The sequence below is a fragment of the Vulpes vulpes genome, chromosome 8 (genome assembly GCF_048418805.1).
Source record: "Vulpes vulpes isolate BD-2025 chromosome 8, VulVul3, whole genome shotgun sequence".
NCBI lineage: Eukaryota > Metazoa > Chordata > Mammalia > Carnivora > Canidae > Vulpes > Vulpes vulpes.
In genome coordinates, this window is record NC_132787.1 from 31,111,378 (window position 1) to 31,255,556 (window position 144,179).

The following is a 144,179-nucleotide window of genomic DNA, read 5'->3' on the forward strand; positions in this document are numbered from 1 at the left end:
ACTTTTAAAAAAAGATAGTTTTAAGAGTAAAAAATGCATTGATCCAATTGAAATGTGTTAAAATTGATCACTGGAATTATGGTATTTATATTCTGTACATGCTTCCATGTATTTTATGTAGTTAAATACCCATCATAATAAAAATATTTTTAAATTAAAAGAAATCTTGAATTACTATTAAATTAAATTTTTAAAAGGTCGAAAAGTTTGTGGTTAAATTTTTAGAGCTTTAAAATATAGAATTTGTAGGGGCACCTGGGTGGCTCAGTTAAGTGGCTGACTCTTGACTTGGGCTCAGGTCATGGTCTCAGGATCCTGGGATCAGCTGCGTCAGGCTCCAGGCTCAGCACAGAGTCTGCTTGTCCCTCTCCTCTCACTCTACTCTCGTGCACACCCTCTTTCTCTTTCTCTCTCTCTCTCTGAAATAAATAATCTTTTTTAAATTAATAAAATACAGAATTTGCAGAAACACATATAGCTTTAGGATAGAAAACATGAGTATCATTGTCCACTGGAGTCCAGTTTAGGCAGCTAGAAAGCATACTAATTACTTAACAGATATAAATAGTATAAGTTAATTATAATCAATTAAGGAACTCCCTAAATAAGCATTAGAAGGCCAAAAATGCAGAAAGGGAACATTGAGGTAATGAATACAGAGAGAACTTCCAGAAGCAGGAACCACCATAAGGAAGGTGCAGTAGAGGGAAAAACTTGGAGGTGGAGAAGAGGCCCTCGGAGTTCACCAGACCTCTGTGGAGAAGGCACTGCCTGGCTGGTGCTGACAGCTCTGCAGAAGGAGAGGGAGCATAGAAGGAACTGGAGAACAGAAGGGATCAGTCACTGCTGCCAAGAGAGAGCAGCTGCTGCTGGGTATACTGTTGGCAAGAAAGGAACAGGAACTTCCCCTTCTCTCCCTCTACCCCCCTGCATGCCCCCAGGGCCTCCTCCTCCAGGCAGCCCAAATTACAATTCCTGGCCTCTCAGCCTGGTCTCACAAAGCTGAAGATAGAAAGCTGAGTTTGGAAGAGAGACTAGCTTCATAAATCAGTCCAGTATCTTCTTAGCAACCACTTCAAGTAAATTGAGGCAGTCACAAATCATAGCAGTGCTTCAACTGGCACCTGAAGTTTGTAAACAAAGAACATCATTTCTGTGTCTAAGAGTAGGGAAGCCCCTGTTCATGCCATGTTGATCTTTCCAGCTGTCCATAGACACAAATAATCATCCCATTCACTTATTCATATATTTACTCAACCATGAAGTATTTTTTGACGTTCATTTCTAGGCATTTTTCTGGGTGCTGGGGTGGTATAACAGTGAATAAGATGGACAAATTCCCTGTCCTCATGGAGCTTATATTATTCTAATGGGGTAGACAGACCACAAACAAACACATAACCAATGGCCAGTAGTGCTAGGTCCGTGGGGTGGGGGTAGGGAAGGGGTCATCAATCCACTTCCCTTTTGTAATGTGATGAACACAGAGTATTTTATAAAAATAACTGAATGCTCCAGCTCATCTGGATTGCAATTTTACATTAATTCCTGTTTTTCATAAGCCATCATTCCAACTGTCAGTAGCTCGTATTAAGCATTCTGGCTGACAACATGTCCCTGATAAAACAAGACCTAAGATTTGCTGCTCCCTGGAAAAATCCAAAGTCAGACACATCAGCTCAAGCCCGAACACTAAGGTGGGGGGCGGTAGGACACTCTCTTGGAGGATGTTTTTGCCCTGGACATATCCTATGATGTCTGAAATGATCCTCCCAAAGAGATTTAGTGGAGAGTTACAGGCACAGCTTATGCAGGAGAATTAAAACCCAGAGACATTTCAGGAACTTGTCCTTTCTTTAAAGCTTCAGTGGCAAATCACTTGTTTACATTAAGTGTATAGTTGTCTACATACAAATATTGTAAGATGAGTTATTCTAGCTCCATTATATTTTTACTCTGGGCAAAATAAATACCACCGATGTCTTGACTCCAACTTGCTTTGCTTCTTCTAGGCACCATAACTATTAAAATATGGAGAATATTAATCAAATTTGTGTCTTTGTGCACGGTAACTTGTGTTAGAAAAAGTAACTAAGATTCTGGCATACATTTACTGATCCTTGATTAATTTAAACTCTATAAAACATCTGTAGGTTATATAGATTATTTAGAATGCTATAAAGATAAACTTTATTTCCAGAGGGATTTAAAAAAAACTCTTCCTACTATATTTTTTCTCACAGCTAACATTAAAACCCATATTCTGAGAATCAGATAACACTAGCTCTCAATTTCCAGTGGACACCCTTGAAGATGTCCTCTAACATGAGCATGTTGTCCCTGGGGCACAATCTCTGGTCCTGCTCAAACTGCTTCACCCAGTTCCATCACCTACTGGCCTTTGGAGAAATTTGAGTTTTACAGACTCTGTACTACTCATTGAATAGCTCAGAAAGATATTAAACATATATAAGAACCAAGAACGTAGGTACCTGGGCGCCTCGGTGGGTTAAGCGTCTGCCTTCAGCTCCAATCATGACCTCAGGGTCCTGGGATCAAGCCTGTTGGGTTTCCCTGCTCAGTGGGAAGCCTGCTTCTCCCTCTGCCCCTCTCCCTGCTGATGATCTTTCTCTCTCACTTGCTATTTCTCTCTCTCAAATAAATAAATAAAACCTTTAAAAAAAATAACCAAAAAAGTATGGGTAATAGAGTGAGGTCCTACAGGTCTCATGCAGTGTTAAGTATTAACCCACTGCTTTCTGACTGTGTAGAGAAGAGGTTAAGGTGCAGAGGTGTGGGGGACATGTAGGAAGCTCAGGACAGTACTTACCTACTTATGTTATAGAAATATCAATATCCAGACAACACATATCGTCATATTAACTGAATATCATATCTAAGTGTGCAATCTTTAGTTGAAGGTTCATGAAACTCCTTCATGAGTTTAAGGTGACTATTAAGGGAAGGAAGATATAGAAGGGAATGAAGATGGGGAGTCAAGAAAGAAGAGGTCTTAGGTCATACAACTTGAAGGTAGAAGTGTGTGTGTGTGTGTGTGTGTTTACCAGAAAACCTACAGAAAGCCTGTAAAGCTTAGAAAGAATATTGTTTCTAAGGGCCTAAGCATGGGGTATACAAGATACTGACTCTACAAAATATCTGAAACTCCTGTTTTAAAATGGATAAGAAGAGGTGCCTGGGTAGCTCAGTCAGTTGAGTGTCCAACTCTTGATTTTGGTTCAGTTCATGATCTCAGGATCATGAGATCAAGACCCACAGGCCTAGCATGGAGCCTGCTTAAGATTCTCTCTCCCTCTGCCCCTTCCTAACCCTGTTCATTTTCTTTCTGTCTCTAACAAGTAAAAATAAATTAAATTAAATTAATAAATTAAATAAAATAATGGATAAGAAACGCAATGATTCCTTGGTCCCACAGGCCTGAATAATGGAAGATCTAAGATGACAGGAACCTCTATCTGATCCCTTATCCCACTTATCTCCTTCCACTGGACTCAGAATTTTTTCATCTTTGTACTTCCCAAACTTAAGACAGTGCCTGGCACATAACGCCTCCTCCCATTCCCTTCCAACTTCAAGTTGATTTAGATGTTCTAGTTTATCTGTCTCATCTGGAAGATCCCTGAGGCAAGCGATTATGTCTTATTTACTGAATATGATGCCTAGTGCCTGACTCAGAGTAATATATTTGTTGAATGGAGAAACAGATGAATATCAATCAATAAACTATCTTGGCAAATAGTTATGGGAATAATCTGTAATGTTAAGCATTTATTTGTTCAAAGTATGCTGCTGATTTATGAAATAATGGGGCAGACATTGGTGATTGGCTCACCAAAAGCCATTCCTAACCCTTTCATCCTGTGGTCTCTGTATATAGCAACTGGATATCTTTAAGGCCTCCTTTGCTTAGAGGTAACCATGTGATATATTTCTGATCTATAAGCAGAAGTCTGCTGGGGTGGGGACCAGAATAAGTGCTGTATTCTCTGGCTATTTTTGCCTCTTCTCCTATTTCCTTCATTCTATCTTGAACATCGATGTGATGGCTATAGTGGTCATCTTATAGTTATGAAAAAAAAAAGGACCTGAAAATCCAGAAGACCAGCTATGACATATTCTAGCAACCCTGACATCTTTGAGCAATTGAATGATCACTAGCATCTATACATTTTCTACCGCTTCATGATTTTTAAAAAAGTGGTTTAAAAAAAAAAGGTTTAACCAACAGATTTCCTGTTACCTGCAGCTAATCAGTAAATACCAGATGTTAAAGTTCCCAATGCCAAAGTGTAATTTCTCGGATAAGCACATTGTGGGGATGGAGACGGAATGATGTATTCAGAGACCCTGGATCAGAAAGAGTTGGGGTGTTAGAAACCAAGGTACATTTTCTCAGTGTCCTCTGTAGTCTTCAGACAATTTCCCTCCTGGACACACCCTAAGAATTAACCTACCCTGCTAGAAAATGAAAAACAAACAAAAAAAGTCTTAGAAATTTACTCCTTCATTTCTCAGGAATAGAATCTGAAGTCCCTAATTATGTTCCTTCTCACTGTAGAGAATGTTGCTTAACTGGATGTGATTTCTTTCCCTTTCCTGATTCCCCACTGGCCTTCGCATCTGTTTGATCTGCAAATAGTAGGTTTAGCCCTGTCCAAATCCACTGTCCCTCTGTATTTTCACAATAAGACTGTCTTAGTAATAAGTGTGTTAATACCTTGTTACAATGTTACAAAACCAATTACAGTGATAAAAAAATTAATCACTATATTGCTACCCCCTAATATTTATCTTTCAAAAACTAATGAATATTGATGATTAGCACGTTCTTGCCATGCATCTGCAGCAATTTGAAAGCTCCTAGATCTGAAACAGAATAAGCCAACAACTTTAAGTACTTCTAAATGTGATTCTTGAATAATAAGTTATAATCATTGAAAGGAAGCTTAGAGATTCTATCACCCTCTAATGTCTATTTTACATGAGGAGTCTGAAAGACCTAAGTGGGACCTGTCTTTTTTTTTTTTTTAGGTGGCGATTTTATTTTATTTTATTTTTCTTTAATTTTTTATTGGAGTTCAATTTGCCAACATTTAGCATAACACCCAGTGCTCATCCATCAAGTGCCCCCCTCAGTGCCCATCACCCAGTCACCCCAACCCCCTACCCACTTCCCCTTCTACTACCCCTTGTTCATTTCCCAGAGTTAGGGGTCTCTCATGTTTTTCACCCTCACTGATATTTTCACTCATTTTCTCTCCTTTCCCCTTTATTCCCTTTCACTATTTTTTATATTCCCCAAATGAATGAGACCATGTAATGTTTGCCCTTTTCTGATTGACTTATTTCACTCAGTATAATACCCTCCAGTTCTATCCACGTCGAAGCAAATGGTGGGTATTTGTCATTTCTAATGGCTGAGGAATTTTCCATTGTATACATAGACCACATCTTCTTTATCCATTCATCTGTCGATGGACACCGAGGCTCCTTCCACAGTTTGGCTATTGTGGACATTGCTCCTAGAAACATTGGGGTGCAGGTGTCCCGGCATTTCACTGTATCTGTATCTTTGGGGTAAATCCCCAGCAGTGCAACTGCTGGGTCGTAGGTCAGGTCTATTTTTAACTCTTTGAGGAAACTCCACACAGTTTTCCAGAGTGGCTGTACCAATAGGAGCTGTCTTTACCTATGTTTTCATTCTCACATCAACTAGGTCTATTTATATAAATAGAAAGGGACAGGGCTTGCTTTTCCTGTGCTACCTATCCAATGTCCGACACAATACCCTGCTTGCACATAGGAGCAACTTAACTCGTGTTTATTGACTAAAGAAGTGATTCCACACATTCCATTGGGTTTTGTCTCATTCATTAGACCATAATAGGATGGTTTTCACTGGGTCCTCTGACTGTGCCTTGATCACTCTCATCTGCCTACCTTATCTCTGACTATGGTCCCACTCATGACACCTCAGACTCTAGCTCCTCTAGGGAGCCATCCATGCTGCCTCCAATCCTCACGGCTCTCACTCTTGCTGAAAGAGCTTAAAAGACAATCAGCCGTTTTATACCATTTGGGATTTAATTATATGATCTCTCTTATTGATTCTTGTTTCCCTGAATTGCTTTGTCCATGCCACTACCATTTATATTCCCAGAAGGCAGCAAAAATATGCCATATTTTTATGTACCAAAGTGCATATCATGTTTCAAAAAACATGGAGGTCCTCAGCATGTTCCTGATTTGTTAATTGGAAAGAACAGAAACTATCTCCAAGTTCCTTTGTAAATCCCTACTCAACAAAATAGATGTGAAATAATTTCTGCATCATTAAACCAACACCATAAACATATGAAAGGAAGAGTATTTTATTAAGAATCAGGAAAGGACACACCAGCTCTAGTGAAATAGAGCATTTTAACAACAAAGGGTGAGTCACGTATTTAAGGATATCTGCCTTTATATCCCATTTCTCCCAGAACAAACTGAAATATTTCAGAAACAAACACACACAACATCAAGAAAACAGCAGGAATGGAGGGTAAGAATAACCAATAGATGAGAGATTTCAATAAATCCCTAGAAGACAGGACACGGATGGGAGTTTATTGTTATTGATGGCAAAAGAGGTCATACCCTGAAACCCATGGAACATTTGTTCCATGAGAGAAATGCATTGGAGGATGGGGGTGCCACCATCTGCCAACTAGAATCTCAAAGGGGCTCTGGGCTCAGGGTGAGGAATTGGTCAGCATTCTGGAAACAGACAGATTTACTGAAAATATAAATAGGGAAAAGGGATACCAGGTCAATTCTTTTCTCTCCACCTCCTTCATTGCCAACATTTGCAAGCCTTCTGGGGAGCTGAGAGCTAACTAAGACTTCTAGTGTGATGTTGGCCCCCACAGTAAAATCTCCTTGCTCTGACTTTTGGCAAAAGCACACCTGACAGCCACCTCCACATCTTCTCATTGTAAAACTAAGCTTGTCATTCCACAGGCTCTGCCTGTGTAAACAGAACTCCCTCTAGGAATTTCCACTCAGTTGGAGCAGCTGTCTGAAAGCCAATATTGGAAACCAATATAACAGGGTAGGTGCTTTTACCAGATCCCGTCCTTCATTCTTAAATATGAAGAAACAATCCAAAGGTGACCAGATAAGTGAGAAAAAAACAACAGCATAAAGGAAAAAAAGATCAACAACAACAACAAAATCACAACAGGGGATAAAAAAGAAACTCTGTGTACAAAAAGATTTGACATCCATGAACAGGATGTGAAGAGAAAGGAGAAAGCAAAGACCAGTAAAGAAGTTGGAAATAGGATAGAAAAACAACTACACACACACACACACACACACACACACACACACTAAAATGATATGAATAGTAAAGGACAGAAATATCAAAAAATGTAAGCAAGACAATAGGAGGAATATAATATGAGAGAAAACATAAGAGGAATAGAAAAACCATTTTTTGACTCAGAATCTCAGAGACAGAGAGAACGGGAGAAACAATGTTATCAAAGAAACAGCAGTGTGGGGGGAAAATCTCCCCAAATTGAGAAAGGTGTTTTCAGCAGAGAAGGAGCTCCTTTTCTTTTTTTCTTTTTTAAGATTTTATTAATTTATTCATGAGAGACGCCGAGAAAGGCAGAGACATAGGCAGAGGGAGAAGAAGGCTCCCCATGGGGAGCCTAATGTGGTACTTAATCCCAGGACCCCGGGATCATGCCCTGAGCCAAAAGCAGGCACTCAACCACTGAGCGACCCAGGGCTCCTGAGAAGGAGTTCCTGATTGCCGAGTAGACTCAATGAAAAATCTTTGTAAATTTTAGAACACCAATGATAAAAAAAAAATAATCACAAATGTTTATAGGAATGAAAACACAAATTTGGTCTGGAATTTGATCTGTTGTCTAGGACAACACAACTACGCTACAAGCTTGGAAAACAGCCAGTCCAGACAGGCCCGGTAGAACAGATGCTCTCATGGGGTCTCCCCTAAAAGAGTCAGAGAACTTGGTTCAATATACAAAATAATCATGAAGTTAGATAAACTATGAGAGTATGATAAAGACATAGAGGGTTTTTTTTGCCAAAAAACAAACAAAAAAAGATAATCGGAAAAAGAAATAGAAAAACAACGAATGTATAAGACTTAAGGTAATAAATGACGTGTAAAGGAAGAGATTCCTCATATTTTTTTAAGTAAGCTCCACAACCAGGGCTGAGCCCAACAGAGGGGTGGAATTCATAACCCCAAGATCAAGACCTGAGCTGAAATGAAGAGTCAGACACCTAACCAACCAAGCCACCCAGGTGCCCCAAGATTTCTTTTGACCTTGATGCTGGGAAGATGTTCCACAGAGCAGTCCAGAAATGTAGACACTGAACGAATAGAGAAGAAATGTTTACTAAGTATACTACTTGGCCCTACTTTGGGGGAAAAAAGATATATAATCATCATAATGTAACTGCTATTGATTAGTTTTGTTTTTAGAATCATTTTATAGGAGAAATGTAGAAGGTTCATGTAGGGCTAGTGAATAGAATGTTAATGCTAAAAATCCTGAGAATGTGAAAGAAAAGTTGTGCCTGACAGAATGGGGAAAAGAGAAGAGAAAGTCGGAGAAAGGGGTAAAAGCACTAATCTCATCCTAAATAAGCAAAGAATCAAGAAAATGACAAAAGCTGTTTGAAGAAGAAATGTCACTTGAACTGTATCAATGAAATTATAGTGATAATGAATAGAAGATCTAAAACTAAGAATTGAATTTAAGAAATGAGAATGGATAAGGAAAGTAGCCAATGATATAAGTCAATATATCATCTTTTCTAGCAAGGACTCTATACATATTGTTTAAACAAAGGCATAAGCCTCTAATTTAAAGTTATACTGGTAATGATGAGAAGATAAAAAGTAGAAGCAGACAAAGAGTCTCCCTTAGAAAGTAGAGAATGGAAAGAGTATAATGGGCATTTTGCTATTTTTTAAAATTTCTTTATTCATGAAAGACACAGAGAGACAGAGACAGAGACACAGGCAGAGACACAGGCAGAGGGAGAAGCAGGCTCCATGCAGGGAGCCCGACGTGGGACTTGATCCCGGGACTCCAGGATCAGGCCCTGGGTCGAAGGCAGGCGCTAAACTGCTGAGCCACCCATGGATTCCCCCATTTTGCTATTTATAATAAGCTCTTTTACTTTCTTAAATATGTATTTACACTGATTTTTATGAAATAATTTTGCAATAAAATACTGTGCTAAGAACCACGCTTTGGCTTCATCCATTTCTGAACCTCATCCTATCCTTATTCACACCTAAAATCTCATCTTTGTCCAACCTGTGCCTCGAACCCGGTCTTACTCTATCTGGAGGTCCAGAGGAGCACAAAACTACTGATATACCAAAATGGTTCATCAAATTGGCCAAATAAAAATATTGTATAAACGTAAAATCTGCTCCCGGTTTTAACGTTTCCTAAGAATACTTATGCACATATTTATGTATTGGTCTCTCAGCACTAGACTATGAAGCTAAATATCCACAAGATGGCAGTCTAAGTCTAGTTCTAGAAAGAGTCCCTTTCATTCTTTTTAAGCCTCCTAGTCTTATTGGGAGAAATTACAAAGCTAAGAACTAAGAGAAATAGGTTGAGGAAAAGCCCCATGAGGCCATAAATACCATTCAGAGACAGCAGACTCCGCACAACCTTCCACCACTGCTAAACCTCTCCAGTAGCCTGGAACTACATTGCCACAGGTCTTAACAGCCTGTGAACATAGTTCCCAAGTAACAATCACAAAATCATCTTTCTCTGGTTTGTACTTCCACTCCCACTGTGGGAAATTCAATCTGCTGCTCACGACCCTCACTCCTCCAGTTAATTCCGAGATCCCTGGCAGGGGTGCTTCATCAACCAAACCTCTTAGCACCTTCACTTCCATACCAGTCAGTGTTCCGCCAGAGAAACAGAATGAGTAGGCTATAAACATTAAGACGTTTTTATTAAGAAATTGATGTATGTGGTTTTGGGGACTGGCGAGGTAGGCCTGAAATCTTAATGCAGGCTGGAAACTCTCAAGCAGAAGCTGGTTGGTACAGGCCAAATTTTTCTTCAGAGAACCATCAGTTGTGCTCTCAAGGCTTTACAACTGATTGGATCAGGCTCACCCAGATTAGCAAGGATAATCTCCTTTACTTCAATCCGTGATCGTTAATGTTAATGATAATGTTAATGTAATGATGTTAATCACAATGACAAAATATCTTCCTAGCCTATTAGTGTTTTCGATTGAAAAGCTAGGCAGTACAGCCTTGCCCAGTTGATACATAAAACCAACTATCCCAATTTCTTTGTCATTTCCTCTTTCTCTTGCTCAGGCTCCTTGGGGCAATGCTGGCTCCCAAAGATGGAAACGTTCCTGGTGTTGCTCTGGCATAGTGTTTCTGGAACACTCCAAACCACTGAAGCGCTATCCTCCTAGGCTTTGAATATGCTCATGTTCCCTTGTCCTCTCAATGCTTCTCCCAGATTTCAGGGACACAGTCTCTGATTACAGCCTCTCTACCCTGGGTCTCTCTACCCTGGATATTCTGAGTAGGAAGAACCCAGGACATAGTCTTGTACAAACACACCATCAGCCACTAGCTTTTTTCTTTGGACTCAACTCGTATAATTTGGCTTTCTCTAACATTTTCATAGGATGGATGAAAAAAGGTCTAACTAATTCTTGCCAGGGCCAGCAAGACACATTGTCTGACACCCTCTGTTCCTCCAGTCTCATCCTGCACTGTGCTCCTCCTGCCTCCTCCCCACACTCCTGCTTTAACAAACTTTGCTCAATTCCTGGAACTTGCAAGGATCACTCCTCCTTGGGCTATTGAATGCTCTCTACCTTCTGCCTGACATATTTCAGCACATCTTCATTACACCATCATCTAGATAATCAGATTTTCCTTTGGATCTCACTTCAGTTGTTATTTCTTAAGAATGTCTTTCCTGACCTCCTTTCCTGATTATTTCCCCCATTACAGTTTTATATACCACAGATCATTATACATCTAACCACAGCTGAAATTTTACTTTTCTATATGTCATCTTTATTTATTATATTTCTCCCAACTAGAGTGTAAGTGCCACCAAGGCAAGGATCATGTCTGGTTTTGTTCTTTATTGTATCTGTAGCACAGTGCAAGAGTACCTGACACAAACTGGTGCTCAAGATATTTGGTAAATGATGAGGCACATGGGCAGCACAGTTGGTTGAACATCTGACTCTTGACTTCAGCCCAGGTCATGACCTCAGGGTCCTGATATGGAGCCCTGCATTGGGCTCTGCACTCAGTGTGGAGTCTGCTTGAGATTCTCTCTCTCCCACTCTCTCTGTCCCTCCCCCGACTCTCTCTCCCAAATAAATAAATCTTTAAAAAATTAGTAAATGAATAAATAATTAGCTTTTGTATATCTCTTTCAAGACCTAACAGAGTGTACTAATTTCCTAATGTAGGATCATAACTAAGACAATTAGGGCTGCCATAACAAAGTACCACAAACTGAGTGACGTAATGGAAATTTTTTCTCTCACAGTTCTAAAGCCTGGTATCTGAAGTGAAGATGCTGGTTAGGCCATTCTCCCTCCAAAGCCTCTAAGGAAGGATCTTTCCTTGTCTAATCCAGCTTCTGATAGTGTTTCCAGATGTTTCTTGGCTTATGGCAACCTACCTTCAATCCCCACCTTTGTCTTCACAGGAAGATCTTCCCTGTGTGTCAGTGTCTGTGTCCAAAATTCCCCTTTCTTGTAAAGACAATGGTCATATTGGGTTAAAGGTCCACCCTACTTCAATATTATCTCATATTTTTTTTATTATATCCACAAAGACCCTATTTCTAAATAAGGTCACATTCATGGTACTAGGAATTTAGACTTTTCGCATATCTTTTGGGGAGAATACAGTTCAACCCATAACACACATTTTTTAAAATAATTGATACTGAAAAATTTTATTAAATATATATAAATTTCTCCAAATTTCAAGCAGAAACATCATATCATTGAATATGTTCTTTTTTAAAGATTTATTTATTTATTTGAGAGAGAGAGTGCACGAGAGCACACGGTGTGGGCAGGAGTGGGGGCAAGGGGAAAGAATCTCACACATACTCCCTGCTGAACCCAGAGCTCAATGTGGGGCTCAATCCCATGACTCTGAGATCAAGACCTGAGCAAAAATCAGGAGCCAGTCGTGCAACTGACAGAGCCACCCACATACCCCATATATATTCTACATATGAGTATGTTCTAACTGAGACCATACATATCTTATTCCCAGAATACCTCCAAAACTACTTTTTTGCATTTCCATGGAATTGATCATTTATACTTGAATGTTCAATGTAGTTTAAGTCCCTTCTTATCCTATGCAAATAGCAGGTGTAATGAAAAGAACTTTTCAATTTGTGTTCCAAGACCAGCATTTTAATCACACTTCTGCTATTTTAACCTTGCTAAGACTTACTCTCCTATATAGTGTAAAATGCTATTAACAATGCACACATTGAATTTTTATTCTCAGACCTAAAGGAAGGTAATCTAAATCATCAGACACATAAAAAATGTTATAGAAATGCCCATTTCTTCTTTAACATGTATGACAATTTTTCTACTGCCTCATCTGAAAATAGAAACACACATATATACACATGGATACTACAGATACACTATATATAAATGTGCTTATATAGTATCTCTATAAGTGTGTGTATAACTATACATATATGCATATATGTGTGTATATATATATATATATATATATATATTTGCTCTGTCCATGTTTGCCATGAAGTACATGAAAAAATTCATAACAGTAGCTAAAACATTAAGCCAGGAATTAGTCATTTCCTAGGTCCTCATTCATAATCCATTCTTAGATTTTTCTGTGATTCTAGAGGATGTTACTCACTGTCTCTGGACATTATGTGTAAAATGAGATGTCCCACTTCAAAGGGCAGATCTGTAGGGCCGTGTGATTAAAAATGAGAATAATTCAGCATCAAGACAATTGGCCAAATCAGCCACAAGTAATGAGACAAAACTGGCCACACTCTTTCCAAAGAGTATTCAAGAATAAGAATATTAATAAAAATGTACATTGTATGTAAAGGACAAAACCAGAAACTTTGTGAATTAACCCCACAATTAATTATACCTAACACCCTTCTCTCTACCTCTAGACAGAATGTTACATGATAGAGTTAAAAACAAAAGCTAACATGCTCTAAAACTTTGTGGTCTCGAATAGAAAACAAAACATTATTTACTCTATGGGGATTCTTAAAAACATAGATTAATGGAATTCTGCTAAGCTAGTGAAGGATGTGCAAGCAAGGTGCTAATAGATGTGTCTTTAATTGAAATTTCTCAAGAAATTTCTTGATTTGGGAAATACAGATCAAAACCACAGCAAGATATCACTTCATACCAGTCAGAATGGCTAAAATGAACAAGACAGGAAATAACAAATGTTGGCAAGAATTCAGAGAAAGGGGAAGCCTCTTATACTGTTGGTGGGAATCCAAGCTGTTACAGCCACACTGAAAAATGGTATGGAGGTTCCTCAAGAAGTTAAAAATGGAGCTACCCTATGACTCAGCAATTGCACTACTAGGTACTTACCTCAAATACATAAATGTAGTGACCCTAAGGGGAACCTCCACCCCAGAGTTCATAGCAGCAATGTCCACAATAATCAAACTGTGGAAAGAGCCCAGATGTCCATCAATAGATGGGATAAAGAAGATGTGGTCTATATACAATGGAATACTATTCAGCAACCAGAAAGGATGAATACTTACCATTTACATCAACATGGATGGAACTAGAGGGTATTATGATGAGCGAAATAAGTCAATCAGAGAAAGACAATCACTCATATATGGAATATAAGAAAGAGCACACAGGATTACAGGGGAAAGGTGGGAAAACTAAATGAGAAGTCAGCAGAGAGGGAGAAAAACCATAAGAGACTCTTAACTATAGGAAACAAACCGAGGGTTCCTGGAAGGGGGGTTGGTGGGGAGATGGGGTAACTGAGTGATGGGCATTAAGGAGGGCACATGATGTGATGAGCACAGGACGTTATATGCAACTGATAAATTACTGAACACTACATCTGAAAGTAATGATGTACTATATGTTGGCTAATTGAATTTAAATTGAAAAAAACTTTCTTGACTTTTAGAAAGAGAATGTATGTTAATGTTTCAGCTGAGTTTACAGTGCTGAACCTACAGACATCTAGGTCAATATAATATTTTTCCAGTACTGCCAAGTGACCTCCCATGAATACAAAATCAACATGAAGGAGGATGCCTGTAGGCTAAGATAGAAATGTTAGGGCCAGAGTCCTTTAGTTCATTATTTATTCATTAATTCAACAAATATCTATTGAGTGCTTACTGTCTGACTCCATGCCAGACACTGAGAACACAGCCAAAAACAATACTTTAAGGTCACTGTTTTCCCAGAGTTTACATTCTAAACTCTGGGAAAACAGACACTATAGCTGCAATCTAAAGGATGAATTGGGGGCAAGGGTGAGAACAGAAAGATTATTTGAAGCTTGTTATAATAATTCATCCAGAATATGATGGAAAAGGAGAGCAATGGCATATTCACCTAAATTATTACTCTTCCTAACTTCAATATTCATCGCCCCCCCCCCACCGCCCCCACCACAGACACAACATCTACCAGTACTGTCATGTAGCTGATGACTCCCTTCAGTGTGATCTAATTTCAAACGTTGTCCTTGTGCTAGGCTGTAAGCACCTTGAAAGCAAGAGATTCATAATAATAATAACAATGACAATAGCAATCAGACTGTGATCACTAAGCACTTTACTATGAGCTTGGCATTACACTCTCATCTCATATAATCTTCAAAAAACACTCCCATGAAATAGATGCTATATTCTCCAAAAGACATTTGCAGAAGCAATATATTTATCTCTGTGTCTCCAGAGCTTGTCTTGGGTCTTACCCATAATAAGCCTCCAAAAATATCAACCAGAGAGTTTATTGAATTGATATAACCAAAGCATACTATTTGCTTCTTTTTCCTGCTCTGATTATTACCTTTCTTGCCTGCATCTCACAACCTTCCACTATGACATCAGTCAGGCCAAAAATACCATCTCAAATTAAGAGGATTGGAAAATAACAAGATATATATATTTTTTATTTTGGCAAATGTCAGCTTATTTTCAAAAAATAACATTCTATTCAAGGTCAGACACAAAATCACATGAAAACATGAAGCTTATTGGTAACGGTAAGTACACAGATAAAGAATTTTGTAATACTGTAATGTGGTATATTAATCATTTCTATTCTTGCATAGAGGTTAAAAGGCAAAAGTAGAAAGAAACTATAACTCTAAAAATATGCTCAAGGATACAGAATATCAAAAGATGTAATTTGTGACATCAATAACATAGAAAAGAGGAGTAAAAATGTAGAGTATTTGTGCACCTTTGAAGTTAGTTTGTTATCAGCTTAAAATAAATTGTTACAACTATAAGATGTTTTATGAAAATCCCATGGTAATCAGAAAAAAAAATACCTATAGAAGATATGCAGAATAAAATGAGAAAGAAATCAAAACATACTGCTACATAAAATCAATGAAATACAAACGAAGGCAGCAAGAGAGGAAAACAAGAGCAAAAGAGCTACAAGATAGCCAGAAAACATTTAACAAAAAAGCAATAATAACTCCTTCCTTATCAATAATGAAAATGGATAAAATTCTCCAGTCAAAAGACATAGAATGACTAAATGGGTAAAAAACAAATTTTAATTATCCAATGTTCATGGATTGGAAGACTTAATGTTGTTAAAAAGTCCATACTATGCAAAGTAATCTGTAAATTCAATGCAATCTTTATCAAAATCTCAATAGTGCTTTTGACAGAAATATTTTAAAAATCCCAAAATTCATATAAAATCACAAAGGTCCCTGAGTAGCCAAAATGATCTTGACAAAGGGCAAAGCTGGAGACCCCAGACTTCCTGATTTGAAAACATATTACAAGGCCACAGTATTCAAAAAAGCATGGTATTGGCATAATCACAAACATATAGGATCAATGGAACAGAATAGGATGCCCAAAAGTAAACTCATACATGTACAGTCAAATGATCAAAAAGGGTGCCATGCTACACAATGGGGAAAAGTTAGTCTCTTTGACAAATGGCGATGGGAAAACCACATGGAAAAGTATGAAAGCAGACCCTATATCACACCATACGTAAACATCAACATAAAATGGCTATCAAGACTTAAAGACCTAAAACCATTAAACTTCTAGAAGAAAACATAGGGGACACCTTTCATAGCATTGGTCTTGGCAGTGATTTCATGGGTATGATACCCAAAGAACAAGCAACAAAAATCAAAATACACACGTGGGAATGTATCAAACCAAAATGCTTCTGCTCAGCAAAGGAAATAATCCACCAGCGTGAAGAGGCAATATAGAGAATTGGAGAAAATATTTGCAAACCATATATCTGATAAGGGGTTACTACCCAAAAATAAATAATGAATTCTTAAAATTCAATAACAAAAAAATCCCAAACAACCTGATTTAAAAAATGGACAAAGGACTTGAGTACAAATTTCTCCAAAGAAGGCATACGAATGGCCAACTGGTGCATGAAAAGATATTCAACATCACTAACCACTAGAGAAACGCAAATCAAAACCGCAAACGAGATATTACTTCATACCTGTTAGAATAACCATTATAAAAAATAAGCAAACAGGGACACCGGGGTGGCTCAGTGGTTGAGCGTCTGCCTTTGGCGCAGGGCGTGATCCCGGAGTCCCTGGATCGAGTCCCACATCGAGCTCCCTGTGAGGAACCTGCTTCCCCCTCTGTATGTTTCTGCTTCTCTCTTTTGTCTCTCAGGAATACATAAATAAAATCTTAAAAAAAAATAAACAAACAAATAAACAAAACCCAGAAAATCAGTGTTGGCAAGGATGTGGAAAAAATGGAAGCTTTGTACACTATTCATGGGAATGTAAAATGGTGCAGCTCCTATGGAAAACAATATGGAAGTTCCTCAAAAAATGAAAAATGGACCTACCACATGATCCAGCGATTCCACTTCAAATATACCCAAAATATGTGAATTAGGATCTCAAAGAGACATTTACAGCCCCAAGTTTATTTGCAGCATTATTCACAATAGCAAGGAGATAGAAAGGAACTAAATGTCTATTGATAGATGAATGAATAAAGAAAATATTGCGTTTATACACAATGAAATATTATTATTCAGCCATTAAAAAGAGGGGGATATTCTCATATGCTACAATACGGATGAAATTTGAGGTTATTATGCTAAGTCATATAGATCAGTCATGGAAAGACAAATACTGCATGGTTCCATTTACATTAAATAGAATTGGTGATTGCCAGGGGCTAGGAGAAGGGGAGAATGGGAAGCTGTTATTTAATAGGTATAGAATTTCAGTCACACAAGGTGAAACATTTCTAGGGATCCACTTTACAACATTGTTCTTAGAGTTAACGATATTGTACACAAAAATTTACGAAGGTAAATTTTATATTTATTTTTTACCACAATAAAAATAAAGATAACTTTTTGGGGGGTTTGTTCATGTGCAAGATGGAAGTGGAAGGAGTTAGACAAGCTGATTCTAAATTACAAATGAAAAAAATAAACATGCAATAATATCCAGAAAACATGTGAAAAAGAATCATAATGAGACAATGAGTTTTCTCAGATCTTACATGGTCTAATGTTTGTAGCTATTTAATTTTTTAATTTTTATTTTTTTAAAGATTTTATTTATTTGTTCATGAAAGACATGGGGAGGGAGGCAGAGACATAGGCAGAGGGAGAAGCACGCTCCATGCAGGAAGCCCCACATGGGACTCAGCCCGAGGACTCCAGAATCACACCCTGGGCAGAAGGCAGGCGCCCAATTGCTGAACCACCCAGGGATTCCTGTAGCTATTTAAAAATAGAGCAGTATAACATAACACGGAAATAGAGAAATAGAGACACTGTGATAAACATAGCAATTCAATAAAGTAATGGGAATATGGATTGTAAAATAAATTCTATTAGGATATATGTCTCTTTACCTGGGAAAAATATTCTCTGCAATAACTTTCAGATGAATCCAAGATTTAAAGTAAAAAATGAAAGAAAAAATTGGGAGAAAATATGAAAGTTATTTTTTTCAAATTTGGAATGGGAAAAATCTAAGTGAAACAAAAATATACAAAAAAAGCAGTCACTAAAATGTATAAATATGACTATATAAAATATAAAAGAACTACATGGTAAAAAATAATATAAATTAAAATAAGAAACCAAATAGGAAAAAAAATTTACTACACATAAAAGACAAACATTTCCTTTCAGATAGATAGACTAGTAGTCAAATAGAAATTAATATCTTACAATTAAGTACAAAGATCAATCATCTTATCAGAAAACAGGTAGAGCACATAAGACAATTCATAAAGACATAAAAGTGATTTTTAAACATGAAAACTTGCTCAAACTCAGACAAAATAAAAATTTATTAATACTTTAGGCAAAAGTGTTAGGAAAAGTATATTTAATTGTGTATTTTGCGTTAATGATTAAAAATTATTTGGAGGCTAATTTGGCAATCTTTTTCCTTCAAAATCCATCCATTCTACTACCAAGAATTTACCCTAGATAGACCTGTGCAAAAGTGTCATACAGGTGCAGACAGTTAAAGAAAGATGTACTAGACTAAAAACCCAAAATGACCATCAATGTGAGACTGGAAAAGTGAATTAGACTTCAATCATATAAATAGAACCTATGAGGTACATGAAAATTTACAGGCAAAGGGACCCCTGCATGGCTCAGTCCGTTAAATGTCTGCCTTCAGCTCAGGTCATGATCTCAGGGACCTGGATCCTGGATCCAGCCCTAAATTGGACTCTCTGCTCAGCAGGGAGGGGAGGGGGGGGTCCTGCTTCTCCTTCTGCCTGTGTCTCTGCCTCTCTCTCTCTCTGTGTGTCTCTCATGAATAAATAAATAAAATCTTAAAAAAAAAAAGAAAGGAAAAGATGTATACACATAATACTGTCTCTGGAAGTATTTAGAACAAACTAGTAACAGGGATTGCCTGAGAATGGGTGGGAGACAGAAGGCATTGGATGAAAACAAAACATACCTTGTTCACCTGTATTACTCCTTTAATGTTTAGAAGTATTATAAATACACAGGCAGACACTGCTATCAGACACAGACGAAAACCATGCACACATTGCAGAAACCACAAATGTTGGAGAGGATGCGGAGAAAAGGGAACCCTCTTACACTGTTGGTGGGAATGTGAACTGGTGCAGCCACTCTGGAAAACTGTGTGGAGGTTCCTCAAAGAGTTAAAAATAGACCTGCCCTACGACCCAGCAATTGCACTGCTGGGGATTTACCCCAAAGATACAGATGCAGTGAAACAGCAGGACACCTGCACCCCGATGTTTCTAGCAGCAATGTCCACAATAGCCAAACTGTGGAAGGAGCCTCGGTGTCCATCGACAGATGAATGAATAAAGAAGATGTGGTCTATGTATACAATGGAATATTACTCGGCCATTAGAAACGACAAATACCCACCATTTGCTTCGACGTGGATGGAACTGGAGGGTATTATGCTGAGTGAAATAAGTCAATCGGAGAAGGACAAACATTATATGGTCTCATTCATTTGGGGAATATAAATAATAGTGAAAGGGAACAGAAGGGAAGGGAGAAGAAATGGGTGGGAAATATCAGAAAGGGAGACAGAACATAAAGACTCCTTTGGGAAATGAACTAGGGGTGGTGGAAGGGGAGGAGGGCAGGGGGTGGGGGTGAATGGGTGACGGGCACTGAGGGGGGCACTTGACGGGATGAGCACTGGGTGTTATTCTGTATGTTGGCAAATTGAACACCAATAAAAATAAATTTATTATTAAAAAAGTATTATAAATATTAAATATTTATAAATATTATAAATATGGAATAAACATGCACTTGATAAACATAAATAGCCACATAGCATAACAATTGAAATTGGTCAATGAGTGGGAACAAATTCAGAACTAGCTCCGCGGAATTGAAAGTTTTCCAATTGATAGGGTCTTCCAAATGTTCATGAAATGGTCATTCATTACAGCAGATGGCAGTATTACATATGAAAAGAGCTCGAAACTCTGTGCCTTAGGACTTCTGGCCAGAAAGGGCATGGCTGGTTCATGTTTGAAATATGCTTAGATTTATTACTTGGTTTTTAGAATTTTATACTGCAAGGGACCTTGGCAATTACTTAATCCAATATCCATGCTTCATTTTCAAACACTGAGCCCCAAAAGATGTCTAGCAAATCCTATGCAGACAGCCGGACAGAACCCACGCCTCCTGATAGGCCGTAAGGGTGTGACTAATGTGGATAATAGGTTTATGAATCTTGTTTTAAATTCTAGTTTTCATCAGTCCGACTGCCCTTAAAAAGTAAAAAACAAAGTCAAATAACTCATTTCAAGTTGCAGAAAGCACTAGGCTAGTTTCTATAAGCACACAATTTCTGTGGCCTGTATAAGCCTTTTTCCCTCTAGTCTTTCATCAAATAAAAGTCCTTTTCTGTTTCTCTCTTTAAAACAATTTATTGTCATATATGCTTGGTTGTCATAATATTTGTTGTGTTGGTCAGTCTTGAGGGATTGGTTTTCCTCTTCTGCAAAATATTAGTCTCACTAATTATTCTTGTCTATGTATGTTTTCTCCTCACTTCTTTAGTTGCTGAGACAATACTTTCCCTCCTTTTCTCAGTTTATGGTGATTCTTGTTTCTCTCATTATTCAAAAAAAAAAAAATAGAGGTCAGTTGCACAGTTCCAAATGTTTAATAACAACTGTGTTTATTTGCTCATGGGGGGGGCACTCCAGGGGAGCATTTTCTCCTAACACACTGTTTCTGCTCTGACATGATGCTACTGAGCTCTAGCATGGAGGCTGGTGCCTACATCACCAGCACCATCGACCCCAACTTCTACCCAATAATGTAAACAAATAGGAAAGGGGTGGAGGCTAAGTGAAGGTCACTGCCTCCACCTGCTGAGACAAAGCTTTCTCCCTCCGTGGTCACCACTACTCCAGTCAGAGGAGGAAGACGAGGGCAGCAAATGACATAGACTACAGAGTAAGGGAAGCCATGTGAGACAATGGCAAGCTGTCCACCCTGGGAGTATTGGTGACTGTTTGGTCCTACATTTCTTGGAACTGCTTCAGTCTAAGACTTTCTAAACTTTCTGACATTCTGTGCAATTTGAGAAGCATTAACTGAGTTAGTGTCATGAGACATGTCTGTTTGATCAATATAAGAGTCAAGACACCAGAATGTTAACCCCTGTTCTCACATGTATTATATATGTTATTAGGGGCAAGTGGACCCAGCTAATCAGTTGCCTGGGTGGTAACAAGAATCCTTGAATTCCTAATACTTACAGTGTAGGCTTGGACTACATCAGTGTTTTCAAACTGACACAAATACAAGGATCCCCTGGAGCCCCTCTTGAAAATAAAAGTTTCCGAGATCTTACTCCTGGAGACTTTTATTCAGAAAATCTGGAATGGGGCCCAAATTTTGTGTATCTAAAAAGAAAGCCACAATGGTTGTTATTATCAAGAAAGTGTCAGAACATTTCTAAAAATTCTCCAAACCCTTAAATGCTGTGATAACTTCCTCTTACTATTGTTCTCTTTTGCCGATTGTGTTATTCTATTTGACGTGGTCCTTCCTTCACCTTCACAGATTTTACACCTACCCAGGCTTATTTCCCAACTTCAACTAACAATTGCTGGTGGACAGTTGGTTTCTATTCTTTCATACTGTGACCCACTGGCTAATTCCCCTCCACATCTATTTGCCCCTCCACATCCACTCTCCACTCTTCTCCACCTGATCTCTGCTCTTGGAAGTGAACTTTACACAGTGAACCACATCAGTGAACTCTTTTGTCTTCTGACTTCCAATTGGGGTTATCCAATGGGAGGTATCAACAGAAGAGTAGAGAATGAGAAAGAATAACATTGAGTTACTTATTAGCTTAACCTTCTCTCCTCTTTTTTTTTTAATAAATTTATTTTTTATTGGTGTTCAATTTGCCAACATATAGAATAACACCCAGTGCTCATCCCGTCAAGTGCCCACCTCAATGCCCATAACCCAGTCACCCCCACCCCCTGCCCACCTCCCCTTCCACCACCCTTAGTTCGTTTCCCAGAGTTAGGAGTCTTTCATGTTCTGTCTCCTTTTCTGATATTTCCCACTCATTTTTTCTCCTTTCCCCTTTATTCCCTTTCACTATTTTTAATATTCCCCAAATGAATGAGACCATATAATGTTTGTCCTTCTCTGATTGACTTATTTCATTCAGCATAATACCCTCTAGTTCCATCCATGTCGAAGCAAGTGGCGGTTATTTTTCATTTCTAATGGCTGAGTAATATTCCATTGTAAGACAGTAACTTGGGGCTAGCAAAGTTTCCAGTCCTACACCTGAGGGAATCCCAGTAAGTCTTCTCTATACAAAAGGCCTCCAAGAGGGCTGTAGAAGGACGCAGCCACCTCACAGTAATCCATCAAGTAATCAAGAGGAGAGGAGGTTAAACTCATGTGGGGTGGCCAGGTCCTTCTACAGCCCTCTTGGAGGCCTTTTGTATAGAGAAGACTTACTGGGATTCCCTTAGGTGTAGGACTGGAAACTTTGCTAGCCCCAAGTTACTGTCTTACCTTTCATAGAGGCTCCTTAATCCTTTCCAGGCCTTTTTTACTGTATTTTTTTTTTTTCAAAATAAGCCCTACACCCAATATGGGGATTGAACTTAAGACCCTGAGGTCAAGAGTTACATGTTCTACTGACTGAGCCAGCTAGGCTCTTCCACCCCAAGCCTTTCTAAATAGTCCCTTTGATTAAACTTTCTCAGTTACTCTGAGTCTGGATTTCTGCTGCAAGGACTTTGATGAGGACAATGACTTACCTTTAACTATATGTGCTATTTATATAAGAAGGGCTTCCTTGTTTCTTATTAGAAATAGTAGAAATGGTAGAGGTAGAATTAGAAATGGAAATAACAGAATTCTAGGATTTGAATGGCTTTCAATTTATCTCTTCTAGCTTACCACTAAAAGCTAGAATACTTCATAAAATAGATCTGCTTCATCCTGTTCATTACAACTTTGCAAATACTTGCTGGCAATCATCATTTTCCCATCTAGGCTAAATGTTATGAATTCCTTCAACAATTCTTCATGTAGCATGGTTTCTGGATCCTTCTCCAGCCTGACCATTGAGTATGTTCTTCTGGGTGCATTCTTAAAATGTTTAGAGAAACATTTGCAAAGTAGGTCAAATGTGGACCAGAGTCTCACCCAGCTGGAGAAGAACCCAGACATCCAGAACTGAGAGGCATACAAGAATGAACAAGTGCAGCCCGAGGCTCTGGCTATCAAATGGAGCTGCTAGCTGGAAAACAGATGCATGAGTAGAGGCAAGAGTCCCTGCTGGAGGGGGAAGCACACTCCACCACTACATTTCTTCCATGTCACAGTTCCACCCTTGAATTTATTTATTTTTTCTTTTGTACTTTTTCTTTTTTACTAAGGGGGGAACTGAAATGGAATTCTAGTCAGGCCAAGAATTAAAATAAAAAAATAGGAGTGCTTTAAATTCCCCCGGTCTGGAAATCCACAGTCTCCTTACCCCCTTACCAGATGCTTTCCTTGGGCTTCTAGTCTTCTGGCCAATGGCAAGTAAGTCATTTGTGCAAAATAGTGCAGAGCCTGCAGCACAAGATATTTTCTTGAGTGCTGAGCAGCTTGAATTCTCATACTTAGACTCCGTGGGCCTCAAAGTCATGGAATTATCACTACTATGAGCCTTACATTACCTGATTCAGGCAAACTAGAGGATCCAAAGAGAGAAATCTTTGTCCCAAATTACAGAGTAATTTACTGGTCAGGCTAGGATTAGAACGCAGATCTCTTTCCTCTCTATAATTCTGCCTCTCTTTTCAGTTAATTTACTTCATTCTTTTACCACAGATTACAAAATTGAAATGAAGAAATTAATACTGCTGGTATCCAAAGCATCCAAGTCACACAGAAGCAGCCTTTGAATTACACAATTGCCTTGAAAGTATTGGGGAAAGATAGCTATGTGCACATTACATTTGACACAACCTCAAGGGTGAAGCAACCCATCATTTTATTCAGAGAGTTCAACTACCTCTCCTTTGCATTGGAGTCTAAACTTTATCACATCTAAATATTTTCAATCAACTGAGCCAAGGCACCGCAAAGAAGACCCAAATTATCAGATTCCTGAGTTTAAATCTTTAGTCTTCCATCAACATAAGCCTGTCTAACTTGTACAAGCTGCAGAGGCCCTCAGGGATATCCCAGTTCAATAAAATTTAGACGAGGAAAGTACTTGATATACAAAGTTACAAAATAGAAACAGGGTTTGACTCTTATTCCTATGATCTTTCACATTCACTGTGCTTATTTCCTGTAGGACTGTGACTTCTGTGTTTAATTGTCGTTCAGGTCAGGGCATCAGATATTTGCATATAGCATTTAATACAACCACATCATTAGATTGAAGGTAAGTATCTTCTTTATTAAATGAGAAGAGGAAGGGAATGACATAAATGTTCTCTTAAAAGCTACTACCAATTATTGGGATTGCCTAGTCCAAATAGATTTGAAAGATTTAACAAATAAACAAAATCTAGAAAACTATCAATGATTTCCAACCAGCTGATGGGGGAAGATGGTAAAGTTTGAAATGCCCTAATAAAAGACAGTTTGCATCCACTATTCTGAGCTAAACTGTATGGCAAGAGAGGATCTGACACTATGAGAATTCTTCATAGCAATGGAGGGGAAATGACTGTGTAAGCTGAAGAAACCACTTCCGAACAGCTGAATTTCAAGACTCCGGCAGATCAATAGGGCAAAAGTAATCAAAATTACAGCCGATGCTGTTGAGAGCGACAGAACCTGTGGTGCATCAGATGATCCCAAACTGAGCAAGCTCATGCAACTCCAGGTGGCTAAACGCTTCCCAGGGACAAATCACCGTGATATCTGCAAGAAAGGGAAGAACTTGTAAGCCGACCCCACCCCTCTAGAGCTTCTTCTATTCACAGAAAAGACATTCTTCAGGGGCGCCTGGATGGTTCAATCGGTTAAGCATCTGACTCTTGATTTCAGCTCAGGTCAAGATCTCAGGGTGCTGGGATTGAGCTCCATATCAGCTATGTGCTCAGTAGGGAGTCTGCTTGTGCCTCTCCCTCCCCCCACTTGTGCTTCCTCTGTCTGTCTGTCTGTCTGTCTGTCTCTCTCTCTCTCGCTAAAATAAATAATAAATAAAAATCTTAAAAAAAAAAAAGTCCCTTCAGGCAGAGACACCTCACTCCTCTCCCCTATTCGCTGTCTCAGTAACCAGGAAGTTATCTAGAGTGGCCCTACAGCCGCTGGAAGGATTAGACTGATTGCTTCATTAATCCCTTACAGGGTTCTGATGCCCCCAGAACAGGCGCCACTAGGTGGGCATCTTCACTGGTTTCATTCTGCAAGGCTTTGGCGAGGTGACACAAGGTATTGACTACAGCTAGCCTGAGAGGGTGCAAGTCACTGATCAAATGGGATCTCCTCAAAGCACAACCACTATGGAAGGAATATAGGGGAATTCTAGTCAGGCCAAGGGTTAAAATAAGAAATAGAAGCATTTTAAATTCCCATGATCTGGAAATCCACTGTCTTCTTACTCCTTATTCGTTCAGATGCATTCCTTGGGCTTCTCTGACTCACTCTTTAGTTCCTTTACATTTTGAAATGCCTGCTATATCTAGTCACCTACTGAGAGGTAATCTCAAGACATCTACTAATTCAATTTTTTGCTTAAAAAATATAAAATATTATAATCCCTGAATTACAGAGAAGCTGACTGAAACCCAAAGAGATTAAATGCCTACAAAAAAAATCTGAGTTATAGAGATGGGACTGGAACCAAGCCAAAGATGTCAGACCTCCCCACAGTATAAAGCTCTCTCCTGTATTCCAAATATGTTGGCAGAGTTAAGCTTATCCTCCAGAGCCCAAAGCAAATCTGCTGCTCTTATATACACCTGGCCAAAATACAGAAGCAGTTGATTTAGCAGAATAGCAAATGAGCTTTATAAAGTAGCCAGAAAATGTATTTGAGATCCCAGAAGTGGCATTTGACTGTAAAAAGCAAATACACTGAGAATTGCTTGGTGAGGACACTGATTACTGATTACAGCATTTATCAAAAGTGTATTGGATGAGCTGAAAACATGTCCACACAAAAACCTGCACAATGGTGTTTGTAGCAGTATTATTTGTAATTGTGAAAATTTGGAAGCAAGAAAATGTCTTTTAATAGGATAAGCAAATTGTGATACAGCCATATAATGAAATATTATTCTGTGGCAAAAAAGAAGTGAACTATCAAGCCATATGGGGCATAAAGGAATCTTAAATGAATAAATACTGCTAAGTGAAAGAAGCCAGTCTGGAAAAATCTATATATGGTATGATTCTAACTACATGACAATCTGGAAAAGGCAAAAGTTTTGAGAGTAAAAAAGTTCGTGATTGTCAAGAGTTTGTGGAGGGTGGGAGAAGGGATGAACAGGGGAAGCCCAGGGGATTTTTAGGGCATATATTCTGTATATGTCTGTAATGGTGGATATGCAACATTGTGTATTTGTCAGAACCTGGACAACACCAAGAATTAATTCTAATATAAGCTATGAATGCTAGTTAATACTAATGTTACCAACATTGGCTCAACAATTATAACAAATATACCACACTAATGTAAGATGCAAATAATAAGGGAAGCTTTGTACAAGGGTATTAAGAGCTCCATACTTTCTGCTTAAGTTTTCTGTAAATGTAAAACTGGTCTAAAGAATAAAGTTTAATATTTTTAAAAGAATGTCCGGTAATCTGCATTCATTATCCACCATTTCAAATTATTCTAGCCAACTAAAAAATATTGTATTGGAGACATTCAGTGTGTGGGCCCTGTTCTAGGTGCCAGAGAATATGTAAAAAGAGGAAGTTGGTTAGGGAGGGGTTTGCCTGGTAGTGTTGAAAAAAGTCTCCAAGCCCCTCCCTTGTTTCCAATACCTCACTCTGTGGCTTCAGATTGTCACTCAATTCCCCTCTGTCTCAGGTTTCTCTTCTGAAGAAGTGATGAAGTTGGGATAGACTAGCCCTGAGCATTTCTCTACCGTGAAAGTTGACAAATCACCGTATGTCCTCAAGCATTGGTTAATAGAACAAGATTTTGTATCTCCAGGGCTTAGCTTGATTTCTGTGAATGTTTGGCTCTGGGCACACATGTACTTACTTAAGAGGTTCAACTAAGCCCCACACTTCTATGTCTTCAAATATCTGCTGTCTTAGCTATTTCTTATAATTTTTCACAGCCATTTGAGGCCTAACGTATGTAGAGTGGTGAAAGTCCACACTCTTGTGTGGCTCACCTGTTCCTAGCCCCTCCATGCCTGGAATGTCATCTCCAAACCTATGGGGGAAAAAAAGAAAAATTAGCTGACATCAGAGTGAAAAGATCTCAAAATGACTCATTGAGAAAGCTTCCTGACTAAGGGGGAAGAAGAGGTTTAAGTTTTTGTCTTTGAGAAATATCTTTTATTTGCATTGACCTGGGGCAAAGACAATATCACTCAGGCTGGTTTCAGACAGTGTGTCCCAGTGGAGAGAGATTTTCCCCTCATAAAAATTTAGCCTAAAACAACTGAGAGCCAAAGAGAACTATCACTGGGGCAATTTAGTCAAGCTCCATTTTTAAAAAAATAGAAATTGGAATAAAGCACAGTACGAAAGATATTAAAATGATTAACTCATTCATTTGGTTAGTTACTCAAAAGCACTTATCAAGCATTTACAATGTGGCAGGCAGTGTCTTAAGCATAGGGAATTAAGGAAAAGCTAATTTTCTCTGAGGAACTTCAATCTCAGAGAACAGATGTAAATAAACAAATTTAGTGTAAAACAATTCAAGTTATGATAGTTGAATGTACAAGATGCAAACATGGAAGTAATGATCACAGTTGTCCAAGAGAGTCAGGAATGGCTTCCCAAGAGAAATTAACATATGGGTGTATGTTAAAGAATAAATAGGGTGTTGCCAAGAAGAGAAAGAAAAATAAAGAACTGAAGACATAACTTTTGCAGCCATAAAAATCAACTCTGTGTTCTGGAAATGGCCAGTGTTTTAGTAGTCCAAATTAAACCACAGGGTTTACTGGTAAAAAGGAGTGGACAAAAAAGTCTGGTAAGGTAAGTCAAAGGTTGCTGTGACAGGCCCCATTTACCATGTTAAATGTGAACACAGACCTGGGGGCTGAGAGAAAACCTTCCAGGGCTAACAACGTGATTCAGCAAAGATTGTGGAAATCTTTGTAAGTCTGTTTAATATTGGGAGCATTAATTTCTCAAAATCCAAAGCAAGCTTGTGATGGAAAAAATAATAGCAAATCTTCCTTTTCATTTTGGTCTTACCCTTTCACACCTTTCTTAGGAGGTTTGCTCTTGAATTGGCGTGTCTGTCTCTGCTTGAACTTGGGGGGCCCCTTGCGGGGGGTGGTGGGACCCTGGTTTGAAGCTGGAGGAGCCAAAGTAGTGTTGTCACTCATCCTGATGTCCCTGGGTGTCTGACGGTTCTCTTTCAGGTTCCTTAGATAGTGAGAGGAGGGAAAAAAAGACCCTTCAGGCTACAGGGACCATTGCTTTTTTTTTTTTTTTAATTTTTTTTTAAATTTATTTATGATAGTCACAGAGAGTGAGAGAGAGAGAGAGAGAGAGAGGCGCAGAGACATAGGCAGAGGGAGAAGCAGGCTCCATGCACCGGGAGCCCGACGTGGGATTCGATCCCGAGTCTCCAGGATTGCACCCTGGGCCAAAGGCAGGCGCTAAACCGCTGCGCCACCCAGGGATGGGACCATTGCTTCTTAGACCCTCACTGGAAGTTCCAGAAAAGCTCAGGACTTTTTGTTAAAACAAAAGGGAAGAACTTACCATCTTTTAAAGAGATTTTCAGGAAAGAGATTTTCACAACAGAGAGATTTACAAACCAAACATCTAGGTAGATATGTTGCTTCAATGAATTGTCATGAGCTTTCTATGTAAATTTATTATGATATGTACTTCCCCTCTGTGATCACCAGTTCCACTCTCTGTGAAGAGAGGGAAATGGACTAAATGCTACCTATAGTCTTCACAGAACTGGTATGTTCTTTAAGCTTTATATATTTTTCCACCCAACTACATAATAACCTGACTCTTAATGTTTATTGCCTCACATTTTATGGGCTTTCTACCTTCCAGTCCTTATTTTGTTTAAACCTCATGTGATCAAGATACTTCTCTCCTACTTCTGGGGGATAACAATGTAGTCATCTGGATAGGGGAGCTCTGAACCAGAGACACTAACCGGTGTGGTATTTGATACATCTCAGTATACACACACACACACACACACACACACACACACACACACTAGGGAACGCAATGGAATATGATTAAGTAGTAAGTTTATGCTTTAACTCCATATCCAGACGTGAGGTCCTTTAGCCACAGACCTCTCTGAAATGTTCAACATTTTCTCCCATTATCCAAATCATAGACTTACCCAATATGATTTTTTTAAAGGATTTTATTTATCCATTCATGAGAGACAGGGAGAGAGAAAGAGAGAGAGAGGCAGAGACACAGGCAGAGGGAGAAGCAGGCCCCATGCTGGGAGCCTGACAGGGGACTTGATCCCAGGTCTCCAGGACCACGCCCCAGGCCAAAGGCGGCACCAAACCACTGAGCCACCCAGGCTGCCCCCCAATATGATTTTCACAGCTTTTACTTTAACTACAGAAATAGACATTGTCAGGATGCCTGGTGGCTCAGTGGTTGAGCATCTGACTTTGGCTCAGGTTGTGATCCCAGGGTCCTGGGACTCAATAGTACCACATCAGGCTCCCTATAGGGAGCCTGCTTCTCCCTCTGTTTCTGTCTGCCTCTTTCTGTGTGTCTATCATGAATAAATAAGATCCCTTTTTAAAAAAAGAAGAATTGTACATTGTCTTCAAGTACAAAATTGCATTAATAAGATAAATTTTAAAAGTAAGTATGCTAAAAAAAAAAAGTAAGTATGCTAATCTAAAGTATGACTTTTTTTTCTCCTTTTCTATCACAAAAGTTGGTAACACTTATCCTGGGAAGGAAGATTCTAAAAGGCTCCAAAGAACTGCTAAGTAGCCTTAATCTCTTACCCTGAACCAATCCTTTCCATGCCCTGCTACCTAGAAGATTTATTTATATAATCTATAAATTATTGATTTATGCTAATATTCTTAGCTCCGACTCTTCCTGGCTATCTTTGGCCCATGCAAATCTTCTTTCTCTTTCTCTGCCACATGGACCATGCCTCAAATCTTATATTTTATGACTTCAAGTTCAACTTTTTCTTATTACTTTCAAAATCAGTTTAAATTATCATCCTTGCATAAAAGATATTTTTCCTTACCTTCTTTTCCCCAATTACTATTTTAATTTTCTCCTAGTTCTCAACTTCTTCAACAGAAATACATTGACTAACCTGTGAGCAGGTATCAAGGATGGTCAATCTGGCCAGGGCTCTGGATCATTTGTTCATGCCATGGATCTTATCTTAATTCCCCACTGGAATGTGCTCCATAAGGCTGTTTTTTCCATTTTTGTTCATTTCTGCGACCTCAAAACCTAGAAAAAGGCCTGGCACATAGCAGGGGTGCCATATATATTTATCCAATGGGTGAATAAATAAATGGAGAAGTTGAACTAATATCTTGAACACTGGGTCATGAGATCCTGACCCTGTGAATTCTCCACTAAACCATAAAGAAGGCAACAATTGGTCTTCTCCTCACAAACCTCTCAGTGGTTTTCAGAAATAGGCTGCCAGTTCATCTGTTCACTGAATCCAGTTCTTGTGCTGTGGACCCTCTTTTGCGCTGGTAAACAGGCACAGTTTGTGTCCAAGTATGGTTGGGACTGTGGAAACTGTTGGTGGGCAGCCAAGAGCAACATTATTCTCAGAGTTTACCACCAGTAACTGACACATCCCAGCTCTGACAAAGCTATAGAGGAAAACTAGCGAATTTCTCTCAGATCAAGGTTTTTGGACTTCTCAATTCTTTCAAAATAGTAAGAAAGCACAAACTTTCCTTTAGCTCATCTGGAGAGTTTACTAGCATTAGGATTACCAGATTTAACAAATAAAAATGGAGGACACCCAGTTAAATTTGAATTTCAGGTTAACAACAAATGGTTATTTTTTAGGATAAGGATATCCCAAATATATCATGATACATACTTATTCAAAAGATTATTTTTTGTTTATCTGAAATTCTAATTTCACTGGACATCTTTTATTTTTATCTAGAAGTTCTAACTAGGATCCCACTGGGTTAGATCCAGAGCCTATAATATGAAGCCCTAACATAAACTAATCAGTTACCCTTTGGGGGCAACGCAATGTAAAATTTCTGTGCTTTAGAATCAAATAGATATATTCTCAAATTCCTGCTCCACAAGAACTGCTTATGTGACCTTGGACAAATCGCATAACTTCTCTGGATCTCATTCCATCTATAAAATGATTCAAATATATTTTCTTTTTAGAGTTATGGGGAAAAGTAAAGGGCATAATGTAAACAAGTGTTCAGTGTAGAATGCTCAGAAAAACAGTAACTATGTAATAGACCTTAGGAATCAAGGAAGCCAGGCAAACAAATCTATGATTGTGACACAGGTTCACCTGCCCTACCTACACCCTTTCTCCTGGGCGAACTGTTGAAGAGCTCTTGTCATGTACCAGAGAGGTGACTGTCATCAGCACTTGCTGAGTAATCTTCTGCATCTCTCCAGCACCCTTTTAATTTATGCCTGGCCTTAAAATTCTGTCTTAAGCTCTCCTTGGATTCTTTGACATCCCCAAAAGCAGCCCCAAAGAACTTAAAAATCACACTTGACTTCCATCTTTCCCTGATTGTACTTCTCCTTTTTTCTTATGTTTCTTTTGCATATTTACCTATAAAATTTTGAAGTTACACCTCTAAGCTCAGACAGAGTTCCTTTGTAGGTGTGATGCATTATGTAAAGGAATTCTTCAGAAAGAGTTCTATAATAGCTTCCTGGCTAATCCATGGATCCTCATGACACTCAGTGTTTGCACAATGAGTAAGAATTTTATGTTTATTTTGTCTTTCATGTATAATATTTCATTTTTGAGTATATAGGACAATCAACTAACTCCTAGAGTGTTAGATGTGCCCCCAGTTCTCTCTGTAAAACCTTTGGAAGGAGCAGAACAAATATGACCCTTTCCAGCCTTGGAAGTTAGTCTTGTCCACCACAGATATCACCAAAGGCTAAACTTATCCTGGCCATGCTTTCTTGTGAATTAAAAGGGCATCCCTTAGGCTAAACAATCCTCAATCTAGTCTCAGACTTGATTTTAGCTCTAAGAAGATGTTTCACATTTTTGCCTCCCAGAAGTGTCAAGTAATTCATTCCTTTGTGAGGCAGAATGTTTTTCTCTTTTTAAAGCAATATTAGCCCTTCCCCTTTTGGAGACTATGAACTGTTGTCCTACAGAAAGAAGTGGATGCAGCAAAGTAATATGTCAAGGCGTGGTTTTATGAGGAACCAAGGTGAGTGTCACCTTGGACCCAAGGCAGCAGAGTTCAGTTGTAGAAAGCTACAGAGGATGATCATCCATAAATCCCAGCTAAGGAAGAGCAATTTCAGAAGGTTCTTGACTCAGGATCTCTGATGCTGCTATCATCATCCCAGACTTCCAGGTCTTTCTTTCTTTCTTGGAAAAGATATAAGCAAATAGACAATTCTATTGTTGAAGGACTAAGGGAAAGAGGGGGTCAGGAGGAGATAGATGCAGAAGTGCTCTCCTTGCACTGGTGGAGTTGTCCCTAAATGTTACCAGGGTCCTGCTGAAGCAGAGAAAATCAAATAATTTGGAGAGCCAAGGAAGACTCAAACCAAAGCCATGAAAAGACAAGAACAAAAGTCCAGTGAGTACTTTCCTTCAGATTGGAACAAACAAATACTTTGACCTTAGAGGAAGAAGGCTAAGCTATCTGTACTGCACTGAGGTTATTCCTGGCTGGCTCTTGACTCTGTTACTCCTTATCCTCACTCTTTCATGTCCTCCTCTTGTGTTTTGGTCTTTTTTAGCACATCTTGGGTGTAAAGAACTGTTTGTTCTGTGGTCGTTTAATGCCCCACATCCCCCCTTTCCCAGAAAACTGGGAGCCACAAAAAGGAATGAATCAGTTTGGAGTTCTTTCAAAATGAATTTAGTAATAAATTTTTTCAGCGACCTTGTAATAATCAAGTTTCACTTATTAGCCTGCTGCATGATATTATAAGGCCATTGTGGTGTACTTCCTTCATGTTTTCCCTAGTTTCATTCCTGGCCTCAGTCCAGGCTCAGATTCAGAGTTCTCTTCTTCCATCTCCTTATTTTAGAGCCACATCAACCCTTCACCACCCACAAAGCTTTCAATTACAAACTACTTAAACATCAGAAGTTGAGAAATACTCACAGAGTTGAATGTTGCTCCTATAAACTGTCTAGTTGCCCTCTTCACAGCAGATGAATAAAGGACCTTTGCGTCCTGATTTATCTCCCTGTAATACCCACATGCTTCTTAATCCCACTCTTATGAGATTAAAGCACCAGTCCAGGTCAAAGAAGTTGGAAGAATAAGGGGTGAGACTGGGACAGGCTTAGGAATTTTCTGATGATTGAATACTCTCACGAAACTGACTTGGGCCTTCTCCTGTCAATAAGTAGGTATTAAATCCACAAACACACACAAAGTGTTGATATCCAGGGACATATTCATAATTTGTGATTCAATATCTCTTGTCCTCCTCCATTCCCACTGTTAGTCCTTGCTACCCCTCATTTTTTCCCTTCCTCTGACACACACACACCCAATCCTAAATCAATCCCACCACACACACATCATGTCATAATTATTATAAGACTCTAGGTAACTGAGAAGAAGGTAGTGAATCATAATGTCCCTTGCTGCAGTGGGGACACTGGGATGCTAATCGTGTGAGCAATGACATTGAAAAGTATACGATATCTCTCCCTAACAGGTAATGTATACATTTCCTCAGTAAGATAGAACCACAAACCAAAAATGACACAAAATGCAGTGATACTTGACAGAGAAAAGGCCCACGTCGTAGCTGATAACTAATAACTGATGCCATTTATTTGAAAATTGATTGCTGGATCTTCAATATCAAAGGCTTCAGAGTATGAGGCTCAGGCTACAAACCAATTCATTGGCACACTTGGCTTCAGTTTTTCAGTTATATTGAGCCACTAGTATTAACTTGTACAACACTTTATATAGACCTTGGCTCATATGCTAGTATCAGTAAGTTCTTTTGACAAATTTATCATAGAGAAATGATGTGATTTATTCAACTGCATATAATAAGTTAGTAGTGAAGCCAGGACCAAGACCCAAATCTCGGAATGCTCTGCGTATTCTGCTTCCTTTCTATTATACTACAGCAAAGCAAAATAGACCAAGATGCATGTGTTGCTGGTCTCTCTCATGCCTTGTCAGTGAATTGTAATGTGCATTCCCTAAATTGTTACCTGTTGGAGAATTGTACTCCATAAGATTATAGAGAGAGAAGGTCAATTTATCCTTCCTAGGAGGGGAAAGATTCTTCACTGACAGCCCCAAGCAGATTACATGGGCTGCTCAACAGCTTATGGGGGTTTTTTTGATAAGCTTTCCTTTGGTCTTCACCAAAATTAGAGGAGTTTTGAAGCAGCAAATGCATTGCAGAGCCAGCAGAGTGTTTGGTGTTTGAATGAGTCTTTCTACTCCCACATCTGTGTTGCCATTACCATTCAGACCTTCCTCTATTCTTACACACCAGGCACATAGATATTGAGATTCTTATCTGTGAAACCCACCCATTCTGTATTTCTTTGTTAAACAACTGCAATTCATGCAGATAGTGAAAAGAAAAATAAGCTGAATGCTCTAGAGTGTTGCTACTCAAAGTGCAACAGCATCCACACCACTTGGGCATTTGTTAGAAATACAGGACATCAGGCACTGCTCCAGACTTAACTGAACCAGAAGCTGCATTTTAACAAGGTACCAACATAATTTGTTGGCATAGTACCACTGTAGATTCACGTGCAAGCTTAGTTTCACCACATCGCTGCTGTGTGACAAGATTGCCCCTTCTTCAAGTTTCAATTTCTTCATGTCATATGTCATAATGTGCCAAGGTTCTCAATTTTTTCCATCCCAAAACACTTGAGAAAGATAAACCACATTGATCAGTAGCAGGATTTGTAACCAGTGATTCTCAATGTTGGAGGAAGGGGGAGGGTTGTTGTACTGTGACTCTTTGCCCTCCCGGCAAAATGGAGACCCAGAAGAATGGGGAGTGAGGAGTGTGATATATGACCAATTATATAGTTTGAAAAATTCTTCTAAAGTGGTTCTAATTTAGCTCTCAGGGATTTATGATTAGAAAATTCTTAAATTGCTTTAAAGACTTAAAAATTTATTTTCCATCCAGCTCTGAGCCAAGATGGAACAGATATACTCCTCCCCCCATTTCTCCTGCAAAGTACAACTAAAATTCCTAGATATTATACATAGAACAAACACAAGAGTATTTTAAAAAGTCAAGAGAAAAAGAGAGACCAAATAGGGAATTTAGGGCCTTAGGAATAATGTGGCAGTAAATTCCTTGAGTTCTCTTTTTATTTGGTATATTCTGAACTAGAGGCAAGAGAGGCAGCAACCCAGAAACACAAACAGGAGCAGACCAAAAAAAAAAAAAAAAATCTTCTTAAAAAAACCTACTCTTTGTAGACAAATGACCAGAAAAGAAGTATTCTAGTTAGTCAAAAAAAAAACGATTAGACAAAAATTACCCTATGCCATGGAAAGAAATCCAACATCAACAAATACAATATTATGGAGGGGGAAAAAATGGCCACATCAACCTTATCAGCACAGGTTGAGTAAAGATACTTCCATCCTGGTCCAGCTATACTTATGTAACCCTGCTCCACACCCCCTGAGTAGTATCAGAGAAGGCCACCTGGAGATCTTAGACTTTCATCTACAACCAGTGATAATAAGGCACCATCTTCCTTCCTACTAGAATGGTGTTAAGGGGCCCATGTGGGGAATCCGAATTGTCACCACTATTCAACAGTAACAAGGTACCTAAAGAAGAACAAAATGAAAATTTTAGAGCTGAAAAATGCAATTACCAGCATAAAAATTCATTGGATGGGCTTGACAACAGAAAAGAGAAGACAAAAGAAAGAATCAGTGAACTTGAAGCTAGAACAATAGAAAGTATCCCATCTGATCAAAAGAGAGAAAATAAATAGAGAAGAAGAAGAAAAAATAAGAAGAGGAGGAGGAGGAGGGGGAAGCAGCTCAGAGACCTCGGAAACTAAAAGATCTAATATTCACATCATTAGAGTTGCAGGACAGAAGAGAAAGATGAGGCTAAAACAAGTACTTGAAAAAATAATGACTGAAAATTTCACAAATTTGATGAAAAACAAAGACTACGGAATCAAGAAGCTATCAAACCCCAATGGGATAAATCCAAAGACATCTATGCCAAAGCACATCATAATCAAACCACAAAACTAAAGACAAAACAAATTTTGAAAACAATAAAAAAATATATGTATACCACCTTACCTAGAGGTGAAAACATAGAATGACAGAGGATTTCTCATCAGAAACCATAGGGCCAGAAGAAAGTAGCACAATATTTTTCAAGTCCTGATCATAGAACTATTGCCTCTGTCTGTGAATTTATCCTTCAGGAATGAAAGGGAGAGAAAAAGCATCTTAATAAAGAAAGACTAAGACAATCTATCACCAGAAGACCTACACTAAAGGAATGATAAAGGAATCTCTTTAAACAGAAAAGACATATTAGGGAAAAAGGAAAATTTTGAACATCTAGGAAGAAAGAACAACAAAAAAAAGAGAAAGTGTGGGATACAAAGGGAAGTGTGGAAGACAGGAAATTCAATCACATCAGCAGGGCCTTGTGGAAACTGAAACACTGTTCAAGACACTGTGAAGTTCTAGAGATCTGGTCATTTTGTATCTTCAGGAACTGTATATATCCATTGTTCTCTGTTCCAAGGCTGTTCTTTCTACCTGTTCCTCTACTACTCCTGCTGCTGCTGCTGGTCTTAGAAGGTTTGAGTACCCTGGCCAATCAGCAGTAAATACATACTGCCTCCATGACACAGAACAATTCTCCTAGGTTACTTTATTGATCATTGGCTAGACTCATCATGGCTGGCTTTTGATCAGTTATCTATCTCTGATCTTATCAACCAGGTAATGAGGTCACATGGCTCTAAACAAGGTTATTGATGACCAAGAAATTTCTCTGGAAGAACCTTGGTTGTCTGGATACTCTAAATTTTCAAAGACAAGAAATCTTTGCTGGGAAAAGAAGAATTATTGGTATATGTAATGACATCAATGAATATGAAACACCTTTTACTAAGTGAAAGAATCCAGAGTTGAATGGCTCTATGCTGTCTGATTTCATTAATGACATTCAGAAAAGGCAAAACTATAAGGTTGCAGAACTAATAGGTGGCTGCCAGGGATTGAGAAAAGTTGATGGCATGAAAGGGACAATGCAGTAGATTTTAAAGGGTAATGGAATTACTCTGTATCTTGATTATAGTGGTGAATCTACAACTCCATGCATTTGTCAAAACACATAGAACAGCACACTACAGAGAATGAGAATGAGTTTGCAAATTTAAAAGCTAAATATCAGAAGCACCTGTGTGGCTCAGTGGTTGAGCATCTATCTGCCTTTGGCTGAGGTCTTGATCCCAGGGTCCTAGGATTGAGTCAGGCATCAGGTTCCCCCACAGGGAGCCTGTTTCTCCCTCTGCCTATGACTTTGCTTCTCTCTGAGTGTCTCGCATGAATAAACAAAATCTTTTTTTTAAAAAAACCCTAAATATCATAAAAATACTTTAAAAAATTATGTTCCATAGCTCAATAATCCTTGGTTCTTGATATTTTCTGACAGATGGGAAAGTATTATTGGTCATATACAGAAAGAGAGTTAAAGGGCACTTACTTAGTAATTAAAAGTAATTAAAATTTTAGCTGTCCTATAAGCTCCTTACACAAGCACTAATCTCTAATCCTTCTTTAGTGTTACTTAAAATATCTTTGAGTAGGAAGCCACACATCAAAGATACATTTCCTCTACATTTGGATCCTCCTCAACTGAGATTCCCACTCTGATTAATACACAGCAGATTCCAGAGAGGAATACCCTAAATGTGAAGAAGGAAGGTACAAGATTGTCCTTATCTTCTCTTAACACCCCATCATATTTAAGCATTTTCCAGGACAACATTGTTAATCTTGAAAGAAATAACTTATTAAATAGTAATACAATACTCTCTTTCAGAAAATAGGGAAGAGGGAACAGTTCTCAGCTAATTTCATGAGGCCAGTTTTACCTTCATAAGATTTTTTAACACTAAAGCCAAAGAGAATAAAAAGGAAAAATATTGACCAATCTTTCTCATGAATTTAGCTGTAAAAGTCCTTAACAAAATAATAGCAAGTCAAATACAGGACTATATAAAAATAATAATGCACCATGACCAAGTGAAATTTATTCCATGTATGCAAGACTATTTAAAACCTAATCAATTGACATAATGTGCTACAGCAACAGTTTAAAGAAGAAAAATCATACGATCATATCAATAGACACAAATGCACAAAAAATGCATTTGGCAAAACCTAGTACCCATTTACAATGACTCTCAGGAAACTATAAATAGAAGGGAACTCATAAAGACCATCTTAAAAACAAACAAACAAAAAAATCCTACAACTAACCTCATATTATTTGTGAAAGATTGAATGTTTTCTCTCTAAGATCAAGGACAAGTCAAGGATGTATGCTCTCATCACCTTTCTTCAACATGATACTGAAAGGTCTGGCCAATGCAATCAGGAATGAAAAAATAGAAAGAATATAGTTAGGAAATGAAGAAATGAGGCTGTTTCTATTTACAAATGACATGATTGTTTACATAGAAAATCCTAAGGAATGTGCATTTTAAAACTATCCTATAAACTAATAAGTGAGTTCAGTAATGTTGAAGCCTATAATTTTTTAAAGATTTTATTTATTTATTCATCAGAGACACAGAGAAAGGCAGAGACATAGGCAGAGGGAGAAGCAGGCTCCTCACAGGGATCCTGATGTGAGACTCAGTCCGTAAACTGGAATCACACCCTGAGCCAAAGGCGGATGCTCAACCGCTGAGCCACCCAGATATCCCAGAAGCATACTAAATTAATATAGAAAAATCTATTGCATTTATATGTAACAGTGAATAAATGGAAGCTGACATTTAAAAAGTAACATAATTCACAATTGCTCTAAAGAAAATGAAAGCTTAGGTATAAATCTAACAAAGCATGCACAAGATTCGCATGATTAATAACTACAAAATCTAATTTAAAAGAACTCAAAACAACCTAAATAGTTGAAAAAACATACCATGCTTATGGATTAGAAAACTCAACATAATAAAGACGTCAATTCTCACTAAATTGATCTCTTTTTATTGCAATTCCTTTCAAAATCTCAGCAAAGCTTTCTGTAGACACAGATAAATTTATTCCAAAATTTATAGCCAAGACCAATTTTGAAAAAGAAGAAAGTAGGGTGGGAAGGAATCACTCTTCCTATTGTTAAGGCTTACTATATAGCTACAGTAATCAAGACAATGTGGTATGGACAAGGTGATAGATACACGGATCAGTGGAACAGTAAAGAACACAAGTGTGTACCTACACAAACATGCCCAATTAATTTTTGATAAAGGTGCAAAAGCAACTAAATGGAAGGAGGAAAGTCTGTTCAACAAATGGTGCTGGGGAATGAACGTCTAAGTCCTGGACAAATGGTGCTGAGCATTGACATTTTATTCATGGACATCCACAAGGAAACAAACAAAAACAGTGAATTTTAACCTAAATTTCACACTTTAAGCACCTAAAATTCCACACCTAACTGCCACACCTTGTATATAAACTAGTTCAAGGTGTATCACAGACTTACATGTACAATGTAAATCTATAAAGATTTAGAAAAGAAATAGAAAATTTTCAGGGCCTTGTAATAAGCAATGAGGCCTTAGACTTGCCAGCAAATGTACTTAACAGGAAAATCTAATGTATTTGACCTCATCGAAATTAACTTTTCTGAGGGGGGCACATGATGGGATGAGCACTGGGTGATATGCTATATGTTGGCAAATTGAACAAAAGAAAGAAAGAAAAAGAAAGAAAGAAAGAAAGAAAGAAAGAAAGAAAGAAAGAAGAAAGAAAGAGAAAGAAAGAAAGAAATTACAACTTTTGTTCTGTGAAAAACTCTTTTAAGAGAATAAAAAGACAAACTTCATGTTGGGAGCAAATATTTGCAAATTACACATCCAACAAAGGATTTACATCTAGAATATACAAAGAACTGTCAAAACTCAATATTAAAAAGGCAAACATGCCAATTAGAAAATGGACAAAAAATACAAATAAACATTTCACTGATGATAATTATACAGATGGCAATAAGCACATAAATAGATGTTCACCATAATCATCCATTAGGGAAATGCAAATTAAAACCACAATGAGGAAATGAATCAGGTATGGCTATCTGGGAGAAGAGCATTCCTCAGAGAGAATAACTCCTGAAATGGGAACTCACTTCTCATGTAACGATTATCAAGGGAGCAGGGGACTAGAATGGAGAAAAGAGGAGTCTGGAGTGGTGCAAGGGGCCAGATCATGAGAGCATGAGTTATCTAATAACAAAAATATTACCTCAGAATTTGGCAGCTCATAACAATAAAAATTTATTATATTCCATGGTTTCTGAAGGTCTATTCAGGAGTAGTGTAACTGGGGGGTTCCTGCTCTGTCTTTCATGAGGGGGAGTCAGGCTGCTGGGACTGCAGTCATCAGGAGCTGGAAGATTCACTTCCTACATAGCTCACTCGCATGGCTGTCAGCAGAAATCCCCAGTTTCTCACCAGGTAGACCACTCTATATGTCACTCACATGTCACTTCAGTATCCTTATGACATGGCACCTAGCTTCCCCCAGAACAAATGATCTAAGAGATCAAGAAGGTACAATGTCTTTTATAACATAGCTTCAAAACTGATTGTAGCATCACTTTTGCCATGTTCTATTGGTCACACAGACCAAACCTTATACAACGTGATCAAGGATGATACCAGGATCATTGGTGCCATTTTGGAGACTGCTCACCACAATGAGCAAACCTGCAGACCATGGTAAGTGCTTCCATTTTATTGCAAATGGGTTAGAGGTCCCTAGAAGTTTCAGGTGGAAGGAATGATCTAGTCATGAGTGTGCTTCTTACTCTGGCTACTTTGAGAATAAAGCATTAGGCTGTTATGGAAGTGGAAAAAATACAAGGAAGCTATCTTAAAAGTCCACCGGAGGCATGATGATGTACAGCTAGGCTGTTAGCAGAGGAGATGAAAAGTAGCCAGCAGGTTATATACTGAAAGCAGAGTTTGCATAAAACAGGATATTCCTAGATGTGGCCAACTTTTCTTTTTATACTTTCTCAGCGTTGTCTTATCCATTTCTATGGTTTAAACCAGTGTTTCTCAAATGTCACAATTTACCTGAAGAGTTTTTTAAAACAGATTCCTGGCTCCAACCCTAGAGATTCTGTTATCATGGGTCTGGATTTGGCCTAATAATTTGCATTTCCAACAAATTCCTGGATGATGCCCATCTGCTGATCCACAGACCACACTTTGGGTAACTTGTTTGAAACCACTATCCATAGCCTGATGAAGTATGAATCATTAGTCTACAGTTGAAATCTAGGCTTATATATCTTTCTGTCTATAGAAAAAGTACAGTTGAAATGGTACAGTTGTTTTCTTTTTTCTCTTAAGATTTTATTTATTTATTCATGAGAAACACAGAAAGAGAGGCAGAGACATAGGCAGAGGGAGAAGTAGGCTCCCTGCGGGGAGCCCCATGTGGAACTTGATCCCAGGACCCAGGATCATGACCTGAACCAAAGGCAGACATTCAACCACTGAGCCACCCAGGCATCCATGGCACAGTTGTTTTCAAATTCAACATGTCCAAACTCAAGTCATAATCTCCCCCAACACACCTGATTTTTCTTTTTTATTTTCTATATCAATTGATGGTACAACCAAGAACCCTGTCATTCCTGAAATAAACCTGTAAGTCCTTGCCCCTCTTCATCATCATTCTTCACATCCCTCCAAAGACCAAGTCATGCCAATGTCACCTAAGTATTTCTTGCAGCTGACCACCTCTGTCTATCCCCGCTGTGAGTACTTTAGTTAAGGCTTAAATAGTCTCCAACCTGGTTTTGTTCCCATCAAACCCATCAACACAGCTACCAAAGAAAACTACAGGGTAAAACACAAAACTGTTCAGGGGACTCCTTTATTTTTTTGTGGTTCTCCATCACTGACAGGATCAAGACCAAGTTCCTTATTCGCATAGCATAAGAGGTCTATTAGGATGTGACCCTCCACCTGCCCCACTCCAGGCACATTTATCATCATTATATGATGTTCATTTTGAAGTCCAGCAACCTGGAGCTGCTTCTTTATAACTCCCGCACATACATTTTAGGATGCCACACCTTTCTCATGGTTTCCCTTTCCTCAAATGCCTTCTCCTCCACTTCCAACACTTCCCATGTCAAGTACCCAATGTCTACTCACTTGGTAGACTTGGCACTGTAGTCACTTCCTCCAAGATGTATTCCTTGATGTCCTTGCTAACTTCTTTCATAATACACTGTGTACATTTCTTTTCCCAAGCTCACCCAAAAAATTAATTTGTTTATTTCTGTCTTTCTCGTTACATTATTAGCAACATAAGGTCTAGGACTGTGACTTAGGAGTGGGTTTATCTCTGCTGCTATGCACAGTTGCTGGGATATAGCTGGGAATTCTTAAGGACTTGTTGAATTTGGAAATGAATCTTTATACCAAGGCCATGAGCCCCTGCAGAATACAGATTGGTCTCCGTGACTCCTATGGACACATGACTATACTCATATTCATGTTTGTTCTTCCCCAAGGCAACATTCTAACCAGAGGAAAGAAAGGGAGCAGGAGTGTAGAATGTAGGTATTTCTATCTAATTTAGAAAGATACATATCTACTAAGGAACTTTGCTCAGTTTTTTGCATAATTCAAGTAAATATTATGATAGCCATTCCACATAATACAAGACATGTAAGACACAGTCCCTTCCTTACACATTTTATATTTTGATGTAGAAATAACTCTACTATTCAGAAAATAATTACTTAACACAAAGCAGTGCCTACCAAAGTCCTAAATTAAATTGTATAAACAGTTCACACTCTAATTCAGAAAAAAATATAATCTAGGATCTAGGATAAGATCAATGCTGGAAATCTTCAAAGAAGAAGAAGGTAATATATAATATATATATAACAAATATATATATATATATATATATATATATATATATATATATATATATTTGAGATGTGTGTTGGCTGATGGTGAGCACTTAGATGAAAAAGACTCTCTCCCAGTCAATCTCATATGTAGTCTGCAATAATAAGCATCAAAATGTAATGTGGAAATAATGATGGTGATGATTTTTTTTTAGCCTCAATCATTTATTGAGTATTGAGCAGTTGCTCTATAGTACTCACTCTGCTGGATGCTTCCTCACACATTATTTCCAACACTTCCTGCAATGTTGGATTTTGATATCATTCCTCTTTTACAGGTGGGTAAACTGAGGCTTGAAGAAACGAAACCATAGCCGGAGATACATTGATGGGAAGACACAGAGCCAGGACATCCATGGAACTGCAATGCCCCACTTCCGCCCCCTAGCCAGCCTGCTAACAGTGCCTTGTGGACACATTTCTGAATGGACAGCATTCAGGGTTGAAAGTCATCTCTGAGAATTTATTGTCTCAACATGGAGCCACAAAGAAATAGGTCTGTGCAAAAAGAGAAAGCTTTAACAGTCTGCCGTAGCCTTTTGCCACTTTTTGAGGCCCATGACCTATGGAAGATTTGTCTAGATTTTACCTTTCAGTCATATGCTTGTAACAACAAAGAAAAGATGGAAAATACTTTAATGGTTTGGTCATTTTTTTTAAAGATTTTTTTATTTATTTATTCATGAGAGACACAGAAACAGAGAGAGAGAGACAGAAGCAGGCTCCATGCAGGGAGCCCAACCCCCATCCCATGCAGGGAGCCCGACGTGGGAGTCGATCCCAGGTCTCCAGGATCACGCCCTGGGCCGAAGGGCTGAGCCACCTGGGCTGCCCGGTTTGGTCATTTTTCTGGAAACTCTTATGCAGGTTTCCAAGTCCTGTTGATTTCATTTGGTAGCAGCTAAGATCCTTAAAGGAAGAGCATCCTTATTGCTCGAAGGAGAACGTCTCCCATGGTAGGCCTCTTCAAAGAGTCTCTTTGCCTCTTTTCCCAACTGATAAACACAGGTCAATAGTGAACTATGAAAAATGAGAAATGGGAATTTCAGAGAGATCCCTGCCCTGAAGTGACGTCAGGAGGTATTTTAGGAAAACATGACAGTTGTCCTCTAAGCTACTGAAAGCCCATTGCTATATCATCAAGAAAGGGCTTTAAATTAGCAATTCTTAATCCTTTTGAGATAATGGACTGTTTGAGAATTTGCTGAAAATTATGAATGCTCTCTCCCATCCCATTAAATACACACACACTGCACACATACGTACTGATTTACAGACACTTCTTAGGGGCTTCCCTACCTTCTAATGTCCATACACAATGCAATGCATTAAGGAATATTTTAGAGATACATTAAGCTTGACAGGAAAAAATAACAAACAACAAAAAAAAAAAACCCTGTTTGACTAGTTCTGTCTTCCTTAATAACGTGAGAAATAGGGAGTGGCATGTAGACTATGAATCTACCATTCCCAATTTTTAAATCCTTCTTGTTCTAAATAATTTATTCTATCTGGGTTATTTTTTAATTATCTGTCACCCCTAGAACATAATTTCCACAAGAGAGCAGAGAGTTTGTCTGGTGTCTACTGCTGTTTCACTGGTACTTACAACAGTAGCTGCGGGGGAAAAAGGTGCTCCACAAATATTATTGAAAGAAGAAATGTGTCCCCTCTTGAGAGTACTGAGCTACAAAATTTACTCTCTTCCATGTGAATTAATATTTGCTTCGATTTATAATTCAGTCGGACACTTTCAAGGGCTAGTTTCTATCCATATCATTTTGAAATTTACAAACTAAGTTTGTATTTGGTTTTCAGTACTTTTGCTAATTTTAATTATATACTGTTTTCCTTTTTCTATTTTTCTATATTAATATTTTTTCTCCCACCAAATGACCACCATCTTGACTGTTTCGGTTCCGGTGACTAAAGATAACAATCTATCTGGTAGCCTCAATTTACAAAATAAGTGGAACAAAATGCAGCATGTTTAAACGACAGCAAAATAAATGCCAATTTCTCCAAATATACTTGCTTGATTGGTCAGCTCTACACATGTTGAAACAATGTAAATACTGAATATTGAAATGTTAACATAAATAAGCATTTTTTTATTGACAGCAGCATCCGCAGTGTATGGAATAAATGTGGCTTCAATGTTTAAACAATGTTCCTTTAAATGGTTTAAATATGGCAACTTGTTCCCATTTAAATTACTTCACAAACCATTTCCTTAAATATGGTATGAAGTCAATTTTAGTACTTGTTAAATTACCACACATTCTGAGTTAGAAGACTATGAATTAAATGAAGTTTTAAGCTATTATGTAATCCGCGTTCCTAGGTTTAATCAAAAGCAGTGCCTTACTTTTTTATTAATTAAATAAATTAGTGAAAACTACAGCAAGTAACATTTGATTATGCTGCAGTAAAAAGCTACATTTTGAAATTATAACTAGCAAAACCAAAAACCTGTTTGAGGGCAATTTTTTTAAGTTTTAGGCCACGTATACACAGTTAACATTTGTAATTCCTTGCCATGCTGCATTCGCTGCCAGCAAACTCTCAAGATATCTGGCTGATAAGAAAGCTGGCAGAGACCAGATAGGAACAGAAGTCAGTGGTATGAAGTAAAGCTGATGTGAATCTATTGCTACTGGTTTTAGGCTACTTGCCTCAGTAAGCTTATGCACAGCAATGACTCGATTTTTAGACATATCCACACAATTATCCATAGCACTCAAAGGTTATGGCCTCAGTGCCCTTGCATGAACACTCATGCATATCTGTGTCCACACTCATATGGGCAGTCGTGTTCCGACATGTGCCATTAATTGACAAGAACACTGTTCAGTTGACTGATCAAGAGATATGCAGTGCAAAGGAACAGGATTTGAGACAGCCCAGGGTTTCCTCTTCTAGTAGGTTTAAAACATTTTTTTTCCTCACTAACTTCCTTCCTGTTCTAACTGCCAGTACTCAGAAGGCAGAGTGAGAGACAGAGGCACCCCAGAGAGCTGTGAGCCACTGAATGTAAGTTGAAATACCTCGAGGTCGGGAGGCTATAGGCGGGCACAGGGAGAAAGGGAGGCAAGCTCTCAGCTAGCCTAGGACCCTCTCCAGCTTACTTTCTTTAGATTATCTCTGAAACAAACTTTATGATAAGAAAGTACAGTTCTGCAGAGAAGGGGAAGTCAGAGCAGGGAATCTTAGCAATGACTCAGGGGAGAGAGCTCAGTGAGGGAGAGGAGGGTGTGCCCTGCAGTCCAGGGAAAGAGATCCTGAGTGTCTGGAAAAAGGACTATGAGTGCAATTACTGGGCCGTGCCCGGAGGGGTTTCCTACAAGGTAGGAGTGGGCATCCAGCCAAATTCAGAAGCAAAAAGACTGTAGACCCAAACTGGTGTGGAACATGCTAGTAGATGAGGGGTTGCTGCTGGGGTGGAGATATGTGGTTTCCTGTTTTTAGGTAGATGTAAAGAGACTGATTGAAAAGAAAAAAGATAAAGACTCAAAGCTGTTAAGCATTAAACTGTTTTTCACTAAAGAATTTTTCTGGTGATATAGGAGAAATGCATAAGGAAAGCTTCCCTTAGGGTACTGTGGGGTTTAACCATCAAGGGGGAGGAATGGTAGGACAGTGTTATTTACTCATCAGTCATAGAGGGATTGATTTCTACCATTAACAAAGACCACTTAGTAAATCCCTGCAGTCAGATGGGCAGAAAGGTAGTTGCTGTTGTTGCTTTAAAAAAAAAAAGTTAATAATAATAATACTACTAATAATATAAATAATAATAGCTCTTTACATCTGAGAGAACTAAAAGCAAATATAGAAGACACCAAATAATTTATTAAGAGATGGGTTCTACATCCAGTTAGCCCCGCTAGGACACCTGATCCCTGAGCCTTCAAAACGTAAAGGACTGAATTTGGTGACCATTAGAAGCGCTTTAGGCATGATCTGAAATTCTTTCTTCCCTGTAGAGGATGCTCCCGTCAGCACGTTTTATCAACCTGGTGTGTAATTAAACTCTACACATAGGGTTACTTGTGACCTGGGTCTGATAAATCCTGGGCTGTTCCTTCCTTCAAGGTCGAGGAAGGCTGACTGCTCTCCCAGAGAGGTCCCAGAGTCACCCTTTCCCATGAAGCCACTGGTATCAGGGCTAACATGTTGGGTCCTCCCTGCAGGACTGAAAGAGCAAGGGAAATCAAGAGGTTTGGGCACAGGCAGACATCACTGATGTTTGCCACTGCTTTGTTTCGTTAAGGTTACAAGAAAATATCCTTCCCCAACCCAAACATGACATAAGCGTAGTAATAAGATCATCTTACTCTTTCGTGAGAGGTGTAGAGTTCTGAGAGAAGGGTTCATTCTCCATTCGTGCCGCCCAGACCCAGCACACGTGCAATAACCATGTTACAGATGAGCAAAAACTGACTGGCATGTTCCAGAAACTGGGATTTAGTTCTTCCTTGTTTGGGAGAGCATGAATTTGTCCCCAGGGAAGTATGCTGGGAGCAACATTGAGGTTTGGTTTTCGGTGGAAGCTCAGCAAGGCAGAGTCATTCTGATGGAAAGATTGGCTTGGGCCAATTTATGGGAACATGATATATTACAGATTTCAGCTAGCAGGAAGAGAGAAGCCCCAGAGACTACAAACTAGGCGGATAGAGGAAGAGAACCAACATCTGTTAAGTGCCTTTTCTTTGTCAAGCCTGGTGGTAGAAACTTTCAAATTTGAATCCTGAGAGGATAGTAAGTGTTAAATTATTTGACTAAAGTCACAGGAAAAAAAAAAAAAAGAACCAATAGCTACAATGCCTTAGAAGGACATTTTAGGAAATGTCCCATGGGGGGAAATTTTCTTTAACCCCACATTCTGGGCATCCTTGTTCGTAGGCAGCGTTGTGCTGTCCAGGACCCTGGATTAAAGTCCCCACTGGCATACCTAGGGATGGCTCTCATGTTGCTCCCACAACTTCAATGTTCATCCCTTGCATGAGCACTGATCGAATAGCTCTGGGCTGTGGTTTCCATAGCCAGAGCTAGTAAAAATTCACTTGAGCTTTCTAAAAGGGGCTAATATTCCCAGCACAAGTGATAATGTCTTTACTTATTTTCATACTTGATTTAAAACTTCAGTGACTGTATGGAATTATGGCAGGACAGCCTTTTGCCCAATGATGGCTGACTTGATGCAGTTGTCATCGAGAATTATTTGAAAGAAAGATTTGTGAGAATCCTGAGCATAGTAAATAACTTCACAGGGTAGATGCTCGGCCAAGTTGAATGGGTCCACTGAGTTCTCCTTCCTTTTGCATAGGAGTTGGGGTTGGGAGAGTATCCTGTGAATATCCAGGGGAGAAAGAGTGTATCATTTCTCTCACAGAGGGAAATGTTAAAGAATTCTGCTTCTAATAATCTGTACCCTTCTCTGGATTGATTTTTTAAAAATTTTATTTATTTATTCATAAGAAACACACGCAGAAAAAGAGAGAGGCAGAGACATAGGCAGAGGGAGAAGCAGGTTCCCTTCAGGGAGCCCGATGCGAGACTCAATCCCAGGACCCCAGGATCCCGCCCTGAGGGGAAGGCAGATGCTCAACCACTGAGCCACCCAGGTGTCCCCATGATTGATTTTAATGTTTATTGTACCTAACAAGACACTGTCCTCTCAGACACCAAGTTGGTTCTCCTCATTCAGCTTTACTATTTCAGATGTTCTCCATAGGGATAAGATGGTAGAGAGCAGCACTGAGGAACCCAGGAGGCACCAATCCTTCTATGTTGCTAAGACATACTCAGAAACCATGGAGGACTCTAGGACCAAGACAGCTTCTGGTGCCCCAAGGGGTAAACTTGGATTCCCCAAATAAGCTAAATCACCAGGCAGGCAGCAAAGTAGACCCAAATCCTTGACTGGCTCTACCATGTCAGCAGCAGTCCTTCAGGGATGGCCCAACTCTCCATGGCCTCTTCTAGAGCTGCAGCCCCAGGTTTGGAGAAAATGAGATGTATCCTAGTCAGCAGGGAGAGGATGTGACAGGGTGACAGAGAATGCTGATGTTTGCATAGGTACTTCTCTGATGGAAATCCCCCTACTTCTGGTACTTCCATATTTCTCTGTCTCTCTCTCATCTCCCTTTTTCTATCTCATATTCATGACCAGTACATCTAGATGCATAATCAGGCCACTTTGGAACATGGGTTAAATCTCTGCAGGGCCAAAGGAAATTCTGTCCACTGGCTGTGCCTGTGTCTTTTATCATTTCTCATCATCCACAGAGTGAACTCTGGCTTCAATTATAAAAGGGAGCAATAAATAGAATCTAAAATTAAGTTGTTCATATGGGAGCTTTTTAAAGAAATATAAAGTGACAGTCCCATTCTAAGGTTGATTCAGTTACTAAACAATCCTGGCAATTCCCAGAACTTCTTGTCTCTTCCGTACTCCTCAAAGAAGCAAATTCTATTTTTAAGAAGGAAGGAGTGGACATTGTCAACACTGCAGATCCAAGAGCAAGCATTGGGTGCCTAGGGCGTCAGTTACCTTGCTTCACAGAAGTTGTGCAACAGAACAGATAGCCCCACAGGGCAGGGAGCAGAGGAAGAGAATGGGTAGTTTATTGAACATCTACTATTGCCAGGATCGTCTGAGAAATTTTCATGTGTTTTCTCCAACTCTTCAACTCCATAAAGAAAGATCATTATTCCCACACTACTGGTGGAAAACCTGGGGCTCACTGTGGCTGATAATTTGCTTCAGTCCTGCAATAAGTCAACACACAACCACATTTTGACTCTCTGGCCACTGGATTCAAAGTCCATATCCTAGTAGGCATTGAAGATCACCTTTCTTTGCATTAACCAGATGATCTGTTTCATCTGAACTCAAGAGTTTCACCTTTTCTTGCCCTCTGCTTATTTGGAACTGCATTAATGAACCAGACAAGTGTGCTCTGTCCTGAGATTGCTGCAAATCCCTAAGTGTATTTCACTTTCAGTATCTTGGACATTTCACTGGACTTGCAAGCAAAACCACCAATTTGTGCTCGACATAGTCATGCCATGAGTAACCATCCTAACTTAATGTGGCATTTTAATTGGGCCTGAGAGGATTAAGTTCCTATCTCAGCACGCCTATCTCTTACACTGCTTCACTGCATAGCAAACATGAGTGTGTGAGGGCTTCGCTGTGAAAATTCATCTGTGGAGGCACCTGTGAAGTAAAAAACAAAGGCAATGAGTACCAAACACACACACATACTCACACATACACACACACACAAAATATGTGTTTTGGGGCCTGATAGTTAGATTCCATACTAACCTCGTTAAACATGTAATTGTTCATTCTCCATTTCACTTTCACTGTGTAAAAAACCAAACTCAAAATGACCTCCAAACAAACAAAACACCTCTGCTCTTTGTAGGACAGTGGGTGAGCTGCAGAGGAAGGTGAGAAAAGGCCAGCCAGAAAGTTCTACACAGATGGACTGGGTTCCCCCCAACTCCACCTCCACTTCCTCTTTTCTTTTCTCATTTCAGAGGCTTCTTTGAATTAAGGAGCATTCAAGTCATTGAAGTAGGAAGAGGCTTCAGAGATCCTTCTGATGCAATGATTTCTTTTTCTTTTTTTCTTTTTTCTTGTCCTACCACTCTGAAAACTCTTTATTCTGTACTCATTTTGTAGAAAACTGCCCATTCGAAACAACCAACCAGACATTGTGGACCAGATAACAAATAAAGAGCCAATGCCATCATCCTTGGACTAGCCCAAAGGGAGGTTCTCCAGACCCACCCCCCCTCCACTTCGCTCTCGTATCACCACCCAAATGCAATGATTTCATTTTGCAGAGGGCAAAACTGGAGTGCAGAGAGGTTCAGGGACTTGTGCAAAGTGACACGGGACAGAGTTGCCCTGAAATCCTCTTTATGTGATGCCTCTCTGTCTCAGTAAAGCCTGCAGAGTTTTGCAAAGAAGCACATTTCCCTCTGCCTGGACACTCTCAGGATAGGGTACCAAGATGACTAATGGGTTCTACAATTTCATTTTTACTTCTTACTGGAGACAGCTAGAGCAACAGACATAGCACCTGCAAGCCAGACAACCTGGCTCAGATGGTAATTCTGCTCCTCACACAACAGGTCAGCTTGGTCAAGTTACTTAACTGAGCTTTAGTTTCCTAACCTGTAAGAGAATGATGATAATGCCCACCCTTGAGACTGTAGTGAGGACCAATGAGATAATGCTCGAGAAAGCATTTAGCACTGTGTATGATAACTAATATAATTATCATCATCAGTGATAAAGCCAGTTGTTCTTTGGATACTTGAAGGTAGTTGTAGAATTTCTGTAAAATGCCTAGTCTCCCTTTCACAGGCATAGCCCACAGAAAAATGATGATGTGTGTGACTCAGTATGTACACAGAGTTTGGGAAATTATTTATCTACTAACTACATAAGCCATTATGGCTGAGGCTTCAGCAGAATCTGAGGTTTCCCAGAGGTGAATTGTGGAATTAAAAATGCAGTTCCTGGGGACCCCTGGGTGGCTCCATGGCTTAGGGCCGGCCTTCAGCCCAGGACATGATTCTGGAGTCCCGGGATCGAGTCCTGCTTTGGGCTTCCTGCGTGGAGCCTGCTTCTCCCTCTGCCTGTGTCTCTGCCTCTCTCTCTCTGTCTCTCATGAATAAATAAATAAAATATTTTTTAAAAATGCAGTTTCTTTGGAGAGTTCACGCAAATTTGAGATATTAAAACCGAGATTGGCTAAGTCTCTTATGTACACAAGTGAAATAAGGTAACTGAATGTCTGAAGCTCTCTCTAACGATTAATCTCATCTGGGTTGCTCTTCATCTGTCCCTGACTCAGGGCTGCAGGGCAGGACAAATCTACAGGTGGAGAGCTTCGAAAAAGAACACACCTAGAGGTGGTCTGCTCCAACCCCCCAAACCTCAAGAGAAGGAGAATAAGACCCACAGTGGTTGAACTATTTGCTCAAGGTGTTACAGCAGATTAGTATCAAAGCCAGAGCCAACACCCATGCATGAGATGTAGTTCAATGAAGAGATAATTATCCAAAATCAACTAGACTGACCATGAAAATCTTTCCCTAAAGAGCTGCACCCCATGCACATTTGCTCCCCAACTGGGCTTGGGTTCATATTCTTTCAAACACAGACGTTATCTGATTTCTCCTTCTGCTTCTACATATCCAGCATTTGGGGTTTGATAAACATGATTCTTGCCTGGAAGCTAGGTTGGGTCGCTGATTTGGCCAGGCTTCCGAAAGAAGCAAGCTTCCTCTTTAACGTTCAACTCTCTGCTTCATGTTTCCAAGAAATCACAGTTTCAAGGTCATGTTTCTAAACTTGGACTCCAGTAATGTCTCTGGACTGCATACACCATCTCATGGGCATATCCTTTTTGTCCTTTTATGAGGATTGTGACTTTCATCAGATTTTTTAAAAGACCTGTAATTTCCAAAAAGATTAAGAACCATCAATCAGTCCATAGTAGTTGTCCATCTTCCAACTCCTTCTCCACTTTGGAGAGTATGTGGTGATCATCAAATATTATGTTTTAAAGAAGCTTTCCTGGAGAATTGTTTTTTCTAGTTCTTCATTTGCTGTATTATTATATTTTTATCTTTTTCTAATCAGCTTTGAGCTGGTTTGGACTCATCTGGCTTTATATCTCTTTTTCACATGCTATATAATTAACATTATCTCAGTGTGGTCCTGAATTTCCTCCTCTTTACTGCAGCAATACAGAATCTCAAGTTATCTTCTGCTATTATATGCCTTTCAAATAAATTTGTGTTTCATTTTTATGAAGCAATTATTATCTGCTTGCAATGAATCAAGGAAATTTATAATTGATATAAGTCTCAGAAGTACTAATAAAAATATCAAGATCTAGAAGACTAATAAATTGACTTGCCAGTGATCACACGGATGTGGTCAAATCCTGTCCTAGATCATGTCTTTGTCTTTTTCTCTCCCCTTCTCTCTCTCTCTCATTTTCCTTTCATTTTTTTTAAACACATTTTCTTTTTATTCATTTATGATAGTCACAGAGAGAGAGAGGGGCAGAGACACAGGTAGAGGGAGAAGCAGGCTCCATGCACCAGGAACCCGACGTGGGATTTGATCCCGGGTCTCCAGGATCGCGCCCTGGGCCAAAGGCAGGTGCTAAACCGCTGTGCCACCCAGGGATCCCCTCGTTTTCCTTTCAAAATTGAGATTTCAGGGTGCAGAATAGTAATTCCCTGCAGGTTATGGAAATCACCTGGAGCTAGTTAGTGGGTGGGTGTGATGTTGTTATCTTCTGCAGGTGACTTGTTAGAACCAAGCAATATATTCCAGAAAGGCCTGTCCAAGAGATCCAAGACATCCTCATCTGTAGATAGGCTTCCTGATGATCTGTCCACCTATTTGTCATGTGACTTCCACTCTAGGTATCTTGTCAGGGTCCTGGATATCACCAGAGGAGAACCTCTCTCTCCTGATTAATCTCATCTGGACTGCTCTTCATCTGCCCCTTAGTGATTGTCCTCAAATGCCCCAGAACCTCCAATATCCACCCACTGCATCCTTATTATTTTTCCAACCAGTCCATTCACTTTCCCTGAGTGTTGTTTGGAATACCAGTTGACCTGGTCACAATCTTTATTATGCTATTCTCAAGAGGCTTAGCTATGAGTGGTGCTGAGTCTTCAGCTGAGGCAAGAGTTGCCATAGGAACAAGCCTGCATGTTTCCTTCCTGCACAGGAAGTAGACCTGGGCATTGCAATGCTGTTTGCAGACTAGATCAAGCTCATGGTGCTTGGCCTGCTATTTTGCTAGAAGAGGATTGATGCACTGAGAGATAGCATTTCTTTTTATTCTCTATTTTTTCCTTCTTTTTCTGCTAAAATTGTTTTTACCTGATTTCACTTCCAAATTATTTTCCTTTCTAATGCCAATGATGGAGACATTGAAACTCAAAACCTCAGCTGATTTTGGCCAGAGATAGCTTCACCCCCTGAGGGACTTTACAGAGGTTTGCAAAGTCACTCAGGATGAGATGTGCTGGATATTGTCTAGAGTTGTGCCACTTAGGATCAATGTAGTCTTTAACCACAGGCAGGGAAGACACTCTTGGGGGAAGATTACAGGAAATCAGGAAATTATCTCCTTGCCCAAATCCCTCCCGTGTTTCCCTAAATAGCTCCATTGCTGCCAGCCACAGGCCTGAAATTCTTCTAGTTTATTAGGACACTGCAGTTCATCCAGCTATGGAAATTTGGGCATTTCTCTTAACCTCTAAATTGCAGTTTTCTCAATGATTGCATGGCAGGTTGGAATATCTCACCTCTAGGGGTCTTTTCTGCTCTGAAAATCTCTGACTATATATGTGTTAAAACAAATTAATTTTTATTTTTTTATTTTTTATTTTTTAAATTAATTTTTATTGGTGTTCAATTTACCAACATACAGAGAAAACAAATTAATTTTTAAATCTATTATTCAGTCACTAACAATTAAGGGTGAATAATCCTATTAGAATCTCCCCCTCAATATTTTAACACATAGCAAATAAGTGGAGGTGATGAGGGAAGGAGACTCCAGGGTTTGCCCAGGTGAGGTCTTAGAGCATAAAGTCACTAGCAATCTGGTGAGGTAAGGGAGATACTCAAAGGGAAGGGGATCTAAAAAAGAGAGATCAATGAAAAGTAAAAATAAAATAAAGACATGCTAATCCTTGTCTGGAGGAACTTAAAGAGTCTTTTGGTATTTTATGTCATTTCAAAAGAACAGAAGATCCTTAGGTGTAGATCCAAATATATCAAACAATGGGGGTTGATAAATTGTCTAAACTATTCAATTATTATGAGAGATTCAGGAGAAACACAGAACCTGGTATCTGCCCTCAGGGAGTTCTTAGCGGTGTTGGATGGAAACCATTCAGACACCTCAGGCAGGTGTCACGGGGGCCTACAATGCTGCATGACTTACCTTTGAAGTATTTCAGGAGTTCAGAGAAAAATTCAATAACGGGAAGAAGCCAACCATTACTTTAGCTCCCTGTGTTTTGAAATCATCATCACAGAGATTATACAACGCTAAGAGCTCTGACACTAAAGGAGTGGCTGGATTTAGAGGACTGTGGTTATTTCTAGAATTGTTTGAACTGGGGCTATCTGCTCATTAGTTGGGATCACTTGTGTTATGTTGTTTCACTTGTACATTATTCACAAATGAGCTATTTCATTCTTGTCAGTTCTACTCAATGAATAGGAGACATTGGTCACAGTACAGAGAAATTCAGGAAGGTCAGAGAAAAGACCAAATGCTTTCTATGCTTATTGCATAAAAAGTAGTGAGATTAAACTAGGGGGAAAAATGCCCTGGAAAATCACTGATGACTACAGAAGTCAGTTAGGTCAAGGTTGGTGCTACCAGAAGCCCCAAAGACATTTTTCATATACACTGACTTTTGGATAATGGACTATCATTCTCTCTCTCTCTCTCTCTCTCTCTCTGAAATAGATCAAAATGACTGAAAAGGCCCCAGAAGCACACCTGGAGGAGGATGTCGATGAGCTGGACAGCAAGCTCAACTATAAGCCTCCACCCCAGAAATCCCTGAAAGAGCTACAGGAGATGGACAAAGATGATGAAAGTCTAATCAAATACAAGAAAACACTCCTGGGGGACGGCCCTGTGGTGGCAGGTATATGTGGGGGGGGGGGGATGGGGGGCAGGTGGAAGGAGCCCTATAAGGCATAGATTCCAGGAACTCAGGAGCAGGTGCAGAAGACAGAGTACCAAATGTTACTAGAGCTAAGTGAGTGAGGCACAATCTATATGTGCTACATAAAGTTATGGGCTATCGGATGACGTTTTTTTTTGGAGAGAAAATGCAAGTCAGCATTGAAAGAAGCAAAAATTACACATGAGGGGGATTTAGAAAGAACTCCAGACTACCACTTAAAATTGTATTCTCTCCATCCTCTCACATTTTCTCTCCTTCTCTTTCTCACTCCTTCCTTTCCTAACCATTCATCTCTTTCACAGACACAACAGCAGAAAAAGGTGTAGATGGGCAGTGCCCTAGCAGAGGAACTTGCCCACAGCCACCCAGGAAATGTTTGCTGTTGGTAACTGAGGCAGACCTGCAAGTGTCTGAAGCAGAAATAGCACTGCTCTAATTTATAAGGTCATTACGCCTGACATGATGAACCTGCCCCTTCCATTTCTATTGCCAGTCCGGATAGAGATATCACTTTTCTTTTTATGTTCCCTCTCTTCTACTCAAAAGATACACACACACTGTACACACATGTCTTTTCTCTATGTTTACATTCTTTTTTGAATCCTGCAGACCCAACAGCCCCCAATGTCACGGTCACCCGGCTTACCCTGGTTTGTGAGAGTGCCCCAGGACCGATCACCATGGACCTCACTGGTAAGTGGACACATCTGTTCTGCTCAAAGGGGCCCAGTGATAGGGGAAACTTAATCTCTGGGAACATTTAATCTGTCCCCCTCCCAGCAAAAGGAAGTGCCACTAAGGTGAATCCCAAACAAACATATGCTAGGACCAGTTCACAAATCATTGCTCTCACAGTACACAGTATTTACCGTGCTTAATGAAAAATCCAATCTCTGTCTCTATGTAATGGAACACAGACAGTACAGTCATAAGTATTGGATATATTTACTTGTGTCATTATATTTACTTCAGATTTTTATCTCCACACAGCAGCATGGGAATGACTTACTATTCACATAAAAAGACTGATGATGGAAATATTAAGAATCAAGCTGTATGCTTCTGAAATGTAATATTCATACAATCTAAATATCAGAGAATATTGATCTTATATCAACTCAAGAACTTACCTGAAAGCAAGGAGGAATCTAAAACCTTTCAATTAGTGCTGGGAATTCCACGGTTAAGTACCATTTTAGCTTAAAGCTCTGATTCTTGTATAAGCAACTTCCCCCACTAAAGATGTACAAATTAAGGTGTTATTTCCTTTCCTCTTATTGTGACAAGAGTCAAGTCCTTGCCTGATACTTAAATCTTATGGAGATAGAGGCTGAGAAGGTGGGTATTTTGGAGGCAATGTGCATCTGAGAGGAATGAGGGAAGGGCCACAGAGCCAGGAGGTTGGAGGCATCTGAGGCAGATCTTCAGGGAAAAAGAACATTATTCCCAGAATCAAAAGGTGATCTCGTGAGACAGAGGAAAGCATGACTCCTTAGCAGCTAGGTGATTCCCCTCTCACAGGACATATCCACTCTTGACCTTATATGGGCTTATTTGTCTGAAGGAGGAAATCAGAGGCTGAGAAGACACACTTCCCCTTCAACTGAAATCATTACAGCAGACATAAATTCAACTACCCCCACCTTCTAGTATCTCTCTAGGACAATCTCTCTCTCTCTCTCTCTCTCTCTCTCTCTCTCTTACCAGGACTCAGGCCTCTTCCTGTGTGAAATTGTGTAACATTACCAGGTATAACCGTCAGTTTGTGAGATAAGGTCTGAATTAGTGCTAAGGAAATCAATGGGCCTGATGACATTGCAGGGAAAACTCAATTTCTTTCACTTTCTTAGCATCGGGATGCCCAAATATGGTTTTCTGTCACCAAGAAGCTGCTGAGTTGAAGCCTAGCGTGTGTGTGCATATATATGTGTGTGTGTGTATATATATATATATGCACACACACATACACATATATATAATACACATAATATATATAGTATATATACAAAATACATAGTATATTATATACATATAATACATATATGCAGTATACACATAGTGTGTGTATATATACATATATAATGTATAGAATATATAAAAATATATATTTATTATATACAAATAATATATATACTACATATACAGTGTGTAAATATATATACATATATACATTATATGTACATCACATATACATATAATATGCATGATATATAGTATATATACAAAATATATGGTATATTTATTATATACATACTATATACACATAGTGTGTGTATATATACACATGTGCACACATATACATGGTATGAAGCACATGCACAGAACTAAATAAAACACACACAGAGAGAGACACACACACACATACACTCACCCCTGAAGTCAGATGGTACAGGGTCACACTGGGAGAAGAACAGAGAGTGCTTACGTCTCTAACCAGAGTACCAGAATCAGAGTCAGATCCTGGTTTTATGGGGCCCAAAGTTTTTATCACTTAAGTGACTTTCCTGAAGAAAAATAATGTGAGATTACAAATGCAAATGCAAAGTTAAGTACAAAAGTGAATGTATATTTAGAACAATAAAAAGGAGCCAAACAAGTACATTTTTTAAAGCTAGAAAATGCCACAGACGTCACCAAATCTACAAAACCAAATAGCTGATACTCTTATATTTTTCTTTTATTTATTTATTTGAAGGGCAGGGACATATTCTTTAATCATCTCTTTGTTTGGCCACATATACAATATCATTTTCAATAGAGAAAATAAAAAGGTAATTCAGGCTTTCCTCTGGGATGACTGATTGAAATTTGTTTTTATTATTTACAATTAGAAAGACATTGTCAGGGCAGCTATTTGGCTCAGTTGGTAGAGCATGCATCCCTCAATCATGAGGTCATGAATTCAAGCCCCACATTGGGCATGGAGCCTACTTTAAAAAAGAAAAAAAAAAGACATTGTTGTACATAACTCTTTGATGACCATACCTTGTATATTTTAGCATTATCATGAAACTTGGGGGGGGGGAGTGCTATCACATTTTTTTCATATCTAGCTGTAAGATTTCAGCCATTTCAAGGGCAGGTGCCTATGTGCCTATGTGTGTACATGTACGTGTGTAATCTCAAATATTCTTCAAGTTGAGGTCCATGTGCACCATGTTGTGATGGGCCCAGCAAACAGCTCTGGGGTTTAAACTTCAATCATCTCCTTGTATTTCTCCTTCTGAGGAGAATAAACTCTTTCTAAATCTGTTCTACAGGGGATCTTGAAGCCCTCAAAAAAGAAACTTTTGTGCTAAAGGAAGGTGTTGAATACAGAGTCAAAATTCACTTCAAAGTAAGTATCTTGCCCTGCATATGTTTGTAAAGTCTGCATTCTTCCTATAATCAGAGAAAGAAAAAATCAAATGTCTTGTATTATGTTGTCATAGTTTTTGTGGTTTTTTCCCCTGGATCTGGACTGTACTCTCCCCAGTTCTGAGCTCGACCTATTGAGGCCCACCATTACTTCACACCTTTGCCCTACCAGAACCTTCTCCTTGAAATCTCCGCTGATCACTTCACCCACTGGGAACTCTGGATGCTCCCATCCATGAAGTACTCCCTGCTTTATCTTGTACCATTTGTGCCATTTCTTCCCTGTACAGCCCAAGCGCCCTGAGAAAGGAGAGATTATATATCTCTTTTTTCCAATGTTTTACACAAAACTATGTAATTTATGTAAATATGTAAAATGTAAACTTTTTACATATTTAGTGAATATGTATTGAGGAATCAATAAATGTATGAATCAATTAATAGTAAGAAATGGAACAGATAGAGAGCCTTAGTTCTAATTGCTCAAGGATTATATAAATCCAGGGAGTGTGGACCTTGGTAAATAACTGGAAATTACAATTATAGTTGTGGAGCAAGCAAATAGGTATGAGCAAAAACTAAACAGGAGATAAATTGACATATAATGAATAGACATATTGCCCCAGTGAACAGCCAAAAGCAAAAAAGGAAAATAATCTTGGCTGAAAACAAATAAGTCAGAAATGTACTATTTGCTCTTAGTTGCTTATATTTGCCTTGGTTGCCCTTCTCAGCATATTCTTCAGGGCCACCAAGGAAGATCCCATCTGCCCTCTGTGTTTGAACACTGGGCTCTTCTTTCCCCCCCTCATTCAGGGTCTGTGAACAATCACTGCGTACCATATATAAATATGCCTCAAAATAATTTCATTCTGAAAATATTTGTTGACACCTACTCTATAATATGCACTGAGCTATGGTTCACTTGCTTGTTTCCTATAGTATTATTTATTATTGAAGTACCTGAGAGTCTGATATTATATCCAAATATGCCTATTATATTATTATATTATTATACTATTATATATATTATATTATATTATTATTATTATATCCAAGGCATTATATCCAAATAGGCTTAGGATAGGTTACACACTGGTTGAATTTTTAATCATTGGTGCTACGACTTTAATTTGTCAATTTAGTAAGCCAGTTTGTACCAAATGAAACAGGACAGGTAAATTTTGATGGGAATAAGATCAGAAGGAAAGTCTGGGGTATGGGCTTCAGCTATGGATGGGAAGGCCGAAGAGAATGTAGTAGTTGCTATTATGCATTAAGGTGATGGAGGAAGAGGGTACAGAAAGGAGTTTTCAAGTCCCATCTGCTTCAGAGGCTTAGCATTTTCTTAAGAGAAAAACCGCTGTGTGTGACTCACACAAAGTTGAACCAATCTGTGGCCAGTCCTAGTGTGAAGCAACCATTAGAAGAAACACCAGCTTAAAATTGGAAATAATTGAGAACCAATTTAAATCTTTACTGACATCTGTTGAAAAATATCTAAGACAATTTGCATTTATAACACCAGCAACACATCATAAAACCCTCTTGCATTATCTTTCTCCTAATTGCACTCGGTGTTCTCTTTCTTCCCTGCAAACTTCATGGCTCTCTCTAAAACTTGGCCTGGGATGTTTCTTTTAATTTCTTTGCCTTTTCCTCCTGCTTCCCAAGGAAATGCAGTACATTCTCTCTGACTTCCATAGCTGTCATGTCACTAAGCCTTCTTCCTTCTGGGAAGAAGGAGAGCAATATAGCGGGGCATGCAGATGGAAGAAGAGAATACTATGAATATTCATACTTTTACTCATCTCAAACATATTTATATTAAAAGATCCCTTGGGGCACCTGGGTGGCTAAGTCAGTTAAGTGGTTAAGCATCCAGCTCTTGATTTCAGCTCAGGTCATGATCTCAAGGTCCTGAGATCGAGCCCCATATTCGGCCTGTCCTAGGCAAGGAGCCCACTTAAGATTCACTCCCTCTCCCTCTGCCCTTCCCACCCTCTCAGATAGATGATAGATAGATGATAGATAGATAGATAGATAGATAGATAGATAGATAGATAGATGATAGATAGATAGATAGAACTATTTATCTACTACTCTATGGAGCAGTAGAAAAACAGAGGATTCTGTTTTGAAGTCCTTACTGCTGAATAGCAATTACCATTCCTGTTTTTAAGTCTTTTTGCCACCGGACCACATCTCCCATGAGGCCCAAAGGACTAGCTGAGAGACTTCTAGAAAATGCATTCCCTTTTTTCCTATTTGTATGAGCCACATCTGGCAGAGTAATCAGAATGTTTGGGTGTCATTTTAGCACAATTTCTTTGATGAAGCTGTTTCCATTCTGTCTGCTTTTGATAGATTTATACTATAGATTTTACCGAGTGACAGTCTAGAACCTAAGCCAGCAGTGTTTGCTGCTGTGCTAGCTCATCACCAACGAAACAAAATGTAGCACTGAAAAATTGGTTTAATTACTCTGACCAAAACAAATAGGCAGCCATAATTACTATTGGGAGAAATTATTTGAAGATGCTTTCATTCTTCATCTTGGCAAACAATTAACTAAGCTCTCCAGTACTGACGCAACCTCCGTTTTGTTTGTATAAACATGAGTGCTGTATAAAATTAATGGACAGCCCAGTTCAATCCTAAGTAAAATGAATCATGGAAAAACAAAGTGCTTGTGCTGTGTATATTTTCATCCTGTTTTAGTGACCTTTCTTTGAAAGGCCTGGGGAAGTGGTGACATCTCTGACAACATCTGAAAAGGACAGACATCCAAAATGCTTGCCAGACATGAGTGGATTTCACCCATTATTTATATGTAGGGAAGATGTTTCTGGGGGCCCATCTCCTCATCATTAGACTCCAATCTCAGTGAAATTATGGGTGCAACCATCTTCTAGACTCAATTTTCATTATAGCTTTTTTCCTTGTTGTTTGTTTTTCATGCTAGGTGGATCATTTCTGAGGTTAGGGTTTTCAGGTATTCATATAACATTTTCCATTGGTACCTTTGTAGCCTTTGCTGAGACAAGGATGGTCTTCTGGCCAGCAGTATAGGGAGGGAGAGCTCAAGATCATTCTTTGGACTTTTAGAGGAAGGAAAAATGTAATGAAGAATATTGAGACAATGTTTTAATTAAACACACCCCACTCCCAAACCGAATAGCACAGTATTTGATGATTAAAACCAAATTGGCAATGTCGAGTCTTGTGATCTCCTCTCCAATCTCTGCCTCACCACCACACTAAATGAAAATAATAGCACTTACTCTGAACGAAATCTTAACCTTCTTTCAGCTTCAAAGAAGACTCAGCTAGGTAGGATAAGCATGAAAGATAAGGAAAAATGAAGACCATTTTTAATCTGAGTTGCTTGGATCCTTCCTGCCTACAGGTGAACAGGGATATTGTGTCAGGCCTGAAATACGTTCAACATACCTATCGGACTGGGGTGAAAGGTAAGGGACCCACACTTCACGCTGTCCCAAACTCTGCTCCCTGCTGATACTTAAACTTCTGCTTATTAATAATTGTAGTCATAGACTCATTTAAAAATCTGACAAAAAGCTTTGGACACTCTCCCAGGAAGGAGCACACATATACCCCTAACCTAGACATTAATGGCAAGGCCTACATTCAGAGACTGAGTTTAGACTCGATCAACAACTAACCTTCAGCATTCAGCTTCTGTGATTTAAGCTTATTAGTCATAAAGGAGAAGTGTAACCAAGATAAGTTTGAATAAAAATGGACTATATTAAAATACCCTCAAAAGTAAAAAAATAAAAAAATAAATAATAAATAAATAAATAAGAAAAAATAAAAAAATAAAAACTTTTAAAAGAAGCAGTTCACAGGTATAAACCTAAGTGTCAGAGAAATTCAAGACTGGAAGGATCTATCCAGTGGCGTGTTTTTTGGGAACAGGAGTTGGCAGTAGCATGTGGGCAGGTGTGGAGTGGGGGTGGGAGGGCAGCACTTAATTTTTAAAACAAAGAAATAGAATTCTTTCTAAATTAAGAAAAGCTATGATTGAGACATAATATGACATATGATCTGCAGTTGCACTTGACAAATTGTACCTAAACCGTAGCTGCCTTGGGGAACTGTCTTCAGTTTCCTTCCATTATTATCGGCAGGGAGAAATGAAATTTGGAAAGGTGATAGAAGTACTTATAGAGTTCCCTTTTACCTTGGGTGCTCTCTTCTTCCAGGGGTGTGAAGCAGTAAGGCACAAGTCAGTTCCACCAAATTACTAAACAAAGGATTAGGGGGAAAATTGTTTGACAAATTTTCATGACATAGACAACCACTCCATTATCCAAATCCCACAGAAGATTGTTGACCTGGAAGATCTTAACTGGTCTTTCCAGTGCCGAGTCTCATGAAAAAAATAGTTCAGTTTCCTATTTTCCTTTGGGTAAAAAGATTATGTTGCCTCACTTAGGCAAGAGGATGATGATATGCCTGTAGCTGTTCGTCCAAACTTATTGACAACACTGAACATCTAAGTACACATTGCCTGCCTGTGTACCTACTGACCTTTAGTTATTCTTTCTAATGCCCTACCTTTTTAAATATATATCCCCGTTATTCACCTATTAATAACTTTGGTTCGCTATTTTCAACATTTGAACCAGTTCTTCACTTTTTTTTAACCAAATTATTGACTTCCCCCTTCCATCTGGTATTTCCATTCATGAGTTCTGTTCATTCTGATCACCAGCTGTTACCTTAACCCCAACTAATATGTTCATAGAACGAGAGTTGTAGATAGAAGACCCTTGAGGCTCACTGTATATAAAAAGAAGCAGAGTCCCAGAAATGTTATGTGATGTAAGTGATTGCAAAGCCGAGACCAGAACTCAGATCCCAATTAATGAGAGACTTTTAATGGTATAATCTGCTATATCTCCATAAAAAAAGGGTCTTGATCCCCATGGATTTAAGGTGCTGATTTCCCAACTTTCCTGACAGCATCAGCTGTGATGCTTTTTAAAAACATTGATTCTTGGGGTGCCTGGGTGGCTCAGTCGGTTAAGCGTCTGCCCTTGTCTCAGGTACTGATCTCAGGGTCCTGGGGTCAGGCTCCCTGCCCAGCAAGGAGTCTGCTTCTCCCTCTTCCTCTGACCCTCCCCTTTCTTGTGCTCTTTCTCATTCACTTTCCCAAATAAAATCTTTTAAATAAATGAATACATAAATGAATGAATGAATAAATAAATAAATAAATGCACTGATTCTTGGCACTGTTCATAGCAGATTACTGATCCATAGTCCCTGAAAGTGAAACTGTATTATTAAAAGACACTCCAATAAAAAAAATATTTTAAAGGAAAAAAAAATTCCCCAGGTAAATCTGATGTTTAGCTAAGCTTGGAAACTATGGCTTTTGGGTTTGATCGCCGTAGGCTGTACTCCAAATGTTCCAGTTTTCTGTGTTTGCTTTTCTTCTGTCTGACTCTTCCCCTAATGAACTTTTCTTTCTTCCTAGTGGATAAAGCAACATTTATGGTTGGCAGCTACGGGCCTCGGCCGGAAGAGTATGAGTTCCTGACTCCAGCTGAGGAGGCTCCCAAGGGCATGCTGGCTCGAGGCACTTACCACAACAAGTCCTTCTTCACTGATGATGACAAGCATGACCACCTTACTTGGGAGTGGAACCTGTCCATTAAGAAGGAGTGGACAGAATGAGTGCATCTGCCCATCCCTTTCCCTACCCTGCCACCCAGAAGTACCTTCTCAGTCATGTTCACTACCCAATCCCTCCCCCCATTCACAGCTGGATCCCTTCCTCAATGCTCCCCACTTTCTGTTATCAATGTATCTTAAGGCACCATGTCTCTCAAAGTGTTCACTAGCACAAGATGCTTAAAACCCAGACTTTAATCCTGCCCATTCCTTCTGGTCCCCCATCATGACCAGATCTTCAAAATTCTTCATTTCAATACCCATTTAATAGTTCCTTCTATTTTTTCCCATTTGAGCAACTAGAGGCCAGGAAATAGGCAAACTATCACTAACAGTCCTTTTGCCTTGGGTTCCAGTAGCTCATTCCCAACCCTGGATTCTTCTGTGGTTGCTGCTGGTTCAATGAAGGTCCCTAATCACATTCCCTACCAGTTGGGGTTCTTCTTTTCTGGGAGATACTGTAAAGAGCACAAGAGAGTAAATAAAACAGTTGTATGATCTGACTGAGACCTTCATTTCCCTGCTTTCTTCCTTTGAACAAATATGATAACTAAATCGTTTATGTTCATGAGTTTCCTCAGAGGGCGTGTGGGCTGGACACAGCAGAGAAGGTTTTGTCTCCCTGTTCTAGTGTGATGAGCAATGAATATTCAGAATCTGAATGGTAGAAATCTGGAATTATTTTACTCTATAGTAGTACATTTGGAACTTCCTCCTGAGCTTGAGACCTATATATATATCTCACTGCCTCTGGGAATCCTATCTTGGATTTCTGAGGGCACTTGTGGGCCAAATCACATACTACCCTTCACCTGCTTATGATTTTTCAATGTAATCCTATCACCTAAAGAATAAGATCCTACACTTATTATCAAATGCCCCCTACAATCTGGACTAAATTCAATTACTCAGAATTCTCCCATACATTTGCATCTCCATGTTTGGCTCTACATGAAACTCTCTTTCCACCTTTGTTGCCTGGCAATATCCTACTTACAAAGGACTCTGCTTAAGCATCTGCTGGAGGAAGAGAACTTTCACTGAACTCCACCATTGTCTTAAATGTCCTTAAGTCTGTATTCTCATAGTATCCTATGAGTTTCTCAATTTTTTATCACTTCCCATTTTGTACTTAAATGATCTATTGGTCCATTTCTCACACTAACAATCTAAGCTGGGAAAGTCTGGATCATATCTTACTTATCTTTGTATCCCTCATGCTTAGATCAATATCTTCAGAGAATATTTCCTTTTTTATTTTTAATCCAAATGAACAGACTCAACTTTCTTCTGGCTGGTTATGTTCTGGGATCCTGTCATGGAATTTGGTCTTTTATCTCACATGTTGAAGGTTCCCATAGAGCCAGCTGCACAGTTCCCAGAACACTAACAACGCCACAGCCAATTAACTGGAGTGGGCTGCCCTGAACCAGCACCCCAAAATACAAAGTCCAGGGCTCGGAGAAGGAGCAGGAAAAGAACAATGGAAGCTGACCAATCCAGACTCTTGTTTCTATTATTTCTTTTCGCATGGCGACTATCTCCAGAAGTTGCTGCAGAAGTTCAGGAATCGTCAGGTAAAAGAAAAAAGCACTTGGGTGATTGTACGGTGAAATTGTTGTTAGGGAAGGGGATGGGAACATGGTAGTGCTCTGGATAATTTTCCTCCAAATGGAGAATATTTTCCATGAAATGGAAAAAAGATAAAGACCCATGTTGCCTAGTGGAGAAAAGAAAAGTCTAGCATTGTCCTTCAGAGAGAAACCATAAGGTGGAGTCATCCACCATATGTCAGTAAAACAATAAGGCCTTGGAATGATGATGGTACCCCTAGAGACTATGGTTTCTTTGGCCATAGTAGAGAGAGAAAAAGTATACATGCCCTCAACATTTAGAACTGCTGCTTCTCCATTTGATACCCCAATGCCTTCTGCTTCTCTCTTTCTCTCTCTCTCTCTAGATGGTTCTGTTGCTTCCCAGAAACCCATGTGGCTCACAGATGTCCCAGCTACCATGGAATTCATTGCTGTTGCTGAGGTGGCTGTCATAGGTTTCTTTCAGGTTTGTCTAGATACCCTGTTTCTGTTCCCCTAAAGAACCATTAACATTCCAGCCCAGAGCAGCCATGACAGTCACCTACTGGCCAGGTGACACTGTATTTAAGTCAAGGAGCACAGTCTGCTTTCAGCTTATTAATCAAGACATATAAATTTCCAGACATTCCTAGTCTCTGAATTATGTCTTTCTGACCCTTGCTTCAAGAGTTCTGAGTCTCCTCATCTATGAATGCTTTGAATTTTAAGTCAGTATCCAGATTGCTGGGGCAGGAGCCAGAGTAAGCTCAACTTCTATCATCCAGGCAACACAGTAGCCAATAGTTCATCTCTATCTAAAGCCTTACGGTGCAGGAAGTCCCTTATTCTGCTTTCTCTCTGTTCTGAAATGTTGAAAAGGATGACCATTTGAATATTGAAGGTGTTAACCTCCACCTTCCAGATTTGCTGCCTGGCTAATGAAAGCAGCCACAATAAAAGGGCACCATTCCAGCATTTTTATCTTTCTTTGAAGGTGATGTCAGGTTATTCTCACAGATCAAGCCCCTACTCTAATCGCAGACCTTCCTATTTCCATTAATTAGTTACAACTCATCATCACCCAGTTGATTCTGTGAACATAGCTGGAAATGGCTACAATGAGATGCGAGTGGGGAAGGAAGACAAGGGAGCACGTTTCTCAGTGATGAGAGAAATCTGAGCTGGAGACCAAAACAGCCATCTCAGAAAGGCAGGGAGAGGCAAGAAAGCGGGAATGGAGGAATTTGCAATAAGTTAAGCAGCCACCAGATGCCGTCTGTCATTTGATCCATGAGTAATTCCCCTCTAAGGAGAATTAAAAAGGGGGAAGCAGAGATTAGCAATTGTTTGTAGCCTCAAATGAACTCCACACACGCTTCCAATGAACAAGATACGAGCTCCCTCTGCTTGACCCCAGAGGCAAGGCTAGTCAGCTGCTTTTCTTTTTGCACATTGTTCCTTCCAGCCCAGAAAGATGTCAGAAGAGAATATGCTCCCTCCAGTTGATTGCCTGGAGCCTCTCTGGGCAAAGGTCCTGTGACAGCTGGGAAAATGATGCCTGCTTGCTGCAGAAGGACTGGAATCATTACTTATATGTGTCTTCCCTGCTCCTTCCTGCAGGCCTGGGTTCTAGAGTTGGAACAACACAAGAACAGTTTCTTCATGGGCAATACTTGAGACTTAATGCAGGGAAGAAGACTGTTCTTCGTCCTGCACAAACCTTTGTTAATAAAACTTCTAAGCTTCTAATTTAATTTCCTTTATCCTTCTGTTTTTTCTTTTTCGGCCCTTTGGCAGCACCTATTTCCAAAACATTTGCCTCCTCGGGTAGGTCAGTGACAGTGCAGCCAAACTCTGCAGGCCTCTATGATTTTGAGGCCCCTCTCTGCTAATAAACTGCAAGTTTTATGGGAAGGCCAGACAGGAGTTTCAAGCTTAGCCACAATTTTGTAGTTACCAATTAGCCCACCCAGCCTGGAAAATTCAACAATGCTGCAAGTTTAGGCTACATTCTTAGAATGTTGTTTCACCCAGTACTAAATCAAGTCTATGATTTTTTCATGAGTAAGCATATTTCTATCTCCTATTCTGTTGATGTGTCTCATCTCCAACATAGTCTCTGTGGGGTTTTTTTTTTCCTCTTGTCTTTAGGATTTAGAAATACCAGCAGTGTCCCTATTCCATAGCATGGTGCAAAAATTCCAAGATGTGTCATTTGGAATCAGCACGGATTCTGAGGTTCTGGCCCACTACAACATCACTGGGAACACCATTTCTCTCTTTCGCCTGGTAAGTCGGGTGGACTGCTTGAGGCTTCTTCCAGTTGGTTATGGATTTACAAACTTCTAAGACTAGAAAGGGCTCTATGCCTTTAATACAAATGATGGTGACAGGGACCAAGGAGTCAAAGACAATGATGACAAGAATGGCAGTTCAGCTCAAGCTTCCCAAACAGGTGCTGTCACGGGATGGAAAGAGGATCGGACTGAGAGTCAAGAGGTAGAATTGCAGAACTGCTTTGTCATTGGGCCAGTCATGTGACTTGAGCAAATCACTTGACATATTTTTAGCTTCAATTCCTTCTGCTTTAAAATAAAAGAGTTTGTGTCATCTCTAAGGTCATTTTGAGCTCCAAAATGTTATATAAAATGTTCTATATCCTTGGGAGTTCGCTTACATTTACCAAACCTGCATGAAACAACTACTGTGTCCTCTGCAAGATATGATAATAAAAACATGTTAAGTAGGACCTCTGCTCTCATAGATCTTAAAATATAGTAGAGAATATAAATATGATTTACAAGTATCTAGAATGCAAAAAGCATCACTATGGATAAAGTATTATGATGATTAAGAGGATAAATGCAATGTAGGAATTTTGGCAAAAAAAAAACTAATTAAGGAGACAACTGAGCTGGTATTTAAGGGATAGATAAAATTTGGACAACGTAGAGGAGAATTCATGTCCAGGGTGGGAGTAATATCAAATTTCGGAAACAGTGATCAAGCAAGCCAATTTGACTGGATCTCAGGGCACATGTTTAGAGAAAATAAATATAAGATAGAGAAGTTTGATTGAAACCATATCATGGAAAAATTTGAATGCCAGGTTAGTGGGTTTGCACTTAAGTTGGTTGGCACTGCAATGCACTTAAAGCCCTTAGATCAGGGGAGTAACAGGAACAGGAATGTGTTTTTAGCAAGATTATTTTGGCAGTGATGGCTAGGATGGATTGTTAAGCAAAAACACAAGAGTAGAGAGGACTTTTGTTAGGTTGACATAACCAATCATATTGCAGAGAGGAGTCTGCAATAGAGAAGTGGTAAAAGAAAGTGAAGAAAAGGCAGGTCTTGCTAATGATTAAATATAAAAATTCTGGAGAGGAGACAAAGTTTAAAGCCAGGGTATGTAGGGATAGTGAGGGCATATACAAAAATAGGGATTTCTGATGCTTTAGTTAGTTGTTGTAAAGTTCGTATTGTTGATGGAATATCAAGATAAAGATGTATAGAATCTACTGAAAATGCAAATTTGGGGCAAAAGATAAATGTCCTTCCCCCTCTAGTTTCCAACCTACATATTTCACTTCTCATCCAAATCCTTTTTAAATGTATTTTATATCCAATGTCTCCAATTTTCTTCAAGTTCTTAAATATTCTGCTGTCTGATCCATGCTCCACACTCCATTAAAACTGCTTTCTTCCAGGTCAGCATGGCTTCCATATTTCCCAACCCAGTGAACACTCTTGAGATCTTATTTAAGTAAACATCTATGCCATATTTTTTATTTTATTTTTATTACATTTTTTAAAAATTTAGTCAATTTGCCAATATATAGTATAACACCACCTGGTGCTCATCCCGTCAAGTGCCCCCTCAGTGCCTGTCACCCAGTCACCTCATACCCCCACCCACCTCCCCTTCCACTACCCTTTATTCGTTTTCCAGAGTTAGGAGTCTCCATGTTTTGTCACCATCTCTAATTTTCCCCCCTCATTTTCTTTCCTTTCCCCCATAATCCCTTTCACTATTTTTTATATTCCCCGTATGAGTGAAACCATATGATTGTCCTTCTCTGATTGACTTATCTTCACTCAGCATAATACTCTCCAGTTCCATCCATGTCGAAGCAAATGATGGGTATTCATCATTTCTGATGGCTGAGTAATATTCCATTGTATAAATAGACCACATCTTCTTTATCCATTCATCTTTCTATGGACACTGACCGAGGCTCCTTCTACAGTTTGGCGATTGTGGACATTGCTGCCATAAACATTGGAGAGCAAGTGTCTTGGCTTTTCACTAACCTGTATCTTTAGGGTAAATCCCCAGTAGTGCAAGTGCTGGGTCATAGGGTGGCTCTATTTTTAACTCTTTGAGGAACCTCCACACAGTTTTCCAGAGTGGCTGTACCAGTTCACATGCCATATTTGACATTGTTGACTATCTCTTTAACACTATTTCTTTCCTTAATTCCTAGGGGCCTTCTTCTATTCCTCTTCTTCTTTTCTTAATCTATTTGAGACCTTCTCTGTCTCCATCTACACTGCTTCCTGATCCCAATTCTCTTCCCAACCTGAGCATAGAATTCACATTCTGTATAAGCAGACACTGTTTTCTTCACTACTTTAATTATAGAGCCTAAAAAAATGTCAGTAATGGAGCAGATGCCCATTAAGGATTTATTGAATGAATGTGTTTTCCTTAGGTAATACAATTTTTTTGTTTGTTTGTTTGGCTATCATGTGCCTGCTGAAGATCTGAAATGTTTCATCTCTAGCCTGGACTTCTCTCATGATTAAAATGCATTTGGATACCTTCATAAGCACTACAGTCTTAACATGTTCAAAACTGAATTTATCATCTGCATCTGCTAAGTTATGCTCTTTCCTCTAAAACACGTTTATTGAATGGCTATGTTAATTTAGTCTAAGTTTTGCCAATTAAACCTCAACATTGATTGAATCTATATTCCCCTCCACTCCTTTACTTCATTCCTCATTTAGGCTCCTAGCTTCTTTGGCATAAACAATTTTAATAGCTTCTTAATTTGTCTCCCTTTGCTACTTCATGACCAGTTTCTAGATTGGTATCACAATGATGTATTTAAAATGGAAAGTTGACCATCACACTCCCTTCTTAAAAACTCTTCAATATTCCCCATTTCTGTTAAGATAAAAACCAAGATGTTTAATATTACATCTAGTCTTCAATGACCTGGCTGCTACCTGCTTCTCTAGTTCCTTTTTTAGCACAGTCCCACCATCGGCTTTACTCTCTCACTACCCAGATATACACAGTGCGATGATACAATTCCATGGTTTTGTACAGTCCCCTGCCTTTAAAGCCACCACCCTTAAAGACCTCTGTCATTTAGCCTCACCCAGCTAACTCTTCATGTTCCAGTGAATCAGTTCAGTGTTGTATCCTTCACAGAGCCTCCATGGATTTTCAAATCAGCCTTACCTATGCCTCTATACTTCCATATCTCTAGTTCCATTTACCACTTTATAGCACATGTCATGTATCTCTGTGTCTGTTTCACTTAACAGTCCATTAAGACCATGAGCTATTCAAGGGCAGGAACCATGACTTATTTGCATTTGCAATCCAAAACTCTAAGGTATGCCTCAGGTCACAAAGACACTCAGAAGTGCTTGAGAAACTGACTCACCCCCAAAAGTAACTCTGAGTCCCTTCAAAAATGCTTTACTCACCTGGACAGTAGTTGCAGGTTTGTATTTTTACCATAGTAAAATAGGTTTCAATCAAACTCTTCTGTGACAAGCTTTGGAAGAAAGATATGGAAGATTGGGCTAATCATGTGACTGTTGAACCACTAGTAGTAACCCTTCAGTAGAAAAATTCTTTTTTTTAAATAAATGTATATTAGAGATATCTTTTTTTCTAAGATTTATTTATTTATGATAGACAGAGAGAGAGAGAGAGAGAGAGAGAGAGAGAGAGAGGCAGAGACACAGGAGGAGGGAAAAGCAGGCTCCATGCAAGAGCCTGATGTGGGACTGGATCCCACATCTCTAGGATCACACCCTGAGCTGCAGGCGGTGCTAAACCGCTGCGCCACCCAGGCTGCCCCAGTAGAAAAATTCTAATCAGCTACTTGTCCACAAGTACCTCTTTCCCAGTTTGTTATTTGTAAATCTCATAAAGACCTGATTTAACACTCTCAACACTAAAAAATACTTAAAACGTAATAAATAAATAAATAAATAAATAAATAAATAAATAAATAAGTCTTAGTGCTCCCAAGATACATATGTGGGGAAGAAAAACTAGTGCTGTTGCTTCCAGTGTGTCTACAGGCTCTATGACCTCTAATGGATGCATTAGCCTTGTTTACAATTTATTCTTTATAAAGCCCTGTTGAGACTTCCCAGAGCTGTTCGCGGTTCTTTAGCATCTGTTTTTTTGTTTACCACTAGTGGCAGACCTACTCTGAATGAACTCCTGGGAACCCTGGATGAGATTATTGATGTACCATACCAAAAACAAACACATGGGTTCCTGCCCTACTCTGTTAGCAGGCCTCAGAGAGGTTCAACTTACACCCATGCCAGCTTTTAAATAAACATATTTCTCTCAGTTTATACTTTCAAAAGTTTAGCCCTATATTTTAATAGAATTATTATTTAGGAGTTCGGGATGCCTTTTTCTTTTTCTTTAAAGAACATCATCCAAGACTATTCTTTTTTGAATTGGGAAATGTGAACCTGTTGCAAAATTTTGGGTATCTACCCTCATCTTAAATGTATAGTTCATTCTGTTTGCTTGTTTGTTTGGTTGTTTGTTTTTAGTGCCTAATTTATGATAGACACTGTTAGGTGTTTTTCGTGTTCTACCATTTAATTCTCACAAGAATCTGATGAAATAATGCTTATTATCAGTAAGAACACTACAGCTCCATATTCTATAGTTTCACAACTATAGAATAACCGATGTCTGCTTCACACACATTGCTGTCTCTAAAACATTCCATTTTTATATTACTATAGTGACTTTCTAAATTACCTAACCCTGCCAAAAATCTTTGTTTTTACTCCTAGATTCCATCTACTCTAATGCCCTTCATTCTCAAGCCTACTTATTTTAACCTTTTAAAACATTTATCTATCCCCCTGGCACTACTTAATCAAACCCTAGGATTATTACTCAAGATTTAATCGTATTTTGGCAAAGAAATCTCAGAATTTAGACATAGAGAATTTTCTATTGTAAGAACATATTTAGAGATAAGCTGGAATAATAAGTGGAGAAATAGCAAGTCTGTAATGAGTTGACATTACTGGATGCTTTGAAATGCTGGCGCAACAAGAAGCTGGCAAATGCTATATTCATGGAGCACATCTCCCTCCAAAAATAGTGCAGGCCAACTATATAAATGTGATGAGGATGAATTTAAGTAAGTGAAACAATAAGTTGTATATGACAACCTGTTTGGTGTGTATGACAGCTTGTCTTTTTTGAGTGTGACTGCAAGGAGACCCTCTACACTCTCTGACAACACTCTTGTTGTTTCCCTAATGGAGATATAATCCTAGGTTGAATAAAACATAAGCCTGTTCTAAAATGGAATTTCAGATATTATTTGAATGTTTGTCCTGCTTTGGTTTTCCTCAATCACCTCTATTTTAAGAAATATAATTAGCCTAACTTTGACCCAGTAGGACAGTAATGGAAACACAGTGAAGGCATTCTTTCATTCCTTGGACAGTTGTGTGCTGGGTTCCTATTATAAGGAATGCACCTTACCAAACAAAGAGAATCAAAAGGAACTAGTGCATAAAAATATACTAATAAATGCAAGAAGGAAGATATGTCAAATTATTAGGTATTTTTTCTAAAGTATATATTTACCAAATATATGGCAAGCTAGGGAGTTTATAAAAACAAACCCAGGGACATGAGGATATTTGTTTAACAAATGAGTTCTCAGGGCTAGTCAGGACATTTAATACTGTAACTGTGGGGTAAACTAAGACAACTTTAATACGCTTTATGAAAAACTGGGTTCTTAATTAGAGAGACATATAGGAATTCAAAGAAATATTGCTGAAGTCTTAATCTATAGGGAAAAACTAATCTGTTGGTATGATACAAAAATCACAAAACAAAATCATCCACTTCAAATACTCTTGGGAAGACTCAAAATTATATTGTAAGGTGGCAATCCTGGTTTACTGTTTCTGTTTCTGTTTTTCTTCTGGTGCCTTTTTTTGGGGGGGAGAAAAATGATATGATATCTCGAGTAAAATTCTTTCCAAAAACTGGAAAAATACATATAAAAAAAATTTTCCCCAACTCTTGGTTTCAGGGTTATTTTCTGCCCAGTGCATTATGCAAATAATTCCCTTTACAGAAGGGAGATTTCCTGTTCAAATATTTCCAGGAATGCTACATATGAATGTTCCAGAGTTTATTAGTTCAAGAAATAGTGAACCAATCCACCATGTTTCATTAAAAGAAGCTACAAACTGGAGAGACTTCGGGAGAGTGGTTTTTATTAAAACTCTTTGCTACTTAGAGAATGTTATCACCACTTAACATCCTCTGCCTCCAACATACTGCATTCCTTAAGTCCAGAAACACCTGGAGTAACTGGGCTTCCTGTTCTCCCTGTTCTGGGAAATGGTGAGGGACTGCCTGGAAGAGCAGAGAGGGAGGGGCTCCTGGCCACAGCACATCTCTGTTAGCTGAGGCGCGGCCACCAGGCCTGCAAGTTCCTAGACAAATAATCAGGAAGTATTTAGACACATGAAATATTAAAAGGGCCCCGGTTGTGATTATAATACTGATGATTTTGATGTTTGCAATTAGCAAAGCCTTAAGTGTAAAGGAGACATGCCAGCTGGCAAAACATTCTTTAAGCAACAGCAAAGAGCCTGTGTGCTCATTTTCTTTTTCTCCTGACTCTTACTGACTTGGAGAGGTGGGTGGGAGGGGCCCAGTAAGGACTCCCCTCTAGAAAGACTTTTTCTCTTGCTTTGATATTTCTGCCTCAAGCCTTCTGCTCAGAATTTGTGAATATTGAAACAACTAAATATACAAAGGGAGTTCACAGTTTAAAATATCCTATGGTTTTGACGATTTTTTTTCGAAATTCTTATTTTGAAATACATTTTTTGTACCTCTGCATGTATCTGTTTTATAAATTTGAGTTGTGAAAAACAGTCATAAAATAAAGTGATTAAATTGCTATTTGAAGGAATGTCAGGCATTCCTGTGCCTCAGCACCTAACATACTGCAGGCACTCAAAAAATAATTCATTTGCAAAGGTATTAGAAGAGAATGACTGGGTATATCTAGAATTAACAATATTAACCATAGAGAACCATGGGCTTCTTAAAGGTGCATATTGCTTTCAACTAACCCAATGGGAGACCACCTTGAAAAAAAAGAGGAGAAAAATAGGCAATGGGAGTCACCATGGAAATGACAATAATGAACAATCTTAGATTCCTACTGTTTAGAGACTTTATCTTTGCCTGAATTCCCTCCTGCATAAACTACAATGAGACATAACTCTGAATTTGCTGGGTATACTGGGAGACAGTATCCAGAGGGCAAAAAGATGGTTCTGATCCAGGGCAAGATTGGATTGGGTAGGACCTATATGAGATAGCAAATGTAAGGTAAAGGGGTTTAGATGTCCAAGGGGTAGTGGCCCAAGCATCTCAAAAGTGATTCGAAGATTCAAGGTATTTAAGGAAACGTAACCCTTCAGGAGCTAGCATTTGTCTGTAGGCATAGCTGCCATGGGTGTTAGAAGCATTATCTTGTGCCTCTATGGGCATGAGTAGATTGGGGGAGGGGGACGGAAAACTCTGGGACAATGATCGACAGTATGAAGTCCTATCTTTTAATATATCTGAGTATGGTGTAAAGGCAGCTTTAAAATGCAAATATGGGAAACTGGACTAGGTAACTAGATAGCCCTTCTGTCAAAAATAATTTATTTTAAAAGCCAGGTGAGCAGAAAATGGGGTGGAGGGGTGGGGCTTGGAGAAGTAGTAAAAGAGGGAGAAATTTCTAGACTAAGATCTAGAGGAAGAAAATCCAAAAATAAAACCCTTCATTGGGACTGCTTTAGTCCTAGGGGCTTTTCCTGCCAGTTCTTGAAGAAGTCAAGAGGCTGAGAAGTTTATTATCTTTTTTGAGAACCTCAAGGAGCCAGAAAAGTAAATGTTGAAATCCAGGGCCCAGAAGCAGAAGTACAAAGTAGATTTAGTAAAACACCCTTTGCCCCACTTTGACCCTAAAGAGCAGTACCCTAAGAACAAGGATGTACAATAAGTATATCAGCCCTCCCAAAGGCTGCAACATATTTAAATCATTTCAGTCCCTGAAATGGGATTAAGATGATCCTATGTGGATATATAAGTATATATACACCCATGCATACATGCATACAAACACACATATACCTCTACACATACTTAATTACACACATGTATCATTTATATAATCTACCCTTAGCCATGCCATAATATAATAGCTGAAACTCAAAGAAAAAGAGAACAATTTTAAATCAGAGAAGAGATTTCCCTCAAAGTAATCTCAAAGGGCTAATACTAAGTTTCACAGATGACTTCTCAGTGACTTTCTACAGACTGGAATGTTACATATAAAGAAATATGTCCTGTAAAAACTGAAAGAAAATAACAGTAACCTTAGGATTCTACCTCCAGCAAAAATAGCCTTCAAAAATAAAGCTGAAATAGAGATATTTTAAGCAACCAAACTGAGAGACTATGTCACCCAACAGGTCTTACTCATACTAAAATGTATTCTCTGGGCAGAGGGCAAAACATCCCAGATGGAAGCTCATAAGTGCAGGAAGAAATGAAAAGAAACTAAAAATGTATAAATGTGAATGTATATTGACTATATACCAATAATATCTTGTGAGATTTAGAATTAAAATACACAATAATGATCAGCTGTAAGTCTTCAGTGTGGGGTCAAGGAATAGAGTTGGAAAGAGGAAAACTAATGCCTGCATTATCCATGAAGAGACAAAACTGCCAGACTAAGTTAGATTTGGATAACTAAAGAATGCATGTTGTATAAAGCATGCTTGGTAATCCTCAAGAGAGTGATTATAGCACATGTAACTTCTAAGCCAATCAAGGGAAGGAAGGAATAATATAAAGCGCTCAATCAATTGAAAGTAATCCCAAAATGAAAGAAAGTGGGATTTGGAACAGTCAGAACCAGTAACAAGTGCAATGCATATGGGATTAACTGTATTCATTGATTACTTTATATTACATTATATTATATAAAAATACATTACATTATATAAAAATAATATAGCAGACAAAAATAGCAGACTATATTAAAAAAATACAACTCTGTGCTTTTTTACCAAAGACATCATTTTAAAACATAGGGATATATGTAATGTATAAATATAGGTTAAAAGTAAAAGGACATACTCTATGATCCAGCAATTGTACTACTAGGTATACACACAAAGGATGCAAAACTACAGACTTGAAGGAGTACACGCACCCTGATGTTTATAGCAGCATTATCAACCGTAGCCATATGGAGAGAGCCCAAATGTCCATGGACTGATGAATGAATAAAGGAGATGTGATACACACACACACACACACACACACACACACCGTGGAATATTACTCAGCCTCAAAAAGAATGAAATCTTGTCATTTGCAATGACGTGGATGGAGCTAAATATATTATGCTAAGCAAAATAAGTCAGACAGAGAAAGACAAACCATATGACTTCACTATTTGTGGAATTTAGGAAACAAAACATATGAACATATGGGAAGGAAGAAAAGGGAGGGGGAAAAAAGAGAAAGAGAGACGGAAACAAACCATTAGAGAGTCTTAGTGATAGAGAACAAACAGAGGGTTGGTGGAGGGAGATGGGTGGGGAATGGGCTAAATAGGTGATGGGTGTTAAGGAGGCCACTTGTGATGAGCCCTGGATATTACATGTGAGTGATGAATCACTAAATTCTACTCCTGAAACATATATTGCACTGTATGTTAACCAAAAATTAAATAAAAATTTTTTAAAGATTTATTTATTTATTTATGATAGACATAGAGAGAGAAAGAGAGAGGCAGAGACACAGGCAGAGGGAGAAGCAGGCTCCATGCACCGGGAGCCCGACGTGGGATTCGATGCCGGATCTCCAGGATCGCGCCCCGGGCCAAAGGCAGGCGCCAAACCGCTGCGCCACCCAGGGATCCCTAAATAAAAAATTTTTAAAGAAGGAATTCCTACCTAAAGAAAAAAAAAGTAAATGGATAGAGCTATACCATACAAATACTTCCAAAAGAAAGCTGATTTAGGCATACTAATGTCAGACAAAGTCATCTTTTAGGCAACAAGAATACCTAGAGATAAAGAATGATGTTTCATGGGACTCTGAGCCTTTGGCTCAGGGCGTGATCCCGGGGTCCTGGGACTAAGTCCCACACCGGGCTCCCCGCAGGGAGCCTGCTTCTCTCTCTACCTATTTCTCTGCCTCTCTGTGTGTGTGTGTCTCTCATGAATAAATAAAATCTTTAAAAAAAATAAATAAGTAAAGGAATGATGTTTCATAATGATACATGTTTCAACTTGGCCAGATATGTAACAATTCTAAATTCGCATTCATCTAATACATGGCCTGAGAATATATAAGCAGAAACTGACAGAATTGTAAGAAAAAATGATTAAATTCACAATCATGGTGGGAGATTTTAAACTACTCTCTTGGTAGAATAAATTGGTTAAACAAATCAGTAAGAATATAGAAAATCTGAACTACGAAATTAACCAAGTGAGCTGTTAGTATATTCAGAATACTGTATTTGAAAACTGCAGAATATACCTGATTTAAAGGACATATATAGCATATATAGAAGTTGACAAATGATATAATAAAATGTAGAAATTAAGCTAGAATAACAAGATTAAATTTAAAAAAGCACACTTCTAAATAGCCAATAGGTTAGAGAAGAAATAAGAACAGAAATTGGAAAACATTTTGGACTGAATGATAATGAAATCTACATATAAAATTTATGGATGCTTTTATAGCCCTGAAAGGAGGAAATGCATAGATTTTAACATATATTTTAGAAAAAGATAACAATAAAAATCAAGAATCTAAGCATCCGTTATAAAGTGAAAAAACTGAATTTTATATTCTCCATTTCATGCTTTTCTCTATATGTATTATTTCACATTAAAGGGTACATATATACACACATAAATCTGATTATGTAAATGATCCTCTTGCCTTCAGGATAGAGTTTAATCTATTTACTTCAGCTTCAAGGTCCTTTGGAAGTTTGCCCCAGCCTACCCCACTAACCTGTCTCTCTCCTACTCACACTTAACATCTACTGTTAGAGTCATGGCAAACTAAATGCAGCTACCAGAACATGACATCTCTCATCTTTTTTGCAAATACTGTTTGTTTTTGTTTGTTTGTTTGTTTGTTTTTTATAATTCCCTCCCCATCCTCATTCACTTGACCAAGTTCTAGCTACTTTTCAAGAGTTGCTTCTTCCTGGAAGCTTTCCTGCTCTTCCTTTAGGTGGTATATGGGCCTGTGATTCCCCGGTGATGACATTCCTGTTAACTTCTTTGTATCCCACCGGACAGTGTGTTCCTCGAAAGCAGAGAATATTTCCTACTTACCTTTATGTCTTTTGAGCTTTAGTCAATGCCTGATATGTGGTAGATAGTCCAGAAACATTTATCAATGAATGAATAAAAACAGAATAGTGACAATTTTATCCTTTTTGTGTTACCCAGGTGGACAACAAAAAACTGGATTTAGAGAGCAAATACATTGAAAGCATTGATGCCAACAAATTAAGCCGTTTCATTGAGATCAACAGTCTCCACTTGGTGACAGAGTACAACCCTGCGGTAAACAATAGTCCTTGTCTCCAGACCCTTAAGCCCTGTGTCAGGGAGGGTACTTGTCTCCATAGCAGAGATCCCTTCATCTAGGAATTCTAACCTTAACCATTAATAACAGCAGCTGCCATTATTGTCATTTATTTTGCTATCCTTACTACAACCCTTTAAATTTGATGTTTGTCCCTATTCAGAAAAAAAAAAAAAAAAAACACAGAGAACTTAAATATCCATCAGTGGGACTTGGGTGGTTCAGTCAGCTGAATATCCAACCCTTGGTTTCAACTCAGGTTATGATGTCATGGGTCATGGAATTGGGCCCCACAGAGGGCATGGAGTCTGCTTTGGATTCTCTCTCCTCTCTCTGCCTCTCCCACTCATGATCTTTCTCTCAAATAAATAAATAAATCTTAAAAAAAAAAAAAAAGAAAGAAAGAGCTCTTAAATACCCATCAGATGACTAGTAAGAAAAAGAGCCAGAATGCAAGTCAAAGATGAGTGAGTCAAAAACTTCTGAGTTTTGCTGCCTGAAACCGTTCACTATAGGCAACTCATCTGAGCCACCCTCTAAACCACACTTTTCAAACAAAATCACAATCTTAGCCGGAGTCCATTTTTTCCCCAAAAGCATTAGTGACCAATACTTTTGCAAAGTACAAGGAAAGTAAATTAACAGACAAATGGAAAAAAGATTTTAAAAGGCCCACTGATCACATATTTGGATGTTACAGCTAAGCAAAATTTCTATAAAATTTTTAAAACTTCTCCCTACCTCCTTATGGACCAGTAACCAACAATTCCTGGTCTGACTTCCCCTGCACATGCCTAGACCCTCGCAGTAATCAGCTTTCTTTCTGGATTTGTCTCCTTTTGGTGTTGCATGCTGCATGCAACCCGAGTGAAGGTGCTGATTCACCTGTTCTGATAATCTTCTAACACTCTACAGCTTCTACAAGTGCCTTCTATACCCTTTTATTTTCCCTGATGTAGATGATAAAGTGATAGAGTATTAATTTCCAGTGATTTCCTCAGGTCAAAAATGCTCTGCATTCTCTAATAACATGACTTTAGATGCACATCTTGATTTTTAGAACTCACCAAGTCCTTTCACACCCATTTTCTCATTTAATCTTCATGTTGATTTTTTGAGGTAGGAGAGAGAAAAGTATTATGCCCATTTTATAGAGGAGCACATTTAAGATCCAAGTGACTTATCTGAGATCCCATATAAAGCAGGAAAGGCAGAGTAGAAGGCAGGAAGTCTACTGCTGAGGCATTCGTTCACTGTCTATTTCCATTTTGCAGGAGAAAAGAGGGTTCAGAAAAGTGGAGTAACTTCCTCAAGGCCATATGCCTAGCAATTTGAGCCTCAGAAACAGCCCTCTGCACTTGTCCCTGCTTTTTTTCATGACTAGTCTGTCTGACTGAATCTTGTGGTTTTTCCATTGCCCCACTCAGGCTTCAATAGGAAACACCCTTTTTCCTGTTGACTAAATTCCTGTCCACCTCTCACACCACGTTTGTCTTCATGGAGTGGTGACTCCACTCCCACTCTTACACAGATTCCAAACACATGCACCCCAGGGGTAGGTGTCAGCAGCAATAATCAAAAAGGCATCTTTCTCCTAGGCCATCATCATTCTCATGATTATGTCTATAGAGGTCAGGAGTGCATGTGGGAGCAGAAAAGATGATCTTAGAGTCCCTATTTCATGTACCCAGGGTCCTGGAGTTCTTCAGGCTAATGAAAGCAGGGACAAGGATTGGTCTTCCTGAATTCTAGGCCTGGGCAATCCCTTTTCTTACAAAATACTGACACAATTTTTAAGTTCCACATTAGTAGTAAAGGTAGATCGCACCAAGAAGAAATTAGGTAAGAATAACTTTAGAGAAGCAAGTTTAACTTTCATTGTGACCTTTCTGTTTCCCAAAAGTGATATTTTTCCCATTTGGAGACCTGCCCCCACCACTATAGTTATGTCTCACCTGCTGCTGATGCAGAGGTTTGCACCAGTGACAACAAGGAAGCAGAAACCCACAATCATGTATTAGGCTGTTTGTATACTCTTTTTTTAAAATATTTTTTATTTATTTGATGGGGGGACAAAGGCAGAGAGAGAGGACGAAAGAGTCTTAAGCAGACTCTATACTGAGCATAGAGCTGTGTGAATCTCTTCATAAGGCTGCATGAGTGTCCAACACTGGGACTGGCTTTCCCCAGAGTGAATGATAGAAGAGACCAAGCATAAGCCACTATGTCATTTATGACTTCATCCTGGAAGTCACACTCCATCATTTCTGCAATATCCCAGTGGTTACTCGGCTCACCCTTATCTAGCGTGGGCAATAGGGATCTACACAGTTTCATGACAGCCCAAGGGAGAGACTTATTGAGGGTCAAACTGAAGGCTAGTTACCATTTATGTTATGGATGGACAGTTCTCATTCATATTTAAGCCTATTTATTTACTGTGTTGCCACTAATGGGGCTTTTTGTTTGTTTTGTTTTGTTTTGTTTTGCTCCTTGTCTCTTTCATTCTACTATAAAATACTTCAATTTGCCAGACTGTGATTGGCCTATTTAATAGCATGATCCAGATTCATCTTCTACTGATGATGAACAAGGCCTCTCCAGAGTATGAAGAAAGCATGTCCAGATACCAGAAGGCAGCCAAGCTCTTCCAGGGGAAAGTAAGTCTGAAATGGGAGATACTCTTTTGAATACTCAGTAGCAGGACACTAAAAACAGGGAGATGGATCCAGGGAGATTAGGTAAATAAGGAAAGTGAGTAAGGTTAAGAGATAACAAAAGGGAATAGAAGGGAAGGGTAGGAAATATCAGAAAGGGAGACAGAACATGAAGACTCCTAACTCTGGGAAACGAACTAGGGGTGGGGGAAGGGGAGGAGGGCGGGGGGTGGCGGTGAATGGATGATGAGCACTGAGGGGGGCACTTGATGGGATGAGCACTGGGTGTTATTCTGTATGTTGGCACATTGAACACCAATAGAAAATAAATTTATTATTAAAAAAACATTCTTGAAAACAAAAATAAATAAATAAAAAATAAGATCTGAAAAAAAAAAAGGTTAAGAGATAAAAAAGTAAGAACTAGGACCTAATAAATCACATTACCCTGATTTAAAATTAAAGATGCTGTATTTTATACTATTAAAGTCCTGTATAACCATATCTTCTCTTGGCTGGAAGTTTATTTCATTTTTTTTCTACATTAAGAAGTGGAGAGAAAAATAGAGATCCAAAGATGTTGAAAATAAAAATCCCCTATTAGTCACAATTTAATTAGTCCTTGCCATAATCTCTTAGAATTTTAGACTCAGGACTTATTTCTTATATAAAGTAACTCTCACATACATGGTGCCTACTAGATGTCAATAAATATTTAGTCCTGTCCCTTCTCTACTTCATGCAGCTCTGTTTGGTATCACTGAAATAATAAAACTCCAACCACTTCAATGTTACTGCATTAAACTAGACCTTTTCGATGTTGACAATTGTCTGGTAATAACATAAGCCAACTTTCGGGCGGCTATTTCCTTAACACTGGATGTTTTCAAAATTTCTGAATCTAAATGATCCCCTAACAAGAACATTATAAAGGTTTCTACTTTGAGTAGAAGGTTTGATTTAATAATATAAAATAATCGACATTTATCAAGCATTTACCATATGCCAAAAACTGTACTGGACATATTAAATGGATCCGCTCATTTAATCTTTCCGGGCAAAAGCCTATTTTGCCAATGAGAATATTGAGTCTCAGAGAGGCTGAGTAATGTGCCAAAGTCACACAGCTGGAAAGTACCAGAAACAAAATGTAAAATGTATTATCTGCTTTTAACCATTAGGCCATACTTGTTTATTTAACTAATCACTAAAGTTATTTCCAATTCTGTGTTCTTAATCTTAAATCTGATGAAAAGGGATAAAATACCAAAGCAGAGAAAAATAAGAAATTCATTATATTATATGGCACAGACCACAGGTTAATTAGTGTAAACTGCAACAATTATGAGACGTCTCTTTCTCCTCTGGACCTCAGATAGATTTTTTTTTCCCTTTCAAACCTCTCCGACTGCAGATTCTTTTTGTTCTGGTGGACAGTGGTGTGGAGGCAAATGGGAAGGTGATCTCATTTTTCAAACTAAAGAAGTCTCAACTGCCTGCTTTGGCAATTTACCGTACTGTAGATGAAGAGTGGGATACACTGCCCATGGCAGAAGTTTCTGTGGAGCATGTGCAAAACTTTTGTGATGGATTCCTAAAAGGGAAACGGCTGGTAAGTAGGAGCCTCCAGTATAACAAGTTGAGTTTTCCTCTCTATGTCCTGTTGAATAAATATTCTTTGAGCTCTCCTGGATTTGATTAAGAACAAAAGTTCACAAGGGTATGGTAGAGAGGATCAGAATGTTTCTTAGGTAATGACAAATACCCACCATTTGCTTCGACGTGGATGGTACTGGAGGGTATTATGCTGAGTGAAATAAGTCAATCGGAGAAGGACAAACATTATATGGTCTCATTCATTTGGGGAATATAAATAATAGTGAAAGGGAATATAAGGGAAGGGAGAAGAAATGTGTGGGAAATATCAGAAGGGAGACAGATCATAAAGACTCCTAACTCTGGGAAACGAACTAGGGGTGGTGGAAGGGGAGGAGGGCGGAGGGTGGGGGTGAATGGGTGATGGGCACTGAGGGAGCACTTGACGGGATGAGCACTGGGTGTTATGCTATATGTTGGCAAATTGAACACCAATAAAAAAAATAGAATGAATTTTAAAAGTATGATACTATTGTTAAAATGGCCATCAAATAATAATGTGTGTCTCTTAACAATATTAGAAATGTTTAGATTGATTTCAATGATAAAGCCTAGCAATGCTGCCCCATTGGAAGGTGGCTTTCTATAAAAATAAATTTATTATTAAAAAAAAAAAAGAATGCTTCTTAGGATAGAGTCATGAGAATAGAACTACACGGGCAACTTTGGAAATGTCTTGCATATTCAAAGGAACTGAATCTGGGGTTTTACCATTCTGTTTACATTATTAATGGGAAACAAACCAAATTCCTATATATAAGAGTTCATGAAATAAAAATTAAGAATGGGTTTAGGACTTCAGGAGTAATTAAATAGCTGTTTGCTAATCTCAGAGCTCAAAACCAAGAGTGGGTTCCAAATCTAAGTAACAGTGTCATGATGTTTTTCAGAGAGAAAACCATGAGTCAGAAGAAAAAACTCCAAAGGTGGAACTCTGATTTCTCCTGATACTTCTACATACTACTAAGTATTTACATGAAATGTAAAAAAGGCAACTGAAATCTCAGAGACAGTAAAACAGGATCACCAGGCCTTATACACACACACACACACACACACACACACACACAGCTCTCCACTTTGTTCCTTAAAATCTCATTTACTCTCCTTATCCTTTCTTTTAAATTGTCTACACTCTTACTACCCATCCAATCTTCTATACAGTCATACTGCGTAGCCCCATACACTGCAATACACGCTGCTCAATGGAGCCTTAAAGAGAAATTCTGTGTTCTCTTTGAAGGGAGAGAGGTTGTTTTGATTTGTCATTTCCTATTGAATCTGTACATACCACAGGACTCTCATGCAACATAATTTCTGCTCTTTTCTAGTCCTGAAGAGTTGAAACTCTACTTTCTTCACAAGCACGTGTCCCTCTCTAACTCAGTCAGGAATAAAGGGAAGGTTTGAGACACCTTTCTGGAATTGTCTTTTTGCCAGCCAAATGATGTTTCCAAGTCTCTAAACTCAGCAGAAACAGACTATGTAAAAACTATGCTTGTTTAGCGTTCCTAACTCCTATGTAAATCAACAACCACACAATAAATAAAAAGCAATAATGTTATAGGAAAAGGCTGGCATCTCTTTGCAGGCCAAACCTTTTATAAATACCCAGATGCCCAAATAAGCAGTAGGTACCTCACCCTTCGGTGCCCACTGTTTAGTGTCAGGCCACGAGCCACTAATGTGTTATTGTTAACTCTATGGGTGGGATGGGAGGTGCTAGAGACCATCCTGCAAGAGGATCGACATAAATGTGGCAAAAAAAGCTAGAAATCAAATTAGGTAAAAGGTTGGGGAATAGGTAAGAAGGGGCCCACCTGGTGCTGGGGCACGCTGGGGCTAATAGGTGCAGATTACTGTAGGCGGGGTATGCAATCCAGTTTATGTGAAACAGAGGGAGTTTGGTAAAGTGTCTCTGGCCCCTAGACTGTTACTGTCAACACACAGATGCTACATTGTTCCCAGGAGGCCCTTGGCTCAGAAGGAAAGGGCCTAAGTGCTGAAGAGCTGAAAAACCACAGTGTACACCTCAAGGACTGGCCCAAGTGAGGAACAGGGAGTGAAAGACTTAGTTGTTTCTCTCTGTGGGGAACACTCCACAGCCTCTGAGCTGGGAGTGGGCAGCTGGCAAGGACACTAGGAAAGCAGCAGTGTGAATGGCACGCCTCTCAGCAACATGAGACTGATGGATTGTGAGGAGGCCATCCAGTCCATCCTCGGGGCTGCAGGAAACCACCCAGTCTCTTGCTTGAGGCTAAAAAATATTCCTAGGGTAGGCACATCCCAGAAGCCTCCCTTTGATCCTGTAAACCAGAACTCTTGACATTTCCAGTCAGGAAATTCTTCCTGATATCCAGCTGAGGTCCTCTGGCCACACAAACTCGTTTCTTCTTACCTACAGTCCATGGAAATTCTTAACAGCTGCCAATCACCATCTCCAAGTGGCACCTCCAATTCTTGCTGGTTGCTCTTAACCTCCTTATCCAGTCTTCTTTTCTCCATACCTACAGTCCAATTCTTCAGTCAATTTGTTTTATCTCCAGGTCACTTGAATAGCTTTATTGTCTTTCTCTCTTTCCTCTTTCTCAAGTTTCCCTCTTTTTTTTTTTTCCTTAAAATAGAGAATTCCAAACCACTGTACAAATTTGGTAAACGTTAAAAGATAAATTCCCATGAGATATATTTTGTTCCATGTTGGGTTAACTTGTCAAATATTTCACTTGAAGTGTTTCCTCCAATAACTGCGGTCGACACTGACCACATCTTTATTGTGCATTTTGCTGCTTGATGACATTTGGTAGCAATTTTATTATATATTGCCTTTTTATGCTTATTTTCATCTCTACTATTGAATTGAGTTTTCCTTCAATTTCTGGTTCCCCAAAACTGCAAGATATTTTTGCCTGTCTTCTTCACAGCCAATCTGTTCTTTGTCGCTCTGATGACTCATGACCAAAGAATGGAACTCTTTCAGAAAGAAGAGATTTCTAAAGTTTCTCAGTCATTCACTAGATTTCAGACTTAGCATTGTAAAGTTCTTTAATTTCTAGATCTTCTCTATTTTTGGGTAATATATTCCTAAGACTCCACATTCATTTCTCCAAGGCCATGTTGTTGTTGAAGAATCTAGATAAATCTTAGCTACTTTTCATTATGGACTCACTCTTTAAAGTATGAAGAAATTGCCATACTTTTCTTTAAAGTATGAAGGAAGTGGTGATGTTACACAACAAACTTTGTAAAAGATATCGGAGGATTTGGAAGACTTTGATAGAATTAGTAGAAACAGAGCATGATTCAGAGAAGCGCCAGGAAAATTTGTGTTTGCGTCTCATCTCTTTGTGTATGTGGCTCTGGGACCTTGGAAAACAGTCTTTAAATTTCAGTTCATTTAGCATAATAAAATAATTCACAGGACTTTTGAGATCCTAGCTTGATAATACATATGAAGTAAAGCCTGTCATTATTTTTATTTTTTTAACTTAATACTACACTGCCTTCTCCAGGTAATAGTTATTTCTCCAAATTGTCAGAACGTTTAGAAAAAGAGAGGCCTCCCTCAGAAGTAAAAGAATCAGCATGGGAGGCCTCATACTTGGGATTAGAGAAATAATTGGAAATAACTATTTTAACATGTAGGTTTTATTATCCCTCAGACATTGGTGAAGCCAACAGATCAGGACAAGACAGACATTGAAAAGATAGTTTGTTACAGTTTTTAAGAGGAGGGAACATGTCATACCATGGGGAAGCACCAAGATTGGTCAGGAGGCAGAAGGAGCAAGGGGAAAATATAAACAAAATATACACAAAAATGTAAATTTATTGTGCTTTCTATCTGAAAGAACAGACAAAACCACGTTAGCCTGCTTAGACTGGCTACTTTGAACAATTTCAGCAGGCTCTGGAATATAGGAGCTGTCCTTAGTTGTCTGGAACCTGGCCCTGGAGTGATTAGAGCACGTGGTTAGTGGATCAGAATGTGAGAGCCCAGTGAGAACTTAGCTAAAGAAGGTTTTTGGGATATGGGCCCTGGCTTGATTGGAGCTGGCCAGCCTTAGGAAGAGCAATTTCTCTAGGGTCAGTTAGCCCCAGATGTTGTTAAGGCATCAGAAACACATGGTTAGCATAATACTCCAACAGCCATCTGTCACAGGGCTCCTCTCCTGACTCACCTCATTTGATCCTGCTACAAAGGAAGGCATGATGTTTTCTTCAGGCCCCTGGTAAAACACGTTTACCTTGGGTGGGTGGGCGCAGGATGGGTGCTAAGTGATGTACCATGAGGGAGCAGTTTATTGATTCATATTCTCACCCATTTATTTAAATACTTACAGATCAATTATAAGTGTGCCAAGTAAAATTGCCTCTTAAAAGTGCAAAGTTAGCCTTGGATGAGGAGCTGTAGAACAGGGATGTTTCAGTTATAGTGACAATGAGCAGCATGGAGGCCATGAACAGACTGACTGTGGGTCATGGACAAGAACAGCAGAACAGAGAAAGCTGAATGAAGAAGAGGGATGCTGTGGAGAGGGAGGGACAGAAGGCTGGCAATAAACCAAGGAAGTCTCAAAGTTAGGGGAAGAGTAGCCACAAAGAAAAATAGTGTATGCAAGGGGAAGAAGCTCATCATGAACAAACTATTTCACAATGAGTTTGGAACCAGCCCTATTTATTTTACCTTTCTGAAAATATCTGGTTTTCTAAGCAAAGAAAAATAAAACAGGGAGTGGGATGTATCTGACCCATGCCCCTAATTACAGTACTTTTACACATCTAGAGAATAGTTAGATCAGGAGTAAAGGTAAGGAGAGGAGAATGGGGGCAAAGGGGTGAAGTTACTTTTATAGGTTATAAAAAGTGTGAAATACAGACTATATTTTTTAAAGATTTTATTTATTTATTATTTATTCATGAGAAACAGAGAAAGAGAGGCAGAGACACAGGCAGAGGGAGAAGCAGGCTCCATGCAGGGATCCCAATGTGGAACTTGATCCCGGGTCTCCAGGATCATGCCCTGGGCCGAAGGTGGCACTAAACCGCTGAGCTACCCAGACTGCCTGAAATCCAGACTTTAATGTTTCATTGTCCAAATAGCTGCAATAGTCTTTTTTTTTTAATTGAAGAATAATTGACATACAATATTGTATCAGTTTCAGGCATACCACATAATGATTTGATATTCATTTACATTATAAAATGGTTACCATAATAAATCTAGTTATCATCTGTCACCATATAGAGTGATCACAATATTATTAACTGTATTCCCTATGCAGTGCCTTATATCTCATGTCTTATTTATTTTCTAACTAGAAGATTGCGCCTTATAATTCCCTTCACCTATCTTGTCCATCCTCTAAATCTACTCCATCCTTTAGATTTATAGAAGTGAAATCGAATAGTATTTGTTTTTCTCTGCCTGACTTATTTCACTTGTACAATACCCATTAGGTCTATCCATGCTATTGTAAATGGCAAGATTTCATTCTTTTTTCATGGCTGAGTAACGTTCCTTTATATATATATACCACATCTTCTTAACCATTCATCTCTCCATAGACACTTGGGCTGCTTCCATATCTTGTCTTGGCTTTTGCAAACAACGTTGCAGTAAATATAAGGATACATATGTCTTTTCAAATTAGTTTTTGTTTTCTTCAGATTAATACCTAGAAGTGGAATTGCTAGATTGTATGGTAATTCTATTTTTAATTTTTTTGAGGAACCTCCATACTGTTTTCCAGAGTGACCACACCAACTCGCATTCCCACCAACAGAGCATGAAGGTTCCCTTTTCTCCACATCCTCGCCAACATTTGTTATTTTGGTTGCACTAAGCCTTAATAGCAGGATTCAATTTCTCCATTAGGCCCACTGGTCTTAATATGGGAACACGGTGTTAGCCTAAGCTTGAGAAAGAAAAAATAGACAAGATCTGACATAATTCTAGCTGTGGTGAAGTAAGAATTTTAAAATTAACAAATATGTTGTGTCATAGTTTTGTTTCCCAGGAAGAAGACTCTGAGACTAAATTTCCTTGCAGGAAGTTTATTGAATAGTATACTCTTGGGACCTGTGGGGCAATGAAGAAAGTAGGATTGGGCAGAAGGAAAAGTTGGGCTATGACCACAAGGACTCAGATTACCCCTAAGGATACTTAATGCTGGGATGTCCTTGCAGAGTTGTCCTAAACTGGAGAATGGGGGCGAGGGCTTTATGCCCTCATCCTGTTTCCTCCACTTCCTGCTCCTCCCTCCCTCTGACCCATCAACCTCTTGCTAATAATTACCACCCTATGGTCTATTCTTTATTACTTTCCTACCAACTCATGGCTTCTGACACTCCCTCTTCTACCATCTTCACCTCATCCTAGGATGCTGCTCCAGGTCACTACATGGGGCAGAGGTTGAATCAGGTTGAGTGAGCATCAGGACTGAGCACAAAGGAGTATGGTCAGGGAAGGAAATACCTGGAGGGAAGTGGTATACATTGAACAGCATATTGAAAGTCCTAGCAGTGTCCTGAAATCTCTACATTCTACGTCAGGATCATAAGAATCTCACTGGTCCCAAAGGGCACTCTGCCACACTTGGGCAAACATGCTGCAGAATGAGTAACCCTCACTCCACCACACTTGGGCAAACATGTCACAGAATGAAGATAGGAAATAATTATTTGTGATCTAACCCCTTAGACCTGCAGCCTCTCTCGATTGACTCATTCTGGTCACTCCACATGTTCTTTTCCTTTAACACCACAAATGATATGCCAGGGCTGGAGAAGGGAAGACAAGGAAGACTTCCACAGTCAACAAGTGGAAATGTTGGGTGTTCACAGCAGGCAGGTAGTTTGTGGGAAGGTATTTACAATTGTGAAACGTAAGAATGGTAATAGCCAATAATGTGATGATATGATGTTGATTTGTAAGATGAGGGCTGAAGGTCAAACAGCCACTGCTCTCTTGGGGCCAGCTGCTGTTTGGGAAAGAACGGTAGCCAGTGAGGTTAAGGCTGGATATAATTATGGAAGCCAGACCAAGTGTTAAAATGACAATTTACTAAGAGCTACAGTTTTAGAACTGTCATCAGCTTATGACCTTCTAGTTCCCCTTCAACCTTCTCATTTTCCAATTTGCTAAATTATAGAAGATTCAGGTTCATCAGGGTTTCCTGAAGGAGAAATTCACCATTTTCCAATCTGTGTGAGTTTAATTATATCTTAGTATCTTAGCATAATGATTTCTGGAAAGCTCAAGTCATAAAACACAATTTCCACATAGTTCTCAAATGTCTGGTTTTAAGCACATGTTTTCAAGTTCCAGGAAGAGAGAGAAATTTCAGGGATAAACTTAAAAGCACTTTGTTACTAGATAACTATTGAACGGATGAGGGAAGCTGTGATAACCATCAAGCAGGATCTTAAAAGGGATGCATTCAGAAGAGACCATATATTAGTTACAGTTCTTAGTCACCAAAAACAGAATTGGACCCAAACCACAGCAAAGGCTGTTGTGTTTGCAGAGATCATATTAATTTCTCATGCACTTCTACGAATTCTTCACCATGTTTCTGTAAAGGACACACCCCTTAAATAAACAGATACCAAAAAATCCATCAAGATTAGAGGCTTCATTTTTCTTCCTCTGGAGAGACCAAGCCTCTAAGATTGGAGCAAAGTGGCCATCATACATTTTCATTTGTATGAAAGGGAAGAAATTCTGAGGGAATGGGAAATCTAAGGAAAAAGTCACTTCTCTAAGTAACTATCTCTTCCATCAGTTCTTTACGCTGCACTTAAGAAACTGTTATAAGGTTTCATTTATTTAAGACAACTAAACTTTTATAATGTGTCATAGGAAAAATTATTGTCCATGAGAGGACTCTGGCATGGAGTACTGTTCATCACAAAGAGGCCCACGAAAGGATCTGCGTCTTTAGAAAGGGAGAGTTAAGTTTTAAATTAATGAGATCTAGAAAAAAAGTGGCACATGGGTCCCAAATGTTACATGCCTCTTCAAAATCAGCCCAACATGTTGAAGCAAATTAACTAGAAGGCATCTTTTGGGGAAAAAAGAAAAGAGCTTAGGAGCGCATGTACCTTCCAGCATCCATTTATCATACAACTTCTCTAAATCATACTGATGGAGGGAGTGGTGGGAGAATGTGGCCCTACTATTAGGAAACTGAAACAGTTCTGACCTCTCCATTAAATGCAGCAGGTCCCCTTGGGAATGTCACTGTGCCTCATTTTCCCTTTCCCATCATTTTCCCTGGCTATCCCACTCCATTAACATGAGAAATGGAGTTAATTTTAACTTTCTATCTCCTCACAAATCTATAGCAAAGAAAAAATGAAGTAAGGAATGGGAAGGCATTCTGAAATGTAGAAATATGCATTGACTTTGGCCTGGACTCAGAAACTCCTCTGAGCAAGCACACTATGAACACATGCACACACACACACACACACACACACACACACACACACCTGTGTCCTGATGCCAAAGCATTGTAATGACAGCCTCCAAAGGTCAAGAAGAGAGGAGGAAGCCAGACACCCTCCCACACAGAATCTGTCAATGAATACAGTTGACTATGTGAATTCACGCTCAAGTGTGTGAAAACTGAACTGTTTCCACATTTATCTTCACAGAAGAGCCAGAATGGAATCTCCTCATGTGTAGGTACCGTTCGGTAGTGTACCGACACGCTGTTCTAATCTAGTGCAATCGGGGGAACTGGAGGACATCTGACTTCTCAGAGTCTCAGTTTCCTCCACACAAAATAAGATGTTGAAGAAAATGACCGATGAAAAGGCTCTTTTCAACTCCAGCATTCTGGGTTTTTAAAATTAGAGAAAAAGGAGTGCAGAACTGACTTGTTCACGTCCTGGGCGCCAGGCCAGACATTCTACCTCCTCATTGTCTCCTCATAATGAAAATAACTTTGGTTCAGTTAAGGCCAGTGCAGCCTAAATCTCCCACTGGTTTGAAAATCAGTCATTAGACTAAACTCAAAAGCAGCTGATTCTATTTCTGTCTTACTTTTGGTGCCAGAACTCAACCCCCAGTTTGTTTGGTTTTAATAAATTTATTCTGTTGTTGCGGACATTGTGTAAAATGGAAAAAACAAGTCTAGACTGGTCTGAGTTCAGGAAGTTAGGGCAGGGTCTCTTTATTAAAAATAAACATCCTCCTTCTTGTTTCCTTTTCACTCTTGTCTCACAAATCTGCTCCCCAAAACCCTTGGAATCCGGGGCTCCACTGTATAATTATTGCCCCAGATCCTTGAAGAACGCCTGACTGCTTTAGGAATAACAATGCCAAGAATACAAGAAGTTCTTAAGGGAAGTTAACAGTAATACAATTTGGACGTGACAAAAATTAAATGAACCCTGGTAGGATCATTTATCTTCCTTTTATAAAAACTGGCACATTGAGGCATCTGGATGGCTCTGACATCATCGGCTGGGGTCCTGATCTCAGGGTCCTGGGATCCAGCCCCACATCGGGCTCCCTGCTTCTCCTTCTGACCCTCTCTCCCCTGCTCACACTCCCTGTCTCTATCTCTCAAATAAATAATAAAATCTTTAAAAAAAAAATCTGGCACAATAATCCCAGTGAGTGAGATCCATTTTTAATCTTCATTTTGCGCTCCGTGTTTTTTGGCACTCACTGCCCTCCTGGCTTTGACTAAGGATGATGGTCTTTATCACTTCCTGTCCCTACAGGGCCTTCGGTTCTATAACAAGATCTAGGGCGGAGTTTGCATTCAGTCCTCTCCCTTCCACCTTTTAGGAGTTTTCCTTTCCATGTGAATCTGCCTCTTCCTTTTCTCCTCATGCATTTTGTAAAGTGCTATTAAGATATAGGGGTTTATGATTAGCGAGGTTCACAAGTGACCTGCAAAAGAAACCTCACTAACAATTATTTCTAGTTCTTCAACAGACACTTGGAAGAGCCTGGTAGGAGGCAATACATCACGGCAGTTACACATATAGGCTCAGGAGTCAGACAGTCTGCTTCTACGACATATGAACTGTGTGAGCATTTATGAGTTTCCTAATTCCTCTGTCTCTCAGTCTCCATGATGCAAAATAAGAATAATAATAGACTAGCCTCATAGGCTTATTGTGAAGACCAAGTGAAACGGCACAAGTTAAGGACTTGAAACATCATTGGCACAGAGCAAGCGTCAATTACGATCCCTGAAGAATATCCTGAAGTGGGGAGACATGCACTTCACAAGCTTTCTTTGCCTCTCCCCTCCCCCCAGTTTGTACTAAGGTACTAGCTAGTCATTCTACATAGGATATCACTGCACCTTCCCTAGTTGGCAGCTCCTCATTAGCCACCAAAGGCCACACTCAAATGGGTCTCTCTGGAAGTTCCTTCGGGCCTTGGACTCCCCTAGTACATGATACAGGGGTGTATCAACCAATACAGCAGTGATCATATCTTATTGCCACTATCAATTTACATATGTGTCTAACTTTCTTTTAAAAGCGTATAGCATAGGGGCACCTGGGTGGTGCAGTCAGCTAAGCGTCAGACTCTTGGTTTCAGCTCAGGTCCTGATCTGAGGGTCTTAAGATCGAGCTCCGAGTTGGACTCCACACTCACCACAAAATCTTCTTGAGATTTTCTCATCTTCTCCCCCTTCTCCTCCCACTCACGCTCTCTCTGTCTCTCTCTCCCTCTCTCAAATAAATAAAAATAAAATCATGTAGCATTCATTGAGAATTCAAAAAATAGTTTAGAAATCTCTGGGATACATCCAAAAACTGGTGGTCAATCATTTCTTTCCACCACATCTATGCTAATCTGAAAATATATGAGCATATGACAGTGACCACTCAGAAAGAGACTCCATGGAGTTTGTCTTTTTAGTATAGAAAACTAGCTAAGTTGCCTCCAAGAATAAATTTTCTGGAACTTGTTGATTTTCTCCTCTTAGAAACTCTCCATTCCTCCTTTCCTCCACCCCTCTCCCCCTGAAGAAGATGAAACAAATTAGCCCCTGCTGGACAAATTAACTATTTTTGGAATTTAGCTATTTACCTAAAGAGCTTTTGGGAAACTATATGTATAAATTAGACATTTTACTGATGGAAAATGAAATCCAGAAAGTGGGAGGAAGTGTCAAAGTGTTATGTAAGAAAACTTTTTTTTCTTTTTTTTAAGTAAATATTTGTGAATAAGAAAAGGAATAAGAACAGTCAAGATAAAAACAAAGAAAGGTGATAACCAACAATGAGAAAAGAAACTGGAGCTTTTCCCATGTGAAACAAGGAGGCACAAAATGTGGGCCTCTTCCTTCCCCATATTTCTATCTATCTATCTATCTATCTATCTATTTATCTATCTATCATTTCTTTCTCTCTCTCTCTCTGATTCCTGTATATACCAGCTCTAGAGATGGCCACAGAAGCTCTTGGAGACGCGTGACATAAACTCTGTAACAAACAATTTGGGTTAATCAATTCAACAGATATTCAAATACAGCCTGGAATAATGGAAAACTCAAATCTGAGTATTGGTCTCAACTCTAATATTTACTGGTTCTATCCTTGAGCAGGTAAGCCTTTCCAAACCCAAAATGGGGATAAGATGCATATCTGGAAGGGTTTCTATGAAAATTAGAAATAATATAGGTGAAGAGCCTTGAATATAATTGGCACTGGATAAATAATAGATATTATTATCATCATCATTATTATTATTTTAAGTAACCTCTACATTCAATGTGGGACTCAAACCCACTACTGAAAGATCAAAAGTCTCATGCTCTTAAAAAAAAAAAAAAGTATCATATGCTCTACCAACCAAGCCAGCCAGGTGCCCCTATTATCATTATTATTCCAAAGTATATAAAACCACACAAGTAAAACATGATTCTCACTCTCAGGCTTATAAGCCATAAAACCAGAAAAAAAAAAACTTTAGAAAAATTTTCTGAAAATGTTGGGAGAAAGAGCAAAATGCATAAAGACACATAAAAGGTTGCAAAATCTACCACCTAAAACAAACAGACTACAGTGATGTGGCATTTTTATTGTAAATAGATTTTTGTCCAGTTATTCCCAGGCCAATTAAGTACTATATCAGTGACCCCATGCCACATAAGACTTGAGCTGGTCCAAAGGAAATGGGCTGGAATTAGGTAGACAAAAGGAGAGGAAAGTATCCTAGAAAAGGGGAGTGGTGTGGAGTACAGGGACACAGATGTCTGAGATGATGCTGAGCCTTTAAATACCCACACACCAGCCCCAGTGGGGGAAACTTCAGCTGATCCCTTGATTTCTTGCTACATTTTCGATGTATGCCCAGAACTCTATCATAGGACCCAACATTTAACATTGTTCTTCTGATTCTGACCCTTTTCTCCCTTTCCTTAATAGTAACTTGAATTTGAACCTTAAATGGCGTCTTTTCCTGTCCCTCCAGACAATTCCTCAGCCTGATCCCAAGAGGGTATTACAGCCAGAATTCATGCTGACTACATGGTCTCTAGAGAGGGAATGGAAAAAGGCATGGAAAATAGGAGATATTTGTAAAATTAATTTGACTGAGGCAGAGCATTTGAGAAGATGAGTGGTTAAAAACGTTGGCAAAATCTTTTACAAAATTATAGAGTTCTTTCCACACTGCCTCTCTCATAAAACACTTTGTGTTTGTCAAATTATATTAGCTGAGAAGGCCCATGGCCCACCAAAGACTAAGTGACAGACTGAAACTCTGGGTCTTAGGTTATCCCAGGTCACTTGAACTGTGTGGCCAAAGTCAGCCTCCCCAGAGTAGGAAGAGCTTTCTCTTGTCTTCCTACAGGGGAATATTTATGGTCACAGTCATGTTTTTTACAACAAACCCAATTATAAGCTGTCATTTAAAAAGTGATTTAGCAATATTTTCAGTGTGACTTGGTCAAACAACAAATATGTATTGATCGCCTACTCTGAGCAAATCTTCCCAATGAACTTGTGTGTTTAAACTCTCTCTGGGTAACTCTGTTTTGTTGATATTGCACAGTATATTTATTGTTTGGTTTTTATTATTATCACTCATGATGGAGTTAGGATATGGTAAGCAAAGGGATTTGTCAGGACTCATCTCCTCCATTCATCCCTGAGTAAAAAACAGCTCATTTTATAGAGGAAAACAGGTGAGAACCCATTTAGGGAAAGATATATTTTCGTTTATTTTGAAAAATAAATGTGTTTCGTTTGTATGGGCTACTGACTCCTAAATTTGCTTTTCCAGTTCAGATCAGACACTAAACACAACAACATGTTCTACATTTCTATCTAGATATCACAAAAACATCTCAACTCATGCTCATTTCTCCCTAAAATTGTGAACTGTTTTAGATCAGCAACACTTGTAATCATCTAGAAACAAAGGATCTGTCTTTGACGCCACACCTTTACCTCTCCATTTATTGGTTCAACATTACCTTTTAAGTAATTTTTATACCCCTCCTCCTTTCCTTCTTTTCAACATCATCCTAAATTAAGCGACCATCACCTGGCACTGGGCTATTACAATAGCCCCCTACACTGATCTTCCTGCATTAACTCCTGCCCCTTCTCAGACTATTCTCTACACGGCAGCCAGACTCATGCTTTTAAAACAATATCTTACTATGTCTCCCTCCTCCTTCTTAAAGTTCTTCAGTGGTTTTCAATTAGCTTTAAGATTTAAAGGGACACCTGGGTGGCACAGTTGGTTAAATGTCCACTTGTTGGTTTCAGTTCAGGTCATGATCTCAAGGTCATGAGAACCAGCCCCACATCAGGCTCTGTAGGGGGCGTGGAGTCTGCTTGAGATTCTCTCTCCCTCTGCCTCTCCACACCATATTCTCTCTCTCTCTCTCTCTCTCTCTCTCTCTAATAAATAAATAAACCTTTAAAAAAATATTTAAAAGTGTTGTATCTTTGGCATTTTCACATGGTCCTGCCTAATTCCCAAGCCTTGTGTCTTTTTTCCCCCAGTTTTATTGAGGTATGATGGACAAGTAAAAAATTGTATATATTTGGTTTGTACAATGTGTTTTTAAGTTGTCCAAAATAATGACTTAAATATACATTGTGAAATGATTACCATAGTCAATGAACTCACCCATCACCTCACACAGCTACCTTTGTGTGCATGTGGTGTGCATGTGTGCAGTGAGAACACTTAAGATCTTGTGCCTTTGAACACAAAAAGCCTCATTCCACCTTACAGCGTATACAGTTACTGTATCTCAGCTTTTCTCTTCCTGTTTGCACTGCCCCCTGTATACATTTAACTCTTACTTATATCTCAAATTGCAGACCAAACATTCTTCTCTAAGAAATTTTTTCCTTACCTCCTAAATCAAGTCTGGATCTATTGTCACATACTTTCTTAACTTGAAGTACTTTTCCATCATTATATTTATTGAAGTTTATAATTATGCATTTTCATGATTATCTCATTCAACAAGACTATATGTTCCATAGGGTAGAGATTTATCCATCTAGCTCACAAGCATAGCACCATACTGTGATAAGCATGTGTAGGGAGTAGATGAGGGTGAGCTAATCCAAAGGAACATTCAAATGTGAATAAGTGAGCTGCAGATCGTGTGGTATAGAGGTGCAGACCCTCAAAGCAATTCCTATAATCTTTCCATTTCTTCTTAGCATCTACTGCTATCTCCTATGAAATTATTTATTTGTTTTCATGAGTTTTTTGCTTGTCCTCTCTGCAATCAGTAGCAACACATAGTATCAGCCTGATAAATAGGTAGTTTGAAAAATGAACAAAAGTGAGTATCACATTGAAATGAAAAAAAGTTAGAGTCAGTTCAAAAGAAATAACCCATACCATAAAAATGAGTTTGTGCCCCAGAGAAGAAGGAAACTATGCCTACAATTAGAAATCAGTATAAATGTATCGGGGTGGTCAGTGTCTAAGAATAATATGTATGACTGAAAAGTGAGAATGAATACCCAGAAAAGTAGCTACAGAGAGAGCACCAGACATGGGAAGTGGCTGTGAGATATGTGGTTACATTATTACAGTTGTTGCATACATCTTTGTAAACCTCTGTTTATATTGTTTTTGTTTATAGATTATTTATTTATTTATTTATTTTTATTTGAGAAAGCAAGCAGGGGAGAGGGGCAGAGGGAGAGAGACAATCCTGAAGCTGACTTTCCACTGAGCCTGGAGTCCCTTACAGGGTGCATTTCTGGCCTGGGTCCCAGGATCCTATGATCGTGCCCTGAGCTGAAATCAAGAATGGCTGCTCAGCTGCCCTAGCCACCCAAGCACTGTTGCAATTTTAATAAGGGGCAAGACTTATAACTAGTAGAGAGAGGAAGGAGCTAATTAATCTTGTATTTACCCCATTTAACCACTTCAGTGAAGAATGAGCCTCTAATGACAGTTCTCCCCTTTTTATATATTCTAAGCAATCTGAATTTTGAAACCCCACCTATGGCAGACCCATGAACTAGGAGAAAGTGTTGAGGCTACTATTCTAGCCTTGGTTGAGCTTTGAGGCTTTTCAGAGGCTCCAGAAATGAGCAGTACAGACTAACCATGGTGACTCATGCCAATGAGTCATTCATTCTTTCCATTGAGAAGTGTTAAAAAACAAACCAACAAAACTTCCTGATTCTGGAATCTGAAGTAGGAAGTGTAGCATCTATGCCCTGGCACAGACTGAACCTGGCTAACTCCTGAGGAGGCTCTGCTGTCCCAAAATGCAGGAGTGCCTACATTTTTGCTACCATGACACCTGAGTGATTAAGCCACTTTTCATTCTGGGTTTTTTTGAGAACTGTATCAGGTACACTTTTGTATTGCAAGCAGCCAGCATCTAGTACTGTGTATGGCACAGAGTTAATATGTAATATATATTGTTGCATGAATGAGTCAGTAAATGGCCAGAAAGAAATTCATCCAGCAATCCAGCAGCACAGAAAGATTACATAGATGCTTGTTGGTATCTGAGTATTTAAAATGAAAACAAAAACAAAAAACCCTCCCATGAGAAATCAAAAAGTTAAGCTTATTCCAAAGATGAGTTTGATTTAAAAAAAGAAAGAAAGAAAGAAAGAAAGAAAGAAAGAAAGAAAGAAAGAAAGAAAAAGAAACACTCAACTAACTGAGCCACCCAGGCGCTCAGAGAAATAAAATTCTGTTGTTTACATGCTAAAATAAACAAACAAACAAAGATGGGTTTGAACTCTAAATATATCCCTATTTTGTGTCTGAGAACTCTCAAGTTGATAAATTCTGCTCCCTTGGGCACTTGCATAAAAAGTAGAACAATTCTGAAAAGATAATCTAATGACTTGGTTGATTAGGACTCCCATAAATAGCTCAAATAAAATAAACTCATTATCTAGAGACACAAAATATATGAGGGAACTCATCAACAGACATAAAAATGAAGGAAAGGAAATTAGCAAATAGGAGGAAATAGTTTAGCAAACTACTCAGAATTCAGTATAAAGGAGTATTAAGACACACGGAGGAAACAGCAGCCGGGGTGACTCAGCGGTTTAGCGCCCCCTTTCAGCCCAGGGTGTGGTCCTGAAGAGCCAGGATTGAGTCCGAGTCCCAGGATCAAGTCCCACGCCAGGCTTCCTGCATGGAGCCTGCTTATTCCCTCTGCCTGTGTCTGTGCGTCTCTCTGTCTCTCATGAATGAATGAATGAATGAATGAATGAATGAATAAATAAATAAATAAATAAATAAATAAATAAATAAATCTTATGGAGGATAAAATAAGAAGATCCACTATGAATTAGCAAAAGTTGAAGAAAGAGGCATTAAAGAAAGTATGGCAGAGGCGATATTTGAAGAAATAATGTCTTTAAAAATGCATGAATTGGAGAAAGACATGAATTCATCACATTACAGAAGCAGTCCTGAGCCATATGATAGAAACAGAGCCACAGCTACCTATATCATAGCAGAAAATGGATCACCAAAGAATTAAGCGAAAAATCTTAAAATCACTGAAATGAAAAGGCAACTGTTAGACTGACCTCAGATTTTGAAACAGTATCAGAAGAAGCCAGAAGATAGTGTGAAAATATTTTGAAAGTACTAGGGAAAGCAAATTTCAAACTAAAATTTTTATTTCTCAGTAAACTATCACTTCAGAGGAAGGACAAAATAAATATATTTTTAGATTTTATTTATTTATTTGAGAGAGAAAAGCCAGGGTGGAGGACAAGCAGAGAAAGAGAGGGACAAGCAGGATCCACGTAGCGCTCGATCTTACCACCCCAAGATCATCACTTGAGCCAAAATCAAGAGTTAATCACTTAACCAACTGAGCCACTCAGGCGCCCCAAAATAAATATATTTTTAGACAAATACTGTAACTTGTTGGTAATGGATTTACTTCAGAAAATTGCACAAAGAGAAGAAATTGAATGCAAGGGGATTGGTAAACAAATGTGTAAGTCAAAACAAGCAATGGCTGTCTAAAATGTTAATGGTAACAGTGGCTAATTATGGGAATAACTTAATTGGCATTAAAACCTTTTAATAATCAAGGAAACCAAAATAATTTAATAAGGCCAACATTAGAAAATCTATTATTGTAACTCACCATATTAAGAGGTTAATGGAGAGAAAAACAGTGATACTACAACAGATGAAAAAACATTAGATATAATTTAACACCCCATTGGTTTTAAAAATAATAACTCTCAGAAAGTTAAGGTTAAAAGAGAACATTTGTCTCCTGATAAAGGATACTCACAAAAAATCTATAAATATATCACATTATAATCAAGAGCAACACAAGAAGGATTTCCTTCTAAGTTAAGAACAAGGTAAGGATATCCACTATCTACCTTATTCTTAGCACGGTGATGAAGCAAACAACCAAAAAATCTTTTAGATTTATAAAATATATTTTATATGTTTTTGAAAGAAATATACAAAAATAGCATTGTCAATATATTTGCCTACGCAGAAAATTGAAGGAATCTTTAGAAAAAAAAATTTAAAGAAAAAAAGTTTTTTAACTAATATGAGACTTCTATAAGATTACCATGTTATAAAATACAGATTGTTTTAAATCCTCCATATTCCTAAGTATACCAGTAGAAATTATAATTAAATGTAACTTTTAAAATGTCATTCACAAAAACACTGAAAGTCATAATAAATCAAACAAAGGAAACGTAAGATCTTTGCAGGAAAAAAAGGTAGAATGTTTATAATAAATATAAACCAACTAAAGAAATTTTAAAACATATCATGGCCATGGATGAAGAGGTTCAATTTTCTAAAGATGTCATTCCCGAATTCTTCAATAAATTTAAATGAAATTCCAAGAAGATTTTAAATAAAATCTGGCAAGCTAATAAAAAAAAGCAGATGAGAAGCCAAAGAGCCACACATAGCCAAAATAATTTTAAGGAAAGGAGAAAAATTAGTCTTTCTTCCATTTAGCAAAATTACTAGATGTCCTGGAAAATTGGGAGAATTGTTATGGCACAGGAAAAACAGTGATATTAAAGAATACAGAAACTAGAAAGAGTTCCTCCCTGATGGGAACTTGAGAACATTGCAAACCAATGAGAAAAGATGGAGCCAGAACAAGAACATTTCCAGATGGATTAAAGATCTAAATGTGAAAAATAAAAAGTAAAATCTATGAGAGATTATGACATCTCAAAATTTACAACTGAAAATTTTATTTGGATTGCATTGAGTTTATAGGGAAAGTTCAGGAAAGTTGATATCTTTATAGTAGGAAATCACCCTATCCATAGGCATAGAAGATATTTACATCTATTCAGATTGTCTTCCATCACTCTTGTTGGAGTCATAGAGTTTTCTTCATAGAGTCTATATATTCTTAATTAAATTAATTCAAAGATACCCAACAGTTCTTGTTGGTATTGTGAAATGTATTCTAGTTTCAGTATATTTTTCAATTATTGCTAATGTAAAAAATGGCACTTGCTCAGATGATGTTTTATAGGCAAGTTTACTAATCTCTCACTGATTGTAATAGTTTGTTGAATGTATGGTTATTTTTGTGTTTCTCAAATAGCACTGTCTCAAAACAATGTTCTTTTTCTTTCTCTTCCCTTTTAATTAGCCTTTGTTTCACTTTGTTTCTTTCTGTATAACATTGGTCAGGCCTACCAGTCCTATGAAAAATAATAATGATAAGTGTAAAATATTTTTCTTATCCCTAGTTGTAAAGGAAATGCATTTTAACTTTCTCCATTAAGAAGAATATTCGCTTTGGGGTTTTGGCATGTAACTTTTACCAATTGAAGGAATTTCCCATCTATCCCTAATTAGGAAGAATATATATAATTATATGTAAGATTTATATTATATTTCTATTTCTAAATATATAAATACAAAATAAATATATAAAATATATATATGTGAAATCAAAAGAAACACATCACCAGTTGCTTTTTCTGCATTGAGTGAGATAATTCCATAATTTTTGTCTTTTGATCTGTTATGGTGGATAACATTGATATATTTTCTAGTGTTAAAAATGCTTGCATTCCTGGTCCAAAGCTACTTGATCAGTATGTAGACTTTTTAAATATTTTCTCCATGTTAACTAATATTTTATTTAGGATTCTAGTATCCATATTCATAAAATAGGCCTAATAATTTTGTTTTCTTGTAGTTTTTATCTGGTTTTACAATGAAGAGCTCACTAGTCTCATAAAGTGAGCTACATATCTTTAACATTTTAAAAATTTTGTAGAACAGCTTGTATAAGATAGAAACTATTTCTCAAAAGATTTGTACGTCTGAACTAGAAAGCCATCTGGACAGGGAGTATTTTGGAAGGGAGGTATTTGGCTGCCATTTTCACTCCCTTGATGTTCACATTTTTTATTTCTTCTTGTGCCAGTTTTGGGTTTACTACTTTTGTGTTTGCAGAGATATTTCTTTTATTTATCTTTCAAATAGTAAGTTTATATAAATATCTACTATATAACATTTTGTTCTATATTTCATTGATTTCTTATTTTATCCTTATTATCTTGTTCCTTCTTTTCTTCTTGGGTTGTTTCTCTTGCTCTTTTTCCAACTTGGGTTGCATGCTTAGCTCACCTGTTTTCAACTTTTCTTTTTTTTTTTCTGATTAATGTATGTAAAGCTATGCATTTCCCTCTCAGCACCAATTTGATTGGCTCTCACAAATTTTGGTATGTAGTGCTCTCATTATTATTCAAATCGAAGCATTGCTTTATTTCCTTTAATCTTTTATTTCATTTTTTCTAAGGATTATTTGATAATATATCTTTAATTGCCAAGTGTTTGACTTTATTTAGCTATCATTTTGACATTAAATTCTAATTTTACTAGATCATAATCAGAAAATGTAACCTATATAATATCAGTACTTTGGTACCAAACCTTCCTTTGTGTAATGAAATATAATATTTTTGAAAATATGGTAGAAAAACAACAAGCATTCTTTGGTGGGCAATTTCTGAGTTTCAAAGAAGGGTGTATTAAAAAAAACAAAGAAGGGTGTATTAAATATCTAGTTTTAGAATTTGTTTATCCCTGAAATTCTGTAAAATAATAATAAATAATAATAAAATAAAAATCTATTCTAATAGTCTGTACCTTAATTGATGATCTTGGCCCATTACACTAACAAAAATTGTCACCATACTAGGATTATTTCCTACAGTATAATTTTTTATACAACTGATTAAAGACTTTCAGTATTTTTAATTATCTGTTTATGTATCTCCTATCCCTCTATAGACAGTAATTGTCTTGAGAAGAGATATGGATTTTAATTAATATAGTATCTAGAATAGAGTAGGCAGTTTATAAGATTTGTAGAATAAATGAACAAATTATCATTATTGTACTTAAAAGCCTGTCACTACATTAACCTGCTTTATGTATAATAATTATTAAGTGCTTACTATTAGCCAGGCCACCTGCCATATGTTACATTATAATACAGATATAAGTTAAGTATAATCTTCGCTCTTTAGATATCTACAATCTAATATAAGTGACATATAATTTAACACAATGGTACATGCACAGACATATAAATACACACACAGGGAATTGTTCTAAGTCAGATAAAGCCCAAGGCATGCAAGCCCTTTGGACAAGTCAGTGGAGAGTTCTAAGCCTTCTTCTCCCCATAAGAACTTTATAAAAACAAATAAATTATATTTCCTATACCAAGATAATATTTTAGGCCATATTTTTTATTTACAGGCATAGGTGAATTTTATTATAGATTTGTTCACTTGTTTGCATACCCTTTATGCCTGATCCTCTCTAAAGAATAGTAAGGACTGTCTCTTTTTTATGCATGTTTTCTTTTTTTTCTTCTTTTTTTTTTTTTTTTTTTTTGGTCAATTTTAATGCACACCATTAGTGGAAATGTTTTCTCCTTAAAAAATAATTTAAGGTCTAGGAAGTTTAAATAATAGGCTACATGTCATGACCTGCATAAATTTATTTAGCGGCTCATTGAAACATCTCCACATCCTTTCCTTTCTTGACCTTTTCTTTCAGGACACTTAAGATCCCTTAGGGTCCTTCAACTGCCCCATGTCTAAGTAATTAATCTTACACCATATGGAAATCATTCCTTCAAGTAAGACTTGCGAAATCTACTCATGACAGCCTATGTTGTTGCTTTTCTTTTGGGCAGCAGAGAAATACACTGGCAAGAAGAGCAGTGAGTCCACTTAGTTACTTATCTTTGAGCCCACACAGGAAAAGGCACAGCCAGATGAACTGTGCCTGGCCTGGGAAGGGGTGAGTCCAGGTACAAAGCCCAATATGAAGACCAAATGTGGGGGCTGAAGAATCCAACTTAAAGTTGCCAGACTTGCTAAGGTCAAAGGCTTCCAGTTGTTCCAGGAACATTTTTTACTTTTGCGCCATTGTCCATTTTTTTCTGGCACAAAAAATATTAAGTATTTTAAAAACTGCTTTTCTGGAGAGTCTGCAGCATAGAGAACAGCCAATATCTCTATCTAAGTTTCTTTTTGTTCCCAAGAATCTTTGGCCTCAAAATACAAATCCCCACAAATCCTCCAGCTCTGGCTGCTGACCTTGTGAGAAAGTTCATATGTCATAGTCATCTGAAAATAGGAAGAAAGTGCTGAAATTCATTCCAATAAATACAGCACAACTTCTGGGAAAAGGGAAAATGATATAAAAGTGTCTTCCTCTCAGCTATTCAGTAAAATGTTCAGTGAATATAAAAAAAAATTTCATTATCGAGGTAGAGGAGGAGCTTTTGGGTCACCCAACTCTTTCTCTTTTAGAATTAACTCTCTGTGTATTAATTACAGATAAGTCAGTCATCTTTTTCTTTTTCAAACTAAAAATTATGCTTTGTTTTAAGCTATTTGGCATAGGTGAGAGGCTTGTTTTGGCAAACCAGAAAAAAATGGAGAAAGGAAAGAAATGAAATAACTATTTAAAAAATAGTATTCACTTCTAATTTAGTGGAAATTGTCACTTAATTAACTAATTAATTAATTCTGCCTTTGGCAACCTTTCACATATTCTTGTTTTCCTTCCATTGAATTTTCTCACACCTATAATTGGCAAACATTTGGTGCTGTACCAAGGAGTCAGTTTCTTTATCTCATGTTCCAAGTACAGGTCTACTCCAATAGATTAATGCGTAAAAATTTAAAAGAAAAAGCACATAAGGGCAAAACTTACATTTCACACACAGCAAGGGTACATTTTTATTTTATTCTTCCCGAGGAATTCTTGCATTTCAAGTGACTTCCCTTGAAGATAGAATATACTTTTTCATGTATTTATGCTGTAATTTAATTTTACCATGTTATTATCTGGAAACCATTCAGGAATACTTCTATTTCATAATGAAGATAATCAGCTAATTCAATACTTAGATTGCTGCATAATGCAAAGATAGAAAAAATATGATTAAAAGAGCATTTTCTTTTTTTTAGCATACTATATAATTATTTCATGTTTCAAATTATATCAATTCCTTGTCTTCACAAGAATTAAATTCCTATTTTAATTAAAGGCCAGAGATATTCTGAGTATGTGTTATGACTGTTGGAGTGGCTTGTTAAGGACAACTTGACTGAGCTTGTGGTTTTCAAGCACTGTACTAGGTTTGCAGATAAGAAGACATGTATGGGACTAGGAAGAGCTACAAAGATGAATAAAATACAAGCCCTGACTTTCCTTGAGAAGTCTAAAGTTCAGTGTAGAATGCAGTCATGTGAACAAACATTTTCAGTTTTCTGTAGAAGAGACATTTAACTCAATACGTGACTTCAGCAAGAGAATTCTTTCTTCTTCCAGAAGGAAAGGTTTCAGTCTTCTAGAAATGATAGTTTCCTAGATAACGAGCTAGAGTCTGGTGAATGAATGTGTCTGGATACTAGTGATTGTACCCTCAACAGCTGGGGAGAGGGTAAGAGGCAAGATGGAGAACAGAAATGCCTATAACTCAAAAAGGAAGATACGTAGTAGTAGAGAAATAAAACAGAATATTAAGGAAGTGTTTAACGGGAAGAAAAATAACCCAGTTGGAAACTAACTCAAGTAATCCATCTCCTGAAGTCAGAGGTTTTTGAGATAAGCTTCCAAAGATGCCTAAGATTTTTAGGGACAAAGACAGAAATGCCAAAAAGAGAGTAAACCATAAAATGAGCAAAGGTGTGATAGCAAACATTCAGCGGCATCTCAGGAACCAGTTGCTCCATTTTAGCTAGCATATTAGTTACATGCAGGGAAAGAGTAAGTGAAAAGAACAGAAAAGACAACCAGGAGTAGTGGGAAGGGAACTAATATTTAATGACCAACCAGACACTGAGTATTTTACAAGTATTATCTCATTAAATCTTTATGAAATTTTGTGTAACAATTGTTACCCCTCAGATGCTACAGTAAGAAAATGACTTATCCAGGGTCACATAGCTAGTTTGAAATAATAATAATAATAATAATAATAATAATAATAATACTTTCATGGTATATTTTACTATATGCCAGCTAGATGTTCACATGCATTATCTCATTTAATCCTCATTACAACTGTCTAAGCTACAACTGTCTAAGTTTTCTGTTATCACTTCTATTTTTTTTTTTTTAGATAAAGAAAATGAGACTTAGGGAAATGGCAAGAGATCCCTAAGTGACAGAGCAGAATCTACATTCTTTTCCATTGACTCCAAAGCCCATGCTCTTATCCACTGTTTTATATCACCAGAGAACTGGGGATACTTGTGAGAGGGAAATTTGCTTAATTCAAGCAGTGCACAGCCACAGTTGTATGTTCTAAAGATGAATAAGATGCAGAGGCTAACCTCAAAGACCTAGAAGTCTGGAGAACGAGCAAGACAAACAAGTGTTCACACCGATCTCTCATCATTACTAATCCCACACCCCAGCCCATGTCCATTTCCCCTACCCTTCTACGGCTCTCCCAAAACCAAACAAAGCAAAACAAAACAAAATTGCATTACATCTTGTTTTATTAAAAGTTTATCTTCCTTTCCTTTGGATCCCATTCCTACACCCACTCATTTTCTCCTGTCGAACACCAGAGGAAGAACTCCAGTGAAAAGTCCTTTCACTCCCTCAACAATATAAAAGTTTCTTTCCAAATTACATAGGGACAGGAAATAAATAATCTAAGATTATGAGAAAGACAGGAAACACAGAGAATGATAAACTAAAAGGGACAGAATAGGGATGAGGTCACCGAAATTCAGATAAGCACTGGTTATTGGATGGTTAAGTGAATGCCCCAGCAGGCAGAACCAAGTTGGATTTCCTCAGGTCATCCCAACCCACATTTCATTGCATGATTTTCTATAATGGTTCTTTCAGGGAGAAATCAGATGTGGAAACAATCTCTTATTTCATAGCCTGTTCACTTCGTAGCTTGATCAGCAAAGGCATGTTCTGCACTATGCTCTCCCTAATAGTAACCTGGAAATTTTTCCTTTGTGTTCTCTCTAAATACCATTTTTCTGAATTTCATCCAATGATTTCTGAGGCTGGCAATGACTAGATCATGAAACAAAGGAGAGAAATTGCAGAATTACATATCTCTTCGATGAGATTTTTCTCTTGCTGACCAAACCCGGGCTGAAAATAAAACTAAAAATCTTTTTTGTCCCAAAGATTTCAAAGCATATCCACATCTGATACAAATGTATGAAGATATTTGACTACACTGGGAAACAACAGTTGCCAGGGCCTCCTAGCAGACAGTGATTTGAATGGAACTTTTGCAAGACATCTTGCTGGCGGTTTTCAGGCCCAAATGTTGACATCCAAACACCAGTCAGCCCTGGAAGCACCACTGGTAAAATAGCATTAAGAACAGAGTGTTCCTTCAAATGCCGAATTATAGGATAATTTTCTATCTTGTTTATCTTCTTCAAGGATGAAATAATCTGGAACCACAAAATTATACAAGTCTATTACAATTTATGCTTAAAAAGAGAATTAAATTATCTGCTCAAAAATCACAGAGGCATTACATGGTGGTGTCAGAATTAAACTGAGCTTTCCCAGCTCCTAATTTGGTTTCCTTTGGAGGAAAACTTGCTGATTGAGTCACTCCCACTCTTTGCATTCACTCCTCTGCTTTGTCCATCCTTTGTGATCTATTCTGCAACTGCTGGGGAAAATCATGAAAGTAAACCAATGGAGTTAAGCCAATCTTTTTGAAATCACATTTATTAAATGTGTATACTTCTGTAGCATTACATGTCTGCCATTACTCAAGGAGCTCTACATTTGCTGTCTTCTTTTTTTGTTTTTGTGGTTTTTTTTTTTTTTTTTTTGGTTTTTTACTCTTATTTTCTTATTTAATCCATCCAACAGTCCTGTGAGTCAGGTTTTATACTCCTTAATTGTGTCACTGAAAAATGTGAGGCTCAGGAATTTTAACCTGTTGAATGTCACATAAGGGGTAAGTGGCAGAACCAGAATTCAAATCCAGACTTTTGTTGCTGTTGTTTTGGTTTGGTTTGGTTTGTTTTACTGAGGTATAATTGGCAAATAAAACTTGTATATATTTGAGGTGTGATGGTTTGATATGCAAATACCTTGTGAAATAATTACTATGATCAAGTTAATTAACATATCCATCACCGCTCATAGTTATCTCTTTTTTTAGGGCAGTAAGAACTCTTTTAAAGATCTCTTAGCAAAGTTCAACTGTACAATACAGTATTGTTAACTATACTTACCATGTTATACATTAGATCCTTAAAACTTATTTATCTCATAACTAACATTTGTACCTTTTGAACAACATCTCCCCATTTTCTACCCCTGGCCCTTACCATTCCATTGTCTTAACTTTTTTAGGTTCCACATATAAGTGAGATCATGCAATATTTGTCTTTCTGTGTCTGGCTTATTCATTTATTACAATGTCCTCCAGTTTCATCCACATGGTTGCAAATAGTTGTTAATGCTGAATCATTTTCCACTGTGTCTACATCATATTATCTTTATCCATTTATCTGTCAACAAACACTTGTGTCTGTAGGCTTTCTTATTCCAAAAAGCACATCCCTAGGCCAGAAGACCCACCCAATATGGTGTTTGTTTTGTTTGAGAAATCAGTGGAAAAGCAGGCGAAAATGTGCTAGAGTACAAAGGAACTTGGTGGATTTGATTCATGCATCTAGCCACCAGATCTTCTTCTAGTCAGTTACTTAAAGTTAAAATCACTTTCAGAATGATTTAAATCCTCATTTAATTGAAACACCTTTGGGTTATATAAGATCCATCCAGACATCTATCTCTAACTGAAGGATTTCAAAGAGTATATTTTCATTTCTCACATCAGATTTTTTTAAATTCTCTTAATAAATAATGTTATTGTTATTGTGTTTGCTAAATTTCTATTAAATCACTGGCTGTTGTTTGAAGCTATTGTCTTATCTTCCTCCAAACTACTTGTTACAATTTATAACTGTCCTCTCAAGTTCTTCTATACCATGATTGATGAGCAAAGCTATCATCCTCTTTCTTCCCATTCCGTCTTGACAAATGTTAACTATGCTCCTTTTCTGTGTCCACCTCACTCAGGCAGACGTGGGTTCATTCATGTCCATCCCAGCTCGTCAGTTCTACCTTTGAGTCTCCTGTTCCTGCAAGTCACCAACATCTTCTTCAACTCCTACACATTATTTGAGTCCATTGCTTGCTGTCATAAAGTTCCTGAATATAAGAAGGGGTATTTTCTGTTGGTGAGCTGGAATAATGAAAGGTGAATACAAGGATGTGGCAAGAATGATAGCAGAAGAGATCTGAAAGGTCTCCTTTCCCTCCTCAAAAAGGGGCGGTAGGTGGGGTGAAGATAATTAGTTCCGGATCCACAGAGGAACCGATGAGTGTGCAATTGAATGAGTGTGCAATAGCAGCCACACCGATTCCTAAATTGGAGGGAATGGCTCCCAGCATTAGGAAATGTTGACCATCATCAGTCATGAAAGGGGATTGATTTATTCACAGACCAGAAACTTTTATAGCAGCAATTTCAGATTACAAATAGATTCCTATGAAGATTTTTGCCTTTAAAATTAAAACTGCCTTTGCTTTGAATATACCTTCCCACTGACCACTGGGCTATTTAACAGCTATGCAGTAACAAAATGTAGGATTCTGTTCATTATTTTAATTCAAACATACTATATTTTTAAAAGTCTTTCGGAGAATGGAGACTTATTTTTAAAATGGAAAAATCACCAAAAAAAGTCAAAAGGTCAAAAAGGACACCTTGCCATCATTTGGGGGGAGAAAGTCCCCACACTCTAACTTCACATCTCACTCAAAAGCAGCCGTGAGAGCCTAATGAGTAAATGGCCAACCTTTCTCAACTTCATGTCCAGCCAAGATGGGAGACATAGAAGCTTTCTCTGTTTTACTTTGAGTTGAAGGAGCAGGTTGTAAATTGAGCCTCGATTCTGGTTTTGCTTGGGGTCTAAATAACAGTAAGGATGGACTTTGCAGATACCGCAGAGACTGTATTCTTCTCATACCAAACCAGAGTTAGTGTCAGTAGACAGCAAACATGAGTGTTCACAGATGTGGTGATTTCTAAAGTAAGCTGAAAGGCTTGGAAAGCAACATACTTGAGTTAGAGCTTCTTTGGACAGACAAGTTATTGTGCAGAGTACTGAATAGAGAAATGGGGGACTTGATTTTGAATACCAGAGTCATCCCTTTCTTTGATTTTGTAAGTCATTAAGCTATCTGGGTGTAATTGGCCATATGCAAATCTTTAATTCCTGTTGTCCTATTTCAAAAGACATTGAAGAAATTAGCATTTTAAATATGTAATTTTTTATAACTTTATCTCTGATACTTTAGATTCAACAATCCCGGTAGACACAATCACAGAATCCGTTAAGCAAGTGTCAGACCTTGGGAAATAAGGCATGGTCGTATCAGTGATTCAAGACATGTTCTTTGAAATCATATAGCCCTGTGTTCCTGGAGGACGTGCTAAAAGAGTTATCCCCTGATAACTCTTGAAATCAAATCAATCAAATTGATTAACTAAATCAATCAATTTAGTTACAATGTGACTTTGGAAAGAATATATTACCTCTTGAGCCCTAATTTTCTCATTTATAACTTAATTAATTTAGTATAATTAATTAATTATACTAAATTTTTAGGATTATTATGAGAAGTAAATGACATAATGAATAAAAAATTTATCATAGTACCTCTATGACATATGATAATTCTACTTGGATAGTTATATAATTGTTATTTCACATCTGCTATCTTATTTAAAAATTGAAGCTTTTAATGGGAAGGAAAAGGGTAGAAGAGATGATCTATGTGGGGAGAAAACAAAATGTGACAGTTGTTTCCAACTAGAAGCCCAGTTTATTTAATATCCAGGCTTCTCTGCTTTTCCCCAGATTCCCTAGATGTCCCTCCCATACCCGAGTTTAACAAACATTTATTTTCACTTAGTTCAGCTGAGACAAATTAAGGAAAGGACTTAGGGATTTGGTGCTTGGAAAGCTCTGTCAGTTAAGGAATCTAAGATCTTTATATCAGATTCCTTAACTGATGATATAAAGACTCAAGGGATTTTCCTTAAAAGAACACAATTAAGAGGTCAGCGATGTCCTAGGAAGCTGCCTACTTTTCTGTCTCTCATTTCATTGCCTTTTGTTATCCTAGAAAGTGATTTTTTTTTATTTTCAGGGATGGTGCTTCCTAACTCTCCTCCTCTTTGCCTTTTTCCTTTACTGGCAAGACTAAGGGCTTTAGTGCTGCCAGTAAAATAGTACTGTGAACTCATAAAACCAACATTCTGAAAATAAAGCTGAATCTCAATGGAACAGAAAAAAAGGGGGGCTGTGGAGCCAAGAAAATTCCTTAAGGAGACAATACCTACTAGTGTGAAAAAAGAAAGAATGAATAAGAAAGGACGGCGGACCCAAGGAAGTAGAATTGGTAGGAAATAGTTGCTTTTTTATTACAATGTCATGATTTGAGTCACAGAAACACTATTAGAAAGGGGATAACTCTTTTAGCATGCCCTCCAGTAAATACTTTTCTGAAAAGCTTCTCCCAACAATAATTCCTGGCAGGTCTGCCAGCCTTTCCTCTCCTCCTTTCTTTCCCTGAATTCAGAATTATCTGATCTCATCATCAGTGCTTTCTGCAATGTTCTGCAAATAAAGATGCTCTTGAGTACCCATAAAAAGTCAGTGCAATGATAAAGCCTATCACTTAGACTTCTCTAGGGCCAGTTGGCTGCCTAAGCAAATATTTAAAAAAGAGGAACCACTAATTAAATTTGTGATCTAAGATCACGCTTGATTCATGAGAATAGGGTCCATATCTATATTTTTCTCCATTATATTTACAGTTTAGAGTTGGCATATAGAAGATACTCCATACATTTGTTAAATGGATGGATGGATGGATGGATGGATAGATGAATGGATGGATGGATGGATGGATGGATGGATGAAATATTGACTAAAATATGAGGCTACTTCTGGCTGTGGAGGGCATGCTTATGCTTTTCTTTTTCTCCTGAGGGCAGGTGGAATAGGAAATCTTATATTACTCTGTGGCTTCTGTGGTCTTTTTTATACCACACTGCCAATCTCACCTGTGAAGATTCCTGTACAATCTAAAAATGCTGCCAAACATATCACTATCTCTACTCCCTTTGTTGTCACTCCTGGAAGTATCTGCAAATAGTCTCTGCTAAAGAATACTCCTCTTTAGTTAGGGAGAAATATCTACATAAATGTCTTTCATTTATAAGAAACTTGTATTTCACCCAAATATAAATTGGAGCGTCATGTGGTCTAGTCTTTACAAGATATTGCAATTAAGAAAATACAAATTAGGGGCACCTGGGTGGGTCAGTCCATAAAGCGTCCAATGCTTAATTTTGGCTCAAGTCATGATATCAGGGTCGTGAGATCGAGCCTGGCCTCCAGCTCTGTACTGTGCGTGGGGTCTGCTTAAGATTCTCTCTCTCCCTCTCCTTCTGTCCCCCCAACCCCCACTCATGTGTGTGCACACGTGCTCTGTCTCTCTGCTTCAAAAAAAAAAAACCCCAAAAAACAAAACAAAACAAAAAACTAGCAGCCAACATTAATTTAAAATTTTTTAATATTTTCTCACAATTCTCAATCTTTTATTTTTTTCAAACAATATTTTACAGTCTCAGACAAGCCTAATCATAATCAAACACCTCTGATTTGTCTTTTCCCATGTCTCACTTTTAACATCTCAGTCTTACAGCTGCCTCAGAGCTTTTCTCTCTACAGCTCAATCTCTACCTAAACCTCTCCCATCCAGCAAACCAAGTCTATAAGGCTCTTCTCATTTCTCTCCTTCCGCTTTTGTCTACCTTCATTTTCTCTCTCTCTCTCTTTTTTCTGATGAGTCAATCTCAATCCTTTCCAATACAAAGTCCCCATCGAGTTAGTCTGATCCTCTACATGACTGGAGTTGGTACATACAAAATTATCTTTGAGACAGGGAGAAGGGCTCTGAATTTTCACACATTATTAAGTTTTACAAATTATATAAAAATGGTTTTTAGCATAAGAAAACCCATAAATAAATGGAAAAGAGTGGAAAGGGAAGATAAGTGACTGGTGAGAGAGAGATATAGTTTCCAACAGAAAGTATTAGCCTTGCAAAAAAGCAAGATGATAAGGAAAAATGCTTAAAAGTTTAGGAAAGCCAGTGGAACCAGAAATGAAAACAACTTATGAAAAAATGTGAAGCTGACACTGGAAAGAGAAGTGTAAGATTTTCACACTTGGATTCAGAGTGTAAAATAAACAATTGTGATGTCAGAGGGCTGAAACTGAGCACTGTTACCATTTGAACTTGGGAGTGGACGAGACATGTGGAATCTGGCCAGAAAAGACCAAATTAGTATACATTGTGAAGCACATGTTTGTAGCTGGAAAAGAGACTTCTCTAATTCTGGAGATAGGGTAGGGGGAGGTGAATTATTGTACTGATTTTAGGGATGAAACATTAAAACCAAATTTGCTTCATTTCATATAAATTGGGTGTTAGCAACTGAGTTGAATACATATCAAATGCTACATGAACAAGCCACAGCTAGCTTGTTTTCCCAAAACAAGCAACGTAGTAAATGTAGTAAGTGCAATGTAGTAAACTGGCTTTTGCAAATATAACAATTTGGATGATTTATCTTGGAAAAAGGGCACTGAAGCCAATCCTGAGAGCAAGTTTGTGATTTAAAGAGGGAAACAACCATCAATCTTGGGACTGAGAATCATGATGGATGAATTTGTCAGGGATAACATACGTTGTCTTCTTTTTGAGGTCTTCTTTAAGATTTTATCATAAAAAATATTGTCTCTTAATACCAAAAAAAAAAAAAATCTGGAGGGAAACCCTACCTTTTATTGGTCCTTCACAACTCACAAATCCTTCAGATCACAAGGATTCCCAACTATTTCCTTTAACAGGGAATGCTTTGGTATTTACAAAAGCTCTTCAGAAGGTGGAATCTGGGAGAAAATCCATCCCAATAAGACAAAAAGAATGAGCCATGTTGTTGGCTCATTACAGTTCACTTTGTTACTCATCACTGCTCCTTGAAACAAATTATTATTGAAAACTGTATCCACCCACTCCCATCCCAATCCTTTTGCTGTTCCAACCCAATGGAGAGGTCCTGCTACTTTAGCTAATATACAATCTGCAGCTCTATGACTGAAATCTCTCTGTCTGCCAAGAGGACTCTTGGGTACCAGACAGCATAGACACATCTTGATAGAAAAGGTTTTCTGATTGTCCAAGAGGAAGGGGAAAAAAAAAATACCAGCTCTGTCTACAAGATAATCAGAGGCACCAAATTACAATCCTCCTCCCATAAGAAAAGAAACAGCACATCTACTGAGGGTATAATGGAAGTATGTGTTTGTGACAATCTATGTTTGAGGATACATGACAGCCAAAGCACAACATGAATATAGTAAGTAGCTATTACTTAACTCCTTAGGGACGTGTCTTGTTTGTCTCTAGATCTCTCACAGCACCTCGCACAGTTCCTTGCCTCTCAACTGTCACTGGCTAAGAGCATATTGGATTAGTTCATTACCAGGACAATGCCTTCAGGAAATGAGGGATGGGTACCCTCTTATCCTTGTTGCACTTTAGATCAGTGATATCCAGCCGAAGAGAGCCCTGGGGCACAGGATTGGACTCCAGTCACAAAACTGGAAGAGCAAGTTACAATGAAGCCAACTGAGGAAACGGAACTCATGGCGTCGGTAGGCATTGATGCCCTGCTCAGCACTTGAAAAATGCAAAAGGTGCCTATCACCAGACACATATCCAATTGATGCAGGATTGTTAGTTCAACCCTGCTGGGAAAATAAGTTGATATTAGAACCAATTTATGAGGTGAAGTCCTTTGCCCCCATAACCTCTCGTCCATCCATCAGGGGAACAAGCAGAACACTACAGCTCTGTCTGCAGACCAGACTTGTAATCAGGGCCAGGAGAGTAGAGAAGGAATTAGAGAGGCAAACACGTGTTTGTGGCAACTCCCTTCTCTGCGGACCTGTGCCCGGGGCTGGCCCCAAACACAGGGCGGCCACAACTTCTGTACCAGGACAGCATCCTGCTATACACAGCCAGGTCCAGGAGTGAGGGAAAACTGCCCACCCAGAGTAGATAATATCTGGAAGGAATGAGTATTTGGGAAAAGTCCCAGTGCTAGTTTAGGGCCAGCCAGTCTCCACCTTCTCTGGCCCCCTCCCACTGGTTCCTCCCCTTTCTGCGGCTCCAGTTCTTATAAAAACTCCACAACCTTTCACTAACAGCCTGCAGGAGCCTCTCTCCCCTCTGCTGCTGCACAAGCCAGTGAGACCAACCCACAGGACCACGGAGAGACCATGAAGAGCCTGCTCCTTCTCTCCATTCTGGCTGCCTTGGCCGTGGCAGCTTTGTGCTACGGTGAGAAGCCTTTCTCTGGTTTTTGTTTTCTGCCTCTGATTTCCATTTATTTCAATTTTTTCCTCCCCCTCCTCTTCTTCTTCCCTCTTTTGCTAATATAATCTTAAAGTACCATTAATTTAACATTTTTCCCAAGCTCTGTGGACACTGATTTGTTCCATCAAGTCTTTTTTACATCCTAAATATCCAGACTTTGGTAGGCAACATAACAGGCACGTCCTGTCTATAGTAAGTCATTGTACACCTAGAAACTTTGCTGTTTGGGAAAGAAGGTATCAAATTCCCAGCCCTCGAGTTCTCATTTTTAGGGATGTTTATTTATACTTTGGTAACAATTGGTTAAAGATATTTGTTAAATCACTCACCTTTAAGGAAATTAGTTTTCACAGGAGGTATTAAGTTTAGCCCTCAGCAGGGACAGGACAATCTCCTAAACTTACTACATGTGTTCAGTGAATTAATTTAGAAACAAAGTTTGCATTTAAAGAATCTCAGAGAAAAATAGATGGTATAATTTTGATTGTCAAAAGATAAATTCTATAGTTTCTCTATATTGTCTCTATGTTTCTCTGTGTTGTCAATTATATTTGTGTCTGTTCAAGGCTTATGAAAGAAAATCTGAAGCAATATTATTTTTGGTCAATCTTATGTTTCAAATATCTGGATATTTAGATATCCTTAAACCTCAATTACATTAACAACCATTTGTATTGTGCTTTGGACTCTTGAAATTATTCACATGCTTTCAGTAGCAGAGGATTTGGTTTCTTCATCTCCTTTTTAACTTTTTAAATAAAATGACTTGTTTACAAATAGAAACCTCCTATTGCCAAATTTACCTAATGTGCACAGGAAAGTGGTAGAAAGAAGAAAACTTGCTTTGGCGTCATCTCAGTTTTCTCCAGTTGGCATCAGGCCCAGTGTGAGTTGTCAGCTGGAGCCAGTGGTTTCTGTGGCTGCCAGGTTAACACAGGTTCTTAAGAGGCTTTAGGAACCTCTTAGAAACCTATCTTGGTAGAGCCTGGCTGACCATCTCCCCACACTGGCTGGAGGACCTGGGCTATTTTTTGGACACTTCTGCCCCTTTCTCAACCCTGCTCTTGGACAGGTCCCAAATTAATCAGAGAAGTCTCTCTGGAAATTTGTATGTAGCGCTTAAATTATCTTCTTGCGCTAACCTGAAGACCTCAGAGTTCTGGGAAATTTTAGCCAAGACCATAGCCACTAGCTCCTTCAACATCAGAAAATAACTAAAATGTAGAGATACTCACATGAAGGACAGAGCTAGAAAAACAACTCATAAATCTTAAATGCCTGAAATTTGTAATAACCACACTGCTAAATATATTCTTTACATCTTTTTGGCTCTTTTCTCTCCTTCCTTCCCCAGATTTAGGACATTGCCATGTGTGATAAATAATAATCATGGGAATCTTTTGTTTTTTATTCCAGAATCTCATGAAAGCATGGAATCCTATGAAATTAGTAAGTGAATATCTGATTTCTTTATTTAAACCTCATGTATCAAAGAATCCCTCTTCCTATTCTTAAATAGACAAAATGGTAATATATGGAGCTAATATAGGGAAGGGAATGAGGGCCTCTTTTAGAAAATTAAAATAAATTTTAAAATCCGATGGCTGTAAACATCACCAGATGAGCAATTGTTTGAGCTTGAAATAGTGTAATGTGGCATTAAAACTGCATTCATCAGAGTTGGAGGCATTTGGACATTTTAAGCTGGCATCACATCAACCACATGGATGGAAAACAAGAAGTAATGACAAATGGCAAAGTATGGAATTAGAGGCCTAGTCAGCTGGGAAACCGCAGCCGTCAGCATTATGTCGAATGTTGTTGAATATCCGGACTTACAAAGACTGAGTATAGGAAGAAGTAACATATCACTCTCATTTTCAATTTGTTCATATTGTCATAATATTTACATAGTCCATTTCTGGTAATCTAAAGTTATGCTTTCTAAGTCCTCAGGACAGAGAGAATTTCTCCTTACAGGAATTAAAAACACACCGACTAGGAATACCAAATTGAGAAAGGCAAAGCGATTGCCTGAGGTGAAATAAACAAACAAAAATTGCTGTGGCCTATGTAACAAGTCTCTAAAAAACATATGCTCATCTCTTTTAATCAGGCAGTTTGGCAATCTGTTTTATCTTTCCCTCTAACTTTTGTAGATCTCTAGTTACCTAACTAAAATGCATGAATGAATGAGTTTCCAAATATATTTATGTCAGGTAATATCTATGGAAATATTTTCAACTACTGTTCCCCTAAAACTGCAACTACTTATTTTTTTCTCTTCAGATCCCTTCATTAACAGGAGAAATGCCAATACATTTATATCTGCGCAACAGAGATGGAGAGCTAAAGCCCAGGAGAGGTGGGTAACAAAACTTGATGAGGGGAGATAATTGTTCCACATTGATCCAGCATCCTGGATCTGAACGGAATGAGAAACAGGTTGTAATCATACATATTATTTCTAATTGTGTCCCCAAATCAAAGAATTTAAAAACAGTATACAGACAACTGAATTTCAAGACGACTAGCTTGTGAAAGACCCAGAAAGCAGAGGTAGAGAGGAGGGAAAGAAGGACAGAAAGAAAATTTCTATTTTTGTTAAAAAAAAAAAAAAATCCCCCTGTTCCACCTTTCCCCCTGTTAAGTATCTCCAATATTGGGGGCTGAATAGGATCTCTCTCCTATATTTTCTTATTCTTTCTTCCCCCCCTTTCTTTTTTTTTTTTTTTTCTTACTCTATTTATGCTTCTCATTTTGGGCCTCTTTTTTTCTTCCCTACTTTCTAGGATCAGAGAAACCACCAAGCCCGCCTATGAGCTCAACCGGGAAGCCTGTGATGACTTCAAGCTTTGCGAACGCTATGCCATGGTTTATGGATACAATGCTGCCTACAATCGCTATTTCCGGCATCGCCGAGGAGGCAAATGAGATTGAAAAAAGTCTCTTTCCTTCCGGAGCCTGGTGCCTGGTTTTGTATTCCTTTACAGTAGCATCATCGAACTACATAAACACATACAAATTGCTTATTTCTTAAATGTTCTTGTCTGGCTGTTGCCCTCCTTCCTGCCCCCCAGATCAATAAGCAATGAAAGTGCAATGTTGTGAAAGGTCAAAAGAGAATTAAGATGTGTGATTATTATTACATAATAAACTCTTGGATGGATACTTTCATTTTGTGAGTCTGATTTCTCGTGGAAAAAAAAAATGCTGAGATATTTCAGTCATGGCCCACCTAATCCAGAATAGGACATTCTCTTAATCATATCCTAGTGATGATTAGAAACCTAACTACATAGAAGAATGAAACTCAGAAGACACTCAGCCATAATTTGTCTAGACTCTACCTTGGGACTGGTGAATGACTGCCTCCTATTTCTTGTTTTCCAGGCTTTTCAAACAGCATAGATGATTAATCATATGATTTTCCTGCTCCCAAACTTTAAATGGTCCTAAATTCTTTCTGTGTGGATTCCAGGCTCTATCCTGGTTCAGCACTCTCATCACGATTTCTTGAATGCCATCATTTCCTAAGATGTCAGAGTTGAGACTCACTTGGGCCAAGAAAATGTCTGTTTTCACAATCACCAGAGATTTTTTAAGAATTCAATACTGGAATTTTGGAGCTGGACAAGATTCTATAACTCCCTTATGCCTGGTTTGCCAATGAGGAAATGAGGCCCCAGAGTCCCCTGCTTGGTAGCTTGAGACAGAGACCAGGACATCTCAATCCCACTTCAGATTTTGCTCTTCTCTGCCATGAGAAGAGCAACTGTGCATGCCCAACTTTTACATCCATTCCTTTTGGTAGGCCCACTGCCTTCATTTCCTTAGTGAATGATCTTTTTTATTCCTCAAAATCCAGCTCAAAAGTCAAGTACTTTATGGAATTAGTAATGATTAAATCTGCCCACCTCCTATCACACTACCCAAGCCAGTATCTAGCTTACAAGGATACATATAAAGAGTCAAGTTACAATTATATTATTCAATTCATATATTTTTTAAAGATTTTATTTATTTATTCATGAGAGAGAGAGGTAGAGACATAGGCAGAGGGAGAAGCAGGCTCCCTGTAGGGAGCCTGATGTGGGACTTGATCCCAGGACCCCAGGATCATGACGCAAGTCAAAGGCAGATGCTAAAACACTGAGCCACCCAGGTGCCCTCAATTCATATTTTATTTTTTTTAAGATTTTTATTTATTTATTCATGAGAGACACACAGAGAGAGAGGCAGAGATATAGGCAGAGAGAGAAGCAGGCTCCATGCAGGGAGCCTAATGTGGGACTCGATCCCAGGACTCTGGGATCATGCCTTGAGCCAAAGGCAGACGCTCAACTGCTGAGCCACCCAGGCGTCCCAGTTCATAGTTTAATTAAAGTTTCTTTTTATGTATGTATGTATGTTTTCTTTGACTAACATTATGGTGAGAAATGGCAATTATTGGTTGGTACTATATTCTGTTCACAAAGGATTTTCAATGAAAGCTGAATAAAAAAGACTGGCTAGTCATCCCTGGGAGTGATCACCCAGTTTTGAAACTGTTACATTCATCATAATAGCATGTGTTATTTAATTTAAACCATCATCATATTAATATAATGATGAGTGTTTTATCATTTTCTGAGCTATTTTTCATGTGATAACTCATTGGGTCTTACAACAGACTAGAAGATAGATGATATTTATTAGATGGTAAAATTGAGACTCAGAGAGGTAACTTTCTGAAGACATTTTAGTAAATGCAATGGTGTATCACTCAGGCTAAGATTTATTCCCCTGGCCACCAGATATATTGACAGCTGATGATTCCCAGCTAAGGACATGTGTGCAATTCTCTACAGATCTCTAGAGCTCTCTTGTGTGCATCTCTCTCCCCTCTTGTACTCTTCTCTGTGATCATCAGCCACTTCTCTTTACTCTCTGCTCTTTCAATTTAGAAAGACCATAAAGTTCTGCTGGGTTCTATTTTCTATCCTACGGCCTGCAGACTTTCCAATACATTGAGGTACCTATAGGACTCATCCTCATTTGCATCAGTGTCAAGGAATACAAAGGAAGGCATGAAATGGGGGAACAGGGGAACAAAAAAAACCAATGGGACATTGAAAACAAATGGCAAAATGATAGACTTAAACCTATCACAGTAATCTCATTATATATAGTCTAAACAGTCCAGTTATTTTTTGGCTTTACATATAGTCTGTACTATATCTTATTGGTTATTTTTTATTATTTTTGCTTTAAACAATCAATTATTTTTTTTAAAGGCTTAGATAATACAAAAGAACATCTCATGCATTTAGTCATAGTAGTTTCCATTTCCGCAGCTCCTCATTCTTCTGTATGCATCCAGATTTCCATCTGGTCCCATTTTTCATTTGCCAGATGGACTTCCTTTAACATTATTTATAGTGAAGGTCGTCTGGATTCTTTCTGTTTTGAAACTTTGCCTTAATATTTGAAATATGTCTTCACAGCATATCAAATCCTATGTTGTAAATTGTTTCTCTTTTAAGATGTTCCACTGTCTTATAGTTTGCATTATTTTTGCTATAAATCTGTCGTCATTCTTTTCTTTATTCTTCTGTATGTACTGTGTCTTTTAGGTCTTGCAGCTTCTAAGGTTTTTCTCTTTATCACTGGTTTTGACCAAAGTTATTATAATGTCCCTTGTTATACTTTTCCTTATTTGTCTTGTTTTTGAGGTAGGATTTAGTGATTCATCAGTAGCATGTAACATCCAGTGCTCATTACATCACATGCCCTTCTTAATGCCCATTACCCAGTTACCCTATCTCCCCTCCAACAACCCTTAGTTTGTTTCCTATAGTTAAACATCTCTTATTGTTTGTCTCCCTCTCTGATTTTGTCTTATTTTGTTTTTCCTTCCCTTCCTCTATGTTCATCTGTTTTGTTTCTTAAATTCTACAATAAGTGAAATCATATATTTATCTTTCTCTGACTTATTTCGCTTAACATAATGCCCTCTAGTTCCATCCATGTGCTTGCAAATACTTTCATTTTTATAAGTTGCTTTTTTCTCTGTGTATTTAATTATTGACAGTTTGTTTTAATGTGTCTACAGGCTTGCTAACTTATCTTCAATAATCTAATTTACTGTTAATCCCATCTAGTGCATTTTTCACTTCAGACATAATTTTCACCTATAGAAGTTTGATTTGGGTGTTTTCATATTTTCCATGTCTTAACTTTTTTAACACCTTAGATATAGTTAGTATAACTATTTTAATGTCCTTGTTTGCTAATTCTAATATCTGTGTTACTTCTGTATTGGTTTTGATTGGTTGATCATTCTACTTGTTATGGATCATAATTTCCTACTTCTTTGAATTCTGGATAATCACCAGACATTGTAAATTTTATTTTATTTTTTGTTTCTGGATAATCTTGTATTTCTGTAAGTATTCTTAAGTTTTGTGGGATGCAGTTAAATCACCTGGGAAAAGCTTCATCGTTTTAAATTTTGCTTTTAAAATGGGACCAACTCAGTATTTAGTTTAGGGCTAATTGCTTCCTCCACACTGAGGAAAGACTTTCTGACTGCTGCACCCAATATCCCATTACTGGGTGGTAGGAATAGGCAACAATACCAACACTGAGTTAGTGCCAGCTGCTGTTCCTTCTATTCCTCTTGGATGACTATTTTCTTATATTTATGTGCCAATCAGTTATCTTCTGCATAGCCAGATATCTAGAGATCCCCCTCTCAGTAACTCTCTCCTCTCCAGCAATTTTCCATGTAAATTGTAACCCCCATATTCTCCTAGGACTTTCAATTCATCTTGACTCAAAATGTCCACCATATTTCACTTTGGTTCCCTGCTCCCTGAGCCATGCCCTGGACGCTCTCTTAAGGCAATAAACTGAGGCAATCACAGGACTCAATTTGCTTGTTTCTCATCCCTTAGGGATCACCATCATCTTTCATTGATTGATGTCCAGGGTCTTGAAAATCATTGTTTCATATGTATTATCTGTTTTCTTTAGTTATTTCTAAAAAAAAAAAAAAAGAGTAAATCCCATTTGAGATATTGTCTAAAAGCTCACTATCAGACTACTCTGAATGGTCATCTCAGCCTCAGAGTTTCCTCCTAGAATTGACTGATGTATTGATTGGAATTGTACAAAAGCTCAAATGTTCACCATGCCTAGAACTATGTTCCTCATCTCTCTCATGTTGGACACAAAAGTACTTCCCTATAAACCATCTGCACACAAATCTCCAAGTCTTAGAGTCTGTTTACCAGGAATCAGATCTGTGACAGTCATTTAGTTGGTAAATAGGGGGACCAGGGTCTTCCAGATCCAGACTTCTTATTTTTTCAATTATACAATAGTTTTTGAGCTGTCAAGGAGCTCAGCAATAACCTAATTCAACCTCCTCATTTTATGCTGAGCAATTTGAGAGCTCAGAGACTAAATGACTCTTCCAAGGGCAGGTAATTTTATTCTCTTGAGAAATTCACTTGTACTGACCTCATAACAGCCAGTTTTCAGAAACAGTTATGTACAGTGGTCCCTATATTGTACCAACCTTTCATTGTATAGAGTCACACTTTCCAACCTGATGAAGCTAGTCTCAATGTAGTTTCAAGTCAGTCAAAATTTTTATCTCTCCACCTTCTCTGTTCCATTTCTTTTTTTGAGATACTTTTGTTTTTCAGAGCTAGGACACATGAAGTGACAGGTCACAAGCCTTATTTTCTTCCCCTTTTATGAGCTTGGTAAGTAAGACCTTTCATGGAGTAGTATATCCTGGGAACCAAAAGTGCTAAAACACGAGCAGAGTACTCTTTTTACACCCCATTAAAGCCATCTTACATTTTAGCATAGTGTTTAAGAATAAGAACTTTGGAACTCCTAGCTTCACCACTTAGAAATGAAATTCTTGGGAAAGCTAATTAATCTCACTGGGCCTCAATTTCCCTATCTGTAAAATAAGATTATTCTAGTATCCACCTTAATATTGTTGTAAATATTAAATAAATGAAAGATGTGTGAAGTACACAAAACACTGTCTGACATAGAACAAGTGCTTAATAAATGTTAGCTATTTCTACTGTTATTGTCTATTGGACTATTACTATTATTGCAATGTACTACACTCTGCATATTAAGAAATGGCAAGACAATTCTTCTTTGAGGATTCTCACTTATACTTAGAAAGCAGCCAGCAGGACTTACAGCCAAAAACTGCTGATAGCACCAGCCAGCTTGTACCTATTCCACTCTTCCTCAATTCTCCCTGTGCTGTATATATCTGTGCTGATGAAACATGTAGTTTCAAAATAATAAGCCAGGGAAGTTCATTTTTATGTAAGGAAAATTCATTATCTCAGCTTTTATGTCTAACTGGGTTTAGAACTAATGCAGAATTATTAGAACTATTTTTATATAGTCATAAAAGCACACATATTAGAAGAGTTAAAGTTATATACTTAAATAGTAGTACTAGTGGCATATTTAAGCACTATTTAAATCCCTATGATTACCTTTTCAATAAAGAAAATCTGCAAGTAATCTGTTGCTCTACCTCTGAGTTCTTGAGTACCTTGATTTTCCATCATTTCTAGCCTTTCTTTCACTTATTAAATTCTAATGCTCTAGCCCAGTTCTATTAGAAATAGAATTCTAATGGAAGAAAATTCTATACTGAATTTATTTTGATTTTGAACCCTGAAACTTTGCCTAGATTGTCTCTGTTTTTTTATTCATGAACTAGGGTTCTATTTCATCCTAAATGGCCCTCCTCTGGAGTCCAGACATGGCTACCTCTCTGACTACTGGATATATCTTCTGCTATGCCCCCCCCCCCCCGCAGCAATAAGAATCCCTGACAATTGGTGTTAATTCAGAACAGAACATATTAATCCACTCCATTTTCTCTGCAGAATGAGGTATCTTTATCCATGATGTGTTAAACATTCTGAACTACCAACATTATGCAGTGGTATGTCCATAGTAGGAAGACTACTTGGGTCTGAGAACCAAGATAAAGAGGCAGGAGTGGCTCTATTTGTCGTTTTTGTAACCCACATGAAGAATTTATACTTTCCCTTCTTATAATTTTAGTATCTGTGGGTTGGAAATCCTGATTCATACAGAGAGAACAATTTTACCGCAAGACATTGAAAAAGTCCCATTTAAACTCTAGATGCTGTTCACATCAGTCTCTTCATGAGAAGAGAACAGTTAGCAAGTAACAGGGTCATCTTTTCTCAAGGGGGTAATTGAACATGTTTATCAACAGAAGATAGGGCTTCTAATTGTAAGAAGGGGAGAGTACATCGGATATCTAGGTAATCCATTGGAATATCTCTTGGCATTTCTCTGCCCAATTGTGATAGCAAAGGGACAAATACACCAGCGAGGTCTGAGGAGGGCATGGTGATGAGTTCACAACTCTCAGGAATGGGGATCTATTTCATTTAGTAAATTAAACACATAGACCAGTATATGTGTTAACTAAGAGTAAGGCCATCGAGAATGGGTAGTTGAAGAGTGAAATGAATCTTAATAGTGACCTTACAACCATCTGCAGCAGCAGGGGCTATAGCTTGTCCTACTAACCTTTATAAGTATTCTATCTTGCTCCAGGACTGAACTAAATTTCAAACATGAGAATATACCAAAGGAGAAATTATAGAGCTGAGAAAGAGATCATTGTTACACTGAAACTTGGAAATATATTTCTATAAAACAGCTACAGCATCTAGGAAAAAGTGACTAGATTGTAATTTTTTCCTGAAAAGGAGACCAACTGGAATTCAGTAGAATTCTGGAACATTTTGTATGAAACAAGTAGATGTAACAGGGCAAGTGTGGATTGAAATTAATTTTATGGTGCTTTGCTCAGATCCTTTCAAGGACTGAGGCATTCAATCCCGCATATACCAGCAGCTGAGAGCTTTCAGTGGGCTGAGTCCCTCTCCCAAAATTGCCCTCAGCTGAAGAGAACAGCTCACTCCAAGTCATGAAACAGCCCACATCTCAAAACTGACTAACCCAAGGGCCAACCCTTTCCCCTGACGCTGGTATCTTCCAGTCTTGTGACTCCTTCTATCTTATCTTCTCTTCCCCTTGCAAGCTCAATATTAAAATGTCAGGATGTGCTTGGCTTAATTGCTCAGGTTATGATTATATGTATACACACACACACAAATACAGCAGCAGTAGGATATGGAAATCTTTTGGTGGACTCTAAATTCATCCTGAGATTGAAATTGGCCCCAACCTTTTCTGTTTTAAAAATGTAACCACCCCCCCTCCCTCAAGTTATCCTTAGGTTGATGCTAGGGACTACATTATGAGACTCATCTATTAATTTCTCTAGAGAAATAAACTAGGTAACCTGTTGGGGGTTTTTCCATCTCTCATTTCTCTGAATTCAGGCATTGAAAGCTAACCAACAAACAAGAAAGCCAGGAACAGAAGTCATCTGGGGTTGTTAAAACATGAGGTTAAGCTTTGAAAAATACTGTTCAAGAAATGTGCTCTTTTCACAGTTAATACAGAAGATTTTTATGGTGCTTGCCTAGAAACACTCTGATTCCTTTACTTTGGAGAAAGCAATACACAAAAATTGTCTCTACCCATTTCATCTAAGGATAATGCCCACCCCTTCTGACCACAAACATAATAGAAAAATAATCTGCATTCTGCCTTTAGATACAGTTTTTAAACATTCTGAGAGAGAAGTTTCCTCCTTACAAGAAGTCTTGGAAAAAGTTCCTAAAGATAGTGATTTTGTATTATAAAAATATTCGAGGAAAATCATAAGTGCTACGACTTACCCCTAAGAGTGAACTAAAGATAGTGATTTTGTATTATAAAAATATTCAAGGAAAATCGTAAGTGCTATGACTTACCCCTAAGAGTGAACTTACCCCTAAGACCTCAAAAGTGGGAGCAAAGAAGTTGCCATAGAGCTGAGAAAGAGGAGATCAAGTTTCTAAACTGGTACACACATTTCTATACACACCCATGCAATCCAGGAAAAGGTGGCTAGAATTATGAAGTTTAGTAGAAGCATAAGGCCTCGTAGCACCCATCTCTTTGAAAACATAAAAGGAATTAAGAGTCAGAAGAAAAAATGAAGCAAATTTAGTGTTTCCCAAACAAGTATTCTTAAAGAACGATGTTGCAGTCAATGTCTTACCAAAAGTTGTTTTATACCCAAATAATTTCTATTGTTTTGCATAATCTATTGCTTTTACATAACCTCTTTTTAAAGATATATATATATATATTTATATGAAATATATAGCAGTCTCTGTTTCTGTCTCTCTGTCTAAAATAAAAATATTTTTTAAAAAAAGAAAATTTTCTTATATCAAATCAATTTGAACATTTTGGTATTAATTCTCTCTAGAATAAAACTGAGTACATATATATGCATATATTCAATTGCCTCATTTCTCGTTTTTTTCTTTTCAAACTTCTACATTTGATAAGCTGCTCAGACACATTCACACTTCCATGCATCTCTTCTATCCCCCCCCTCTTTTTCTTTAGCAAACAGAAATACAACTTTCATTCATTTGTAAAATAAACTTTTCTAATCATGAGCATGCTAACCTGGTACGTCAGCCATGGTCTGAGAAATACATGGTGACCAGGAAGTCACAACTCTCAGGAATGGGGGTCTATTTCACTTACCAATTCAAATATTTCTTCTATGTTAATGCAAAAAATAACCCACTGTTATATGTTCCATTTACCATGAGTCTAGGACAGAAAAACTATAAAATTCCTTTTTATTATTTTATTTTACTGTAGTAAGCACACTTAACATAAGATCTACCTGGTTAATTTTTTAAGTGTCTTGTTGTCAATAGGTTCAATGTTGTACAGCAGATCTGTAGAGCTTATTCATCTTGCTTAATAGAAACTTTGTACCCTGGATTTATAACTCCTCAAACCACCCCCCTAACCCTTGGCAATCACTATCTTCTCTTCAATTATATGAATTTGACTATTTTCAGATACCCTATATAAGTAGAATAATGTAATATTTTTCTATGACTGGCTTATTTCACTTAGCATAATATCACAAGATTCACCCATGTGCACATTGAAGAATTTTCTTCCTTTTTAAGGTTAAATATTCCATTGTATGTATATACCACTTTTTCTTCATCCATTCATCTGTCAATTCATTTGTCTTAAATTAGTTCTTATTTTATGACCGAATATGTTTTATGAACTAATATCTTGAAGAAAGTTCCATATATGCTTGAGAAGGATGCGTATTCCACTGCTAATTGGGTGGTATTCTGTACAAGTGTATTAGGTCTAGTTGGTCTATCACATTATTCAAGTTCTTTGTTTTTTTATTAATCTTCTGCCTGGATGTTCTGTCCATTATTGAAGTGGAGTATTCAAGTCTCCTACTATGATTGCATTGCCGTCTATTTCTTCTTTCAGTTCTGTCACTGTTTGCTTTATAAATTTAGGTGCTCTTATATTAGGTACATATAAATTTATGATTGTTATATCTTCCTGTTGAATTGGCCCTTTTGTCACTATGTAATGTCCTTCTTTATCTCTTTTGACAGTTTTTGACCTAAAGTATCCTTTGTCTGATATAAGTATAGACACTCCTGCTCTCTTTTGGGTACTATTTGCATGGATTATCATTTCGCATCCTTAATTTTCAGCTTATATATATGTCCTTAAATCTAAAGAGAGTTTCTTACAGACAGGATATATAGTTGGGATTTTTTTGATTCATTTATCATTCCATGCCTTTTGATTTTTGGAGTACTATCATCTGAAGGTGTTCTCTCCCATATCCCATATCCAAATCCTAATTCCCAAAGGTGACGATATTAGTAAGTACTCTTTGAGAACTGCATAAATCATAAGGGTGGAGACTTCATGAATGGAGGTGGGTGCCTTATAAAAGAGGTTCCAGACAGATCTTTAGCCCTTGCTGTCTGAGGACCCAGCAAGAAAATGCTGGCTATGACTCAGAAAGAAAACTTCACAAGAATGTGACCATGCTAGCACTTTGATCTCAGACATCAGAGACTCCAGAACTCTGAGAAATAAATTTCTGTTAAATTAAAATGTATACCTGTTCTGAGATATTTTGTTATATCAGACCAAATAGACTAGGACAGTGTTTAAATCATTTACTTTTAAAGTAAATATTAATAGAGAAGGATTGACTATTGGCATTTTTAAGATATCTTCTCTTAATTTTACAGTTCTTTTGTCTGTCTTTTCCTCTGTTGCTGTCTTTTTTTTGTGTTGATATAGATATATATATCATATATATCATATACATGTGATACATATGTTTATATATATTTTATAGGTATATGTTTATATATGTACTTTTGTCTTGATATGATTTGATTCCTTTCTATTTTTCTTTTTTGCAATATATATATATATATATGGTCACCTTGGAGCTTGCACAAAATATCTTATCTTTGTAATAGTCTATTTTAAGCTAGTAAGCTTAAAACTAGCTATTTTAAACAAGTAAGGTTTCCTATGGGTGTCTTAGAAATCCTCAGAAGTGGACTCTATTCGGGCTTGACCCTCCCCAACCCCCATCCCACTCTATCCCCAGGGCTGGGGCTCTCTGGGCGGCAGCAAATCGGGAGTTCACTGCCTAAGAGGATCCCAGAGTACAGGATTGCGCCCAGTCCGTGTCTGCCGAGTGTCTCCTCATTTCATTTGAGCTCCAGTTTGCCCAGAGATGGGCAGAAGGGTGGGATTGGCTCACCCACCTTGCAGATTCTGGAATAAAGCAGTGTGAGAGGGGAAAAAAAAAAAAAACACATACAAAAACCCTACACTATAACTTCTCTCCCTCCATGCATTTTATGTTATTGTCACGATTTGCATCTGTTCATATTATGTATCTTTTAGCGTGTTTTTATTTAGTTATTTTTGATACTTTTTCCTTTTAACTTTTTTAAAAGATTTATTTATTTCTTTATTCATGACAGACACAAAGATAGAGAGAGAGAGAGAGAGAGAGAGGCAGAGACACAGGCAGAGGGAGAAGCAGGCTCCATGCCGGGAGCCCGACGCGGGACTCGATCCTGCGACTCCAGGATCCCACCCTGGGCCAAAGGCAGGCGCTAAACCACTGAGCCACCCAGGGATCCCCCCTTTTAACTTTTAAACTAGAATTAAAAGTGATTTGTCAACCAGAATTACAGTAATACAGTATTCTGTGTTTGTTTATATATTTACTTTACCAATGAATTTCAAACTTTCTTATTCCAGCATTTTGCTATTTAGCATCCTTGTATTTCAACTTGAAAAACTTTCTAGTATTTTTTTAAAGATTTTATTTATTTATTCATGAGAGACACAGAGAGAGAGAGAGAAAGAGAGGCAGAGATATAGGCAGAGGGAGAAGCAGGCTGCCAGCAAGGAGCCTGATGCGGGACTCAATCCCAGGACCCTGGGATCATGACCTGAGCCAAAGGCAGATGTTCAACCATTGAGACACCCAAGTGCCCTTCTAGTATTTCTTATAAAATATGTCTAGTGGTGATGAATTTCCTCCCCTCTTGTGTGTGTGTGTGTGTGTGTGTGTGTGTGTGTTTTGTGGGAATTTCTGTGTATATATTTTTTTGGTCTCAGCCTTTTTTCTCCTTCATTTTCAGAAGATAATTTTGCCAGATATATTATTCTTAGTTGGCAGATTTTTCCCATTAGCACTTTGAATATATATTCCCATGCCCTTCCGACTTGTGAAGTCGGAAAAATCCCCTTATGAGGGTTCCCTTTTATGTGACAAGTTTTTCTTTTTCTGCTTTCAGATTCCCTCCTTGTCTTTGACTTTTGAAAATTTGATTGTCTTTGACTTTTGAAAATTTGGATGTCTCAGAATACAGGCAGTCCTCAAATTATATTGGTTTGGCCTCCTTTTTTTTTTTTTAACTTTACAGTGGTGCAAAAACAATACATTCAGTAGAAACTACACTTTGAATTTTGAATTCTAATCCTTTCTCAGGTTAGTGATATGTAGTATGATACTCTCTCATGATGTGGGGCAAATTGCAGTTCCCACTCAGCCACACAATCACGAGAGTATATTTACAACCATTCTGGACCTATACAACCATTCTTTTTTCATTTTCAGTACATAGTCAATAAATTACAATAAATTTCAATAAGTTAAAGTGAGATATTCAATACTTGTTACACTTTGTGTCAGATGATTTTGTCCAACTATAAGCCAACGTATGTGTTCTAAACATGGGTTTAGAACCATGGTCATGCTAAGCTATTATGTTCAATAAGTTAAATGTATTAAATACATTTTCAACTTATAATGGGTTATCAAAGAATAATTCCATCATAAGTTGAGGAAGAGCTGTAGATTTTTTGAAGGTTTACCTTACTCAGGTTTTTGTTGGGCTTCTTGAATCTGGATGCCCACTTCCTTCCCCAGATTTGGAAAGTTTTCAGCCATTATTTCCTCAAATAAACTTTTGGTTCCTTTCTTTTTCTCTTCTTTTGTGATTCCAATAATGTGTATATTGGTCTTCTTGGTGGTGCTCAATTAGTTCCTAAAGCTTTCTTTACTATGTTTCATTCTTTTTGCTTCTCTGGATGAATTATTTCAAATGACCTGTCTTGAAGTTTATTCATCTTTCTTCCCCTTGATCTAGTCTGTTATTGAACACCTCTAGTGAATTTTTCAGTTCAATTGTGTTCTTCAGCTTCATGACTTCTGTTTTGGTACTTTTTTCATACTTTCTATCCCTTTGTTGCAATTCTCTTTGTTCATGCATTGTTTTCTTGACCTCAATGAGCATCTTTATGATAGTTATTCTGAACTCTCTCTCAGGTAGAGCATATAATTCCATTTCATTAGGGTTGGTTTCTGGAGATTTATCTTGTTTCTTTGTTTAAAACAACTTTGCCTGATTCATTTCCCTTAATGCTCTGTTGGTGTCTGCACATTAGACAAAGCAAGCACCTGTCCCAGTCTTCATGTACAGGCCTCATATAGAAGAAAAGCTTCATCTATCAACCAAGCCAGAGATTCTGGGGGTCTTTATTAATTCCTTTCCTCCTCAGAAAGAAGTAGGCAGCTGTGGTTTTTCTACTCTTGCTCTGTGCTGAGTTGGGAAAGCAGAGGGAGGTGTAACTATGGTGACTGCCAGGCCAAACCATTATTTCCATCCTTCCTCATTGGCTAGACTGTGCTGGACCCATAAAAGCTCTAAGACTGGCAAAATAGATGTCAGTTTTGGGGGAAGTCCCAGAGAGCTTGGGATGCTAAATGCATGGATCAACTCTTTTCCTACTGTGGGAGAAGCTGACACCTGGGATTTTTTTCATCTGCTTATCCTGTGCTAAGCTGGGGAGAATATCTATGACATCTACATACTTTATCCCACCATCTTCATCCTCCCTCAGCAGCTACACTGTGCCAAACCCATTAGATCTCCAAGACTGGCAAGACCAACAGTTGTTAATTCTTTGGTCAGCCTTAGAAAAGTTGGGGCACTAGACACATGGATCAACTTTTTCCTCCCTGAGGTATAATTGAGAGCTGGCATTTTTCCAGATCCTAATCACTCTATGCTGAGCAAGGAGAAGGATCTATTGCACCTACCAGTCCTAGCTGCCATCTCCATTTTCCCCCAGGTGGCTAGGCTGTGCTAAACTTGTCAGATTTACAAGACCAGTAAGACAGAAACCAAGCTTCTGGGTAGCCCCCTCAGAAAAGTTGGGATGCTGGATTTACAAACTAAGACCTTACCTCCCCTGGGAGAAACTGGGAGCTGAAGAGTTTCTCCAGATCATATGGCTGTGCTGGGGACAGGGACTCCAGTGTGAGGGGGTCCCAAGTTTCTCTACCAGCTTCTGTGAGTCTGGCTTTGTGTTTGCTCTGGGTACAGCAGCCTTTCAATTAGTTTTGGGTTACTCACAAAGGGAATTTGTAAGTTGTTGCTGCATGGTGTTTATGGGGAGAAGGCATGTCCAAGACCTTCCACTTCACCATCTTGCTTATGTTACACACACTTATCTCATCTTTTTCTAAATACATTCTAGTTTATTAGTATCTGTCCTCTAGGACCCAATATGAAGCACAAAACATTGTCTGATGGCTTTAGAGTGCAACTAACCTTGACTGCTCATGACCCTAACCTTATTGCACTTATTGGGAGTCTAAGTCTTCATTTATTTCTCTCATGGTTGCTTCTCTTGGCCTGTTAAAGCCTTCAGGTATTTTTGACACAAATTGCTAGCAAACCATATCTTCACCCATCCTGTCCTTTTGAGTATATTTTATAATCTAAATGCAAAGTAGATTTTATTGTTTTTCAAATGTCATCTTAAATTCAATAGTTGAGATAATTTTGTCACTTATTAGTTCTTTATAGAGATCTGACTTGCTTGAAAATCTGATGAAAGTCATTTATACCTTTGAATAAAATATCTTCTCCAATAAAGATTAGGAACAGATTCATCAGAAGGAATGAGCCAAAAAGAGTGAGGAAAGGCAGCATGAGGAAAGAAGAGTTAGCATTAAAATTCACTTCAAAGCTAATCGTATCACCTGCTGTGGCACTGTATTCTCATTAATGTAACCTGCTATATTGGAGTTCCCATTGCAGATTTAGGGAGCCAATAAATTCATTACATATGCTATCTGAGGTCATCGCTTGACCCTATTTGCTTTATTCTCTTATCATTCAAAATGCCTGAAGGAGTTATTAGGTGCTACATAATGATTGGCTAACATATAATGCACTATAAACCCACTAATTGGGCCAAAAGGACAGAATGCAAAGAAAGGTCATTAAAAGTTTATAGTAAGACAAAGTCTCCCAGGTGAAATGTCTTTTAGAGGATTTCCCAGAGTAGGCCTTACTCACTCCTCCCCACCCCAGAGATTTGAGTTGGTGTTGGGAAGGGACCAACATGTACTTTGGCATAGGAAGACCTGAGACCAGGTCAGCCTGAGCTAGAACTCTGACAAAGAAGGAAAATATTATCTTAAGCATCCACACTTTTCCTTTCCAGATGTCTCTTTTTCTATCTACTCCCTCCCCACTACTGGCCCAAACAAGTTTGCCTTTGTCTTTCTGAGATGTGTGCATTTTAAAAATAGAATTTGGAGAGGATTATGTACACACACACACACACACACACACACACACACGTCTCAAAGAGCGACCTTAAAGACAGCAAGACAAGCTCCTGAAAAAGATGTTTTGCTGCAGGGCTCCCAGAGTACATCTCAAATCATATGACAAAGTAGCAACCTAGTCTATGGACAAGTAGAGAGGCTCATTGCCAGCTGAACAGTTAGCCAGGTTTCTCAAGAGTAAGGAAAAGAAGAGGCTCAGACTAACCTGGTCTCTGAGGAATTCTTTAGATGAAGGGGAACCTGAAGCTTATCTGGACACCTGGGAAGTACTCATTTCTAGAGCCCCTACATTTCCCCAGTATATATAAGAAGTCAGAATTGATTTGAAAGAGAAGCAGGCTAAGGTTAATACCTAGAATGTCAGCTGTAGATGTAGACCTAACTAGAAATGGTATTTGCATATGTATGCCTGAATGTATGTCATGAGAAAAAGAAGAGAAGCAATCTCAATGCAGATAACCTCCTCTCCCCCAGCTCAGTGCAAACACAATCAAGATCTTCTCCACATGAGCTCTGACCTTACTTCTGCCAAAGGAGCCATGGATATATGGTATTAATTTTCCATTTTTGTAAATGAATTTCTTTTAAATGCTTTCATACATATACATCATTTCCACTGGTATTAACAGCATCTATAGGTTATAAGCAAAGCAGTTATTATTATCCATAATCAAGAAATGCGAAAACTAAAACATTACTAGGTTAAAGTCATAAGTAAGTTAAAACCAAAACCAGCACTGAAATTCAGTTTTCAATGTCTTAATACTCCTTTATTCACTACAGGTGAGAAGCTTAAGGACTCTTTTTGCAAAAACAAAACTAGGAATAGACAACATTTGCAAACTGACCAGACTTTCTACAGCATGAAAAGAGAAGATCTGACCCTAATGCAGGAAGAAATGTTGAGGATGAAAAGATTCTTCACAGTCATCTTCCAGTTTCTGATAAGAATTTCTTGGGAATTACAAAGTCACACGTTTGAAATCAGTCTGAACAGCTCTTTTCAGTAATAAAGATTCAGTCCCCTGTCTTGGAACAAACTAGATCCCTTAGAAAAAAATCAAATAATTCAATCTTAGTTTTTGCAAGAGGGAAAAATAAACCTGTGCTTCAAAAATATTTACAACTTGGTTTTTTTTTCCCCCTTTGCACTCAGTGACCTGAAAGATGAAAAGAGGGCTCTGAGCCAAACCAAAATATGTCCATGGTTTTTCACAAGCTGAGCTGGGTTTCTAAATGTTGCAGTTAAAAGGCTTCAAAGTCATAATTCAGCTCTGTGCCTGCCTGGTGTACACATACCTTACAATTTTAAACAATGACATGATTTATTACCTTCATATTAAAAACAAATACATATGACTTCAGAGGCTAAATACGATCTTGACAGGATCAGTTAGGTATTTAGATATTCAAGCTCTAGAATTAGCCCTATGTATACTTCAAAGTTTTTTCAGTATCCATATTCTTAAGCTTCCAGTTTTCTAAGATCTTTCATGAGAGGCGACCCCACAGTACAGCTAGTTTATCTAACAGATAACTATGCTAATCCTGGTACACTTAAATCTGGGCTTTCAAAGAAAATTAGTGAAATGCCTTCGTTCTGTCTTCAACACCAAATGAAATGCAAAATAATTCAAGAGATGGGCGGATACACCAAAATGAAGCCTTGGAGCTTCACCCCATTTGGTTGTGACATTCCTTCCATAATTCATCATTGGCTGATGTTTTACTGAGCATGTGACTTTTTGAGAAGGGTAGATTGAAAAGCATACTCCTTCATAAGAGGGCATGAAATGTACGTCACCTTCACCCCAATCATACTCCTCTAAGCTTAACTGGGGCTTATTTTCTCCATCCCTTTTCATGTCTTCTTGTGCCCTCATCACTAGAGACAAAAAGGGTCAAAACTAGAAAAGCAGACCCCTTCTTTTGTTTGACCTCTCTTCATGTCGTAATCTTACATAACCCATCTCTCCTCCTTAAAAAGCTCAGACGTACATATCCCTTAAATCAGAATTGCTGTCTCTGTCCTGGCTCATTTTATGGCTCTATTTTATAGCCTAGAAATGGGCTCTATCAGGGGCATTATGTCTAGAGGAGAATAAATATGGGACTTAAGGGACTTAAAGGGACTTAAAAGCAAGCTGTATGACCAGTGGTTGATACAATGAGTGCTGTTTGGTTCAAAGCAGAGAAGATATATATAACATCCAGGTACAAATATGCAAAGGTATAACATGTGGGAAAAGAAAAAGACTTACATATTATCCTAATGGTAGGACTATGGACAAACGGTAAAAAAGGGAGAAAAAACTTTGTTTCAATGAACAGAAAATCTAAGAGACAAGCTCAAATTTGAAAAGGGCTACTGCAGGAAGCTTCTCATCACAGATTGCATTTAAACATGGGGATAACACCACTTGGCAGGGGCAATGAAAAGGGAATTCCTGGAGTGGATTGTCTGTTAGACCAAATGAGCCTTCTAACCTTAATACACTGATTTTTTTTTAAATTCATTTGTTTATTTTAGAGAGAGCATGTGAGGGTGAGGAGTGGGGGGCTGAGGAAGGAGCAGAGGAAGAAGGTGAATCTTAATGACACAGGGCTTGACCTCATGACCCTGAGATCTTGTCCGGAGCCAAAATCAAGAGTCAGACACTTATCCAACAGAGCCACTCAAGTGCCCCTTAATACTCTGATGTGTATCCATGCTCAGAGAGGAGAGATATATGAAGCCAATACTTATATCCATAAAACCAGCTATTAGCCCCCATTCTGCTCAGAATAGGGAGAGGATTATACAGTGTAAAATGCAAAAAAAGAAAAGGGGAATGCCTGGGCAGCTCAGCGGTTGAGCATCTGCCTTCAGCTCAGGGCATGATCCCAGGGTCCTGGTACTGAGTCCTTCACCACAGTCCCTGCAGGGAGCCTGCTTTCCCTCTGACTATGTCCCTGCCTCTCTCTGTGTGTGTCTCTCATGAATAAATAAATAAATAATCTTTTAAAAAAATTTTTTTAAGATACCAAAAAAAAAGTTGCAGAAAGTGAGGTACTCAGGGCAGACAGAATAAGCATATGAGAATGGGCAAAAAAGGATATGATTACAACTGAGCTATTAGATGGGTGAATGGTCACAGAATAAAATAAAGTAACTATTTGGCATCTTAGGACTATATCTTGACTCTTCATGAATGTGCACAGATAACATATGTTTGAAGTGAGCATATTTGGAGCTTGAATTTTATTTCTCAGATAGCTGACTTAATTCTTTAGGTCTCATTGTAACCACAGCTCTAAGTTGTGAAATAAATGCGGTCAGACATGGTTAACATTCAAGAATTTGATAAGGAATGGAAGAAAGAATTTCTACTACTCTCTAAACAGCTTATGTCTGATAATCTTCAATGTAATTCAACTAATATAAACATGTATTACACATTTTATTTTGCAATGGTCCATGTGATACAGCAGAAGTGAATCTGGGTTTAGTCTAATTTTAAGAAGTAGATGATTCAGAGAAAGACAAATACCATATGATTTCACTCATATGTGGAATTTAAGAAACAAAACAGATGAACATAGGGGAAGGAAAGGAAAAATAAAATAAGAAAAACAGAGAAAGAGGAAAACAATAAGAGACTCTTAACAGTAAGAAACAAACAGGGTTGCTGGAGGGATTGTGGATAGAGCTTGGGGTAACTGGGTGGTGGGCATTAAGGAGGGCACATGATGTAATGAACACTGGGTTTTACATGCATCTGATAAGTCACTAAACTCTACCCTGAAACTAGTAATACACTATATGTTGGGACACCTGGGTGGCTCAGTGGTTGAGCGCCTCCCTTCAGCCCAAGGCGTGATCCTGGAGTCCACGGATCAAGTCCCATGTCGGGTTCCTACGTGGAGCCTGCTTCTCTCTCTGCCTGTGTCTCTGCCTCTCTCTGTGTGTCTCTCATGAATAAATAAATAAAATCTTTTAAAAAATGTTTAATAACTTGAATTTAAATGAAAAAAAGGAACAATAGTCAATAGATGAGGATCTTATGCCTAATCGTAACAAATGGTAGTTATACGTTACTAGCAGAAGCATTTGGGCTATTTGACCCACAGTTTCTTCACTTAAGGCTAATAATGTCTGTTCTACCTACTTTATCACTTACTATCACTAAATCAGATACTGAACATTTTAAAGTGCTAAGTGTATATTTGGTATGTAAGGGGGAAAAATGTGGAAAAAAAGAATTCTTGACCCAAGTTAGATTTTTATCTACACTATTCCATACTTTTGGATATATAACTTGTAAAAATATGCACTTTTTAGCAGATCACAAATCACTTTCTTTTTTAAAAAATTTCTAACACGAGTCTTTAAAATTGGCATTTTCTATATGCAGAAAAAAATGTGAAAATAGACTAATTTATGTATCTCTGTTTTCTGATAATTCAATACTTCTAACCTAAATCTGATAATGGAAGACTTCATTATACAAGGGACCAACTCAAGAGGTGCCTGGGTGGCTCAGATGGTTAAGTATCTACCTTCAGCTTACATTATTATCTCTAGGTCCTGGGATCAAGTTCCACATCAGGCTCCCAGCTCAGCTGGGATTCTGCTTCTCCCTCTCCCCCTGTGCTGTCTCTCTGTCTCGAATGAATAAATAAAATCTTAAAAAAAAAAAAAAGGACCAATTCAAGGTAAAATCCTAAAATAGGTTTGTTTTTCTTCACTGTCTCTCATTTCTCTTTTGTTTGCCCTTCCTTCCACTACCACGCCTTACTTCTAGGTAAAGGGTTACCTTGTCCCAGCCTCTTTAACCCATACTCTAATCCAAAATCTCCCCTTGGGAAGTAATTGCAATCAGTCATGTGTACCTTGGTATATGAAAATCAAGGCCTCATCCTTTATTTTTTAATTTTTTAAAAAGATTTTATTTATTCATGAAAGACCAAGAGAGAGAGAGGCAGAGACACAGGCAGAGGGAGAAGCAGGCCCCATGCAGGGAGCCCGATATGGGACTCGATCCCTGGACTCCAGGATCACGCCCTGGGCTGAAGGGAGGAGCTCAACCACTGAGCCACCAGGGATCCCAAGGCCTCATCCTTTTCATAGATAATTACCTTATCTGATGTATCCCTAGCTCTAGCCTGCCAGCCTCACCCCTATAATTTAAGGAAGATCAGGTACAAGTAAGCAAGTAGAACTCGTGAGCTCAGTTGTCTACCCCTTCTGGCCCACTGGCTCTAGGACCTCAGACTTCAAATCACTGAGAGAATTATAGTAAGTCATTCTTCTAGGCCAGTAAGTGAACAACACTAATCTTGAACTTTTGGTGTGAGTAGCTGTTTTCCTGGTCATTAGTCACAAAATGTCAATGTTTGTGCACCTACAGTCAAAATCCAGAGGCACCAGCTTGACCAAAACTTTCCTTCTCAATATTACAGGACAGTTCTGCTTTTGTACACAACTTACATGAATGTAGAACTGTGTGGTTATATTAAGTTGGCCGGAAAATTATGTTTTCCTTGACAGCAATTAGGGTTTTACCCAAAGGTCTTCCAGGCCGAAGCAACAGTTAAAAGCATATTTTTAAAATTAAGGGAAAAAATATACTATTAATTAAGCAATGAAATGGGATGCCAGGCCCAGAAAACCTATGTTATATGTCAGTTAAAATATTCTTACTGCTTTCTACATTTGAACAATAACATGGTCTCTATCAATTAACATTTTGCCATTAAATCTACATTGAAATTACAAAGCATCTATTTGTACTATGTACATATATTTTCTTTTATAAAAAGATAATAATAATCTTTATAACATTCACAATTTCTTTAAGAAAAGGAAGAGTGTTGGGACCCTTGGGTGGGCCTGTTGCTTGAGCATGTGACTCTGGATTTCAGTTCCAGTCATGGTCTCAGGGTAGTAGGATCATGCCAGCACTGGGCTCTGGGCTTAGCACACAGTCTGTTTGTCCCTCTCCTTCCCCTTTTACCCTACCCCCTCCACACAATCTCTCTCTCTCTCTCTCTCACACTCAAATAGTAAATAAAATATTTTTTAAAAGAGTAAATCAAATAAATAAATAAGGAAGAGTGAAAAGGGTGCCTGTCTGGCTCAACCAGTAGAGCATTTGACCCTTGATCTTAAGGTCATGAGTTCAAGCTCTGTGTTGAGCATGGAGCCTACTTTAAAAAAAAAAAGAAAGAAAGTAAAGAAAAGGAAGAGTGAACATAATAAAATGTTGAGCAGCTGCAACTTACAGGAATTATATAATTTAAAATTTGCAAAAGCCCTAATGGGTCCTTATCCTCTTCCCTCCACCTCTGTCTCCAAGGTCTTTGCTAAGCATTCAACCAACTGAATACAAATGAAAATATGGATATATGAAAAGTGAGGTTCACTTGTCAGGAAACTATTACACAGATAGATGATTTTGGCTGGTTTAACCTGATGATTAACCTTTAGTGCTAAGAACAATGAAGTTATAAATTTGGGTCTAGCCAACCTCCTCATAAACCATAATAATTGTAGTAATAAAAACTATAGTAGTAATCGTCGTCCCTTGAGCATTCCCTGTATAACACTGCCCTAAATACTTCACACATTTTGTTCATTCAGTCCTAATAATGACCATATGAGATGAATAGTATAATCTCCATTTGCCAAAAGTGTAAACTGAGACACAAAGAGGGTAAATAATTTGCTCAGTCTCATCAGACTAGAAAAAGCAGAATCAGGAGTGAGGCCTATGTCTGCCTGTTTCTTAAGCACTGTGTCCTTTGATCCTGCAGGAACTTGAATGGGATGAGGCCAGTGAAAACTTAGACATCAAGACCCTAAGTCTGGCCAAGAGATGTTAAAACGGTGGCTATAATGCATCAAGATTGGATTAGGGAATCACAAACCAAGCACATCACGGTTTGGAAA

At 38.2% G+C, this 144,179-nt stretch overlaps 4 protein-coding genes across 5 annotated transcripts; 3 read left to right on the plus strand and 1 right to left on the minus strand.

The window, feature by feature from the left end:
- Positions 1-24,754: 24,754 nt before the first annotated feature.
- Positions 24,755-48,350, minus strand: PDE6H (phosphodiesterase 6H). 2 transcript variants are annotated; one of them, XM_025995176.2, is made up of 4 exons: positions 48,222-48,350; positions 28,717-28,890; positions 27,678-27,718; positions 24,755-25,245 (listed from the first exon to the last, which is right to left on the minus strand). In XM_025995176.2, the coding sequence occupies exons 1-4, from the start codon at positions 48,332-48,334 to the stop codon at positions 25,169-25,171; spliced, it is 405 nt and encodes a 134-aa protein (XP_025850961.2). In that variant the 5' UTR covers positions 48,335-48,350; the 3' UTR covers positions 24,755-25,168. The 2 variants fall into 2 exon arrangements, with proteins under 2 accessions (XP_025850961.2, XP_025850962.1); XM_025995177.2 differs by lacking the exon at positions 48,222-48,350 and adding an exon at positions 30,806-31,184.
- Positions 46,844-66,218, plus strand: ARHGDIB (Rho GDP dissociation inhibitor beta). The gene is made up of 6 exons (XM_025995175.2): positions 46,844-46,917; positions 56,430-56,613; positions 57,265-57,348; positions 59,916-59,992; positions 63,422-63,485; positions 65,519-66,218. Exons 2-6 carry the CDS (start codon positions 56,436-56,438, stop codon positions 65,716-65,718), a joined length of 603 nt encoding a protein of 200 aa, XP_025850960.1. The 5' UTR covers positions 46,844-46,917; positions 56,430-56,435; the 3' UTR covers positions 65,719-66,218.
- Positions 66,219-67,057: 839 nt separating this feature from the next.
- On the plus strand, positions 67,058-87,071 carry ERP27 (endoplasmic reticulum protein 27). The gene is made up of 7 exons (XM_072765964.1): positions 67,058-67,292; positions 67,676-67,776; positions 69,441-69,578; positions 81,099-81,215; positions 83,772-83,897; positions 85,309-85,506; positions 86,441-87,071. The coding sequence occupies exons 1-7, from the start codon at positions 67,199-67,201 to the stop codon at positions 86,486-86,488; spliced, it is 822 nt and encodes a 273-aa protein (XP_072622065.1). The 5' UTR covers positions 67,058-67,198; the 3' UTR covers positions 86,489-87,071.
- Positions 87,072-118,668: 31,597 nt separating this feature from the next.
- On the plus strand, positions 118,669-122,256 carry MGP (matrix Gla protein). The gene is made up of 4 exons (XM_025995178.2): positions 118,669-119,043; positions 120,496-120,528; positions 121,369-121,444; positions 121,872-122,256. The coding sequence occupies exons 1-4, from the start codon at positions 118,983-118,985 to the stop codon at positions 122,011-122,013; spliced, it is 312 nt and encodes a 103-aa protein (XP_025850963.1). The 5' UTR covers positions 118,669-118,982; the 3' UTR covers positions 122,014-122,256.
- The last annotated feature ends 21,923 nt before the right edge of the window (positions 122,257-144,179 follow it).

Bases quoted from the DNA above. Each gene is read 5' to 3' on its own strand.
- ERP27 (XM_072765964.1), top strand. From the start codon at position 67,199: ATGGAAGCTGACCAATCCAGACTCTTGTTTCTATTATTTCTTTTCGCA. The intron at 67,777-69,440 runs GTTTGTCTAGAT...TCTTGTCTTTAG, and splicing joins CTGTCATAGGTTTCTTTCAG to GATTTAGAAATACCAGCAGT. The intron at 69,579-81,098 runs GTAAGTCGGGTG...TGTGTTACCCAG, and splicing joins CCATTTCTCTCTTTCGCCTG to GTGGACAACAAAAAACTGGA.
- PDE6H (XM_025995176.2), bottom strand. From the start codon at position 48,334: ATGCCAGTCAGTTTTTGCTCATCTGTAACATGGTTATTGCACGTGTGC. The intron at 27,719-28,716 runs GTAAGACCAAAA...TTTCCCCCATAG, and splicing joins CCTAAGAAAGGTGTGAAAGG to GTTTGGAGATGACATTCCAG. The intron at 25,246-27,677 runs GTGAGCCACACA...CCTTTCTTGCAG, and splicing joins CATGGAGGGGCTAGGAACAG to ATATCACGGTGATTTGTCCC.
- ARHGDIB (XM_025995175.2), top strand. From the start codon at position 56,436: ATGACTGAAAAGGCCCCAGAAGCACACCTGGAGGAGGATGTCGATGAG. The intron at 56,614-57,264 runs GTATATGTGGGG...TGAATCCTGCAG, and splicing joins GGACGGCCCTGTGGTGGCAG to ACCCAACAGCCCCCAATGTC. The intron at 57,349-59,915 runs GTAAGTGGACAC...TCTGTTCTACAG, and splicing joins GATCACCATGGACCTCACTG to GGGATCTTGAAGCCCTCAAA.
- MGP (XM_025995178.2), top strand. From the start codon at position 118,983: ATGAAGAGCCTGCTCCTTCTCTCCATTCTGGCTGCCTTGGCCGTGGCA. The intron at 119,044-120,495 runs GTGAGAAGCCTT...TTTTTATTCCAG, and splicing joins CGTGGCAGCTTTGTGCTACG to AATCTCATGAAAGCATGGAA. The intron at 121,445-121,871 runs GTGGGTAACAAA...CCTACTTTCTAG, and splicing joins AGAGCTAAAGCCCAGGAGAG to GATCAGAGAAACCACCAAGC.